General features: G+C 28.1%; 2 protein-coding genes across 2 annotated transcripts; both read right to left on the minus strand.

Moving 5' to 3' along the window:
* Nucleotides 1–13,180: 13,180 nt before the first annotated feature.
* LOC121120868 (ovochymase-1) lies at nucleotides 13,181–23,486 on the minus strand. Its single transcript, XM_040715764.2, has 7 exons — nucleotides 23,395–23,486; nucleotides 21,282–21,498; nucleotides 20,500–20,937; nucleotides 19,799–20,353; nucleotides 15,145–15,225; nucleotides 14,988–15,097; nucleotides 13,181–13,455 (listed from the first exon to the last, which is right to left on the minus strand). Exons 1-7 carry the CDS (start codon nucleotides 23,467–23,469, stop codon nucleotides 13,330–13,332), a joined length of 1,602 nt encoding a protein of 533 aa, XP_040571698.1. The 5' UTR covers nucleotides 23,470–23,486; the 3' UTR covers nucleotides 13,181–13,329.
* A 15,608-nt stretch (nucleotides 23,487–39,094) lies between these two features.
* Nucleotides 39,095–118,733, minus strand: LOC121119962 (uncharacterized). Its single transcript, XM_040714816.2, is given in 8 exon segments — nucleotides 39,095–39,545; nucleotides 39,547–39,591; nucleotides 39,657–39,773; nucleotides 39,922–40,128; nucleotides 40,623–41,071; nucleotides 41,596–42,027; nucleotides 45,821–45,995; nucleotides 117,317–118,733. Coding segments are annotated over 8 exon segments (2,862 nt in total). The 5' UTR covers nucleotides 118,631–118,733; the 3' UTR covers nucleotides 39,095–39,422.
* Between the last annotated feature and the right edge of the window lie 25,446 nt (nucleotides 118,734–144,179).

Raw genomic sequence — 144,179 nt, forward strand, 5'->3', positions numbered from 1 at the left:
TTATCCCTGCTAAATGAAGATAGCGAATATGAATGATATAACCTCCCCAGAATCTTACAAAAATAATGCATCACAGGTGCAAAAGGGAATATCTGGTACATTGTAGACTTTCTCTTAGTCTATAGATTTATAGAGTGTTGTTCCATCACTTAAATTTTTTAACCAAGCTCGAAATAGAGAATCTTAAACAATTATGTATGAAATGAATGAATGAAATGCTTAAAGTTTTATTTAATAGCCATTGGAAATGCACCAAAAGTTTAATGTGGGGATTGATAGCAATAATCCATATCATAATGTCTTAAGCTCGATTAATATGGAATATACATAAATGAAAAGAGGTTCATAATTTTATTGTAATCAAAATTTTTTTGTAGATTAAAAAAACTAGTTTTCTTTAAGACTGTTTCTTTAAATGCAAATCAAATTTGAATACTCATAATTAATGCTTCATTAACAATAAGTTCAATGATATGTTTAATACAAATCGTTTAAAGACAAAGTTTTAAATATTTGTCACATATTTAATATTTTTGATTATTCTCTTTATAATTCATTAGATGTAAGTCATTCACAATAAATTGAAGCCAAGACATAAACCATAGATACAGGTGTGCGTGTCTAAAACTGAACACTCCTTGAAATTTTACGCCATGCACATATTCGTGATTTTATTGAGCTGAAACCGGTTTATACTTCGAGACTAGGTACAAACAAAACTCTAGAAAAATCTAAATAGCAACAGTGAAACAACAGCCGATAATATGGAGAGACGTCAAGTCGCAATTTTGGAACTTTCCGCGCGGGAAAAACTCCCACTGAAATTGCCAAGGTTCTGAACTGGAGCCGCACCACCGTTTACAGCGTGGTAGCCAAAAGGACTCTTGAGGCGACCACAAGATCTAAGTCAAGGCCTCGAAGCTCGGACGATATGGTTGCTGCCGTGAAAAAGTCTGTCGAGGACAAGAGAGGCAAGGCCACCGTCAGCGGCCTCTCCAGGGGGTTCAACGTCAGAAGAAGGACCATGGACCGGCTAGTTAAGAAAGATCTGGGCCTTAAGGCTTACAAGAGAACCCCTTGTCAAGCCTTCAAGCCTGTAAACAAGGAAAAACGCCTAAAATTTGAAGGAATGTTCAGTTTTAGACGCGCACATCTGTATAATTGAATTAGTAATTTGTTATCTGCTTCCCAAGGTATATCATCAAGTCAAAATCTGTACTATAGAGTTTGTACAAAGGAGAGAAGATCAAAGCATTTGTACTTTGAAGGATTCATTTAAAGAATCGGAAGGAAATCCCTGCAACCCAAACTTGGCAGTACCCATTTTGATTTAATCGAACCATTGTCATATCCCATCAAATATAGAAATTAATAAGTGGTACACTTATTAATGCTCATGATGTTCAAAACTTAACTTAGATATTCTTAATTAAAAAGTATGACTATGTGCATAAATATATATGCAAATGTATATTGTCTGATTTAGGCTTAATTTACTATAAGAGAGCACGGTTTTATTGCACTTTTTCCTGAGAACAAGCTTAACCTATGTGATGGAATATGATTTTGAAGAATCTGTGTATAATTACTCTAGAATCATAACAAAATTCAAAAAGTTCCCAAGTATCCATTTTCGAACACCATCAAGCACCAAATCCTAGGATAATCAGAATTAGAAAAAAATTCTTGTTGTGTTGATATACATAAGTGCATTATAGAAATGTAAAAACTGAATGATATAGTTGATCGCAGAAGGGTAAAAGGGCTTAGTGAAGGAGGAGACAGATTAAGACTAGAGTTAAATAATGAAGTATGGGGTCTCGTATTTGATACGTTAAAGGTGGAATAAAAGAAGTATATGTACTAAATAATATAGCAGTTTATTCTAATACACCGTAGATCAACTATATTTAGATAAGAGTAGAAGACGACAAATATCTTCTTAGTCCACAGATTTGATCATCTAGCCATATCCGATTCTCTCATCTCTTCAACACCTAACTAGGCGATTTACCACGTTCAAGGAAGGAAGCTCGATATAGAAAAAATAAATATGTAATATTATTAATCAATTGATGAGTTAGAATTCTTGGTTATGAGGCAATATTCGCTAGGCCATTCGACTGAGGGTGATACAGAATAAAACAAAGCACTCCCCTTCCCACTATTTTAATGTTAAGAAGGACCTGATCATCAAAATCCCCAGCTTGCATCCATCGTCCTGGCAAGTAGTGATCGAAATACTCCAGTTTCGAACCTCTAGAACAGGATCTCCCCTTTAACCAACACCTTTCTAACATCTCACCTCGTACTCCGTTTCTCCTCTTAAGCTGTTAGGGGAGAGTAAACTTTAGTCTCAGCACACTGGAAGAGTAAGAGCTTCTTCCGCTTTTCCAACACGTTGGTTTGGACCGGTGATAGTGGTTTGAATGAATAGGTTAGACACTACTTATAATAAGAGATAATCCCCCTTTGGCCATTGCGTTGCTTGAGGAGAGAGACTCCTCCGGCGTAATATGAGAGTCTATTTCAAGGCTTAAAGCAGGTATACTGCTTACACGAAGTAAACAAAACGGATCCCATGTCCCATCAATAATATAAATTATGAAGTGCTTACTGCTTAGCATCAACATGTTGATATTTACAAATGTTATTCAACTATTTAGTGATGATACCATCCTTTACTTTTGATTGAAGGTAATTCTAAAATAATGTATATATGATACGCCAAGAGAATACTGCGCCAAATAGAAGTAAGCTGAAATGATCCGCGCTGAAAAGAGGCTCCCTAAAAAGATGTACGCCAAAAAAAGGAACAAAAGGAAGTGCGCCCAATTGAGTGGACACGTTTTAAAAATGCCAATTTTGAACAAAAAAAAACAAACAATCCTGCTTTCTTTGTTAAGCCCAGGATTTTTCTGCCCATGTGTTATAAGCTGAGAAATTGAACAAAAATGAACTAGTTTGAAGAACGATGTAATAGCCAGGAATATAATTGTGTTCGATTTTTATTTAGTACCAAAGACCGCGGTCTATTTCGGTCCCATTTAGTCGAGTTGCACTTATTGGTCCTTGAAAACAGTAACATCGATTCCTTGTGAGATCCTTGTGGGTGTTTTTCCTTATTTAATTATATATTATGATATTTTTTTTAATACTCCTTTAATTGGTTGGTTGGAGTTGCACTGATTAAATAATATAAGTAAACATTATAGTATAACAATTACTCCATCTAACCTCGGAATATTTTTGGTCAAATCCATGTACAGAAAGTATATTTCTTTCTCTAGAAATCGCCTGGGGCAAACCCACATTAAATTCAAGAGAATAACATCTCCTGAGCGTGTTGTCCATGAGCTACGGTGATTCAATTAATGATTATATAACTTAGTAAAACTATAATGTGTACGTATTGTAATGCTTCATTATAAAAACATGAATCTTTTTATATGATATTAGTTGGGTTGACTTAAAATATCCTCAATTGATATAAAATTTAAAAGTTTTAGACGGAAATATGGGGGAAAATGAAATTAGATTGGTCCATTTCCAAGAATGGAAAGAAACAATTAAAAAAATATCTATACACAGAAGAGGTTAAATTTCATACTAGGAAAATTATTTTATTATTTGCTAATTTGAAAATTGTACTGCTATATAAAGGGAGTCTTAAAATCGTTGCATGCTATAAGCAGTACTAGCGTATCGCGTCTGCATGATTATTATTCTTTTTAAAATAGGGATGAACAATTTTTTGTTAGATAATTTAATTAATATATATGACAGAATATGTGTAAATCTACAAAACTTATTACTTAAAAAAGTCAATTTCAACTATTATTGTGTATTATTAAAAAAAAAAAAAAATGTGAACAGAAGTAACTAATTTCCCTTAGGAAATACATAAAAACTCCTTAATATTCCTTACATTTCTAAACATTTTTGTTAAATGTAATAATACAGTACTACAATTATAATTTTTATAAATATTTTGCAAACTTTAAGTTGTTGTCGACTTATCACATACTAAACTGTTTTATTGAGCCAATAAAAATATGGACAATTGTTCATTAAATATCGGTTTACTCAAAAACTGGACAATAAATTTTGTTTAACCTCTCCAAATGTTTTGCATATAGTTATTACTATGTAGGTACTTAAATGTTTCCTTCTCAAGAATGGACTAGTATGATGACAGCTTTTGAAAATAAAAAACACTGTTCACGGTTACATTTGCCAACCAGAAGAAGCCCCTCCCAATTTCTAGGACATATTTTGTACCCATCTATCACTATGTATATATCCTTCTCTAGGAGAGATCTAATATTGAACCTACGAACATACTTAGGGTTCATAGAATAACATCTCCAGAGTGCGTTTCCCACTGATCTACGTAGCTCCGTCTAAATCATTTTACGAATTATTGGAAGTTTTATTTGAAAATAAAATTTCAATAAAATAAATAAAAGAATTGATGCACAGTTTAATAGTTATATTAGGTTTTTGATGTGAAGAAGAACTCACACACTCTCACTTTCTTCTTCTTTAAATAATGTAATTTCGTAGGGTGATACTGAATCCTTTTAAATGCTTAAAGAATAAGATTTAATTAATGTTATTAGGACTATTTTATTACACTCTCAGTAATATAAATATATATATAAAAAAATATAAAATAATCTATGTACAATGATTAATGTACTCTTACTAAAATGCTTATCGAATAAGATATTTCTTTTTATATGTTATTCAAGACTATTTTATTACTCTCTTAATTATATAAATATATAGGAAAATAATTATATTATTAGTTTTTTACTTAAATCTACTCGTAACTACATCTATACCAAAAATAATGCCTACATTTTTTCTTTGAAGGTAATTGAATAACGCAACAGACCAATAAATGATGAAACAATATGACCATTTGTTCTATTTACTTTTTTTTTAAATTTCTGATGCGTCAACATAAAACAATTAATGATCAAAAATCAAGAAAAGCTGAAAATCCAAGTTGGTTTTTATAAATTCATATATACAGACAGTTCCATATTTCGTAGACATATTTTGAGTTAGTTCTTGCCTTTGTTTTCAAATTTATCATTTGGATTAAAACACTCCTAAAAATCAATTATGTTTTATAACTTTTATTTGAGTTAAACCCTTCAAATAAAATAAATTCCCCATTCCTTTATAATATGTTACGCTCAATTTGGGCTACTTGAAGTGTACAATTTACAGCACCTCCAAAGGTTTAATAATAATGATTTGTTCATAAAAGTTGATGATAATACGTCATCATAGACTATAAATATAATCTATATTCAATTTTGAGAAAATCGCTTCCTTTTGTGTTCATGGACCACATATTTTACTCACGAAATATTTTTTATTTTATATGATTAATTATTAGGAAAGTTCTACAATTAATTTATATATATTTCTATTTGATGTAAAATATCATTTATTTGAGCAGAATTCCATATTTACAACTCTATTTGATAAAAATTGTTTATTCGTAAATGACTACTTTTTTGTGTGTATTAGAGTGGTTCAATTTTTGTTCGAAATGTTGTGAAGCATCATATAAGAATTATATATAATGTATTTATTAAAGTACAAGCTGGAGTACCCAAAGTTCCTCGAAGTTATTAAGTGTCAACAGACATCAAGACATACTTCCCTTTCTTTATATAGATTTATACTCCCAACTTCTTTTTTTTAATGACGTACTGAACTTTACCTTGTGATACATTGTGATCCGATTGTCATATAGCTACCACATTGTAACCTTGATTGTATCACACAAACTTTCTTCTGAAAATAATCAGATAAAAGACCCAAATCGGTTTTTAGTTTGCTAATTCTTCCCAGCTATGGAATTATTATTCAATAATTGTTGGGAATTGTTCATGGCTTAAAATGAACATACATATCTTGCAAAAAATATTATATTTTTCAAGGTAATACCAGCATACTATATTGTTACTTTGTTATATAATTTATTTTATAAAAATAACAAAATAATTAAAAAGGAGAAAGACACCCCCTAATTGACGTCACGAGGGATCGATTTGACTTTATTACTTGACTTTTAATCTGAAGAAACTCCTGTATCCATACTTTCTTTTCTACAACGTTATAACCTGATCTAAAAAATAATAATAAAAGGCGAGTACTTTGGTACAATAAATAAAATGTAATGATTTGAATGTTGATTAGGCTTAGCAAGCAGCATATGTAGTTAAAGCTCAGTACGTCATATTAAAAAAGAAAGAAAAAGGGTGTATATCAATATTATTGTTATGGCCCTCATTTAGGACAAGGACCGACGGTTTTGTCCGGTCCCATCCACTCATAATTTACGCATGAAATACCAGTTCCACATGTAAAAATTCCAGAAAAACTCCTTCTCAAATGTGTCACATTCCTTATATACTTATTCGGATGTATTTTCGGATGATTTGAAAGCAATGAAGGGTACTCCCATGAAAATATAACTCAAGGATGCACCGATTATACCCTAAAAATCTTTAACTACCCGCAAGATTTGATACATTACGGGAACATTGCAACTAAGGAGTTGTGAAAAGATAAGAGTTATTGAAAAAAATGAAGAAGTAATCAATTATATATCTCCAGCATTTTTGTTCCCAGTAAAGATAAAATTGCTGGTGTCAAAAGTAGCCTCTGTAACCTCACAAGGCTCTACCCACCTACTTTTTTGAGAACTCTTTAAGCAATCTGATGTAAAAGCCCCAGATCTCTTGCATGGACCCTCATGGACTAGAGGCAATTGGCAAAGGCTGTTTCTTTAACTCCTCCAGATCCAGTTTGGCCTTTTTAAGGGAGCTCTTCTTCCTTTCCAACGTTTCGGACTTGTGGACAGTGTAGACGGTGGCCCTGGAGACGCCCAACTGCTTGGAGTGTGCGAATGGAAATTCGTAGATAACGTTCATTTGTCATTTCCTCGACTTTTGCGTAAGCTAGAAAACTCAGGTTTTTCATCTAAATAATTGTTTATGGTTAAATATATCGAAATATGAATGAATTTCAATCACTTAACTTTCATTAATTATTGAATTCGTAAGTGCTCCGTTTTCAATGGACCCCCCGCTAAATCTTTTACTACATTTCTCACTCCAAAGGGAATATATACAAATCCCCGGACCCCAATGGGGTTATGCTCAACAAATGATAAATATTGCTCTCGAACAGATCAAACTATTTCAGGACTTGATGGCAGGTTTAGGCGCTGTTACAAATTACCCTGAGCTATCACAAAGAACTTGAGACGTTTCTGAGTGCTGTCTTGAGCATGGCTTTACGTTATTCAAAGATAAGGTCGACATCAGGTCTACAATGATATTCGCAGGATTCGAATTACCGATGATACAGAAATCACAAACAACGAAGTTCAACATTGGAGATCACATGCTTGTTCAAAATACACGAACCAGACAATGGGGCAGGGAAGGAGTCGTAACTGCTGTCACTCCTATTCGGCACTTCTACAAAATCATTGTTGATGGAAGAACTTACATTATAAATGAAACATTCCTTAAGTTAATGACTACAGTAAACCCAGGAATACCTTATGTATAAAATTTATTATTTTTGTATTTTTTTTTTGGATTATATATATAAATATTCTAAATATATCTTGAGGGGTGTGTTAGCCTATTTACTGTTTATTTTTATTGTATATATTTATTTCCTACCTACTTTTTGATATTATAATAAATTCAGTAGCACATACACTACACAAAATAAGCTAAAATTACAAAAACAAAGATTCACCTGTGGAACTGAATCAGTTCTGTACGTTCCCTAAAAACGAATGCTTCCTGAACAACACATCATTATTAACAAATCCCAAATAAAGACTTGAGATTATACGGTAAAAAAGAACTCAGTTTTATCTTTTACCGATTGACACTGCTTCTTATAAGAATCTCCATCCTCGTCCTTGCAGGGAACACTGGGTTAAAGGACATCCTGTTTTAATGCAATATCAAACGCAGTCTACTCAAGAGAATTATTAACATTTCATGGGGAATAACTTTATATGTATGTCATTGTCGTAACGATGTGTTCAAATGGTTTGAATAAAAGTTGTTTTGTAGTTCAAACGGTTTAAATAATAGTTGCCTTGGATGACATCAGCAAAATAATAAAAGCTCACTTATTTATTATCATATTTAAAAAAATATAAGTGTATCCGTTGAAATATTTAAAATGACGTCAGCTCAGATGCAGTTTCTTTTCTTTCATAATACAGCTTGCGTATAAAGAAGGTTTTTTGGATTGCTCAACACTTGCAGGAAGTTGCCTTTTACACATTAATGATATCAAACAATTTTTAAAAAGATATTTTACTATAGAGGTTCTGATTTGCATAATTTGGAAATATACCAGTGAAGCCCAACATTTTGAAAACAAAATTGCATATCCATAGAAGTTTAATGTGTGTATTTTTTATCAGAATGTTCACTGAGCTCTATCAAATTTAATTCTGCTCTTTGTAAAAAAAAAGAAAATGATGAAAAGGATTTTAGGCTATAACTCAAATACATTCTTTTTATTACAACAATAAAATGTTGTTCCTTTTTACCTCTGCAATCAATAGGCTTTTTAATTTAAATTTTGTTAGTTATCATTTGAGTACCTTATTTTACTTGGAGCTTTTGAAGTTTAGTGCCTCCTTTATGCGTATTATTATTCATGTTTCTCTTGTTCTTTCTTAATTCTAGATCAAATATATTATAATGCAATATTTACATAGCTGTTTCTTCACAAACATATATATTTATTTTAATTCTTTATTGATATAAAATATTTTATATCTATTCAAAATATTCTCCGCGAAATTTTTTTTATTGAAATTTGCTTGAAACTTTTTCGTGGATTAAAAAAAAATCACTTATGCGGTCGTAAATATCGTCCCATCAGTTACTACTACTGGAATAAGGTATCAAGATTAATACTTTTCAAAAAATAATAAAAATATGTTAGTCCAGTGCTTGGAAGTTATCATTAAATTAATTTGATGCTATTTTTTGATCAACACAAAAATAGCACAGTTTAAATTCACTTCAATACACATGCATAAACCTACATATAAGCAGCAAAGCAAAATAACAAAAACAAGTCATAGTCACGAAGATCATACTTATAAAAAGATTGCTAATAGTTCTACTTTCATAGTAGTAAGTAATTTTTTATTTGATTTGTGGATAAATATTTAATTTGGGGTTATTTAAGATAAAATAATAACTACTCGTAAAACCTAATTAGGCTACTGGAATAATTAATAATCAAATATTATGTATGGTATTTTCGTCATTCATATTTAATCTTGACCAAATAATTATTATTTGATTCATGTAAACATGCCATATATGTCATTTATTAGACACAGTCATATATTTTTGTATTTCTATCAATCCAATGATTCCTTTTCAAGCTGCTTAATTCATGATATACAGATGATTCTATCAAAAATAACTTTATGAAAAAATGTGAAGAAAGATTTATTATTAATTTTTTTTATAATAATTCATTTACAGAATGTAAAAAAGAATTACACGTTAAAATTTATCTCTGATCATAAATCAATTCTTATAGAATTTGAAGTTACGAATGGAAGAAGACACAATAAAAGATGGATTTGGAACCGTTTATTCTGAAAGACAGTGTGTGCCAGGGAAAAAATGTTGATGTAATTCTAAACACTAAGTTTGGGTAGGGGAGGTAATGAAGATTTCAAATGAGTAGGAAAACATGTATAAAGACTTTGAAAAATAGTGATAAAGTCCTTTACATGTACAAAGCCACACAAAAGAAAAAAAAAGAATTAAAAGTATACTCTCCACAAAAGAATTAAAGTCCGAAAATATGGTCTCTAAGATTATTAATAAAAATTATAGGGACAGTGATATCAGAGCAAAAATTCAATGAAATTGACCAAGTAGGAAAAAAAAGTACCCTCTTCTTAAAGCATTTGCAATGCAACAATCATCCTGTTGGGAATGTTTATTTGATAATAAAAAGGAACTACAAGTTAGTTACTCACCTGTTAACACGATTTTTACAGACTAATATAAAAATTCAACGAATGTGGAGGTTGCTCTGAGGAAATAAAAGTAAGGTTCGTTTGAATGAATAGGGAAGAGTTAGCTACAAAATTCAACCAACATGTATTTTTTCATGAATTATATGGCGGAAAAACATTCCCTAGTTATTCAGAGACTAAATAGGTAATATCCAAATACTACATTGACACATGTTTCTCCATTCGTCGGTGAACTGACAATTTTCGCTTCTACTTATTGATCCATTACAAACTGGAAAAAACAGTGTTTGGGATCCACATTGACCTCACTATCGTTTACCCTGATGCCTGTCCTCGTCGTACAACTATCTTTCAGTTGGCTGGCGAGGTCTGGAATGACACTTTAAGGCTCAAGAAAGGTGTTCCATCAGGACACTTACAATATTGCTAAAGAAAAAACCCCAATTGAGCGCTCAAGAGGTCTGGGCGGAGCTTTCCCTACCCCCATACGGTTTTTAGAATCCTAACTGATATCTCCGCTTCAAAAAAATCATCAGCGTATTGATACCCCATTCTCTTTCTTGGGCTAAAAAGGATGAGCGATTGTAGTACTTTACAGCCCTGATTATGCTCTTCATGGACTAGGGGAAGCAGTTTTTGGATTCCTACCTGTATGTAAAAGACAAATCCTGATTCTACTTGGACAGGAGCGAGCAGACCCCAAGGACCAGGAACCATCCACTGCTCGTCCAAAACAGACACCGATCCTGATGGGCTTTACATGTAAACCCAAGCGAGTTTTGTCCAAACCCTGCCTGCCGGAACCACAGTTAGCCACGAGATGTGATAGAGTACCTGCAGACGACAGGAAAGTGGTTTACAGCCTAAAGAAGAACAAAACTCTCTAGAAGGAACTTCTGCTCATGTGGAATAACGCACGTTCCTCCATAGCCAACGCAACCAGAAAGTTTCTTAACGCGGAGAAAGGTAGTAACGATCAAACAATGTCCCTACAGCTTGGATCTTAATCTCTGTGACCGATTTATCTTCCGTAAGATGAAGCACCTGCTCCGGGATTACGATTTTGAAAGCAATTGGAGAACCATAGAACGACATTATCCAAGCCGGATGAGACTATTTGACATGGTTGAGTACTTTTTTAAAACTTTTGAATGTAATTTTTTGTCTGAATGGGGAATTACTCAATAATTTCCGAGCAAACAATAAACTTAATGATTATCAAAAAACATATCAACGATAAAGAAATTATTTTTGCTATCAAAACTGTAACAAAAGAAACAGATCACCTGGTATACTGAAAATAAGTTTTAGAACATATCAAATGTTTGCAGACGAGTTAGCACCGATGTTAAAAAATGTATTTATACTTATTATTTTATGAAGATTATTGACTCCTTTTTCTAAATGCCAGTATCCTCATAAATATTCCAAAAAAACACAAATACCACCGTTTTGTCATAAATTTAAGATTAATAATCCTATACAGCACAGTTTATAAAATATTTGCATTTTAAATACCTTTAAGCTTAGGTTTTGAATATTTTATTAATATTTGTGTGAGTCGATATATTCTTTATTACCCTAATATAACATGTTTCTAGTATTTTCAATTAATTAAAATAAAATATTTTTATAAAAAATTTATTATTTTTTAAATCGTTATTTATTGCGAATTAATATCAATGGTACGTAAATTAATGGGGAGAAAATAATAATGATTATATACAATAAATTTATTAAAATTCGTTAAAATAATGAAAGAATGTAATAAAAAAAAACTACATTAGGAATAAAAAAAAGTAATTCAAATGTAAAAGTTGATTGTAAATATCAAAAATAGTGAAAGTTATAATGATAAATTCCCGTGAATGAGTTAACTTAATTTGCAATTACAAATGTAGGAAGTTTTATTAAATTACTGAAATATTGTGAAATAATCAAAATTCAAGGTTTATACACATATGTATACTAATGATCTCGCTTTGTAGTAAGTTAATTTACATATATTTATTGCATTTATATAAATTTGATTAGGCTTGTAAGTTTGGTTGTTGTTGGATACTCGAATAATGTTAATTTTATCTGATAAAAATCTTCATCATTATTCTTTTAATTCTTCAGGAGAAAAAATGTGTTTGATTACAGAAAGTAACATAAAATGTTGTTTTTTTTACCTTTAAAAATAATAAATAATGTGCTTTTAACCATTTGCCAAAGATAAAAGATTAGATTTATATGGCGTAAATTCGGAGGTCGAATATAAAAATTGTCAACACTTTTACACTGATACTTTTTGTCTTTTTGTCCTGATTTCTGATTCCAAAATTGACATTTGACAACATTATTATTATATTTGTGCATACCGTGGGATCGACTAATCTTCAAACACTAAATCTACTCAAATGAGAAAAAAACCTTCTAAAGTACAGAAAAAGGGATTATAACATGAAATAATTTAAAACTTATAAATACATAATATGTTACTTAAAAACTCATTTTTTGAGATTGAAATATTGGAATGAGTTTATGAAATTAACGTTTCAAATTTATATTTTCATATTATGGATTAAATAAACATGAATTTCTTATTATTTAATCTAAAATAAGCTAACTACACTCATACGAATCCATTTTCATAACGGGAGTTTGTTAAATTCTGAGATTAGAAACCCAGTTTTACTTTTTGGAATATATTATATTGATTTCAGAACCTATGAATTTTCTTGTGGTACTACAGTATAACTTTATTAATAAACTAAAACCAATGCAATAATAATTTTTGAAAGGCTATTCTGCATCATTTTTAAAATTGGTATGGCACCAAATGTCTAAAAATTGCCCATTTTGATCTTAAAATGTCTTTTTTTCATATTTTAAATGACATGAGAGATCTGAAATATTGAGAATAGTACTTTCTTATGTTACCATTTAACTCAAAAAAACAAACATTATTGCAGTCAAAAAAAATTACATCAATTATAAACTAAAGTTTCTTTAAAAAAAGGAGAATGACTATTTCATCACTTCAAGGGATGATTGATGGACTAATCTCTCTGGAAAATAGATTTACAAATATTTTATTCAAACAAATAAACGTCCACATTATTTAATTAATTAGGATATAAAACTATTAGACTATTTATATACAAAAAAACATTATTATTCCTTATAGATATTTGAAAAACTTTTATCCACTGCTTCGACAAATATACACAGACACACTAAAAACATCTTTTTTATGCCATATACGTGTCTCAATTGCTTCCAAATTGGAGCCCAGTGATATGTTGAATCCAGTCTATAAATTTAAAGACAAAAACTTGTCCACTTGGATATCCCAGTTCACATCCATCAAATGCTCCAAACGACAAAATTCCTACCTAATAATAATTAGATATACAGATGTAAAAAATCAAAAATTGTCCAAAAATGAATTACTTATATAAGAAAATCTTAGTTAGAGAAAAAAATCGCTTTTTATCATTAACACTCTTATTTTTTTATTATTATTTTTTTTTCTAAATCAATCAATCTTTTCGTGTTTCTATGGAAAGTTCTTATTAGTGAAGGAAAATATCATTTTAGGATTTATTACGAACATTAGTACCTTTAATTTTAATTATAATAAAATGTGGTCATAGCTATTGTGTGTAAAACGAGGTATAAATAAAATCAAACTTAATAAAAATATGTTAAAGGAATGGAATTTAATATAAATCTATTAACAATGCAAATATATTTTCAAAGGTCTTGAAAATCTCTGAAATTTATAAAATAAACCTATTCTGCGTATAATTATTACTGTACAATGTAAATCTGATTAAATCAAGGATTTTTTTTTCCAAATTTTTTTAATAGTCTCTCACTTCAACTTGCTCAATTTTTATCTAATTAAATTTAAAATTTGCGTATAATTTAATTAAAACTTATTAATTCTACCTTTTAAATTTAGATATACAGTCCCTCAAAATGCTTACAGTAATAAATAACATCAATTTGTAAAATTAATTTTAAGTATGCTGGGAAACTATAATATACGCTATAATAAAAAATCAGCTTGGGAATTCAACAGGTTGACCACTAATTCAAATTTGAATAAAATTGTATATTTATAACTAAATATTAAAAATATTATTTCAATATTTTACGTAAAAATCATTAAGAATTTATTTTTAACACTATAATATGTTTTATTCAACCTTACCAATTTTAAAACCCCATATCTTTAAAATTTATTTAATTAGATAACATGCACAATTTTTTTTTCTATACGTAATCTGTATGACTTTTACGAATTTACTAATTAGAAGATATTTCTATACAAAAATTATCTTTTCTTTCTTTTCTTGATGTAGAAAAGTTTAATGACCAGGGCCAAATTTTACGTTTAATCTTAAATAAGTACCCTGGCGGGTTGGATTTACAAACTTATCTTTTCATAATAGTGTAGGTTAGTATGTTTAGTTTACAAAAATTTAGTTTGTGTTTCTGTAATGACGTAATTATTCACCGTCGTACGACATATTTTATAACTTAAATAATTGGCCAAAATCCAACACAAAATAATCGGTAATTTAAGAGAAAAAAAAAAGAGTGTGTATATTGATTATTTTATAATATTTCACTAATTTTAACTGTTTTAATTCAATATTACGAATTCATAAAATATATATTTTATTAATATAAAAAAAGTTTTAAAAAGTTAATTTTTTTATTGATAAAACTTCTAAGAAGATCATTTGTTTCCAATTAGACAATCTCAATTTATATTTCTTTTGACAACTGTCCAAAATAACTTAAAAAATACTTAGGTATGTAAGATTTATATAAAATTATGTGTTATAATATTAACTAATGCAAAGTTGGAGGATTTAATCAAATTTATTTAGATTAATCAACAATAATTATTTACCTGAATGTAAGAGCCTTTCTCATTCTTTACCAATGCAGGTCCCCCTGAATCCCCATAGCAATCTCCTTTTCCATTTTTTCCAGACGTGCACATCATATTTTCAGTAAATCCTATAAATAATGATTAAATTTGACATTTATTGTACTTTTTACATTACCTGGACCATAAATCCTCTTACAAATTTTGTTGTCCATAACTTCAACGATCACTTCATTAAGCCCATCAGGAAAATCATCGTCTAATGAAGAATAAAAACAAACAAGGGCGATTATTATAGTTATATATAAAAATGTCAAAGTTCGACAAATTTAATTAGGATTTTGAAATTTATATATTAAAAAACACACCTAAATTTAAGCGTGTTTTTACTTCACTATTCATAACCTGATTTTCATTACTGTTAAAATTAGCATTAGTTGCTTTTCGTTAGAAATTAGAGTATGGAAAGAGAGGGGCTAGTTGATACAATGTCCACTTTTTAAAATAATAAATAATTTACAATATTTGGCTCTACATTTGTAATCCTCCTATAATTTCCAACCATTTCAACGTGTAAGTTTTGGTTGATTTTGAATACTAAAAAAATAGAAAAAGAAATATTCTTCCTTTTATATATACCAGCAATAGGTCCTAGCTTTGCTTGTAAGTCATTAATAGGCTTAGAGTTGAATAAGGGATCAATATCGGAGACTATATGCACTTACTATATTAGGAATTGAATTTGAATTTATTTCCTTCCCTCAAGGCTCCTGGCAGTTGATCTAATAAAGTGCCATCACAGATAAGCTATTCTACTCTCAAAAATCATTTAAATTCTTAGGATTACCACTTTAATTTTTGATATCGGCAGATTATTTTTATACAACTTTCTTTATACATATAAGCATAGTTAAAAATAATATTATCCGTCAGCATGTTTAAAAAAGAATCAACCAGAGAGTTTGAAAAATGTTTGGGCAACTTTAATCGAGTATGGATTTAGCTCTGGTTTCTTTATCCGTGTTATTCAGGACAAAGAAGGCTTTTTATCTTCCAAAACCATCATCTGGCTGTACAATAATTGAGTTTGAACTGCATGCCCCTAGATCACACAATATATTTATATATTATTAAAATGTGCTCTTGGAAATGTCGTTTGAGATTGACTGGTCCTTACAATTTTTCTGCTAAATGTGTAATAGGAACTCTTAATGGACTTAATCGTCAATCAACCTTGGAATTTCTTAAATACTCCAAAGATGGAGTTGTGAAACTACAAAAGGATTTAGATAAGTTTTAGACAATGGTATCCTATTACTTGGAACCTATACCGCTGATGTGATCAATGGACTCAGAACTTCTGAAATCCCAAGGGAAGAAACAAAGAGAAAGGTTGAAAAAGAAAATATATCAACGTATCACGTTCAAAAGTTGAAAAATAGAGATTACACTTCAGATACTTTAATGAGGGAATCATAAATAAGGAAAAATATCAAATTAAAACATTAGATATTTTGGAAGCTTTCCTGAAACATTTTCAAGATATTTTCAGCATTCAAAGGTCGGGATTTTCTACAAGAAGGAAAATAACTCCTGAGGCCATTTTCACCTATGCAAACATTTATGAGTATGTTGGTAGGTTTATTTCAAGGGAGATAAAGCGTCAGGTCCTGATGGTGTGTGTGTGTGTCGGGGGGGGGTCTTTTTTAATACTTTTAGCCCTATCTTATATCAATAGGAATGGAAAAGGTTGGAGAACTGCCAAACTAAGTGGCAAGAGGACGGGTTGTTCTAATTCCCAAGAAAGGTAATGGCTGTGATATAAATGATTGGAGACCCATTACAGTCTTGAATGAGATTTATAGAATACTCTCAGGTGTAATTGCCGAACAAATTGAATCAATTTTGAGGAAAAGGATCAACCTACATCAGAAGGGTTTTCTAAGGAATAGTACAATTTCGGATATTTCTCGTAACATTCAATGTGTGATTGAGTTGGTTATTTATAGAAAGAAATATTTTGAAGTCTGTGAAGAGTTTATAGCCTAGTAAATTTTTCAACCCTATTAGAGCTCTCCTATGAAATGGGAATTTCATAATTAAATTGGATGGGCAAGAAAGGGATTCAATCCATATTACGAGAAGTTGTCTTCAAAGATGCCCAGTGGTCCCTCTTTTGTTTGTGGCTTTTATGAATGAATTTGCCTTAAAAAATGAAGCGTAAATTCTCTCGGCTATGGTCTGAAGTTTTTGGAGACTTCAGACACCTGTTAGACATTTATACATTAGATACCACTTTGTCGGTAGAAATAAATTCGTAATTCAAACTGAGGAAGAAGTTTTAAGAAAACATCGGGGTTGGAATTGAATGTCAGAAGGACTGTAGTCCTTCTTCTGGGCCAATGGAAATCTGAAGAAAACTCAGAAATTGAGGGTTCCTTGATCAAGAGCTCAATCAATGTTCTAGATATAAAATGGGAGGTAAATGGAGTATCTGATTCGAATATAAATCTTTAAATGCCTTCATCAAGTTTAGATAACTTCAAATGAGAGAATTTTTTTTACAGATACGTATAGATCTATACAATATCCGTTTAATTCCTTCCGTATTATGTGTTGTCACTACATCACCAGGAGTGGCGTTGAGGAGGAATGGCTCCAAGTTTTATTACAATGCATTTATATTGGAGCACCCAAGAGACCAAGAAGTCACCTAGGTAGAGCCTTTGTCCAGTTAGGGCTTTTATTGCCAAAAATATGCAATAAAGTGATGATTGATCTGTCATGCAAACCAGAAAAGGAGGAGAGATCAGTGATTTCCAATAGCTACATTATGATTGGAACAGATCTATCGAATCCCATATTATGTGTATTGTCTTTTTCTTGGGGGCTTCTCAAAGAATAATATAGCGAGCATCTCCAAAGTTTAACTCCAGTTCCACAGTAGACGTGATAAGGCAAAATATTAACAAGAAAGCTTTCTTTGGGCTGAATGAAAACACTCAAAAACTGGAATTGTTACGATTCATGACATGAAACCCAATGCAAAATCTCGATATCTGCTACTTAGGTCGGCCAAACTGCATTTATACCCAATACAATTTAAAGGTGACATATATCCCTACAATTTCAACTGGGTGTATTCTCTACTGTACACAATACAATTCAGTCCTAAATGCTAAATGAGTGTCAAGTGGTATCGGAGGTAAGATTTTTATCAACACATAATGCTGAGTTGTTGAGCTTGGTGGGTTTGCCTTCAAACCACATGAAATCTTATATTTTGTCTGGGATTCCTCTACAAAGAAATTCCGTCTCTGAAATCGGTTGAGTCAAATATGTATTAATAAGTTCTATGGCACTTATAGCAAGTCGACTTACTTCTCGTAATGAACTACGATTTGGGGAAATTAGGAAGGTAATTTTTGCAACTGCAGCCAGATATACCTCTTTTTCCTCGAGTATTCCTTGGAAAAATTCCTTGGATTTGGATTTTGCTTCGGATTTGGTTCAATATTTTCCTTCTTGGTTAACTAGATATTATTAATAGATATATTCCGGAAAAGTAAAGAATGGGATGAACAAAGTCTTCTCTGTGTTTTGTTATTATTAATATGAACGTTCTTTAAACCTAGTTTTTTAGTTGTGGCTGAGTGGTGTATGTTACTCGGTTGTATGTTAATTTTTGATTTAAAAAAGTAATTTTAACCATTACGTGTTTGTTTTACCTCTCTCAATGTTTGCATATTTTTTTATTAAATTTGTCTTTTGGTGTCTTATGTTTCAAAGGAATACAAATGGGGTGGTGTGCTGAAATTGAGGGGAGAATTTTAACTAGAAGGTTTATTTTCACATTCCCTCTTAATTTATTTTTTTATAATATTATATATTTTTGATGAAAAAACAAACAAACAAACCGTATCTAGAAATGATATAGACAGAAATTATCCGATGTTGATCTTCAATTTTACTTGGAGTCCAACAAGGACTTACACGTATATACAACTCCATAACAAATTATCAGTGTTATGTTTTATCCTTGACGCCGTTGTGATTACTCTATGTATATATCTTCCCATTTCAAAAATAAACAAATCACGATAATATCTTGAGAAAAAAGAAACACCTATTCAGTTTACAACTATAAAAAGCCTCTTCCATTATCATATTATTTTCAAATATAGTAACGTTTTTTGTTTTTTTTAATATGATGCAAACACTCGACTGTAGTCCTATTTGTATGATACAATTAAAAATTACTTTATGAAAAAAGACTAATCTACATACAACCGTTGCTTAATTATTTAGAAGATATATTTGTCTCATATTATATCCCCTGAGCTGATATTTGTTTTAAACATCAATATCTTATAAACTAACTCCCAATAGATATATATTCATAAAATAAAAAAAAGTTGTAAGAGCTTAAGCTTATACTTGAATTTAAGAAGACGATTTATCAACCCGGAAAAAAAAAGACTCAAAAAATATGTCACAATTCAAGATTGAATATATTTACTCCCCTCAAAGAGGTGAATCTAAAGCATAACTATTAAGTGGTTATTCCACGAAAGTGCTCAAGTGCAACTCGTAGAAAGTTGATAGAAAGTTTGCCAACTTACTCTCATATTAACCAGTCCCTCTTCCCCTCTACTTAAGCATTATTCATATTTTGTTCGTTATTGTCATTCCTATAATAATTTTTAGAGAATCATCTGATTTGTAATATCAAGCAAAACAAAAAATATACTCAAATGAATCAAATTTGCTATCAAAATACTTAATGCGTCGGTTTCTTATAAGATATAAAATGCAATCAATTAAATATTTACCATCACTTACAACCCCCCAACCAATTATGGTTGCGTTTTTGCCAACTACCATCAATCCTGTAGTGTCCAAAGTAGAAGTATTATGTGAAATAAAAGTACCAAACCCAGTTTCCCCTAATCCTGGTAAGCATAAAGGACTGACATAGTTAGAAAAAGGAATATGCTTTTCTGTACGCAAGAGTCCAATATCATTATTGAGAAATGTGGGTGAGTTATAGTCTGGATGAATTATAACACGATCAACATTTACAGATCGTTGATCACGACCGATTGTTTTTAGATTGTGATCCCCTAGTATGATTGATATGTTATATTTGTCTAGTTTGTTAATACAATGAGCAGCTGTAAGAATCCAAGTGTCAGAGATAACAGTTCCACCACAGACATGGCAAAATTCATCCGTGTCTCCACCGTCATCACAAGGTTTAAATATAGATACCATCCAAGGATATTGGTGAATTTCTGTCTCGTAGCCGCCAATGATTCGATTTTTGAGTTCAACTGGAGAGTCTCCACATTTTCCACTCCATAATCCTTCTTTTAATGTTTCTTCTTCTAAATTATGAGATGTGAAAATAATATTTTTTACTCTATTACAGTACAAAAAATATTGGTATCATGACAAAACTAATACAGACTATAAGTTTAAAAGGCAAAATAATTATCTAACCTGTAAAGTTACGAAGCTAATTAAGACTTACTATTTTCAATTCCTTGATTTACATTTTGACTAGTCTTATCCACACTTGATGCCTCGTCCTGACATCTTCCATGAAAAAATTGCTTAATACTCCCTCTGTCATAGTTATTAGAGCTCTGATAGTTTGTAGTTTTATTGAATCCATTCAAAACAGCTATTCCATTCTCCTGTATAGACCGATAAACACATTCGGCTCCAGGGTATCGAAATACACCATCAGATACAAAAGATATATTAAGAGGAGATGGAAGACTTATGTCTAAATTTTCGTCTCCACAATATCTATTTCCATTTATTGATAAATAGTCAATGCAGGAGCCGTTTGATCGAGGCTGTAAATGGAATTTGTCACATGTTATTTTTATCGTATGTTCGTTATCTGGCAAATGAATATGGAAGTGACAGTCTTGTACGTAGTGGGGATAATACAATGGCCATCCTGTAAAGAAAAATTTGCTTGTTTAACAATCTAATTTAATATAAAAAATGAATAAAACACTATTTCATAGCATAAATAGAAAATGAACACTAAAATATTTCATATAAAACCTACTCTTCAAAATATGTTTTCTTGAAAGTAAATATTTCTTAAGAATTTCTGCATAATTAATCAGCATATCTTTCAAAATATGTGTAGGGAATATTTTAATATTTACAATAATTTACGTGGGTGAGAATCGTTCTTTTAAAACTGAAATAGAACTCTTTTTTTAAAGCAATTAATCAAGAAATATTTGACCTTTTTCATTTTTTAAACTAATATTTAATTCATTCATAAAATACCTGGAGTAGTAAATATCCCGTTGACTGAACTAAAATTCTTTCCGCAAGGAGACAAAATAATTTCCTTTTGTTCTTGAGTTACCTTTGAGATTAAACCTCTGCTCCTTAATTTTGTCGATACGACATATGGCTCCATAATTTGATACACAGTCGTATTTGTACGATCTAAGACCTCATTTGGCCAATTCAACACTTTGAGTTGTGGGCTATTGTCGACCTAGAATCAAATTTTACTCTGATGAATTTGAATAGGCCTATTTTTGTAAGATACATTTTCTTTTTTGTTAATTTATGTTATAATTTAATATTTCTTTCACTTCATAACTATTCTACTAATGAAAGAGAAAATGTTATTAAAACATAGATATAACGAACAACCTAAGGAGTTGAAAGCTCATTTTGATTAGTCTATTTAGTTTAAATTATCAGAATAATACAAGCAAATAAAAATCAAATCAAAGTTCCTAAATTTTTTGAGTATACTTACCCTTTTTAAAAATGAGATGCAACTTTTAAGAATAAAAAAAAAATCAATAATTCATAGTAAACTCCAAAATAGTTACAGTAAAGATTGTTGAAGTGCGCCACAAAGCGCCTCAGTTGACTCCTCACTAAGAATAGCTGAAGTAGCTTTCAACGAGTTTAGATAAGCTTGAATACAGGCAGTTTTGGAATTCTTTTCTTACGTTGTTGGAAGTATTGGTTTTTGTTTTTTTTTTGGTTTTTGTATGTGGAGAATTTATCATTATTATAAATATCGTTAATAATGTTTTTTTTTGTTTTTCTTGATTATTATTTGTATAGTTTGTAAAATAATTTCTTTTTTAATTGATATACATATATATATATTGAATATTCAAAAAGTGGAAGGAGAAAGAAAGTCTTAGTAATAGTACTCAACTTCTTGTCTGTTTAACATAATATATATCCAAATGATCTCATACTTGAGTAATACATAAATGGATCAAAATCTGTTTGAAATTTTTGCGAAAAAATACTCTTGGTTTGGTTTTGATTATGAACTGTTGCCAAATGGCAATGCTATGAAAAATCTATATATTTTTCAATTAGTTATTTATATAATCAATTTTACTCTGATTTCAAGGTTTACAATTATAACTCTGGAACAAATCCTCATCTTAATCTTGAGTTAATCTACATCTTTTATGAGCACAAACGAATGTTTAATCAGGTTTAGACTAAACTGAATATATTTAGGAAAGGACTACTAAGCAATGAAATAATCTTGGCAACTGCTCAGTAAAAGAAAAATCATTTTTCAGATTACCAATATAAAAAACAAAAATAAAAACAGACCAGCCCAAAACATTCACAGGATTTATTACTACTTTTTTTTACCTGGAATAAAGACGCCATTTTCCCTTTTCTAAAATTAGTCATTATTCTTCTATTATAGACACATATATTATATTATATATCAGTGTAAAATAGGGCCCAAATCTAGTGTAAAAAACAACAAATTTCGGGAAAAGTTGATCTTCCTCACATTTTCTTTTTTACAAATACTATTATTATTCACTAAAATATTAAATATGAAATATAAAAATCACTTCATACCACGGATATCGTTTAATATGGTTATTTCTATAAAATTATAAATTAAAAAGGAATCTAAATACAAATTAAACATTAGTCCTTATCCTCGTATATATATTTTTTCATAATTTGTTTCCCTCCAAATAATCTCATACTTTAATGAACTTATACATAAATGGATTAAAATGTGTTTACAAATTTTTTGCAAAAAAAAAAAACAACAACTCTTGGTTTGCAAATTATGAGCTGTTGCAATATGGCAACGCTATGAGATAATCTATATATTTTTCAATCAGCTATTCATTTTCTTTTTCTCCTTTCCTATATTAAATGTATACATATATTGGAAATATTCCATAATAAATATTTGGATTTGCAATAATAATTATTATTTTATATGATTTACCACAAAGCATGAAATACAATACTGAATATGGATAAAGGATCTATGAATAAAGTGGGAGGGGCAAGGGAAAAATGACGGCGATAGACTTCAATGTATCTAGAGCTTTATGTCTGAAGTAAATTCAGATTTAAAAAATAATTAATGTCTTACCTTTAACAATATTTTTCCGCAAGAAATCTTTAAAGTAAAGATACAGAATAGGACATTTAAGATCAAATCTCGCATTTTGACAACTTTTTCAAATTAACCCTTCATCATTTTAAAACAAACTACTTATATACACATTTTCCTTCATCGTATTTTCTGTAAAAACATATTTAAAAAAATAGTTAGTTAATTAGTTGAAATCAATATTTTTACCTATGTAAAGTTACACGCATCATTATGAAATAATTAGCTTTCGTTAATTAAGACTAATTGAGAAGTTACTTATATTTATCCCTCTCATTTTTTGAAAATACATTAGTTAAGCATTTTACGTCACTTTTCCAGTCAAAAAAGAAAATAATTATATTATTAAATGTTTTTAATATATGTAGCATTCAAGCTCAATATTTAAAAACCAAACAATTTGATATGAAATTGTTTTTTTATACTTTTTCTTTTACTGCTAAAGTTCGTTTTTATGACTAAAACAAACTATATGCTCATAAACATATGTGTGATAAATAAAAAAAAATAATATAAAATTTTTTTCCCCAAAAATAAACCAACCACAGTTTTATATTCATTGGTCATTGTTCTATAACTTCTCATTGAGGAATATTTTAATACTATTCAGATTTTAAAAAGAACTCAAAGAGTGTGTAGTTGAGTAATAATAGTTTTTAAGTCGCCTAAATTATTTAGACTCATAATATTTGCATACTACTGTATCTTTCAGGATCCTATGATTTTGACTTAAAATCAAATCCTGTAATACAAGAAGAAAATATCTTGAGTAATCGAAACTTATCCTCTCTTATGTTTATAAGATACAAATATTCTTATTTTATCTCCTATAAATATTGGAATGATAATGGCATTCCCATAAATCAAAAAGTTTTTAGCCTAAGATTTGAAACTATTCCTATTGAATTTACAAAAGTTGTTATTTATAATATGTAGTTTTTCAAAAAGTCTTATTGTATTTAACTATAGCCATTATCTAACTCTAAAATTTAATTTTAGCTATCCGAGTTCAAAGCATAAATAATTTTAGTCTTCCATTAGTTATTTATAAATTGATAGTTGAATATTAAATTTTGTAATGTTTCATGAATAACTTAAATAACTGGATTCAAATCAAGTATAAATGGCGAGTTTGGAGGCTTAGAGAATTACATTTTTTCTTTTACATATCTTACAACTGAATAGTGGATATTTAATCTGGGTTAATGCCTTACTTAAAAAAATTACTGACTTACTACATCCAGACTGTTAATGAAAGTTGTATTATCTAACTGTAGTATATATTAGTTAAAAGGGAGGATCACATTGCTCAAGGATTGGGAATATTAGAAGTATATAGTTTAATATTTTGAAATAAAAAAGTTATCAATCTGATAGGTAAAGACATCCTTTTATTTTAGATAATACGATATTTCTTATAATCAATTATTATTTTCATTATTAAATTGATTTAGCTGTTTGCTTGAAAAAAACTATTATTTTATTATTATAAATTAGATGTTATATTTTATTTTGCCTCTATTTTAATAATAAATAGTGGTTGCGTTTGGTTTCAATTCACAAAACTAAATATTTTGGAACTGAATCGAAGAAATTAGAACTATTATTTCAAATTTTCCCGACTTTGTATGTATATAACTAAAATTATTTTTTATCATCTTGATATAGATAATATATGAAGATTAAAAGAAATTATTTATAAATGTAATAATAAATGGAAATAAAGATGTGGTTTATTAAGAACTATAACATACACATATAATTTTATTATGTGTTCTTATCCGTAACTAATGATTGTGAATACAGGAAGTAGACAACAAAAAAACCTTTAAACAAGAATAATCTTCTAATTCTCTATATAGATTAAGACTTTCATATTGTACAAATACTTTTTTTTCACGATTTGTGTAATGTTTTTTTCCTGCAATGTGTCCAATATACACATTTTTTCCGATCTCCTTTTTCAAATATTTACTGTACAAATTACACCTATCACATGATTCTTTGTGATTTAAGTACATTATTTTCTTATTCAACCTGAAGTTTTCGATCGGAATCAAAGTATGTAAAATAGATACATCCGTATTTGTGCTATCAAAGTTACATGATGTGCCTTATAGTGGAAAACAAGTAGACTTAATTTTAGAAAATGAAACAACGGAAAATGATGACTTATACCTTCTAATAAATTACTCAAAGATGATGAGAAAGTATCTTGTAACAAAAAATTCAATGGAAAAGAACAAAATTGATTGATTATCTTCGGTTAAATTGATAGATGTTGTAGGAAAAGTAGTTGACGGAGGAACGAAATCCTTTTGGTGAGAAGTAGATTGAAACACAAAATCGTTATCTTTAGAAGAAGGAATGTTAACTGATTCTACGTCGGATAAGTTCGATTCTTTTTGATAGACTTTAAGAAAGGCTTCTTTTTTTTCATTCCAATACACCAAAGGAACGACATTCTTTATTAGATTTTCTATTCTTTCCTCCGGTTATTTATTTTTGTCACAATATACATATTCTTAAGGAATAGATAGTGGCAAATCAGAGTACAGAATTCCAGGTTTTAATAAATTTATACGAATAGTTTGTGTACTATTGTACCATTTTTTAACATATACAACTTTAAGAAAAGCAGATATGAAGGTAAATTTGTGATGAATTTTTATTCCTTTTTGAGTGCAGAAATAAAATTGTCTAAAAATGTCTCTCAATTATACAACTGAATTATTGGGCTACCGCTCTTATTGGAAGATATGACACTAAATTTTGTTGATGTATTTTGATTACTTCTACTAAATCTTCAACACAATCATTTTCTTGCTGATTACAGTAAGATTTTGAAGGAGACCAAAGTTGCGGTCTGGAAAAACTTTGAATGATTTTCAGCAAGAAAGTGAATATAAATTTCATCAAATGCACCAAAATAACCATGTATGTGACAAATGCTATTGTAATATAGTTTTTATTCTGGCCTCTTTAAAGGAAAATCAAGTGTGGAAAGTGGAAAAATTTAAAAACCTATTTAAACTTTCTGACCCATGATTATAATATGGAATTTCAAGACACTGAATTAAAATTACACTCTGCAGTTCATGACCAATAAGAGATATGCTTCCTATAAATATTTTAGAATAAGTTTGTAATGACTGAGAATGTTAGAAATAAAAATCATTCTCAATACCAAAAAGATTAGCTTGATAAAAAGAAATAAAATTAGTTTTTCCCAATTGTATTGACGCGTAAGGAATTAATTTATCTTAAAAAAAGTCCATAGTTAATAGTGTAACTGATTCTTGATTATTTTGGGCGTTTCAACCCTCGAATTGTACAGCTTTGAGAGAATAATGAGATGCAACTCTTCCCTGCACAAAATAAAATGATCCTTCATTAAGTTCTCCTGAAAAAGTTTAATAGTATCTACTCTTCTTTCCTTTATACTTCAATTGTACGGATTATAAGATATACAGTCATTTTATGATATTTGTGTTCGAACTAATTCTTTAAATAATGAGAGTATAGTCTTTGACGTCACATAACCGAAAGGAAAGAAACAGTTGACAAAACAAATTCTGCTTCCACTAATTTGGAATTTAATCTTTTGATTTTCCTTATCCCAAACAGAAAAATGTCCAAAGAAATAGGCTTCATCACTTAATGGAGAAATAGAGAAAATGTCTATGTATTGATGTCGCAGATATTAAACGTCTTCGTGGCTTAACCAATTGAAACAAGGAGCTTTTTTTTTTTTTTAAGTGTCCAAAGGTGCCAGAAAACCAAAACTATTATTTTAGAGGAACCTTTTTAATTTCTTATCCTTCTTCCACATCTCAAAATGTGACGTTTCTCTGTACTCAAGCTTGGATCTCAGAGATATCGCTAAAAGATGAAGAACAAATCGTGGAGTTCATCATAATATCTATATAACTAATCAACCAAATGATGACATCAATGACTTGAATAATATTATAATGTAAGAACTTCTTTTCAGATAAGCCTGTTTAAGATTAAAATCATACCAACATCAATATTTATTCTTTTCCTATAATACAATTACATCCTTTGTCATCATTGAGAGGCTAAGTAGGCTTCACCAATGGATAAGTCTTTAATCTATATTCATTTGAATTTCATTATAATTTAATGAAACGTTAACGTAAATCATTAACAAAAGTAAGATTAGAAAGGGGCAGGAAAACTTGATGAAAGAAATGAATACGAGTTTGAGAAGAGATGTAGAAAGGGGAACCAATCTCCTGTAGTCTCTTTGTTGGAATAATGGACTTGTCTAATGTGCTGACGGGAGTTATGGGCAGTGAATAGTCATTTATGGGTTGGATCAAGCAAAAGCTCTATAGTGTTTTTATTGATCCTGGGAAAATTACTTGTTCCACTTTATAACAGAGAAAGCAAACGGGGAAGAATCACACGCTGCACAAATTGCAAAGCTTATATTTTATGGTTAAAGGAGAGGAGTATTGATAAAATAATCGGAGGGGACTCAACAAGTGTGAACACTGGTGTAAATAATTGAGTTTTACGAAAACTTGATATGAAGTTTGGAAGATAAATTGTCTGGTTGATGTGTAGTCTGCATACTAATAATTTCCATTACACCGTATAATTCTTGAGCTTGATGACCCAAATTTCTCAGATAATACATTATTTGGACCAATAGGAAAGCTGCTAGACTCGGATTCAGCCTTGGATATCAACTCAAACTTTCCCCGAATCTCTATTGGCCCACCACTAGTCAAACTTTATGATGAGGTTATTTAATATTTAAGATTAATGCTATGGTTATATGATAGTGTGTGCTATGAGGGAAGGAGTTTTTCCTGGAAGGATGGTTTTCTTCGATATCGGACCTGTTTATCACAGCTGCTGGCTCACTACTGCTAGCATACTTTTAAGACTCATAGTTAAGCTTATAATTCGTATTATATTATCCATCTTGGTTCAATACCAAGGTGAAATAATGGTAGATTGAATTCCCAAGGCACGTCATATTTCAACTTAATAGTCTCAAGTCCCAGAAAAAATAGGTGTGTTAACTCGTGATGCCAACAGTAAAAAGATCTGCTCGGTAACGTCACTGTTAATTACAAACTCTAGTTTGCTTTGATGACTAGAAGGTGATAATCAGACAAACGAACCTTGACTATCAGGGGAGAGAGTGGACCAAACGAAAAACCAGGTAGCCTAACTGTCAACATCAGAAAAATGCCTCCTATAAACAGTGGGGCTTCTAGCATCAATGACCTGATCAACTGGTCGGAAAGAGTGTCAGAGCCATCTCTTAACTACTCCTTACCAACTTCCGAGTTGAAGAACTCTATCCAAACACCAATGAAAGGGTTGAAATGGCCATGTGAGAGGGTTTTTAAAATGGTCACACTAGCTTTTTCCCAGTATTTCTCACAAAAAAAAAAAGAAAAAAAAAAGAGATGGAGTAATTAGGAAACAAGAGGGAAGCAGGAGAGAGATGTCAAAGAATGATTTCGAGCAAAACCTCAATAATCGTCTAAAATTAAATAAATTATAAGAAAGATATACTGAAAGAAAAAGTTATAACTCTTTAATTGATTAAAATGTATTTTAAATATTTTCATCATATGATGAAACAAATTTTTTGTAATTAAATTACTCTGAACTCTGATTTTTATTTTCTCTTATTATATATTTAGAATCAAAATAAACAAGTTAATAAAATATAGCATCAACAGATATGTACATCATAAGGTTAATAAATAAAAGTATATGTTTCTAAGTATTCTCCAAAGAAAACAGTATTGAAATTACTGCTTATTTATGTATTTTAAAGTGCACAAACAACTGGGTTAGAATGATTTAATGAGTAAAATTTCTTCATACTTGAACTCTTCACATCAAGGTCAGTATATATACATTCCTTTAACATGAATATCTATTAATTATATAAAGAAAACCGCCACTGGAAAATATAGAAAAAAACTGCATTTTCTCTCATTTTCAAAGTGAAATTGATGTAGCTTAGGCTCATTCTATCTCTTTGAAAATTAGATTTTTGAAATTCATATGAAAAAAAAAAAAAAAAAAACACTTAAAAAAGACTACCAGTTTTTGATTTTCGAAAAAAAAGGAAAGTAGGACCCAGCTTTGTCCAGTTTTTGTAAAAAAAAAGAAAAGAGAAAAAGTGGTAAATTTTATAGTTACAAAAATATCCTTTTCCTTCTTAATTGATTCCTTCTTTAATGAAACAAAAATAGTTTGACCAATAAAATCAAGTTTTCTCCTTTCCTTCCATTTCTTTTTGCCTGATCATTTCTTGCTATCATCACACAATTCAGTAGATACATATTCATCACTCCATTTAATATTAAGAAATTTTGTGGATAGATATAAATTTAGTGCGAATCTGTTAAAAAAAAGTGGACATGGCTTTCATAAGAAAAAAGTAATCTTATCATAGAATCTGTATCTGATAAGTATGGTGTTCAAAGCAAACGGTCGTTTTCTTTTTATGAAATTACGTTTTGCCAAAGAGAGATATAGAACCCCTTTCATTCAGAGTTATAAACAATCCATTTTGTTATCATTTTTTCCATGACACATTATACTGTAAAGAATATATTATAATCTACTTAATATAAAGTATATCTATTTATTATTGGAAGAGGTCGGATGTTCAATATATATATATAAGCATTATGATTAATTGGATAATCAATACAAATTTGAGATATATATATGCCTACTCCATACATAGCTGGTAATAATATTATGAAGTTAGAAAATGAAAGGAAAGCTAATTATTCTCCCCTTTGTATTACAGCTGCACCACATAAAATTCATTAAGGGGCTTACCAGCTCAGATATTGTGTTATATGAACAGTCGTCCTGCATACATATTACTTATTTTAGAATCATAAACGGATGCAGTTACAATAGATAGTTCCATTCATATAGATAAAATTAAATTGTTAAAAAGTGCTGTTTTTTTCATGTTAGTTTTCTGTGCCTCATAGAAAAGACAAATGAAGGTCTTGAAATTGATAAAAAAAATCATATACTGTCTAGTCACTAGACCATGCGATATTGGTAAAGAATAAATGTTTTATAATAATTTATTTTTTGATATTTAGAAATCTTAAAATTACCTACATAATATGTAACCTTTTGAAAAAGATGAATATATCAAAGATTCCAGCACCCCAAAGAACCCTTGCATTAGTTGTCACTGATTCCCAGTCTTTAATGTGCCCCTAATCATGAGCCCCAAATCAAAGTGGGAAAGATAAATTCTAAGAATAAAAATGAACAAAAAAAGCCAAGAGACAAAAACTAAAGATTCAAGAATCTGCAGGCTCCATTTCACAGATGATGAATTCATCACCAAGTCAGTCGACAAGCAACGTGGCCATGGGTTCCAACTATACCAAGATCTGCTACAAAATTAAGATTCAGCAAACTTGACACTGAGACTGTTCCGGCATTGTGGAAAAATCTCTCGTCGTACCTCTCCTCACCTCCACCACCGCCTAGACCCACCAGAGCATTATCAAACAGCCAACTGCTCCAACTCGACTATATGCGTCAATACGCTATTGGAGTTGAGATATATTCATAGAAGAAGGCTGAAACAGCTCAAGAGCTATATAAGAAGTTATCTCATGAGACACCACCCTCAGGATTGACTATTCTTAAATCGCCAAAATGATCCCTAGTCAAGCTCAAAGTCACGAGGGCAAGGGCCTTGAAATCAATGCCAACCTTAAAATAGAAGATGACCTCACCGTCTAAGTTTTTCAAGACCATTACAGGATTAACAGCTCTACAGTTTTCTACTGTCTAATCACAAAATCACAGGGATGATTAAATATATTAGGGTAGTAATCAACATAGCTACATATATTGGATCAAAGGAGGAATTGAAGAACAAATAGGCGTGTGAAGTCATCATGAACCTCTTGCATAGACTATTAGAATCTTCAGACTTGGAGCCAGCTCAATTATCAAAGTTCTCTTTTATCACAGAGCAGATTACTGCAAAAGCCCTAAGGCTAAGGGTTACTCACCTGGTCTTCTCTCTGTTGGTCTCCTATAGCAAAACGTTAGTACAGTCCTGTATGACCAAACTGCAAGTACGAATGCTCTTACAATTTGTAGTTCAAGCATCTCAGAGCCTATTTCAACAATTAAATATCTCAGAGCAAGGATAAAAGACCTGAATAGCAGATAATGCAATGTTACTCACATGATTATTGATGTTTACTCAGCATAAAGAGTTGAATTTGCGAGAGACGAGGTGGTGGATAATGAAAGGGGTTCGCTCACGACTTTTATAATTTGACAGAAGTAAGCAAGCCCATTTTAATGACGTCACATGTGTGAGAAAAAAGCTGTCCCGACTTGTATTTTTCTTTAAGATTATAAGGAATCTAACTCATAATGTAAGATTTGCTACTTGGAAACTGGGCCTGGTACTATATACAGGGGGAAATACAATTTATTTTCATACTATACCTTTGTAGGTATGAAAAAATAAAAAATAAAAATAGGCGAACATCTATCTACGTTTATGAATATATTACAGTAGACAACTATTACTATTAATTCCCCTGTATTATTAACTTTGAACAACTGTATCTTATCATTTCCTTGCTTAAGTCTTTTTTTTCTTCAGAAAGAGTTGCGAGTCGATTTGCGCCTGGCTCTCATCCTCATTTAGATGGTAATATTAAATAAGTTCAGTCCTCTGAATCTGTTTCTTTTGAGATTAAGAACTGATTCACGAAGATAACAAAGAGCTCACATCGTAATGGATCAGGCTTTTTTCAAGAGAATATCCCTGTATATAGTCCATTCATGAATTACTCCTTAATACGTAATAACGGATGATTACCTTAAATACTTATTTGCATGACAGTACTTTCGAGAAACTTTGGGAGAAGTCACCAAAATTTCTTCGCATGAAAGTCAAAATTATTTTTATAAATGAATAATTACTTTCTAGATCCTAAAGAAAGACAACAAAAGACGAACACGGATTAAGACTTCTCTTTATACCGTTTATAGAAATCTAAATACAATGTTAATAGGAGCTCTCTGATCCTTTGTCTATTGGACGGAAATCTCGAAGGTTTAATATTTGTATCCTTAATTTTAAGGGATTTTTTAGTTAAATACTTTGAATCAATTTTGATTATTATTTTTCTCTTAGGCCTACATAGTATTCAAATAATTTGTGTGTGTGTCTGTGATGTACGTCCTACTTAGAAAAACAATCATAGAAACACTTTTATTTCCAAAGCGGAGACAGATACAGACTTTAGATATAAAATAAAATCTGTTTAGAATTTGAAGTTACGTACGTAAAACTAGGTTTGACTCTGAGCAGTCAAGATTCATGTACTATGTATGATTTTTTGCTAATTTCTTTTTTTTTTCATATAACAAGATCGATTTCCAGTGTCTCAAAGTTTTTTGAAGGTATGGGTTGTGGATTTGAAAATGCACCAAAAAATTAACAATCTGAAAAAAGGAATTATTGTACAAACAGAAGGAAGGGAGAAAGTATATTTAAAATGAATTAAAAGAGGGAATTAGGAAAAGGTTGAACGAGTTAATTTTAGTATGCTTCTTTAATTTCCATTATGGTTGAAGAAGGAACACGGCATGCTTGCAATGGCAATGACAATAAATCAATCACAGGTCAAACATTTAAAAAAGTGCTTGATATTTACCAAAATAAGTGTTTTCACATGATGAATTATATGTTTCATTTTCAAGAGTGTCAAAAGGGGGCTCAGGTTTGATTTTATTTATATCACATGGACGGAAACAACAAAAATTGTTGTATACAAGGAGGTTCTACAATAGAAATTTACCTACTGTATAATTATAGTTTATAGTAAATCGTTTTAGTTCAGAATTTTAACATGAATAAGCCAAATATAATCTTTTTAATTTAAAAAAACCTTAAAATAGCGTCTTCGTACTTGTAGAAACTGAATATTTAATACATATATTATATGATAACCAGATGACCTTTTAAAAAAAATTTTGTATATTGAAATCTATTTCAATTTAATGATTTAGCCTATATTTTTTAAATTAAGTTAGAATTGCTAATTTCAAATTTATTTCATCACTTGTCTAAATATTGTAATATTTCAAATTAATATCAACATTATTTTTGTTTCCAGACTATGCATACAATTTCATAATTAGGGAAGATGAAATGCATCAGAAATGTGATTATCAAGATTCCAACAGTTTTTCAAATATTTGATTAAAAATGGATAAGCCCATATTTGAACCTGAGATGAAGAGTGACAATGAGAATTTAAATGATCACAATCTTGAAAAGATTATGTAAATAGTTTTCCCATGTCGAAAATACAACTTATTTTTGCTCAAAATCCTCATCTAGTAAACTTAAAATCCTTGTTATATTCCTGAAAATCGTTTATATTTTATTCAAATCTTACCCTATACACATACAAATTATGTATTTGAATATATACATTAGAGACCAATGAGAAAAACAAACATTGCTCTTGTTATACGTACACGCCTACACTATTTCATTAAGACGACTACATTTTCATTTTTTATATCATTAATATTTATATGATTTACATAAGAGAGTACTATTTACAGTGCGCCATGTATAAACGTTGGATGCTATATCTAATATCAATGTTTCAATGACAACTAAAGCTTCAAAGCCAAGTAGCGAAACGATCAATATGAATATAGATGAACATAAAACACGTGCTATTGTCTTCAGTATAAATAAATGAATGACTTTACAGGAATTACGGAGAAAATATGAAAAATACTCACCATACTATTTTCTCAGGCTAACGGTGATCGATGCACTACTTCGTTTAAAGCTTTAATCACAGACCAGGTACATATAGAGGTCAAGCTACAGGGAAGCGCTGTTGGTAAATGCGTGACAGTAGCGGCCCCAAACGTTCAGTGTATATCATCAAGACAGATCAATAAATAAATCTTCAAAAAATTAAATATTTAGCATAACATGAAAAATAATATGTATTTTTTTTTCAGCTGCTGATTCCTCAATCCTATTCTGAGTCGAAAAAGTCCTTATAATTATAACTCCACAACAAATCCTTCGTCTTTTATGAGTAAACAAGAGAGATAAGAGAGAAACGGACAAAAAATTGTTTTGACATTGAGAAATTTGTCCAAAGAGTAAACAACGAGGTTGCACTGTCTTGGTGGACTAAAAGTTATATGTTAGAAGGTATGTTATTATAATAAGTTACGAATCGTCGTATGTTAAATAATTTCTTACATTTAAAGTTTGAGACTTCTGAATGACCTTCAATATATAAATAGAGTGAGGCTTCATCAATTTTTTAGTCATTTCTATACATACAACCATGCATAGTTTAAAATCAAATCTTTACATAATGAGGCTTGAATGACTCTGGTATGACCAAAAAATATCCATAATTGATCATGGAAGGATATTATATACTAATAATCGTTATGTATCAAATACAACTATTAATAATAGACTGAAAACAATAGAACAATGCTACACTAATCCTTTAATAATTAATTAATAAGACGAAAATCCATCTTTTATCATAGTAATATTTATTAGACATTCGAATGTTATCAAAGATTTACAAAGCTTGAAATATCCTAGCAGTCAATAAGATTACCACCAAAGTTTCTTGAATTGATATTTTTGTCTCTGAGTATCTTCTTCAGTTGCAGGGACAATATTTCTTCATAAAAAGATATAGGAGACTGTTGTAATAGATTTCAGTGCCTATTGCAGTGCTTAAACAATGCTGTACATTGATAGAAGCAAAGATGATGTTTTCCGAGGTGAGTAGGCAGAGATATGTCAATTTCCCAATTTCATATTTGTCAAGAATAGAGACTTCTTTTGACCTCATAATAATTTTACATTAAAATCAAATAAGCTTTGGACAAAAAGGAAATTGGCGAATATTACAATTTCGTTTTTTTAGGTGCAAAAAAAATGAACTTCCAATGAAATATTGGATTAGAAAAAAGAATAAAGTTTTGAAAATGTTTTCTAGAGATTCCTTTACATATACATTTTACTAAAAAAATTATGTTTAATTGAAATATCTGTCATTTTCTGAATATTTTTTCAATTTTTTTATTTTTATTTTTCATCTTTTCATCAAACGTCAATTTTCAATTTTTTAAAAAACAATGCCACAAAACTATACATTTTGAGCTTAAAATTTTGGACCTAAAATTTTGGATTTTAACTTTAAATTATAGTATTTTCAATTTGCAGAACATTTTATTTGATGATTTTTGCAATATTTGCAAAAAAAGAGCATGTTATCGAGAGTTATTTTTTCGACAACATTATTCCTCATAATTTTATTTTTTTGCAAGTACAAAAAAAAAAAAGAATAACGGTTGAATTGTTTTTCTCTTTACACTTCCAATAATTGCTATTAACAACTTCTCTGGTATAATTAGAAAAAAAAAGTTTTTTGCAAATTTCTATTTGGTAATTTTTTGAATTAAAAAGAGACGGACTTCTCATCTAGACGATTTTTTTTATGCATATATGTTGGTATGTTATTTGAAGTTTAAAACAAAATAATTTTTTATAATAATTATAGTACTATTAAGGTTACAAGAGCCCGGCGTGGCTCGAGCTAAGGAGGGAGAGGAAATCACATTGACAATGATCTAATTAATTAAGAAAAGTAAAACAATTTTCAGAAAATCTTTCCATTTACTAATCATTATAATGTGTATGTTTCGTTGTTGTTGTCGAAAAAGATTCTGATAATTCTAATTATCTTGGTTAAACAAACTTGACAAAAATGCAATAGTTTCATCCTAAAAATGAAAAATCACAGAAATTAACAGGTGTATGAATAATTTTGAGGACAAGCCTATGCTTAATGTATAAGTAGATAAGTTCTATAAACATATAACAAATTTCAATTCATACAGTGAAAATAAAATATGTGTATTGTGAATAATAATTTTAAATAAAACATTTCCTAGGTGAAGTGAACAATACTTCCAGCATTTCAATAAATGAATATAATATCAACAATAAATCAAATTTAGAAATGAATATATCTACTCCTTTTAACTATAACATTATCAAATATTTACCCAACTAATTTATGAAGACATTGTGACACTATTAGTACAAAGTATGTTAATAGTAGGCCTGGTGGGACTGTAGCACTCCCAAGTGAAATAGTTTCTGAAAAAATCTTCATTTTTTAATGAGGAAGCAGGGGATAATTTATTTTAAGTATTTCTTTTATAAAAAAAGTTCATTCGATCAAATTATGTAGTAGTGCAAAAATTAAACAATTTAAAAAAAGTCAAAAAAAACCAAGCCTCCAAAATATATTCCTGCAGACGCCCTTCAGATAATGTTTAAGTGCAATATGTCTATGAAACAATTATATCACCATGACGCATGAGAAAAAAACTTTTTTAAGATACAGGATGGGGATTTTTTGTACCATTTTTAAACATTGATGAATATTTTGATTACCCATTTTTATTCCTCAAACCTCAATATTATTTCATATTTCAGAAGCGGCAATATGCTAAATGAAATGTGCTATGAATCTATTCAGGCCAAACCATGCTACGTGGCTTTGCCAATCCTATCTGCAATGCAGTGTTGCATTCCTACAAAGAAATTGTAATTATTTTACACTGATTATTAGCTGCAGTGGTGAGTAACTCCTAATTATTAGCTTATAATTATAACAATATTTTACTTCAATATCTAAATGTACTGGTATTAAAAACCACTTTTAGTAAACTTTATCATCTCTTATTTCTATAAAATAGTTAATTATCCTTGAAATCTAAGCTTTATTATGCCATTTGAACCAGATAGCACAGTTTAGCGCTTATTTTAATATATTTTGCCAACAAAAATGTACTATCTGATAAATACATATTTTTTATTTTAACAGACATAAATAATTAAGAATTCTTGCACTTTATTGAATTGATTATGCTAATGATGTTGCAAAACTTGAATCGTGTAGCTTCAGTATTTTGTGATAATTTTGTGAACCAAATATTCAAAGTTAGTTCAAACTTTTGCCCTAATAGCATGTTTTCGCGTTGGGTCAACAATATGTTAAATTGTCTTTCATTGTTTGTTTGTTTGCTAAGAAGAGGTGAAAGATTTTTTAATTTTTGTTTGCTATTCTACAGATCTTAAAAAAAGAAGAATATACTATTTGTTGGGGCGTAGCTCCATTTCCCTCAATAGTTGGGCTAAAGTTAAATCAGACCAACACGTGGTGAGTATACATTAAAACTGTAACTTTAGTTTTTCTATTGTATAAAAATTATACACGAGAGAAGAAAAATACAAGTGACAATAATAATTTTTTCTTGGAATGTCGAAAGATAGTCTTTAGTTTTACAGGGTTAAATGACGAATTTTAAAGTAAATTAACCAGTATTGAGAAGGGTTTTAGCTACAGTTTGAATACACATGGTATTTTGTTCCATCTTAAAGTTTTTTGGAAAAAAATTAAATAAATATTGGTTAGTATTTCTTTTTGAAGAATTCTTATCTTGACTTATTTTTAATTTTCACAAAAAATGAGGGTGATGATAAAATATTTTTATCATTTTTTCCTTATGGTTGATCATGATGCTACCTTTATTGTATATCACAACCTTTATTTAAAAAAGAAACAAGAAAAAAATTATTCTTCCCTACTATATAATTAGTATTTGATAATTTTGATATTTTTTGTGTACCTCGGTAACAACTATATTTGAACTTATTATCTTATAAAAACATTAATTTTAATTTTTGGGCATATTAGATACAATATTTTGCAATATTACGTTAAAATCCTTAGACAATGGTGTTTTTGTGCATCTAAATTTATATATAAGAAATGATACTTTTGCAATAATATAATTTCTTTCCTCTTGAGATGAGTCATTGTAAAAGTGTTAAAAAAAAAATTTAAGCTCAAGACTCAATTTAAACCCACACAATAATATTCGCGCTCCTTGGACCGTTTTTGAAAGTAGAAGGGCCAATGACTGTAATTTAAAAAAAAAAAAAATATTCATTGGAACGCAGGTCTTTTTTTGTTAATCGAAATAGGTATATTGAATACTGGACGTCCTAACTGTATGATAATTGAAAAATTCTCAAAAATTGGGTTGGCCATGACTAACCTGTTGAGCATGCCCTGTTATTTAATACATTGGACGCTCTTATTCTGGAAGCACGAAACTTTAGTGCAAAAATAAAAAGGCCTTATTTTTAGGTACTTATATTGATTATTTTTGAGTGTAAAAAGAAAAGTTAGGAAATTAGACACTTATAACATCGTATCTGCCACATTCTTACATCACTATCACAAAAATGTTCAATGTTTTTTTTCGCAATCGATGTTCCAGCTTTTCCTCCCTATTGTTGTGTTCTGAACAGTGATTGGTTGAATTTTGAATCAACAATTATTAAGCTGTGAATGACTTCCAACATTTATCAAATAACTGGAAAAAAGTGTCGAACAATCAACTGATTTGTGGATTTTTCCCCCGTTTCTTTTTGGAGAACAGTACGCGAGTTAGAAGTTGGGGCATGAGAGATTTAAATTTGATCAGAAGGTGTGATATTTTATTATTTAAGAAATACATAAACTTTTTATATAATTCAGAGTTAATATTCCTAAATTTTTATTTATTTATTCGATATTTTAAATATTACTTTAATTAATATGTACAAAATTTTATTCTGAATAACCGATTTCAAATTAAAAACACTATCATACACAAGAAATTAATTCAAACCATTGAAATTATTTTTTTTAATTAGTTTAAGTAAACTTTAGAGCAAATACAATTAAATATTTTTTAGTTAAGAACATAACATCCTACATTATTACAAACATATAATACTGGCATTTAAAAGTTTAATTGAGTTTTTAACTATATAATACACCATAATATTTCATTAATAGGAACATTTTCTACGTAATAACGACACCCTTTTGTACACAAGGCCCATTTTTTCCTTCAAATAATGCAGGCCATAGATAAGTTTTAATCTGATTGGATTCATGGTCAGACGAATGATAACGGACATGACAGTCAAGGTCCATATGTCTTTTTTTCATACTCGATAGCGTAGGATGGCATCTACAAAGACAATCAATAAGTTATTTGTTGGTTTAAGGCTGCTGTTTGTTTAAACAATATCTTACCTGATTGACTAGTCCCCATGCAGTTTTTACACATTCTTTGACGTATTTAATTATGGCACCGCATGATTTCAAACATGGATAGTCATACAGAGTTGCCCATATTTGGTCACAAACCTCCTGAAAATCACACATTAATTAAGTAAATGACTTATTGTTTCATATTTGTTATAAAATTATTCATAACGATTTTATATGGAACATATTAATTTTATATTATCACTCAACCTCTATTATATTTTGAATAAATCAGAAAAGTATGTTATACCTCAACATTCTTGGTCAGATCAAAGTTATCAACCGCTCTTCTTAGATAGAGAGAAAGTGCTTCTTCAATATCTTTTCTAGCCAAGTCCATCATTTCAAGATCATCGTCCTTTTTGCCGATACTCAAGCATGTAGGAGGAAGTTGGAGAATTCGTCTTAGTGAATCTCTTTTGCTTTGAACTGCCGTTGTTATGGAACGGAAGGAAAGCTAATAAAAGGTAAATTTAAAAATGTTAACACCTTATTTTTCTATTTTAATTTTAATGTTGTAAATGGTAAGCATTTTTGGTATGCAAAAAACCCCAAAATTTAAATTTGTTAATTTGAAGGATGTTTGAGAGCTTAGCTGTCATAACGTTTGATTAAATCAGCTCTGAGAAGATGCACATAAATATCAGTTTCACTCCGTATGAAGCAAATTCATAGGCAAGTTCTCGATTCTCAATTATTTTCTGAGTCCAAGTAGAACTTACTCTTATAACTCCCTAACTAATCATCAGTGTTATTTTTCGTCATTTATTAACACACACACTTGTGATTACATTTAATTATACTTAGATTTTGTCTCCTCACGAATGAAATAATAATGAAAAAAACTTTAGAAAAAAAGAAGAAATACCGGTTAGGTTACCAACAACAGCAGCAAAACTCAGGCACTAAAAAATACATAGGATTTTGAACCATAAAAATGGATTAACCTACCACGACGACAGAAAACAATAATTTGTTCTTTAATTCATCGGAATTTACAAGCTGAGGCAACCGATCCAGTTCATCCAGGGTTTCCAATCGCAGTGTAGAGTACAAATCCCCGTATTTGCGAACAAGTTCCGTCCTTGCTTTCCGTTTATCTGTCTCAAAATTTCCTCTCTCTGAAAAGTTATTGCTAGTGGCATTCTTAGTAATGACCTTTTCATAGGTGAGACTCTTTTCTCGTTCATCTCTCAAAGTTTCTTTAAGACGTTTTTCATTATCTTGTAATTCAAACATTTGATTTTGTGCAAAGGAAATTTCTGACTTTAACTTGGATATTTGGGATTTGAGTGAGGTAATTTCTGCATCTTTGCGTATAGCACTTATGTCGTGCTCCACCACTCCATGATACAAGTGATCCCCATGTAGATTTTTCATACTCGTTGTTGATGGAAGAACTGAGGATAACATAAATAATGAGAATGCATAAAAATTGCTCAAATATATTATATATGTGGTGGGCTAACACTAAAACAATCTTGAACATAAAAATGTAAATCAATTATTTTTTTTACAACATGTACATGTGGTCCCCGCTTATCCCAGTTTTTAGCAAAAAGAAAAATCCGTGGCATATGAAATCCGCGTTGTACGTGTCCTTTTTTTAGTACGTAAAACCGTAAAATTCGAGAGATTATTTTTCAAAGTTCACTTATTACTCTTCATTTGATTTATAAGACTTAATTCTACCCAAATAGGATCTTTAAAAAAATATCAATGCTTCTACTGTAACAATAATTTTTCCAAAAAAAAGTACACTGCATCGCGTCCCAAAAATTAATTAAAATAATTGGTTCATAGAAAAAGTCGAAAATTCGTTGAAGAATACTTATAAATGTAAAAAAAAAAACAAAAAACATTCTAGAGTGTTTTTGTATTGAACGGTCAATCTATAGATGTATATATACTTAAAAAATATTACCTGGTTTCCCGCGAGGTTTCAAATGCCTTGATGCCCTCTGAGTTGAGCGATTTGAGGATATTGTAGTCTTAAGTGTATCACTTGAGCAGATTGAAGGAGAGCATATGGTGGACTCATCCCCAGCGATGGACAAATCCTCAGGTATTCCCTCCTCCTCGTTACCTCCATCTGAGGATCCAGAACTTATCCCAGAAGAGGAATGAATTACAAGATGTCGATTTGTCGATCCTTCCTCCTCCTCTTCTTCTTCTTCCTCTTCATACTCGTCTTCTTTATCAAGCACCTTTTTATTTATACGAGGAATAATTTTGGACAGCGTAGATAGTGGGTGTTTAACACTCCCTATACTGGAACTTCGAATACTCAAGTTATCCTGACAGATACTTGATGCAATTATGGAGGACCGGAAGTTGTGTTTGCTTCCTAGTCGAACTGAAAATATAGATATTTAGAGATTCTGTCATCAGCATTACTTGAGACTATACAACTCAAGACATATGTAGATTCTATGTAAATATATATTGATATGTTGTAATGAAGTGTAAAAGAACAAACAAAAAATTTCATAGTCACGAATGCTAGATCATTGTAATAATTATGTAAGAAAATATGAATGTAGTCTCTACGTACTGATTACAGAGCCCTTTGACACCATTACTCCTTTGAATATCTTTAGATAATATGTTACTTATAAAACAAAACTTTATATCTAAAGAGAGTCATGTACCTATTTTCTATATTAATGTATGTACTTAAGAAATTGTACTTACGGAACAATTAACAAATAATATCATGTACTAAGTAAATTTAGAGTATAAATATTTGTGTACCTTTGAAAAAGCCTCTTCTACATAAATATCATGTATCAAAATATATTTTTTTGAAAATACATGAGAACTCAATTAAACCCTTGGCCTCTTTCTTCATTTTTTTAAACATCTTAATACAACAAGGAAAAATATATATTTATTAAAGAAATGGTGAAAAGTAAAACATAATTAACGATATATACCCTTGGATGTATATTTTTGTGTACTTATATATAATTCCAAGTATGAATAATTATTGATGTGATTTATACGAATATATTTGAACATGTATCATGTCTTTACCTTCACTGAATCACGCAAAATATCCTCTTAGAAGGGGCGGGAAAAGGCCCAAAAAAGGTTGGTATTTAGACAATTCTTCCCAACTAAGGAATAATTATATAATAATTGTTGGGAATTTATTACAACTTATTCTAATTTAACTTTCAGAAGACTAATTATAAGAAACTGAGCAAAAAAATCCACAGGTAATAACATAAAACACAACTTATTTTTGTGTTAGTAAGATAAAGCCCTGATACAAAACAAATATGTCAAAATGTAACATGGACTTTTATTTTTAGACTAATTAGGAAATAAATCTATCTACAACTTAGTACTTTTAACTTATGAAATTGTCTTGATTAATTATTTAAAAGTAGAAGATAGGTTAAATTTGTTAGAAAATATATTAACTACGAAACTGTGTAATTGTAAATAGACGTAAAAAATAGTTAATTAAACTTAGGCACTACGGTAGATAAATGACTTATATAAGGATGGGATTTGTGGAGAGTGCAAGGAAAAGTCTGAAGCGAGAATTATAGCATTATTCCATTACTACTATTTACAGCAAATTCTTTTTACGGAAAGTATCAACAGGAACAAATGATAACTACTCGTAACCTCATGATTTGGAAGAGGGTTAACATTCAAAATTATATATCTTTGTATATATATAATTAATGAATATATAATAACCTAATTGTGTTTATTTTCGTCACTAGAATGTGATTTGTCATTTTATACATAATAAGGAAAACTATAATGATTTTTTTAGTTTTCAAGATATACATATAATCTTCTTTAAAGATTTAACAAGAAGGCAAGGCATATTTAGGGTTGTTGAGATGTTACATATAAGAAGGTTTTTCTCCCAAACTTGCGGACTCATTGTCATTATATTATATTCATATGATGCTACTCGGCAAATGTAAGAGCAAAAACAAAAACCATTAATGATTCATCTTTACAGGTGGCACCGATTATTATATTAAAAAATAATGGGTCTTAGGTCGAAGTAAAAAACAAAAATCACAATTCCCTATGTACTCAAGGTTATCCTAGTTATTTTTTAATACCAATTAAACCATTTAATAAATTGATATTAAGACAAGTTTTAATGAGAGCAAGATAAAGATTTATTGTACAGACCTTTTTTTCCCCTTACAATTTGATTAAAAGTAAAAATTATTTTACTTGTTTAGAAAATAAAATATGTGGCCATTTTTAAATGGCTTATTTTTGAAAAAGTCAATTAATCAATTTTAATAAATTGTGACCATATTTCATTAAATAAGATTTATGTAGGATTTTTTTTTAAAGAGGCCAATCCTTATAGAAATTTCTTTTCACTATATAGACCTCAATCAATATGTATATATACATCACGGGGCCTGAAGCAAGTGCTCCCTATGCATCCCTAAAACAGACCCTTATTGATATCAATATTGCATGAAACCATTCAAAAAGTAATCTGTTAGTTTGTATTTTGCAAAATTCGAATGATCCACTTTATAAAAGGTTAATTATTTGGTCATTCTGAATTAATTTGATAGTAAATCTACTATGCGAATGATAACTATATTATATACAAATATCATTCGGAAAGTAAAATTTAGTATATTTATATGTACATTTTGTATAGGTATACATAGATACGAATTAAATAATTTTTCGTTCATTATAAAGGAATAACTTGAGGTTTTTTGGTTGATCATTATAATCAAATCATTTATTACTGAATGAGAAAACACAAATGAAATTTTGATCATTTTTTAATCCCAATAGCTGAAATAGGGGTTTCTACGACTGAAAATAATTGGAAAGATTTTTTCATCAACACGCTTCAGAAAGTCCCTTGATACAGACAAAATATAATTTTAATATGTCATCTAATTTGACACTTATTCTTTAGCCCAGTATGATTTTATTTAAAAAAAAGGTAACAAATGTCTCTTTTATTAAAAATATGAAGATAATTACAAAAGGACGTATTTTACCTAATTTAAAAAATTGCATAACATTCTGTCGAAAATTGATTTTTTTATATATCAGTAGTTCGTGGATATCTTGATAACTTCTATAATAAAAAACAACAATTTTTTTTTGAGAAGTATAGCTTTAAATCGTAGGTAGGCAATATCCTGACAAAGTTGAGATAATTTATCATAACCTCATACTAAAATCTATAAAATTACACTGTCAAGATTTGAAAAGACTTAGAGTGTAACTAAAAATAATTTTGTAACCCACATGCGCACTGTTATACTATTTCAAAAATAGTGATAACTCGATTGTACATCCAGTGGTTCAAAAATCAGAATTTTAGAAATTGATGATGGGAGTATTGAGAAATTTGTAATAGTATAAAAGACTATTTTATCTTGAATTTCAGGACGATTTCGGAGGTTCCCAAATACAGTAGAAACTTTATTTATACATATTTTGTGGATCAAAAATTTGAAACCAGGATAGAGGGGTTCAAGTTTAATAATCATAGACAAAATTTATTGGTCCACACAAATCAAATTTTGTATTTTCTGTTAATTATAGGGTTATTTTAATCTTTAAGGATCCATATCGAAACAATAATATTTCCCGTGTTTCTAACATATTAATTAATTATTTATCATCTTCAATACCTAATAAATAGTAAATCTACCAAAACACAAGTGTTGGAATCTTGTCTTTACGATAAAGTGAATTTCATCATCTTAAATTAAATCAATTATATGAAGAAAAAATATTCGATTGGGATAACAATACACAACTTTTCTACATACGCTGTTTTTAAAGTTGATTTTTTTTTGATCAAACTCCTTCAAAACGATCCACCCTAAAAGACATATTACATATGTATGTATATAAAAGGTTATGATGAACAAGATAACATGTAGTTTTCGTTTATGGAATAATTATTCAGTCATTTCCGTATCAAGTGTCTGAAACACCCAAGACGAAGGGTAGATTTCATTAGCATTTGTATGGTTTAACAAGGTTGTATCAAAGTACGGCTATACATATGTAATCTGTTTTAATTTGATGATGTAGGAAGATATATTCCATAGAGAGATTATAATATTTAATTATTATTCTCTTTTGACGCTATTTTAATTAGAATAAGAATTACTTACTGGATCTTGATAAGAAGTTATATCTTGCTTCTTTCGAAATAAAAGGGGAATTTCCTGATGTCATGACGCAGGACTCGGAGTCTGAGTGGTAACCCCCGGATATGTCACTTAAATTCTCTTCTACTTCATCCTCAATTCTTTCAGTTGCTGAAACTTCCTTCATTAAGTCCAAGACCTATTTAATAAAAGAAATATGATATAACATGAATTCTGAAGTACAATTCTTTTTAATTTATAAAAACGTCCCTTTTGAGAAATGCCGATATTTTTTATAGTTAAATAATATTTCTAATATGTTCTATCTCCATGGCAACAAACTTATTTGCATTAGATATGCTCATTCCTAATTAGGTACACTTGTTATTTAATTGAAAGTCCAATTTTATATAAATTTATTTAGTAAGTATATTAATATCTAACATATATATTCTTACAAATATTAATAGCTAGATAAGGCTTTATGCTAAAATTTCAATTGTAATCCCTAACTCTTGATATACATGGAACGTCAAACTGATTGATTATATCAATTATTTGAAAAACTTTTTATCTAAGCTAATTTAATATAATTTATTTATATACAATAATTGTGGAATACTTCTGGTTGTGAGTGCTTTAGAAACAAATTGTGGGTTTTTAGTTTAAATAAAGGCTTGTTGGATACAATTATGTTGTGAACGGAGATGTTATTCTGCTTTTAATTACTTGAAACATTGATAAAAATTTCTTTCGAATGGTTCTAAATACATATAAAGAATCAAACGGTAAGTTTTTTTTAGTGTGCTAGCATTTTGGATCACAGATATTATAATAATCATAAACAGAGTTTGCAAGAGGGGAGGGAAGGAACGGGAGTCTTGAGACTCCCCTGATTCTCAAGACTAAATGTGTAAACATAAATTTATATATGAGGAAACCGATAAATTTTCAAATAGAACCAGATTTTACTCTAATTTGATTTGTGGTATTATAGTTAGTATGAAGAAATGAAAATATTGAAATGAAATGAAATATTTGATCCATGACTCAATCCAACTTTGAGCTTTGAGGACTGAAAGATGTAATAATTTGCTTTTTGATGAATTTTTGTGATATATCTTAATCCAAAGCAATAATAGGAAAGTATAATAGTCAATAATAATTAAATAAAAAACTTAGTTCATATATATATTTTAATTTGAAAAAAGCTAATTATGACCTTAAATACTTGAAAGTTTGTGCTCTATAACTTTTAAACAGGTAAAAATATTAAACTTTAGGAGTATTTGTATGATGTTATAAAAATTGAACTTAATTTATGTACTTAAAAATGGAAATAAGATTTAATCGACATACCCTTTTATAGTAAATGAACAATAAATGAAGTTATGATTTTTAAATCAAGTAAATACTCCTAATTATATTACTGAAGAACTCATCACTTAAAACAAATGTAAGCATTTGATCTTTAGAAGGTTGAAATTTAAAAAAAAACGTAACCACCAATCTCAAAATATTAAAAGTCATAGAAATTTTTTTATTGTATAAATATATATTGACTATTTTTATTTAAAAAAAATATACATATAAGAAAACTTCAAAGGTGATGTAAAACCTCTAATCATTGATCAGTATGGCTTACACGTTATATTTTTTCGTTTTTTACAAAATTTAAATTTTTATACACCAATGTCACACCAACATGTCGAGAAAAAAAAATACATACAAGAACCACTTTAGAGTCTAATTGATAAATGTGAAAACCTATCTCAACAATGTACTTCATTACTTATAATTTTGAGACGGAACCACTTTTCTTATTCTTTATTGTACAAAAATTACTTAAGGAATTCCATATTTGTATGTACGTACAAATATACCTAATTAAATGTTCTTGAGTTATAATAATTTCCTTACATATATATTTGATGGCACAATCCTTACAAAGAGTGATGGATGATTCAGTGTATTTTTAAGGCAAGCTTCTCTTCCTGTAATCACATCATTTATTTAATAATACGCATTTGTAGAAAATAAGGCCACTAATAAAAAATTTCTATAGGGTTGAGGTCCGAAGACTTGCTTGGCCACTCCATGACCTTAATGTGTTTCTTCTTTGAGCAATTTCTTTGCTACGGTGGCCGTATGTTTTGGGGCTAAAGACCTATGAAACTGACTATTTTCAGTGCTCTTCCCTGAAAGGAAGGAAGAGATTGTTGCCCAAAATTCCTTGGTTCATGGGGGCCATGAACCTCATCTTTAATGTGGGGAAGTCGTTCTTTCCCTTTAGTAAATAAATACCCCCATACTTGGTGGTGTGGATGGTGTTCTTGGGGATATACTCAGAATGTTTCTACATCAAAAACATATTTATTTGTTCATACAACGTCTCTCACTGATAAAACAAACCTACGATTAAGTTATAGACCATTTTTTTCTTTGTCAGTGGGTAAACTTACAAAATCAGCGAGTCATTAAATATTTATTTTCTTTAGTAAACCTACATTTGTATGTAAAGATAAAATGGTTTCTTTTGTGCTAGCATTTCATGAAGAGGGCTGAAGTTATGCTCATTTGGTATAAAAAGGTTATACATAGAAAAGTAATTTACTACAATATTTCAGAATGAAGACGTCGTTATAACGCAACTTTTTGAACCACCCAAGCGCAATACTTTCCAAAAAGCGTATGTAATATACACTCACATCTTTACAACTCTTCATAGTATGATCCGATGTGAGCAATAATAAACTAGATATACTTAGTTAATAAAAAGGGGCGGGAAATATGAAATTACTGTTTCCCTATCCTAATATTACCCTTGGATTTCTCTCAACAGTAGTACGTTATATTCAAATTGTTCTAAAAAGCTCTTTTAAGTTATTTTTAATGACAGTTTATTATAAGGTGTATGTATACGAAAGTATGCTTAAAACATGTGGAATAAATAATCTAACATATAAAATATTATCCTTTGTATATTATGTAGAATAAATTACTACGTACAGTGTTAGTCGGATGGATTTTAACAGAATATAATAAAAGAATGTATATATGCATAAGTATAAATCATTTTTATGGAAATGAGTATATTTTGTCTCTGAAATTTTATCTCTGAAATTGCAATTGTAAGTATCAATATATTATGATGATTAATAATAAATAAATTGAGGTTGTGAAATAACTATATATGATATACGAATTGACAATGCTATATGAATATATCATCAATATTTTTTTCAAACGAACTGATATGAATTATTTAAATGTCAAAAACTGCAAAATGTATAGAGTATATTTCAATACAAATTCAACTGCATTGATTTTGGAATAGTGTTCAAATGACGAACACTATAACTACTGCCTCAGAGACATAGTGATTAATTTTCAATTGTCGTATTTATTGGCCTATTAATTAGGAGTCGTTCAAAGTCCATCTAACCAGCCCCCTTAATAAAACTATGATTAATGCATTTACTTAGAGTTGGTTAAAATATGACCTGTTGGAATGCTTAAAAATAAATCAAATGACGTTCAGTTAGATCAGCTGCAATCAAGTTTGACGAGGAATGGGTATGTTTGTGAGGAAAAGGAAATTAAATAAGGATATACATAGGAGTGTGGATCCTCAATTCTACTCGGTGTGCAACAAGGTCTTTCATTTTTAACTCCAAAACAAATCTTCAAAATTACTCTCCGTCATTCATGAGCCCACGTACTATTGGTAGCTTTCTGTTTATATGTTTTCTCTGTTTATGCGTATACATTTTTTTATTTAGCACACCCTCAGAAATCCCATTTGAAGTGCTTTTATGCTCTATTTAGTAAGTTATATTTTAATTTTATATTTCTAATTCTTTACGTTATTTTAACTTATTTAGCTTTTTTAACATTAAAATTGTCGTTCAAGTTATCGTTAACCCAAATGTATAATGGTGATGTATCAAGGGATTTTTGATAATTTTGACAGGGTATTTTTGTATAAATGCCAAATTTGATATATCACTTTTTTTAGGTCTGATAAAAAAACTTATTTCATAAATCTCCTAACTAAAATTTTAGGACTGAATTAGATTTTGGAAAAATAACCTTTTTTTAAAGGGCATATAGACAAAATATAATTTTTGAAACTTTGATATTTTAAACTTTTAAGAGATGACTAATTTTTTCCGCGATAGGTACACAAATTCTGCAAAAGTGGAGGGGGACAATGGCATCTTGGCCCCTATGGTTAATTTCAAATACAATATAATATAAGAAAATATTATATTTAACAAATAGAAGCTTATATGAATAGTCGAAAATAACAATTTCTTTAACTTAGTTTTAAAGAAAAGGATAGTCTATGTTCTTTTCAGAATTAATTATATAGTAAAAACTAAGCTTTTTATTTATTTATTATATTTTTAGTTAAAATATTTAATTGGTGCACTTATTTTTTCCAAAAATGGTTTGAGAATGAGGCAAAAAAGTAAAATTAGAATAAAGTAAAAAAAAAGAACTAATATTACAAAAACATTGAATATGTTTTTAAAGTATTAATTTCTATGTGAATATATTGGAAAATTGTTAAGAACACTTTGACAAAATAAATTTATCCTTTTTTATATTACTCTTAACAAAAAAAAGTTTTAGAATTGTATTATTGTACAAAAAGATTCCAAAGTTTATATTAGACTACAATAAATAATAGAATGTCATCTATAACTTTTTTCCCGGAGTATTAAAGGTATCAAAGTATTTTATTTTAGAATATTAACAAAACTTATTCACCTGAGATTGTATTTTGTAAAATTATATATGTAATGCATATACATATTATGAAAAAAAATAATATACCAACAATAAATAAATAACATAATCATAAGAACTGGGATTGGGTATGATCATCATAGACGGATCTGAGTCCATTATAATTTTTAGTGGACCCAACTAAACTTTTAAAGAAGTTCAATTTGGATCACTCACATAGAAAAGTTTAATTTATTGAGAAAATGGGCGTGCTTTTTAGAATCCATTGTATAAAATATAATTTTTCACATATTTTTAACCTGTTCATTTATTTTGTTAAAAAGTTATTTATAGATTTTTTGATAAAAAAGAAAATCATAATTTTTTAAATTAATATACTTTTATACATTTTGTAGTTATCAAAATTTTACACTAAAGGATCCATTGAGTTAGATCTAAAAAAATGTTCCATAATTTGAAAACGATTACATTTTGGTCAAAAATTTCGACCAAATTTTTGGTTTAAATCAGTGATTAAATAAATTATTAAAGACCGAACAGGAAAAAAGAAATTCAACTTGTTAATCACATACATAAAACATGCTTACCAATCATTACCAACATATTACTGATTTTTTATTATTTGTGATATCTTTATAATTTGTGGGGATAAATTTATTAATTATTATAAATCAACCTCTGATATTTTACCGATGGCCTGAAAAATCACAATTAAATATGTATGCTGTATCATTATGGGCCCTAAAAGGAGATATGTACAATACATAATGTATATAGGTATATGTCAATTACTTGATTTATGTCTTAAATTTATTTGGTAATACAAAGTGATTTGTATGACATTCAAAGATTTTGTTTCATTCGACAGTAATTGAAGCAGATATTTTATATTAACCATTAAACTCATTTATCAACTATCTTGTAAAGACGTTGTTTCATCTTTGGAACTTTGTATATATGTATGTACAGAGTGCAACAAGGAAATTTTCTGCGTCATTAATTTTTTTTTTTTTTTTTTGCACTAATTAAGGGTTCAGGTGACATCTCAAGCAAGGTTCCGATACATGTGTTGTTCTTCTTGCGCATTATTATAATTTGATCAAAATCGGACACAACAAAACGATGAATCAAAAATGCAAAGGGTTTCAAATCTTCTCGACGCGGATGTTGATCCAAAAAGAATTTCAGACATTGTCGGCGTGGCTGTGAGGACAGTCCTGAACATCAGGGTAGCTAAGGAGAATGGGCAAAGAATCAATAGGCAGATCTAACCAAGGAAATGGTTAGAAGTGAGACGAAAAATTTATCAAGTCCCTGGAGGACAAGATCGAAGAAGATTCAACAGTATTAATGCGACACATGGCTAACGTGTACAACATGGGCAAGAGCACCATCAGGAGGGCCGTTCATGATGATCTTAGGCTTGAGAGCTTTATCAGGACTCCAAGGCATGTCCTCGCCGACAGGATGAAGGCCTTAATGCTTGAGAGATGTAAAAAGTCCTTAAATAATTGAAGAGTCATCCGTCCACTGTGAAAATCTTCTCAGACAAGATGATCTTGAAACCTCGTCGACCAGGTTTTGAACCACAGAAACAACAAATTTATAGCAGTATCACCTGAAGAAATCCAGGGCACTTGCAGGACAAAAACCCCACCCAAATAATGTGGTTAGGAGTCGTGGCTGTGGAACTATCTGTGGACCCAAAACGGTACCCCCAGCCATACGGCCTTGAGACAGAGATATTCTGCAAGAAACACTTTGCTTACTTCTGGGACAAGATCTCCTGACCCTCTTCCAGTCCTGATCTCAATCCCCTCGACTTCAGTGTGTAGAGAAGATTTGGGAGCATCATACAGAAAAGTGCAAGAGCTCAAGGCCTCCATCAAGAAGCAATGAACCATCAGGCTCGCCGATTAAAATGTGCTACGTTCCAACCTCGTATGGAGGCTTGATAGAAGCTGGTGGTGGCCATATTGAATCATTCTTACCGAGATTGATTGCTAAAAGTTGTGCTTCATGTATTTCCCTGTCGTAATCTGTACATATAGATATAAATATACATATGAATATAAAATGAATCTTATTTTTTATGAGAGGAAGATAATATCATCATAGATAGAACCAGAATAGTCCATTTGTGCTTAGCTATGCATGGAACTATCTTTAGAATAGATTTGTGATATTAACCCTATATTGAAGCATGTAAACTGTATGTAAATTATATTTGTTTGTTTTGTTAAAGATAAAAGCTTATATCCTTCTCCAGATGCCCTGAGTATACATATTTTTTCATTATAACAAGAAACTCATCATTATTTCTTCTTATTAGATTCATAAACTTAAGTTATATCTTGGTAATATCTCTACTATGAAACAAATAATGGCTCAGCTTTTGGGAAGAATGATACAGTTTCCACGTTGTTAACTTTATTAATTCACTCAACCTTTGATCCGAAACAAAACAGAAAAAAGGGAAAACATAACGTGGTAGTTATTAAATTATTTTCATCAATAAAATTATTATTGAAATAACAAATCCAAAGTTATTAGGCTTAGTTGAATAGACACACTTTGCCTAGAGAATAAACAAAAAAAACTCAGTGTAATTCTGCGTTTTTCATGAGGACCCTCACACGTAATGAAGTAAACAAATATCAGGCAATTATTTTTAACATCAGTACATTATGCCATTTAAATTTGAGAATAATCAAAATGGAAATATGATGTGACAAAATATTAATATAACATTTAAAAAGGCCTGACATTACTAGCAATTACTTAAAAAACAAGGCTTTTTATTTTCTAAAGGTCGGAAGTTTATTGATTAGTAATAATATTGTTCTTTCATAAACATGTGGTATATTTATGATTTTACTTGCTCATCAAAAAGAAAAAAATAAGAAGATAACTTACATCGATAATTTTTGGTTGTCAACTCAAACATTTTTTTTTTAAAAAACAATATATATATAAAAAAAAAACTGACTCACAGTCGTTTAAAAATACATCCAAATATTGTTCCTATAAGAACATGGAGTGACATTTCTTTTATTTTGTCTTCAAACTCTCATAAATAATATATTTTTTGAAAAAAAAAAAAAAAAAAAACTTTCTCCAACTGAAATACTTTTACAAAATGCTAAAATATACCTATCTATCTTAACTTCACAAACAAATATTCCCAGAAGAAAATGACTTTATAGATACATATTATGTTATTATTGCTTTTGCTATATGGTTAAGAATGTTGACAAGATTTTAAATTCCTTTTTGCTATGAATTTTTAAAATAACATGACAATATGTCATTTAGAATGTAAATTGTAAAATAAAAATATCGGAAAATCTTATTTAATTCTTTGCTAAAAAAATAATTCATTAAATTTTTTAGAAATGACCTTATAACCTTGTGAAGTTACAATCAAATATCTATTATTTGGCAATATATGTAACATATAGTTGTACATAATAATATATATGTTATAAGAGAAATTCCACTTTCCACCCTATTTTGAATAAAATAGAAATAAAATAATTTCTTATTAATTTCGTGGATCTCTTTTTGGGCCAAGTCATTTTTTTCCTCTTAATCATAAGCCGACTATAGAATACAATGCCTACAACATATAGTCTATGAAATGAAAGTATTGAAATTTTTATAAATTAAATAAATAATTGATCGTAGAAACGTGAATATGTTTATTCTGTGATAGTTTTTGTCCTAGTAACTGTCATGAAATACGTATATATTATATATGCATATTATGGGAGTTAAAAAAAAGAACATATGGATTATATGATCAGTCTGAAGTTAATTTTACTTCTGATGTAGTTTTAAGTATAACTCATGAAATATTCAAATATAGATAGGCTTAACAAATTTGCTTAAATATGTAAAAAATATATATATTTCAATATAAATTATAAAATTTCATCAATTAACCTCTTCTAAATGTTGATAATAGAATCAAGGTTTCAGATAAAAGATTTTTTGAATAATATTTTTTTCCATCAATCAATTCCTTAACCTTTAAATTTGACAAACTATGTTTTTTAATAGATTAAAGACAATATAATTATGTACAATAGTATAAACATCAGCAAATAAATTGAATAATAATTCGAATACTTTTTTATCATTATTTTACAGAACAGGGAATTCATAGTCTAAAATATAAGTAAGGAAAAAAAAATATTAAATTTGCTAGACTGTATAGCTTATTTCTAAACTGTCTCATTAAATCAAAAATATTCTTTTAAGAAGGTAGATCAATAATACGAAGGCATAAAAATATGATTTATGAAACTTTAAAATGATTTTCAAAATTTGTTAATAACTCAGAAACTAATATATTACTATCCCCAAAAATTAGAGCTAACATGTACATGATACGTCACCAGATATTACAGGGATATTTTTGTCTCCTCTTGGGTTGATAAAAACATGGATTTGTTAGCGAGAGTTAAACTAAATTTGCACCCGTTGTTAGAGCTGTTATAAAATTATGCAATAAATTAGCTTTTTTTTAATAATATATATTTGATCATACTCAAAATTAGCTACATTTCTCTTATTCACTACTTTGAAAACAAAAACAAAAAACAAGACTTATAATATAATTTTTATAAACAATTTATAGAAAAAAAGAATGTTGTTACATTTTTTATTTGGATTAAATTTTGTGAATGTAATACCATTTCTTTATAAAACTATTTTATCGGAAAATGTTTAAAGTTTCTTATTTTGTTCATTTTATAAATTGTAGAATAGTTATTATTTGATTGATTTCTGAAATTGTAATAATAAGTTCCTAAAATGTTTCATGCCTAGACCCAACACGTTTATATACGACTTAAAATTACTTGGATATACCTATAAATATACTATATTTTCCCAGACTTTTATAGATAAAAAGATAAAAATTTAGACGAGTATTTAAAAGATTAAGTTATTATCAAATTAATTAACGTTGCACGATAACATATAGATGTTTCATGACAATATTTCATACTTATAACCATTTTCAAGTTGTAATGATGTTACTGATTAAGAAATATGACATATTTGAAAAATTATTTAAGATTTAATACCATAACTATCATAAATTGGAACTAGATATTTCATTATATTTAATTTTTAAGATATGTAAATACGTATGCTGATATAAATTTATATAAAATTGGTTTTATTTTATCGTATTTTATGTAACTTTTTTTTCTTTGGAAAATTTACCTTTTATATCCAAAAGAAAATATATGTAAACGTTTGCAAAAAACTTCATCTAAGCTAAACAGTAGTCAAAATATTTCTTCATACGGTGGATTAAACGTGGACTGATATATCGGACCGGATTAAGAAAATCCGATTTATTAAGCAGAATATCCAATACGGAGATCATTATAAAAGCTGAATATAGTTCTTTGTGCTCATTAATAGGTTTTGACAATTTTCATATTCATAAATATGACTTATGTACTTATGAAGAAGAATGCAACACAAAGTTTGCCCTTATGTGTTTTTTCTTGGTCATGTTATTTAGTTTAATATATCATATTATGAAAAACAAAGGGTGAGGAGTTGAGTTGAATTATTTAAATTTTCACATTTAAGTCTATGGGAAAATAGTTTAAAACTTTTTTTTTAGTTATCAGACAAATGATACAAACAATTGCTAAGCAGAAAAAATGCTATCTGATGGTTCTCAACAGATCAATTAAATTGGTATATTATTACATATTCTTGTGACTGAACATATTCTCAGCCAGAAATATGTTTTCAGGGAAAAACCATGGACAAATTTTTAGTTTTGGTTTTGATGAAGTATTATTTCCTTATTTTTACAAATACTCTCAGGGTTACGGGTACATCTAGTAATTTTTAAAATATCGGAGTGGATCTGAAAATATTATACATATCAGTAGTGTTGAGTCAGTCCTTATTTAGAACAGAAGACTGCACTCCTTTCCACTTCAGTCTTGGTAGAGTTCAGTTCAGTCCAACAACTTATAAAGTTCGGTCCTTCATGACGTCACTCAACTTTTCTTCTTCTTTTTTGTAAACAGTTCTAGTACTGTCAGTCCAAGGGATGTACATACAGTTTAAAATTCTAGGTTATCTTTGGATTTTTTTTTTCTAAATTCAAAAATTAAAATTGTGGACCTATGGACTCATCAGTAATTTTAATATATCTATTAAGGCAACAAAAATCTGAAGAACCATTTGGGAGCCAAAAAAGCTGGCTCTTTTTGGTGAGCCTAATTGGATTTATTTCAATTGATATATTTATATATGTCTACATAAAACTTATAATTTTATGACATTGCCATATAAGAACTATATATTTGTCATGATGTTGAATAATATTAATTAAGTGTTTTTGTAATTTTTGGATGATTGATATTTTCAAGTTTGTTTATGAGTGTGACTCTTTTTCTATTAATGAGGGCTGCATTTGGCATAGGAACACTACTAATAGAAGGGTATAAGTCTTTCAAGATATATACAATTAAATTATCTCATTTCCCATTTCTTTCATATGTATTTATATAAATACAAATTAAAATCAATGAACGATTGTGTCTACATATTGTGTCCAATCCAACGAATGAAAGTTTGTCTTTTATATGCAAAAAAGGATAAATTTATTTATTACACATAACAAACTTTTTATCTAAAAAAAAAGGAAATTAAATAGGTATAAATGAATACGTGTTTACAACTACTGATAATTTAGATAATGTTTTTGAGCAAATACATGAATACACAAAAACTTTTTATCGTTGAACAACCAGTATTTTTATTATCAGGTTGTTGATACTCTTTGAACGATAGAAAATTTTTGCCTTATTCATTGGAATCAAGGCCGGTTTTAGGGTGGGGGGCTATTTTTTCGATTGACCTGCAATTTTATAATTTATGTTATTTGCTTTGATAATATAGAAGATATCTTCCCAAAATATCTTCGATGATATTATTCTCCAATTTGCATGAGCAAACTCACACTAAGTTACTCAATATTTAGAGGCTATCTCCTCAAAAAATGTAAAAATAATATTAACAGCTTGATAAAATAAAATATGAATTGTTTTGGTTGCCAACTACATAAAAACTTCAAAAATGCTAAGCATTTACAACTATAAATATGGTATGTAAACTCCCCATTTATTTTCTTTCTAATTTGACGTGCTGAGCTTTAGCTACACACTCTCGTTGCTAAGCCTTACCTAGAGTCACATTTTTTATTTTATACATGTACACACTTCCCTGTTCTTTTTAATGCTCAATGCAATATTGCTATTTCTGTCAAAAATGACTTTACGGGACAGATCAACTTTATTTTATAATATATCAGCTGTAGTACCCGATATTACCCGGAGTAAATGCCCATCACCTAAAAGACAAATTTATTCGTACACATATAGAAAATAACTCCTCAATAAATCATTTGTGTTACTTTCTCTTTCCTAAAAGTAGAAAAACCTTCACTCAAAGAAAAAGAAATGAAATTATTTAAAAAGATTCTAAATTAATTAGAAAAAAAGGAATAAATAAATATATTTTTGCTCCGATACAAAGCCTACACTAAAATTGGCCCACATTAGCGGGATTCATTTTTTTATTTACAAAAAGTATATATTACCTATAAAAAATTGTTATTCCTTGCAAAAAACCGGTCTGGCCTAAGATTGTAACATTTTTTAAATACTAACAGATTATTTTTAATGTAATTATAACCATGACAAAATAATAAAAAAATAGAAATTTGTCAAATTATGGAAATTTTTCAATATTTCGATTTTGTTTTAGAGTGCTCTAGTGTTGACGTGCAAATTATTATATAAATAAATAACAGTGCCTTAAAGAAAATCTTTAATGTGAAACCTAAGCAGTATAAATAAAAAACCGAAAATTAACGTGCTAATTCTGATAAATTTAAAAATGTTGGTGATATTAATTAATATTTGTGAGGGTATAAATACAAATTCCAATATTTATATACCCAGAATACTATAATTACTCTTAATGAAAGGCCTCAATTATACTCTGAGACGAACAAGGACTTACAATTTTAATTCTCAAGCTAACCCTTAATCCGTCTTTCATGAGCACGGTTATTACATTATACTCAAGAATCAAATAATGATGTTAACAAGTATGGGGAAAAAAAAATCATGCTAAATTTAAAACTACAAAAAATCGTTCCTCATTTCTCGTATTTATTTTAGAACAATCCGAATATAGGACTTTGTAATTTTTTTCGAACTCACAATATTAAATTTGTTAAGGAAATTTTATTCTCAAAATTATGTTTAAACTGTATAAATTTTAGGTTTAAATATAAATATGTAAATCAAGGCATTGAATTTGTTACAATGTTATATCCTTGGATAATTTTAGGATTAATTTAGTATAGGCTTGGAGTTTAATTTAATTTTAAAAGTGATTAAAGCAAAAAACGTTATGCAAACTATGATTTATTCTTTTGTTGTAAGCTTTTCAATATATATAAAAGTATATGAAGTTTTCTACATTAAAATAAATTATAATTATTTTAAAACAAAATTAAGAATATTAGAAATAAAAAATAAAATTGCAAATCTTAAAGTCTTCAAGAAATCCAGATAAATTGTCATGCAGTCATGGAGATGTTGTATCTTCGTGCAACTGTATCCGTAAATTTAAATTATTTATTACAAAATTAAAAAATGAATTTCATTCTACAGGTCCCAAAAAATATATAGCTATGCAGTAAAATATTGCACTAATGGTATAGTAATGTTTAAATTTAAATAAATAAGGTCATATGTACCATTTTTAGTTACAAATTATCCATTGTCACTAAAGGGGGTCAATTTTGAAAAAAAGTCCTTACCTTAATTAATTTATTATTTACTTTTTTTATGAAAAGATAAGTTAAAACAATCATGTTTGATAAAAATTTCATACAATTCGTTTAGAAGTTAATCATTTATATCGAAAAAGTTATGTAAAACTTAATTTTTTCTCCTAAGAATAATCATCTTGTCAAGTTTAAAATAATTTTAACTCAACTTAACAAATTATTGTTAGAGGTTTATTTTAAAGTCAATATTCATCAACTAATGCAGTAACCGTTTATATGATATTTACAGCAGAGTAATCATGTTGCAAAAATTAAAACTACAAAATTTATTTTGTATTGCAACCTTTCCTTCAAAAAGAAACAAAGAATAATGTCCAAAATTAATTGGTAGTTAACCAAATCTTTTTCCAACAATAAAATTATTATTTAACAATTGTTGGAAATTGTTCACAGCTTCACAACAACTAATTCGAATTCAACTAATTAACATTCGAACACTGCCAAGGGGGAAAGAAACAGAAAAACTTAAAAATTGTCATAAAATAAAATGTAATTTTTATGTTATTGTGGTAATGTTTTGACATAGTACAAGTCAGCAAAAAAGTGTTTTTATTCAATTATTTTATACCAGCATGTTATTGATGTGCTAATTATGAATCTGTAATTAGTTGTGTTTTTGGATCAAATTGAATTTTTTTTTGTATTAACATATTATATTTTTGATTATATTTACAGTTTTTAAAGGTTTTGAGTCAACTTTGAAATAGAACAAAATTTGTCAAATTCATACCAAATTACATAATTATAAGATAATTAGTTCTACCATCATTATTAATTTTTTTTGTGAAAGACATTAAAAAAACAAATTCATGGTGGAAAAACCCTTATTTTAATGAAATTCTTCGGAGATCAAAAATGCATTCAATAGTTATTTGGATAAGACCAAAAGATTTAGTTTATGAGTTATTAATCTGTACTATTTGTAAGACGTATTTGAAAAATATACATTTTTATAATCTCGTAAAGATAAATATTTGTGTATAGGTTACAATTTTGTACAAGTAGCAAACAAAAAATGAGATGACACATTTTAAATGAAGATTTTACAGTTAGTTTGTTATGAAGATATTGCAATAATTTAATGTTCTTTAAATGATAAAATATATATTAATAGTGTAATTTTTGACTTTTTTAAAGGAATTTTTTTAATAATAAGTACCTATTTTATGATTCATTGAAATCATTGGTTTGGATTTGAAATTTCTTAAACAAGTTGAGATACTCAAAACTGTTAACTATACCTCAAAATATGTATCTTATTTAAATACTTAATTTGCCTACAATATGATCTTTCAAATATAATTCATCAATATAAATTAATGAATTGTGACGGTGTTTTTTTTTTTTACTTTAAGTGCGATTTGCAGTGACTCCAAATCATTAATTTGTTGATATGTATCTAAAATAATTAATTAAAGAATATAAATTAATCTTCATTTGACCTTCATTTGAGACAAATATTTTAGTTCGCTTAATAAAACATATATTAAATATTAAACTTTATTTTATTCTTTTATAAATGTGTTGGAATTTGTGAAAAATGTATAAAAGTACACGTAAAATAATGAAATTTTTTATAAAGAAGCTTCTTTCATAGACAATTAGGTACCTACAAAGGTTTTCATATTCCCTACTTCTTCTTCCTTATTCTAATCTAAAATTGATCTCTTTGTGACTAGAATTATCTAGAAAAGAAGATAATTGAATAAAGAGTTAACTCATTATCCTTATTTAAAAGTATAAATATATAGTATACATTTGTATGTAAATTGTGGCACGTAGCATCAGCAATTATTCAAAATTAGTTGTTGTCATTTTAGAAGTAGTAGATGATCATTACATAAAGAGTGATAATTGCTTTGTCATGATTACTATGAACTAGTCGTCCACCATCTTAAATTCCGGGAATAAACAAAATAACTAATTTTTCATGTCTACGAGTATCAAAAAAATATTACATACATTTAAATCTATAAATCTAAAAAAAAACAAACAAAACTTCCTAAAAATGTGAGACTAAACCTGACAAATTAAAAAAATGTTGGAGAGAATATCATTTTTTTCGTGTTTTATCCTTTAACTTACATGTAGCTTTGAAACTAAGGAAATAAACGTAAATTGTAATTCGTATCCAGCAAAGATATGGGAATGAATTACTCCGATGTCTATCCCCCATTCCGCCTTGAGTATCACAAAGACTTACACTTATATCTTCCTTACAAATTCCTAGTGTTTCCTTACATCTTTTTAGTGGACATACTCTCGTGATTACTTCATTCATACTAAAGTGCTATCTTTTCAAGAATTAAATAATCATGATACTTAGGGTTGCGATATATAGGTTGAGGTGAGTGAGCATGGTTCTTCTGTTTCATTTATTCTTTGCTTGTTATTGACTAAGTATGTAGAAGGATAATTATTAAAAAAGTTTGAGCAATAAACAAAAAATGAATTCAAATTGTTTATTCTTGATTTTTTTCTCTTAAAATTACTGCTATCTTAAAATATATCTCTAATGATAACAGCTTTGTAAGAACAAATAAATAAAACAATGTTCATATTGCCAATTACTAAAAAAATCCAGTTGTTAGCATATAATTATGATTTACATTTCTAGGTATGTATCCACCTATGTAGATCATAGTTAGAAATGCACAATAAAAATTTATGAATACTATAATTAGGCATAATCTTTGAAAGTAAGTAGGCTAATTAAGTTATTTAATTACTCTTTGTGTATTTATACATGATACGTCTTTATTATATATTAGGAATATATATTTTACTTGTAAAATGTACCGCAGTTTCGTTCAACCTTATTTTCTGAAAATAATTTCAACAGAAATAATACCTCTAATTGTGAATAACTCAGTTAAATTGTAATATTTGGATATTTCGTATAGATTTATTCAATGAATAATGGATACATGGAATTTAATTATGCATATAAAAGATAACAAAATGATTATATAACAAGGAAAAATGTATTGATTTACAGGTACAACAAAATTCAAATATTTAAGTATTATTTATTCGTTAATTGGTACTTCATAATCTCAATAATATCCAGATTGAGATTTACATATTTGGAGAGTATTTTGTTGAATGGAAGATCCCATTTGCAATTTATGTGATACGACATGTCCTTGATTATAGCTTGTATTTTGTTTTAGTTACTCTGAATAGAACCATTTCACAAAACGTGGACTAATATAGCGTTTTTTAAATTGTTTGACATGACACAGTAGGAAACCAGAATATCCAAAAAAATATTTTTGGAGGAGTATGTTTCTGCACCCTTTCTGACCTCAAGGCCCTACCTCATAAGTCTATCAAGGAGTGAATTAATCATATTTTTACATCAATATCGTATGCACAGTTTGAAAAGACGTTCAAGCATACTGGAGATTGTAGATGACTAAAACATTAGATCTCAACTCTTTTTTAGTTTTAGTTTTTATATATTGATATTGCTTTTCATTTAAGTAATAATGCACTTACTGCAGTATTAGTATTTGACTTAGAAATTAAACTAAGTTTTTGAAAGTTTTGATCATTGCAACTGGTATGATCATCATTTTTTTTCTTTTTGAACAGATGTATAAACTTTTCTTCTAGAACAATACTTATGACTTTGAAAAGACAATAAATAGATATTTTTTTAAAAGAAAATTAATAACATAAATTTGGTTTCTAGACGTCATGATTTTATGTTTTTTGTTTTATATCAAATCTAATATAATGTAAAATAAAAGCATATCACAATAATAATTATTACAATATAATGATGTATTCATATGTCTTGGCAATGATATGAGGGTAAATTAACAGATAATCGTGAGATCCTGTCAAGGCTGAGATGTTTTTCTTTAAATATATCTACGTCGTTATGAGTTTTTTAAATTATTTTATGTGATAGACGCAATTTCAAGATTACTTGAACTATTTATTTTATTTCAAGGGTTTTTTTTCTCTCGAAGAAAACAAAAACTATATATGTAAACAAAATACAGCCACCTGTTATTAAAAATGGATTCTTTCATAACCGGGATCTAGGTATGTGGCTTTTTAACCTATTGTATTTGATAGATATATTTAAGATTTGTTTATTAATTTATTACTCTTTTTGAAAAGGTGAGTTCGACTTAATACTTCTATTCATACATCAAATCATTCAAAAGTTTAAATGGATTTAAGAAGATAATTTATGACATATTTCTCCCAAAACCTTTCCCTTCTTACTTATTATCAAATTAGGTATTATTTCTGTCCAAATACATTTGTGTATTAATTTCAATTGCACAAAACACAGTAGTGTATACCTATGGGTTGTAGAATATAATAATAATAATGATTAATTTCCATAGTTAGAGTGGTGGTGGAGGGTGTATACCAAACGTAATAAGGTTAGTAAATTTCCTCGAGGCGCTGTTTGTTTAGTAGGACGTCAAGTGAAAACGCCTATTAAGAAAGTGTTGTATTATTAATAAAGAAAGAAAAATCAAAACAAAATTCAGTTTTTATAGTTAGAAAAAACTTTTTCGATAAAAAAATTAATTTAGCAAAAAGTACAAATGTGTGCACATGCCCCTTCCCCCCTGTAACACATTAAGCCGAACGACCACTACATAGTTGTAGGTAAATATTCCTATATAATCATGCATAAAAAAAGAGTTATGTTTTAAACCTCCAAAGGAAATTAAGTATTAAATATGGAAGGAATACATTTATGGTAATATTATCCGGTTCAAACGGCATGTGGTAGGTTAAAAAAGCTTTCATGTACTTGTTAAGTCGATTCAATCCATCCATTTCAAAGTTAACAACATTTTAAAAGCAAAATTTCACTTTCTGGCTTTTTTTTTACTCCTTTGTATCCCATTAACATTTACTCTACTTAAATTTAAATTTAAAGAACTTATGACGGACTATATTCTTCCAGGAAGCATATTTCGGGTACATAATATGGTGAGGATTTGTAATTGCTGCGTTAAAAGTCTTCTTTTTTTTTTTCTGAGTAAAAGGCTATGAAACCACCTTTTGTCAAGGTTTAAAAGACAAAATGTTCCTTAAAAAGTTTGCCGATGGCGTTACATATTGGTCAGAGTATCTTGAATTTAAAGAGAAAATTATTGCTCGTCTCGTCTTTGGTCCAAGAAAAGCCACATTGTCATTGATTTCTGTAGAAAAAAATTACTGTTACTTCTAGAGTACCGTAAAGTATTCTATACTAGAATATGGTAAATATAGACAGAAATTTTTTCTAACGCTCAAGTTCTTTCTTATTTATTGCCTTCTGTCCAGGTATTTAGGAAAAGTGTCCCGTGTCGGAGTTTGTCAGGATTTCCTAAGATCTGAGATACTCAGTAAATATGATCAAAGCCGTATTAATAATATATAATTTTATTTTTAGCTCATTTGAAAAAAATAGAATAATCTACAAAAATTTGTTTTATAGTACTTCTATCTTTGTAATAATAATAATACAGTATTTTATTGTTTTTACTGAAACTTGATTCATTTGTATTACTAATTATTATGCAATTATTTGATATAATTAAAAAAAAAAAAATCATTTACGTACTCATTAAGGATAAATTTGAGATATGGCAACACTCAGAAAAGAGGATAATTACAAGGCTGTAATTTTCCTTAAATTGTTGATAATTATAGATATTTTACTGCCCACAGAATGAATGTTTGTTAGCCAAGACGGGGTCTTTCAGAGGTTCTGAGAGTTAATTTAACCCATCCATAATATAAATGTTATTACATATGCTATAATGCATTGAAAGTTAATAATTCAACTTCTTTCAATATTACTATTAATTACTCACAAAATAATATTTTCTCTAACTTTCTATATTTGTAACACAAATATATTTTTAACGGTGGAAACAGTCCTCAGCTAAGGAGTTCGTTGGAACATTTTATTCGAATGCAATTTGTGCCAAAACTAATGACTGGTATAATTTCCAAATAAAAACAAATAATGGCAGTTACATGTTGATTGCTTTCTTAAGTTTTCGTGTGTTTGAATTAAACCTTGGTTGGGATTTGAGCCAAACAGCTTGTAATTCCTCCCGATCTCCCTTACCGACATAATATGTAAATATCTTTAGACAAAAGTCTTACTTTCTTTTTGACATATCATATATGTTAGAACTTGCAAATATATTCGATTATATGTTGATATTTATCGTAATGTTATTAGAAACGTGTGAACAGTAGAATACTCTATATAAATGTGTAATATATTGTTCATAGTCTTTTTTTTTGTCGTCTCAGTTATGATTAACTTTGTCCACTAGAGCTATACATTATCAAACTGTACGTATAATTTATTGTTTATTGGTTTTATAATTTTTATGAGTATGTGAGAATAAAACAATAACGGATATAAACATAAGTATGTAGTCTACTTTTTATCTTTTGGACCTATATGATATTTCATAGCTTCGTTAATATTAATACTATGTATATTATAAGTAGATACTCTAATATTCAAGTAACCAAATATTGAATATAAAGTATATACATATATCGATAAACAAAATTTGCATATTTTAAAAAAATGTACTTGCAAGGAATATTACATTTTTTCCACCTAACCTATAAATTTGTGTTGATATATTATATATTGATGTTATAGGTACATAGATTCAGATGTTTTTGTAATGAATATTTATACAGAGTAACCCTTCTAACTAAAACATTTTTGCAAAAATGTTCTTTTCTAAATTTGTATATGTTATTTCCCTTTTAAGATCACACATAAATCATTTAATTTGTGTGCCGTTGCATGAAACTAAATTATATTGACGATGCAACTCAATGCAAGGACTCTAATCTCCTAATCTTGTAGAAACCTTAATTTGTACGTAAGCTATCTGTTCCCTGAAAATGATTTTTTTAAAGTGCAATTTTCTCTCCAACCAGCTATAAAATAAAAAAAATACAACAAGATTCTGAAAGCTTGATGGATTCTGTTTTCTTTATTTAATAAAATATATGCAGCTTCAATTAAAGTCTTTATGCGAGGCCGAATGCGTGATGCAGGCCTTCACCGCTTGGTCTTTTGGCAAATTCAAAAATTTCATCTTGATCCAACTGATAAGTTCACCCTTGGTATTTCGGGAGGGGGGGAGGTCGGTTGCTCGCACAAATTGAAGTCAAAATTGTTTTGGAATCATTGGAGACTTTTTCTTTGCATTGCTGTTGCCTCAAAATCCCCTTTATAGGCCTCAAATTACCTCTTAACCTTGAAAACAAATGTCTCAATGAGTCCCAGAATTCGAGTAATTGTTATGTTGTTGCTTCTGGCGCAGATTCTAGGGAGTCTTGCGTTCCCGTTCCAAATATTTGTGACAAAGAATTTGTCAATAGATCCCATTTTTACAAATTGGTGCAGATTTGAAGTAGGTATCTCAATAATAGTCACCTACCTAAATTCCTACATTTGCCAAATATAGTGCGCCAAAGTGGCGATATAGATAGCTTGCACACCTTGTAAATACCTAATTCATTTTCATTATTCAATATTTAGTTTTGATCCCCCATCAGGGGGTTCTCGCATATTCCAGGAATTAATTTTGATCATTTTATTGAATAAGAAATATGAAATATTGTATTATTGGTGCCTTGTTATATTTATTATATCTTACAACTTTTCTTTTGAAAAGAAGCGGGACAAAACGGACAAAATCAGTTGGTAGTATTTAGAAAATTCTTTCTAACTATGGAATTTAACAATTGTTAGGAATGGTTTTCAGATTAACAAGAGTTACTTCGTAGTCCACCAATCAACGTTTAAAATACTGCTAAAAAAAGGCCTGTATTTTGCTGTATAATTATACAGCAAAATACAAAAAAAAAAGAGTAACGTAACTCCATTTTAAGAGAATAAGAAAGAATATTGATAGATACGCAAAGGAATAATGACCACAAAACCTCTAAGTACACTTTAAATTTATTTTTTAAATCAGTAAGTCAATGAATGCCCTAAGCCAGATAGACTCAAAAATATTACATTTAAAACCATTATATTCATATATGATTTTCATATTTGCTTTGTATTAAAATCCGGGGAAAACGTTTTCTCGGAGGTGATGCAAAGTTCAAAATTGTTGAAAGTGTTCATGGATCGATTACATTGATTTAGATTATTTAGAAGGGAAAAATCATTTTATAAATAGTCATAAAATAAATTTGAAGCTTTTAATACAAATTGCACGACAGCATTTTGAGGAGTTATTTTAGTTAATATTACTTGTTGCACGGATTTTGGCTAACTCTGTATATAAATTAGGTATAACAATTTTAGGAAAAAATGGAAAGGGAAAAAATATCAAAGGAAGAAATTGGAGTGAAAAAAATGCACAGTGTCGACAATTTGGAAAAATAGCTAAATTCTTTTGAGCTGATATAAGAACATAAGGATAAATGAATAATAAACAAACACGACAGTGATTCAAATGGCAAAAGTGCTAGTCACTTAATTCTCCGTTATCAATTATAATATGATTTGACAGGACGGATTATTCATATTGGACAAGACTCATGGATTGACAAACAAGTATTTACATTATATAAGGCAACAGACTAAATTACGTAGTTACTTAAATGAATCAAATTATCGAAGTTGTATGTATATCTAGAGCTATCAATTCATACTTCCAATGGATATCAAACCAAGTTATGAGAACCATAACGAGTGACTTATAAACTAATACGAATTTTTATGTATTTTACAATGCCATTCGATTATATCTTTAGTGATATTTATCAAAGAATATAAATGTTACTACTCAATATATTCATTCAATCAAATTTAGAATTAGAATCCGTCTCCAACTTCATTAACTTGTAAAACAAATGTGAATGTAAATTCACATTTGTCAATGTTTTATTCTATCAATATATTATATATATTGAAAAAATGTAAATACATACTTAATGACGACATAAATAGCTCTAAAAATATTTATTTGACACTGACGTAATTATCTCATTTGGTTAATTATGTTTGGAGTTAACACAAGGGATTTAAGCCCTCGATGATCAAATACCTTATTTTTTGAAATATATTATGCTAATACTTCTTCGTCAATCCATGATTCTTGTCCAATATAAATAATCCACTGGCAAGTTTTTTTATTTAATCTTTATATAAATTATATAGAGATAGGGATTATATCAGCTTAAAATAATTAGTATGTTCCTTTAATCGGTTAGAGGGAGTTGCATTGATCAAGTATAAGTAAACATTATAGTATTACATTTACACCATCCGACCTAGGAAGCTTTTGCTTTATGTTCAAAATAAATTCATCAATTTAATATCTGACGAGTATGTATATTCATCCCTTGTATACTTTAAATGGTAGAATTGACTAATAATATATATTTGTCATCCGTAGCAAACGTTCTAAAGAAAGAATAACTTCAAATCAAGAAGCATCCGCAGGCAAAATAAAAGACAAAAAAAAAAAAATTAAACATCGTAATATACGAGTTGGAGACTAATAAATTAATTACGACTTGCTTTAAGATATTTTATCTGTTATAAAAAGAGTTCCATCGTTTTCACTTTCATTTCTATACCTTATCATTATGATCTACTATAAATCATGAGGAAATATATTATTAGGACCAAATATATAATCCTTTTAGAAATTTTATCCTTTCATCATGAACTATATAACAAATATTAGATATCAGTAACAAATACATTTTAAGTAAATTGAGGATATATGTACATATATAAACCTACATTAAATATATTTATCATTAAAAAAAGTATTAGATAAAAACAATTGATGATAAAATTTACCCTTGGAATAGTTTTACTTTCGATTGACTTAAGTATGATTCAACATATTAAATAGAACATCCATAGGTTAATGACATATTTTTAACCTTGATACTCTGAAATAATATGTTAATTCAAAAAACATACTTCTTAGTAAAGAGAGAGATATTTTTTTAATGATTAAGGCTTCAAACTAATTAAAAGAAATCTCTATAACGACCCTATATAAACATATAACAAGAATTGTAGCAACTATTTGTATTTTTATGTTACTGTTACTGTCAATATTAGAAGTGAGTTCAAATAATTTTAGTTAGTGGAGCGTTAACGAAGATACAAGCAAAAATATTGTTTTAAAGATTTCATTTAAAATATATTTCTATTTATAAATATTTTTGATTGATTCTTTTAAAATGTAGTAGTATTTACTTATTTTTGAGAAAAATCAAACGTTTAAAATAAATGTATAATTGTTTACATCAAATTATAATCTTCCTTTTATAAGAAAAGAAAAATTCATATAACATTTTTGCCGCTTATGTAAATCGTTGAAACATTATTTGCAATTAAAATTTGTTAAACAGATAATGGGAATATTAGTATGAATTAAAAATGATCCAAATCCAACTCAATTTAAGGATGTAGTGATCCTAAAATTTTGAGATGTTAATCAAACACAAAAATTGTAGTCTTAAAGAACAATATTTGCCAAATGAAGTCATTATTGATATCAGTCAGAAGTGTTTTTCTCAATTTATATCTACCATCAAGGATCCAGTCCTTATAAAAAAATACTTTCATTAACCTAAATTAAGAATAATCACAAACATCATCAAAGATATTTAAAATAATACTGTTAGAAGGCGTTTTAATATATAACCGGCAAGGCACCTATTTTAAAAGTCTATATAAGTCATCTATATCAGAGTCCTATAACAACCATAAAATTATGTAAATTCTTCAACTTACTTATTATATGTAATTATGTATTTAAATACACCGTCATAATACTTATATCAATGCACGTAGACGCATGTATAATTAAGTCTGATAAGTTCATAATTGTTCATCAATTCAATTCGTGATTTTTTTTTTCACTTATTCAAAACTTTTACATTTTTTTTTTCCGAATTTGAATTTCAACCACGTACGGCTACGTTTATTTTTCTTTCTTTTCTTTTTAGAAGAAGAGTTGTATTAAGAAACCATGACTGTAAATTTTCTTTAAAAAAACAGAATTTTTATCTTCCAATTCATCATCAATCATCATGATCATGACTTTTATTACTTAGTGTAGAAATGTGACTAAGTATTACTTATTCATATACCGTATGAGGAACTATATAGTATATATAAAGTTTAAACAGTGCAATTTAATTGCTTTTAATGACAACATTTATTTCTACAACATTAGGGTTGTGATTTGTTTGAAAATATTTAAGTATACAATATATATATGATATTACAAATGGATACATATAGTTTATTATCATCTCTAGGTAGAAGGAGATGAGGGATTTCTTCTAAAAACATCCAAAAAGCTTCAGCCACAAAATTTACATTAGAGCTTAATACAGATGATTAAATTCGTAATCAATAATTTTGTAAATTTCTCTTCGACATATTGTATAAACCATTATTTTGAGGGGTAGAAGTAACTTTTGATTTTTCGTGATTATATAATTTGAATCATTTTTTCTTGTGCTATCAATTGATATAACTTTATCAACATTCAAAAATAATTCAGTGTTGAGAAAATTGAGATATTCTTACGCTCACTACAAAGTATTTTTATCGATTTTATCAGCAGACATACATACAACTATAATATATTTTAGTTTATATATTTATACTTCACATCAAACATCTTTTTTAGCTAGAAACGAGGCATGAAAAGGTTTTTGAGGGTGAATTTATTCAATCCATAAAAATACTATCTAGTGATTTATAATATAAATCTTATTATATCTTAATTTACTTTAACACGTTGAAATTTAATCATTTTAACATTATGAAAAGTGAAGTTGTTTACTGAATCATCTAAAAACAATATGTATTCAAATTTTCTTAATTTCTAACTCAAACCCTTGATGAGTCGCACTCGAATATAATAATACAAAACAACTTCTGACTCGTATAATTTCTATAAATATTTCTAAGAAAAGCATCAAACTCCTTTAAAATAAAGTAGGAGTAAACCATTTCCAACTAAGAGAAATCAACTTTTTACATAGCAGTCATGGAAACAATGGTTGCGAATACAAATATTCATTATTAATACCTCAAATGGAATAATGGAATTCTATATATTGCATGTCATACATAATTACTTTTATAAGGGATATTTAATGAGTCTTGTATTGTATAGGTTTTTAATGAATATTAGTTTCTCATAATTGTTCGCTATATATGCCTGTTTTGTCATAATACTTTTAATTTCTTCAATCACAATATTTAGTCAAAAGAATACTTAATACATATAATGTACATTCCTTTTTTAAGTCAACTTTTTTGATCAACTAAAGGCTATCTTGTATTAGCAGAATATTCATGAAATGAAAGAAAAAATCGATTTAAAGCAATCCTGTAATGTACATGATAAAGAATTAAAAAAACTTTTTTACTTGTTATTACTCTTATGACATATAATTAATTCAATTCTCTAATTTATTTCATAATTATTCTAATTACAATATAGCCCTTTATTGGTCAAAAAAGGAAGGAAAAAAGAGTACGAGTTCAATGATAGAGCATTACTTGTTTAATTCAAAAACAAGTTCAAGTCATTTTGGCAGTTATCTAGGTGTGTTGGGCATCAGTTAAAAAAAATGGCATCGATCAACGAATAATTTATTCCGTAATCGTGAAAAAGGTGTCCGTGTTGCTATCTTCGCCGGAGGAGACAATCTTGCGATTGCAAACTTCTTAAACCCGGACAAGTTTTTTGTCTGGAGAGTCCGGAAGGATCTGGAAGTGTCTGGAGGTGAATCAATAGCAAAGTTTAGTGATCACAAAATGAGGTCAGAATTTTTGTGTGACTTTGTTGGACGGAGTTTTGGGATTCTAAACTCACTGGACCTCAATCAAATGAACTTTCTTTGTGTGAGCCGCAGTTGAGCAATACACTCAATGATCCTCCTATGACACAAATCCAATACGATTTGACGATCCAGGAGGAATTCCGGAATCTGCCAAAGGAGACTGTCATTAAGGCTTTACTCTCGTTTCCGAGGGCAAGTCGGTACCGTTATTGACGCTAAAGACGATTAAATTGAAAAATAATTTATTAAAAGATATTCATTTTTTTTTATTGGGAATTGGTTTTGGTTAAAATCGGATGATTAGTTTAGGAAAAATCCATTTGAAAAAAATTGTGTTGTTTAAATATATGAATTATATTAGATATTAAAATATGAAGAATAGTAACTAAACAAATATGAAGAAAATAACCTGTTATATATTTGTATTAGCGTGATATTAAATTCACTGTGACAGAAGGCTAATGGCTATATTTATATTCATTTTTGGCCTATTTTAAAGAAAAACTATATATTAGTTTACAGCTACACGAATCATTATTATCAAAAATAAGGTTTTTTAACCTAAATTTATATTTAGCTTAATATTTGCAGTCGTTTGTTAAAAAAAACAAAACATCTTTGTATATTTTAAAACATTAATAAGGAAAAAGTAATAAATTATTTGATTACTGCTGTTTGAAAACCCCTTAATATATAAAAAATATAAATCAATATTTATGTATGTATATAAAAAAAATATCCAGCAGTTCAGTTCTTTAAAACTTTATTTCGGTATATGTGAACTGTCAACACAAAAACATGCTAGAATCAATACATTTGTATTTTTGACGAACTATTACCAATTTACATATATCACCAAATTATTCAGATTAATCCTATAAAGGTGCTGCAAATTACAATTTTAAATAGCAAAAAAAAAAATCATTCTCACAATGAAATACTAATATGTCTATAGATTTTATGGATTTTCTTTGGGACAAAAGTTTTTTAGATTTGCGGGCTAGTGGCTCTACCTTATTATCTTCTAGTTCTAATCATTGTAGTAGTCCAGACAATTTAACAAAAGTTAATCACGTTATAAAAGCAAAAAAAGACTTTTTACTTGGGGAATCTTTGTTGGAGCATATAGCTTCTGATTTTATTAGAAACGAGACTTTAGTTTAATTGATTATAAAAATTTTAGACTACATTGTTAATTTAATCAATGCATTATTGGAATATTTACGGGTTATAAGGATTCTATTTTTTGTACTTTATGATGCCATCCATCATTAAACTATCTAGTTTCTCATAAATTTATTAACTTTATTTCATTTGTTAAGCGTGAAAAATACTTTAAAGATTTTAGCACTCTCCCCAAATTTTGAATATCAAACCAACAATCGACCGAAATAAATTCATGCCATGTTCGGCATATATGAAGTAAAAATATGTTCGTGTTGTTGAAAATATAAGCAAAAAAATATATTAAAATAAAATAAAGGATTTTATCTTTTTTTTTTTTTTTTATTCAAATTGTTTGTTTTAAATCAGAAGATTTTTATACTAAAAAATGAAATAAAAAATCTTATACTATTTCAAAAACATTGTTCAACATCTAATTTATGTTTCAACAAAATTCTTATATGAATTTGCTATTCTTTTTTGTATTCAATGTGATGATAAGAAAAAAAATTACCTTTCAATTTTTTCAAATTAATTTTTAAAAATACTAGAGGATTTGAAAATTTATAAGTACAGCTTGCACAATACTTATTTTCTGCCATATAAAATAATAAATTGCAATATATATTGTTGTATACTGTATATACCTGTCCATTTATCCATAAAAATAAAAATAAATAACAAAATTCAAGTAAAAAACCTGGTATTTTTAAGGTAGGAGCAGGATTTTCATTATTTGATAATCAACTAAAAATCAATTTGCCAAAATAATTTATAACATAATCCGTCAATATGTCCGGTGAAAATATTTATTATACTATATAGTGTCCAGTTCTGTAGATAAAAAAACTAACTAGTTATTTTTCAAAGATCACGACCAGGCACAGGCTTAAATATCAGTACTTTGTAGAACAGATCAAACAATTGTAAAGCTTATGTATTTCATATATACTTTTTAACATCAGTTGAAAAAAAGTACTTGTGGAAATAATGAGGCCCTAATTTATTGGAAAATTAACATATACAAAATTATAAAATTTAGTGTAAATTTAAACACTTTGGAAGCATTATTTGCTAAAATACAAGCAAATTTCAAATTATTGTTGTAATGTAAAACGAATCTATAACCTAACTGGCGAAACGAGCCTGTTAGTTTGAGTACGGGAAATGTATCTTCCCTCGACAGGATATTACTTCTTATGATACCACAGGTAAAGTTACTTTATATATTTATACATCCGTACTTTTTTCTTCCCTGGCAGAATTTATTTCATTAATTCAATTATAGGGGTAAACTCAAGAGGCTGTGTTGTCAGTTATAGTAATATTCAATGCCTCTAGCAGACAAAAAAAAAAAAAAAAAAAAAAAGGTCGTATAGATTTTGAACAAACAGTAAGTACATATTATTCGTTTCGCCAATTGGCTTATAGCTTTGGTATGAGAAAACAATTTAAAAAAAAAAAATAAAAACTTACCTGCAAGGTGACCCTACTTATAGTAATACACAAATAAGCATAAAAGCTGCTAAAAACCAAAGCATAAATTTTCCTTTCCTATCATGTAGTCATTATTATTTACCTCCGAATAAGTGAACTTCTTATACATTAAAAAAACTGATTGAACACTCGTGTGTTCTCATAAAAGATGTAGAGTAACATTGAGTTATAATTTTAAGTATTTGTTGGACTCGGAGTAGAATTGAGGATCGACATCGGTGTAATTCGTACCAATGTTCATGTTTATTTCCTTCTCCCCCTCCTCCCTTGTCACAGCTGATTGTAGCTTATCTAATAAAACGTCATGACACTAAGATGTTCTCCTCCAAAAGATTTTTTAATTTGTTAGGGTTACTATGTATATTTTCTTTTTTTTTAACATGCCCAAAATACTCACAATTTTCATCACGACGAATAACCAATACTATTGTTTTTTATTTATAAATAAACTACAATTATGTGAAAAACGTTCATGCCATATTTGGTAGTTGACTTAAATTTGTTGTTCAAAGCTAATTCTTATGATATAACTAAATATAAAATAATCAATATTTAATAAGCAAATAAATTATTTACAATAGCACATAATTTAATTTCCATATTGTTTTGCAATATTAAGCCCTAATATAGTCGGACATAAGACTATCGAGATACAATATAAACAAGCGTAGGTATGTATGTACTCTTATGGATACACTTAATCGGATAATAGTTAGTATAATGATGTATAGCCTTGTCAATTATTTTAAAGTTATTTCATATCCTTTCTAATAGGATTATATAGACTATAAATCATAAATGTAATCAAAACAGAGTTGTAGGTAAAAAATAATAGTAATATTGAAACATGACTAAATATGCTCCACTAAACAACATAAAACTGTGTTAGATTCTTTGAAAAAAATATAAAAAATAAAGATGAAAATTATTATTCATCACTCTTGTTCCTAGGACATCAAATCAGTCTAGTACATGTCATCAATCTTTCAAAAAAAGTATCCAATTTTAAAGTGCCCTCAACATGCATTATTTTCTACTAAATTACAGTAAAATACTTTAATAAAAATTTGACCAACACCAATTATGGAAAAAATATCTTCCAAATAACGTCACTGACTGATTTTAACTACTTATTATTTGCAAAATTTGTTTTATCAGACTAATTTTAGGCCAAATTCGTATGCGGGCTTAAGATTTAGTACGGATTGGATGGCAAAATTTTGAGACCAATTAATTCATATTATGCATTCAGTCAAAGACTCCCCCGATACAATTTTTTTGGGACTGATACCGATTTTTATATATATTTTCCCAATTTATCGTCCATATATATATATATATATACATATGACTCATCAATCAGTACAGATGTATTAAAATGTAATAAGATACTTAAAAAAAATCCTATTAAATACATAATTGATTATGGAATATCAATCCAAATTATCAAAACCACCTCTTCTATATGTGATATAAAGGTTGGGACCTCTATTTAACAACAAACACGATTTTTCAAGATTTTCTCCTTAACTAATTTTCTCTTAAACTAATAATCTGATTTTAATAAAAGCCAGTACCAAATAATAACCAATAAAAAAGTTATTATTATAATATAATCGCCGTTGGCGTCATTAACGGCCTCGACCAAACCTAGGAAACGAGAGCCAGCTTTAATGACAGATTCCGGAATACTTCCCATATCCTGAACATCAGCTCAGAATTTGTGCTGCAGGAGGATACGTTGGTTTGTTGCTCAACTGCACCCCACACAAAGAAGTACATGGGGTTGAGAATGTCCCCTGAGCATGGAGGCCAAATACTAGGTCCAACATAGTCACGAAAAATTCTGACCTCATCTTGTGATCAGCAATCTGTTGATTCATAATCACCTCCAGCTCTTCCAGGTCCTTTCTGACTCCCAGCCAATGCACTTGTCCAGGTTGAAGAGTTGTGTTTCTTCCGGTGCAGATCGCAACAAGGATAATCAGCTTTTTCCACGATTATGGGTTATATACTTCGTTGACTAAAGTTGATATTTCTTTTTAAAGTGATGTCAAACACATCAAGCCTGCTATCAAAACAACAAACAACGTTCTACCTGCGCCTGTTTTGTTGTTAAACAACGGCTGCACGCTATATATAAATAAAAAAAGTCTGGCTGCTTGTCTGTTTTTGAGAGTTTCCTTAATTTCTTATAACTGCAAGACAATTTTATCTAAGTAATCACAATGTAACAACAAGAGTGTGCATTTTAGCTCATCATGTCATATTAAAAAAGAAGAAAAAGGAGAGTATACGAAATAAGGAGGGTGACTTCAAATGAACTCCAACCATTGTGTAGTACTTCTCCTTGTTAAGGAATAAACTGAATGCAAAGAAATTACGTTTCTTTCCAGTAACAACTAAGATATCCCATGAATATTATAAAACGTTTAAAAGGGTTACTACAAAGTATAAAAAATATCATCTTCTGTTTAATTATAGGATATGTAAGACTGTAATTAGTATATGATATATAATTAATTGAAATTCAATTCAGTGTGATTATTATTTTTAGGCACTTATATATTTAAATCTATTTTAAATAATATTTCCTTTATTATAGGTAATAATTAGAATTTAAATTACATTATAAGTAAGTAGTATAACTTTAACAAAGTTAAGTCTTACGTCATTTATATTGTAATATAAGGTCACAATAAAAATGAATTTATAACAAAGTATACACTAACCTAAGAATAAATATAATATATGTAAGTTTAACTTTTTCCTAAAATACTTTATTATTCAAGCAGTATTTCCGTAAATAAAATTTCTCATTAAACTCTAAGTTTCTATAATGGCACAATCTCTCTGACTATATTACACCAATTTTTCTATTATAATATTGATATGTTTTTGAATCTTCAATTTAGACAATTTGACAATAGTTTGGCTAAAGAACTTAATGAGTGCAATTAGAAACATTTAACACATGTAAAAAAAACAACATCTTTTAACTTATACATTCAATTATAGTTGTACTAAACAAGCTGATCACGCATCTTTAATTAGTTGTTTCGTACAAAATATGCTATTTAAAAACTTTCAATTAGAGTACTTTTACCCTTTTTATAGGTTTTAACCATCTTTTGGAAATATAAAAAATCCACGTAAAAACTAGTTATCTTTTTGCAAAATCTTATGCTAATTTCAAATCTGTGCTTTTTTATGATAGACAATTATGTAATCCTGAGAAAATACCACTGAAAGGTTGAAAAAGACTATATTTTAAAGATTTTGTTTGAATAAAAAAACACTTCAGTTTTGAACTTTTTCTACCACAAAAAAATATTATGAAGCGTAAATAATTAGAATTTTCATAATAAAAAGTATTTAGTTCTACCTGATAAAACAGCTTTTATATTTAATTTTATTGAGGAAAAAATCAATAAGAAATAGATCAAAAAATATTTTCAATCAATATTAGTATATTTTTTTTTCTATTTTTAGGCAATATAATGACTGAGTTTTAAAAATTTAAATTTTTAACATGAATCATTTATCATTGAACTTCATAAAAAAACCAATTAACGTTGGGGATGAATATAGACCTTCTAAAATAAAGTACTACTTTGTAAATGTAACTTTTGTTACTTACACTTCAAAGAAATTCCTTTGTTGTAGATTTTTTCAAGATTACATGATTATATATTAAATAAAAGCAAATATTCGAAATTATCAAAAAATTTCTAATAAGAAAAGTTATTTTTATATTAAGAAAAAAATACATTATAAATTATTGAATTTTTCGTACATGCTCGAAAAATTATCATAAATCAAATTTAATAATAATAAAAAAACAGCTAATTACAGATTCGTAACCTACTTTTCAAGAATTATTCGCTTTTAAAGGATTTTTGAAAATGTAAATTTTTGTTGAATTGTTGAATAAATATAAAAACATTTTCAAGTTTTTAATAATGAGCTTCCCTTTTATTTAACATATTGAATAATTTAAAATATCAGAAAAAAAAAATAGCTAAATATCTGTAAGTTTGACCTATTTAAAATAAAAAAATAACCAATTTAACTAACATTTGAATTGAAAAACGTTAGTAGATTATAACGACATATTTACCAAGTGCATGTTCAAGTTTGTTACAATATGTATCATGCGTGTACACGTGTATATTTTTTACTTTTCATATCAAAATGTTCAAAACTCAACAATTTTCTTCATCAAAATGAAAAAGTTATTTGATTTTAAATGTGTCTTGTTTATAGGGGTAAATAAACAAAACATTTATTAAAATAGTATTTTAAATTACTTCTTTATTGTTGATGGGATAATTGTTCATGTTTGAAGATTGTAATATGCAAAGTTTTTTAGAAATAAATTACAAGAACACACATGATAGATGTGGTAATCCACTTTTACAGGGATAAATTGCATAATATATATGTACAGAACCATTGGTCAAATTACATCTATTTAAATAAATAGACATATTGTGAAACATCCTAATGTCTTTAGATTATACATATTTTATAAAGGAAGCTCAAAATAATATGTTTCTATGTTAATGTAATTTAAAAAGAAATTGTTGCAATAAATCAGGGGCTTTTTTATTTTTGTGATATTCATAAAGATGAGAAGAAGAAGACAAATTTATGTATGTAGATTAGACTGAATCAGAATCGGAAAAATCGATGATGGGAGGTATTGGAAAGTTTGTAATACCAACTCCTTCCAAATTACAAGACAGTGAAACGTAATTCAGAGATTTTTTAGTTCAGGCATTACCATTTATGGTCATTAATTTGATTACTGGATAAACATGTTTAGTGTTTTAAATTATTAAAATCAAATGGTTTAAGTTGTGCTCTTATTCCCAGAAAAATGGTTACAGAATTCAAATATTGTATTTTTAGGGTAATATTGTGTTACTTTCGGAAAACGGAGCAATAATATTTCTACTTCTCACTAACATAAAAACCATTTATCTTTATCATTCTTTAAAAAATAGTTACTCTTAATTTAAATAAGACGAGTTCTCTTGTCTGTACGATAAAGTGAATAAGGTTGGTCATTATTATAAAAAAGATCAGTTATATAAAAATAATACACACTTTAAAAGTATTGGAGAGTCGAAGAAACCAAATTATTTGTATACTAATACACAATCTTCTCCAATACATCAATTTTCCAATTTGAAAAGTTTGATGAAACACCCCTACAAACTCACCTTAGTCTCCTTCCTGCCCCCTTGTTTTGAGTTAGTGATACTTTTGAGTGGCCATAAAATAAATGTATAAGTTACTTAAGAGGATAAAAAGATAAACCCATTACTTTTTTTCAACAAACAAAAGATATTTGATGCTGGTAATATCAGCAAACAATGTTTAAGAAGAAAAATATATAAAACTACTCTCATAAAATCATGATATACTCTTCATAAATTCTTACAAAATAAAGAAGAAAAACGAGCAGAGGATTGAAATATATGTGACCCATTAACACAAAAAAATGCATAAACATATTCCTTTAAGTTGAGTGTGGAAAACATTAGTATTTTAAGACGACTTACCCAAATATTATACTAACCTTTTGTTCTTTTCAATTTTTTGGAGGCTCTGTAAATTGCACTTAAATAAGCAAAAATTCTTCATCCCAAGAAAACAATTTGCAACTCATTTAAGAGGTATTTTTTGTGTCAAATTAAATTTCATATATCAAATGAAGATTCTTTACTTTAAATAACATGTTTAAGTATCATTATTATTTCTAGAAATGAGAATATAAAGCCTATAAGATACTCAAAGATGTTATTTCACGTAAAAAATCTTCTCTTGATATATTAAATTTAATTTGACCCCAAAATGGTCTTTTAAATAACATGAACTCCTAATTGTTTCGTTATGACGACGATAGAAAACGAGAAATTTTTAATTAATTAATTAATATTAAAGATATTATTTAAACTAAAGTAAAATACAGTTTATCAAAAAAAAAAAAAAAAAAAAAAAAGACATATCTTGTTTTGATTTTTAGTTCAAGATTGTTTTGTGTTGCCTCATTAAATATGTTAGATACACATGAGGAACTGTCTAGGGTTGATTAAATTAATCAAAGGGAAGTATAGGAAATATGTCATATAATCTACATTTACACGTACATTTTTGCGCCTTTTCCCTAACAATTAAAGCTCTACTTACATACTTGGAATAAGCTAAAATAGTATTCTTCATTTAATAAAATATATATATATAAACACAAGTCAAAAATTGACATATTAATACGACAGCTTAACAAGTTATAATTTAAGAAGGATAACTCCCCATTGTTTTGTTTTATATAACTTTTTTTCTTAGATATGATCAAAACGTGCCTTTTTCTTTAAAGAGAAGAAAAAAAACCCTTACATATTAAACAATCATTTTTATTGTTCTAATATCAAATATTTACAATTTTGTATAATATAAATTTAATCACTCTATTGTTTTTTAACATCAAAAACGTGCATAGATAATTATTTTAGATAACTTTATATAGTATATAATTTTGCGACATGATGATATATACCACAAATATGTGTCTTAGGAGACCCCATTTACAGTCTACATAAAGATACATTCAAATGTGCTCCAAATCCTTCTTTCAAAAACGTTAAACAAAAATAAAATGTTTTAATATGATAATTTGCAAACAAAAAGGGAAAATTACGAAATGATGAATTTGTAATAATTAAAATTGGAATTTATGTAAAGTTAGTGGGAATCATTTATAAAATTATGAAATCAGTATACAATATTTTGAAGTTCACAATTTTCCAACTTTAATTTGTTTTTTTAAATTATGATTTTAGTTATCATTTTTACTTTTTAACCCATTAGTGCCCATTTTTCTCAATCGGGGAGACCTCTATTCAAATCCACCTTTTCCGAGTCCAAGTCAAGATCAAATTCTCAGTTTCTGAGTCCAACTCAAATCGTATTCAAGACTCCTGTAATATGACTCTTAGCGAATAAAAAATAATAGAATAAACGAAATCTACTGAATTTTCAAACATCTCTGTGTTAAAATGAAAGCTTTTCCATAACAAATAATTGGAGCTCAAATCCCTATTGACTGGAGTCTGATCTCACATTTACCTGAATAATATTTAAGTCCAAGTTCATATAATTATGAGTTCTAGTCAAGTCCGAGTCTCCAAGAAACTTACTTGGTCAATTCCAAGTCCGTGAAGGAATGACTCGAGTGGGGTCTTGAGTAATATGGCTCTGCAATTGGGAGGAAGGGTTGAAACCATTTTTTTTACCCAAAGTATATTTTTCTTGAACAATACCTTGTTGTTACATGTTACCTTAATATTTTTCTCAATGATCATCTTATTTAAACTGCTATATTTGCATTGAGTTACTCTTAGTACAGCTCTTAAATATCACGTACAACAACCTCTTTTTTTTTCCATACATTATTTATGCGGTATAAAAACGTTAAACATTATTTTCTTCTTTTTAGCATGTAATGATTCAAAATTTAATCTGAGTACTTCCCTAAGGGGGGGGGGGTTATTGGGGGTTGCCACCTCAACATAACAATGGATATTTATGGAATCCAAAACTTTGTTTGACCAAAGTATTTATTACATATAACACTTCAAACCTCAGTGAATACTTTAACCGTATTACCCAAGGAAGCTTTTCACTTTTGATTTCCTTTTTACATATTTCTCAATGAGGTAGATAAATAATAAGAATCCATCAAAACATTCTTTGAAACCTCGATAACTAATTTCAGAATGTCCTAATAATTCAGACACTAAATAAATACAATTGCAAAATATAATGAGTGTAATAAATTAAGAATTTTATTGAAGGTGGAGAAAAATACGATGCGCACAAGATATTTTTTAATATATACTTAGTAACTTTATCTCTTGATGTTATATAAATAATTGATAATAATAAGAATTATTGCATTTTTTTACGCTTGTAACAAGGGTCTCAAAAGAGCAGAATGGCATTAAAAACCTATTGGACTAGATTGTCTGATAGTTTTGAAAAATTAGGCCTATAGTTTTTAAGATTAATAGGCAATTGTTAGTTGTATTTAATTTCGTAAACGAACAATTCACCTAATAAAAATACATTGTATATATACATATTTTACTAATTTATAAAATGATATTTAATAAATAGTTTTTTTAAACTCTTTTTGCCTTCTTTTGTATAGTAATATTATTTATTACTTATATCCATTAATGATAATTAATTATAGAAGCAAGACGTTCAAATCTTATTGTTATTTAAGTAACTATTTGGGTATGTGGGTGGGGAAAAATGGGTTATTAGTCAGGTGTTAACATCCTACCTAGAGTAAACTATAGTGGACTGCAATATTAGAGTTGATCTTATCTTATGGTATTTTCAATCCAGAATGATATATGTAGGTTTAAAACGACGGAGAAGGACAACAAGATCTTACCTCTGGAAAGAGCAAGCTGAGACGGTTGTAAAAAGCAAAGAAGATTCTAATTTTTTCCTACGCCAACCAAAAATGGCATAAAGTTTCGATCTTTGCTGATCAAATTTTTTTCACATTAGATGCCACTGTGAATTAGCAAAACAGCTTCTATATTACAACCAAACATCCAGACAATGCCTGGGCTTCAGTGAGACATGTTTCAGAACAAAAAAACAAAAAACAAGTGGAAACAGTGATCTTGGCCATTGTGGGGCCTGCCCTCCATTTTTGTGAAGAGAGAGGAGCAGTTCAATGCTGATGCTTTCATCGAACTTCTCGAACTTTCCGTACTTTTGCCACCTTAACATGTGCCACCCTATTTTCCAGACACTAACCCTTTGGCCTACTTCATCTAGGCGCGTCTGAGGGAGAGATTCTGGGCTACTTCTCACAGGCGTGTCCAGTCATGGTCTGCAAGGGATTTAGGCCTTGTATTACGACAATTATTAGACTGATGGCTCACATATTGAATAAAATTTGTGCAGAGCACAAATTTTCAGATAATTTTGTTATATAAATGTCCTCCCAAGATCTTTTGTTTAAATTTTATTTTGAAAAATTGAAAAAGATTAAATGTGTACCACTACATAAGATAAACCCTGTAATATAATTACAAATTAAATTAAAATACATGATTATATTCTATTATACGTATTTTTAGGTAAATATGTAGTCCAAGAACTATTTCCAGGAGACCATTCTTCCCATTTCAGAAAAATATATATTCGATAAATAAAAAATGAGGGTATACCCCATCTATTTAATAAGGATAATTTTGTGGCTTAAATATTAAGATATAATTCATTGTAATCAAAATTAATTTTGTTAGCCAATGGAAGTCCTTTAATTAATGTTGTAACATTTTATACTATGTTTTGATTTGTTCAATAGCTTTTATAAAAAAACTGATTTTCTACGCAATCTCCTTGTCGTTACTACACATGACTACATAAATGAATAACTGTTCTTAAAAATATTTACAAAGCAGACTGGCTATTAGTAAATGTAACATGTATACAACATAGGAAGATAGTTTAACCTTTTGTCGTTTTCAATTTTCACTTTTTTCTTCTTTTTATATGTTGGTCGTCAACACAAAAGCAAGTAAGAATGATTTTTCTTAAAATAGAGAGTGGATTACTTTTGTATTCTTTGATGAATTGTCGTTAATTTGTATCATTATATTATTCTGATTACCCCTTTGATGGGAAAACAAATTACACTTAAAAAGTAAAAAAATCGAGATGCTTTTATAAATCTTTGAATAAAATATATGAAGTATGGGTCAGTTGCATCATATCCCGTGAAAACTTTCGTTTTTTTTGGTAAATGACCCAACTGTAATTGTTAATAAGACAATAAGAGCAAAAAATTATGTCATTCATTCACTTTTTATTATGTATAGCATAGTAAACTAAATAAATGAAGCGTGCTTTGATCTATCTTATATCTAGACGTAAATGTGATACTCACTATGAATTAATTATAAGCATTTCACTTGTTTGATAACTAAATATGAATGAGTTGATTGTAAAAATCATTTATTTTTTGAAAAATAGTTTGAACACAACACATCTTCATTATCACTTTTATGCCAAAATTATCATTAACCCAAGAGTAATGGAGAGCCATATTGCTATGAGAGAGATACGCGATTGAACAAAGCAGTAAATCTACTAGACAAATCATACCAGACAAATTTATAAATAAGAGCTTCTGAACACCACTATGCTCTAAAAATAAATGAGTAGTCAGAATTTTAAGGAATCTGTTTTTTTGAATCTTTATCCACTTTTAAAAACAAACAATTTTTTTAAAAATGTGGATTTTTTATCTATTTACTTATTTGTTGATTTTATATTTTTTAATTGTATCCAGTGAGTTTTTGGACATAAAAAAATTACAAAACACTGTTGAGAATGTGAAAAACAAAGGTTGCACTCTAAAAATAGCTTAAAATTTACAATATAATTAGATAATAGCCTACTGCCTATCTAGTAAGGTAAGTATGTCCTACAAATCTTCCCAACCCAAAAAAATATATTGTGTGTAAAATTTTTTACCTTTCTTCTTCAAATTGCATAGCAAAAAAGAATTGAGCTTGAGATAAATATTTTAGGTAATTTAAAAGCTCCCCATTCACAAAATTACTACCTAGATATGTAATTACTTTGATGATCAAAGTTTCACTTTTTGAAGAAGAAAAAAAAAAATAGTATTGTGCTATTCGACTCTGAATACTTGTATTTATTTATTACATACAATATGAGTAACGCAAATTAAATACCTTTGTGATGATATGCCTATAGTCTCATTGTGATGATTAAAGCAACTTCCTATATTTATTGACCCTACATACAAACAAACGATACACAAACATGTACACATTATCTAGACAAGAAAAAATATTTCTTTTTAATAACGATAATGGTACTTATTTTCAGTTGTTGGGATTTTCTCTTTTTGTATTTATGGGGGATACCTTCTTCTTCTTCAATTCCTCATCATTGTCTATATATATATATATATAAGTATCTACTAGGATTTATCTTTCGAGATCCCGGGATATCAAAGAAATGAGGCATTTAATTATGTTATAATATAAGCTTCATTAAACTAAGTGATATTATTAATTATAACTTTGTCCTTCTATCGTTTACTAGGGGTACTTCAGATATCCCAAAACGAGCTCTACTTCAAACTTTATACTGACTCATTGTAATGATTCGGAAACACACATGAAAATAATTGGGTTTAAAGTTATTACGTTGTATTCCTTTGGAAAGGATTCACTATATGCATAATAATAGATTACTTATAAAAGCTTCATAAACAACTAACCCATGTACTACTACTGATTAGGATACAATGATAATTGTATAAAAATAAATACATAAATGTCATAGATTTTATTATTTAATTACGGGATTCCGTTATTTCCCCCGGGATGCCGTTCAACGTTAGTTTCCCGGGAAATGAGACACTCTAGTACCTACATATTATATACCTATATCATAGTAGAGGTACATATAAAATACAATATAATATGTAGTATGTCTGTGTGATAAGTTTTAAAAAAGAGGAACTCGTTTTACCTGTGAGTAAGTGTGTGTAGCCGTTTCTCTCTCTCTCTTTGGTTGGCCACATAAAGGAATTTTCTCGAACTAACTAAGTAGGGATTTAATTTAGAAATATTTTTATTATGGTTATTATATATTAATAAATGCTGAAAGGAATCAAATGCGTTGGTTGTAAAGTATTTAAAATGCACATTGACATTTTCTTTCATAGATACTTTTCCATACTTTTTTTTAGGGGGGGGGGATACATTTTGACACAATGAAACAAAACAACGCACTTTCATACCCCATTGACCTATATTTCTTTATTACATGTAATCCACTAGGTATGTTGTAAATATGTAGTGTTCAGCCCACGACAAATGGGCAAATTAATTTTTTTACTCTAAAAATTTGCACATTTGAATGATAAAAACAAAATATCAGTAAGCATTGACATAATCTTTCAAATTTTGTATATAATGTATTTTTATATTTTTAAACATCAAGTTACAAACTCAGGAGGTTTTTTTAGGAAGTAGTTTCCTTATCGTTATGAGAATTATCATACTGGGTAAAGTATTTAAATTAAATTGAAGTATTTAATTTTTGTAGGTACGTAGTACGGCAATATTTTGGATTACGAGTAATAACTGATTGTATTTAATTCAATTTATAACTGACCAAGAGCTTAAAAATCAATTATTTACGACTAGAATCTATGTATTTATATGGATTCCTTTAAAGGAATGAGTAAAGCAAATACTATTACTCATTAAATAAGGAATTAGTCGATATTGAAAATAGTGCCCAAAACAACACTTTAAAACCACAATAAAATATCGTTTTAGCTTAGGGATTTTTATGCGAATAAGTATATATCTATAAACTACCTTTCCAAAGATGGACAAACTTTACCTAGACATATGATAGTGTTAAGTTTTGAAAGGTTTGAAGAAATTTGTAGGAAAAATAAGTAGAAAAGTCGACAGCTGACAACAAAATATACCTTAATTTTTGTGAAGTTACGTCGTGGTCAACAAATTTATTTTTTCGTTGCATTTTCTCTCCTAAGAAAAAGAACCCTTTTAAACCACTCTTAATTTTGAAGAGTAAAAATTATTATGTTTAAATTGTATTAAATTGTATTTTTAAGTATTCTTCAAACACTTAATGAGTTTCACAGAATTGATAGATGGGTAAAATCATCATAAGAGACCTGAAATGATTACACCATACATTGCTTTTGTACCAATTTAATTTAAAAGCTGATCTTGAATCGTGTTTTTAATAAAACAGCGTTCCAGTTTGGTCCAATGCATTTTGACTACTGTTTTTCACTCGAATGCATGTTGAATATTCGTCTTTAAAATAATTTGTCTTAGTTTTAGAGTTCAATATGGATTATCACATGTATTATGCTTGTACAAATATTTCAATTCTAAAATTTTTGCAAATTATAATCTTCAAACCTCAACAATTTTCACTTTCCAAAATGATAGGCTCCGTGATTAAAAATAGTTAGTGATTGTAAAGGTGAATATGCTAAGATACATTAAATTTTATTAGTTTTTCATTTTCTCTCTCCTCAAAACAAGCCAAGACATATTTTATAAAATAGAACCCTTTATTTTGAAATAGATAATTTTTTAAGTTTATAGGTTATAATATGCAAAGTTCGGTTACAACATTATACTACATAACTTATCATCTATATTTTATGTAAGTACACAGTTAAACTTTTTTACCACAATTGTAGTAAATAAAATACATATTTATTCACCACATATTTTAACTCAAACAACAGCAATAATAATAATAAAAAACATTTTATGGGGCAAGTCTTGAGAAAAAGAAAAGGTAGGTTCAAATATCGTATACCTTTGTGTGGTCCTTTAAAAACATTCATTTATGATATTCTAATATGTATATAGTTTCATTCAGATGTGAAATTCCTTTTTGTTTCCTAAAATGAAATGTTAATGATTAGTTTTTTTTTGTGTCAAAAAGGTAAAGGAAGGAATTTTTTCCGTATGACTTGTGCCTTCAGACTTATGAATCAATCAATAAAGAGCTAGTTAAACTTAATTTATGTAAGTCCATTTAAAAAATAAATATAAAATCACGTTTGACCACAAAAACGTTTAGCCCCCCCTCACTCCGTTCTTTTCACCTTCGAATGATACATGCATATACTTTTTTTTTACCAATAAAAAACTTTCTATTCGAGTCAAGCCATAATGAAGGCAAAGAATAGATCTTAGCATCCTTTGAGTTTCAAGATCGATATACATAGGTACATATATTTTTTTGGGTGGAGACAGGAAAAAAAGATCATTATTACACATCTAATTATGTTAATTTGATTTTTAATGCATATATGTAGTTAACTATGTTCTAGTACCTCCATTGAATATGGTTTTGTTTCTAAAAATAATAATATTTATGAAACAATAATAAGAATATTTCACATTTCATGTATTCAAAGCATATCGAGTAGATACGGCGTACATTGTACAACATGGTTTCAGTCAATACTTTAAAAAAAATGGAGTATATTTTAAAGGGATTACAATGAAAAACCAATTATACACATTTATTAAATTAATTCTTATACCTATGTAAGTGGGTTTCAAACTTTTTAAGAGATGGCGTACTTCCTTAATACACAATTTCGGTAGGATCTTTTTTGGAAAGTTTAAAAAAATATTATATTAGATGGGGATGTTATAATTACATTTTCATTTGTAGGTTAGTTATAAGTGCTTAATTTGGCACCATGTTTCTCGATGCATGACATAAACTATTTAAACATTATCTCATAATGTATCTTCAATATGTATACAACTTTTTATTATCATGAAGGAAACTTAAAATTATGAAGCACTTTTGAATAATTTTTTTTTCTCGGATGTGTAAAACCCAGATAAATCTTAAAAAAAAAATGAACTCAATATTGTATGGGAGAAAATTTAAAATACATATACAAGTAATAATATTATAATCACATCTAATCTCATTCAACACATAAATCGAGTAATGAAAGCTGCTATTTAGATACGAATATATTAATGAAATAAGGCTATAAAATATGTTTGTATGTTCCATTCACAACTACATAATTCATTTTCTCATCAAATTATATTATTAACCAGTAAAGATAATATTTTTTCAATTCTACGAGTATATGTATGTATGAAATATAATGGATTTATTAATTTGTACTTTAAGTAGTTGATATTTGTATTCATGAACTGATAGCTTTCTTTCATATTCAAATTCTTAACAATGTGCTTGAAGTGTCAAAGTTGATAAATGGTAGGAGGAAAAAAAGTTTATTACAAATAGAACAAAATACAGAATCATGAAATCACATTTTTTTTTATTCATAGGAACACTAATGAATTTCCTTATTTTTGTATTTTGTATTTAGCTATAAATAGTTTTCCATTAATTTTGTAATCTTCTATTTGTAATCTAAATACGCCAAAATATGTCATTCAGAAAAAGCTAAAAGTTATTAAAGTGATCTGGTATTAGCATATACATATGTACGTAAATATATTTTTGACTGTATAAATAAATACATCCATGGATTAATCCATGTGTAAATGATATTTTAAAGATCTCACATTTTCTATTACACATGGTATGCAACCTATACTCTCCTTACAAATTTGCTATCTACAAATAAATACCTAAAATAGAATAGTATATATAATTGTAGGCTATGTAAGGAACATGAATATCACGTTATTTTTATATTTCAGAAGTGTTCTTATTCACAAAATAAAATAATAAGATTTATACAGTATTTGAGACTTGTTGATGTGAGGGATATTTACATGTAATGGGACATAACGAGGCCTAATAAATTTACGCATGAAACTTCTGTCAACAATTTTCATCGATTGACAAGAAACCAAAAGTTATATTGAAAAAGATAAACTCAATCTACATATGTAAATATTTGATTTTGGCCATTACAACAGTGATCTTGTCTTAAATATCTGTATTTTAATGATTTAAAAGGCTTCATTGTTTGTTTTAGGGGACGATTATGTGTTGTTACTTTTATGCGTGTACTTTGAGGATAAAAAACCGCCCAAATTTGGAGAAAAAAATAAAATTGAACAAACAAGTATTATTAATATTCTTAGTTTTATAATGGGTATGTATAATTTTTTCAATCAGTACTCCATTTATGTAGTGGAGTCTTGTTTAGCTGGAAAGATCTTTTGGCAAATAATCATTAGCTATTTATGGAAGTATTAGTATTTATTATAAAAAGTCTCAGGGAATTGTAAAAATCTCGAAACCCCAAGAGTATATTAATTATGATGAATAAAACTGTCCAAAAAAAAGTTTCCTTATGTCATTTTAGTAATATATGACACTTTGATTATGAATAAACTATTTTTTTTATCAAATCTGGTTTTTGAGTATTTGTACCATAATTAAGCACTTACTAACAATTTGTGAGTAAGTATGAACAAAATGTAATCCAGTAGCATCTTCTCCTTTATTGATGTAATCTATTTGTTCTCTCAATCGGTCAATTAATCTTCTTTCTGTTTGTCCTATATATATTGGGCTCCACAGTTTAGGTTTTGAGCAAGTAATGCAATATATTACTCCAGTTGTCTCACGGTCAAACAAATGACGAATTTGTACAATCGTTTTTGATTGAGTTACACATACTTCTTTATTATTATCAAGAAATGGGCAGAAATTGCATTTGTTCTTTTTCCCTTTTTTGAGCAACACATTTACCCTGGTAGGTGTATGACATGAATGTGCCGGAACTTTGACCTTGTAGATAATGGGTTAGAGATTTTCTGGTTATTTAAATGCAATCATTGGTAGAAATGAGAAGATTTGTTTCATTGTGGGATCCCTTATTAATGTGTTTCAGTGTTTTTTTAATAATCTGGAAACACTTCGTAACTCTGGTAAAATGTGATAGGAAATACAACTCGGTTACATTCCACTTTGATACTGGGTTGGAGTGCTTCTTCTCTTGGTATGACCATCGCTCTGCTCAGACCGTCTTCAAAAACTCTTCCAGAATAACTTCTACTCATCAACATCTACTTGAGTTCCATCATCCTTTGTTTTCTTTGTTTAGAGTCACTGCATATCCTAACAATTCTGAGGGCCAGACTGTAAGGGATATTTTTAGTGACATTAGCGGGATGCGAGGAAGAAAGAATCAGCTACTGAACTCTATCACATTCTTATATGTACAAGTCAACTGGCCTTTTTTGTTGGAGACAGTAGTGTCAAGGAAAGTTGAGGATTTGTTCTGAAAGTCATATGAGCAAGTTAATTTTATTGTGGGGCGAAGATTATGGATCTTCTGCGTGAAGGTCTGGAATTCTTCGTCTGTACCAATCAATATCAAGATGATTTCATCAATGCATCTCTTGTAGATTACGAGAGGTATACCTAAAATAATTATTGAGCACTAAATCCTACGAAAAACCTAGGAATAAAAAGGAAAACCAAAGAAACAAAAAAGCCTTGGCAAATGAATATTTTCTAACAAAATATCTTAAAAAAGAACTTAAAACACGAATATCATCAATCTAGGTAGTTATTTATTACATACAAATTTATGCAGTAATATTTATAATACCCATGCCTAGGGGCTTGGCATAGATTGAACTAACCTTGGCTGCCTCAAACAGCACAGAAATATAAATAATAAAATGGGGATTAAGAAAAAAAGGAGGTAGTGTTTGAGAAAGTAAAAGTTAATTTACTTACTTTGGTACATTTTTGCATAAAAATGAAAATATTTTAATGTATTCATGTTTAATGTATCAATAGAAACGTTTTGTTCGCTTTTTATTATAATTTTGGTGTGGAGAGGTCTCAAGGAGAAGTTTGTCTACAAAATAAATTCTCAATAATACCTTTTTGAAATCTCGTTGATGGCATGTACATGCATGCATTCAGGAAAGAGAGTTTTTTTAGGTGTGGTAGTACTTCCATTGTATATATAGCCAGTTTATAAATGTATGTATTTTCATCATTAAGACCGGTCATAATTCATCATTATTCATTGACGTTCATAAATAAAATTAAATAAACATAAATATTGAAGTTAATGTATATATGTATTGGTAATGTACGCGGGAAAATGAACACACGAATTCAAAAACTATTCAGAAATTTGCATACTCTATATTATATGTGGATACCTAGACGTAAACTTCCTACAAGCAGTTTACTCAACGCTAGCATATAGTTAACTAAAGTAATGTGAAGCTTATGAAAATAAATTTATTGATAATTAGAATTTTATGCTGTACACTCAAAAATATATTGGTACACATCAAAAGTTACTCATAGTTAAACAACTTTAAAAACACATTGAAATCACGTTAGCTCATTGAACTGCTCTCTACTTGCAGTCAATCAAACGAAATTCTTGCTGAAAATTAATTGTAAGGGATTTAATAAGACCAAAATTATTTTGGCCTCTCGTCATAAATCTTAAGGATGAAAAATACGTCGTATGTAAAGATACTAAATTATCTGGGGAAAAAATGAAAATTACATTTTTGTTCAAAGACTGATAACATGGACAGAATCGATTTTAGGTACCATATTAAGGACCGATTCAAGCCTATTACTTATTAATATACATGTTATATATGGTTAGTGGTTACAATAAGAATAAAAGTTTGTAATATTAATTTTACAGGAATAATTGCACAAACACACTCTTTAAGTTAATCAGTCAAGTGATTATTATCAATTAAATAGTATTACATTATTCGTTTTCTGATTTATAGTTGGTTTTAAATTTCTCTATCTATATCCACATTCAAAATAAATAGATAGCAACTCTATACATATGATGTTTTAACAGATGTTCATTCCAAAAATATGTTTTTTATATTACTTTTTTATTCAAAAATTTTACAAATTCTTAATATACATTATAGATTAGATTGCAAAATTAAACTGAATCTGCTTCAATAATGCCAAAACTATTTACATATTTTATCATTTCAATGATAGTCGAATAATTTTTTAGACATATCCATTTTAACTCCTACGTATCCAAGATATCAAGTAAGCATAGATATATGTAGGTTAATTGACCGTTCTAAGACCACAATTATGCAAATATATTGGCACAGATTCCAATAACTCATGCATACTTTTATTAAAATTATGGATAAATTTGTACTTTTATTAGAAAACAAGTAACCTTTTTCTTTAAATAACATATAAAAGTTACTCCATGATAATTTTTCTTACAAGGAAATTGATATGACAAAAGTTGGGTAAGCATTATTCCTTGTAGTCTTACTCGTAAATATATATTGAACCCGTAAAATAACCCAACTTTCAGTTATGTGATTTGTTAATATAAAGATATTAAAATTTTGATTAATGTTTTATCGTAAACCAAAGCAATAATAGGCATATATTCAATATATCATTGAAAAGTAAATTGCATCAAATTGCCATGTTATAACTTTTTTAATTTTTGTGTTACAAAAAGAAAAAGAAAATAATCATGGCTTTAGTTTTTGACCTTAAATATTTTAAAGTATGTTGATTTTGATTTATAAAAAAATAAACCATTAATTGTAAATGTATTTACGGATATCAATATATGGAGATTTGATTCAAAGAAGAAGTGAATTGCCAAATTGATTCAGTTATTTTTTTCATTTAATTTCAGTCCTTTTATAGAGGTGCTATCACAAATTTGCACGAATATTAATTTATGAATCACGGACTCATTCAATTTAAAAAAAATAGATTGTTACTATATACGTACATAAAGATTGGATTAGAATCTGGTTAATTAAATATGCTATAAGAGTTTGTGATTTTTCGTTCAATATGGTCATTATAAACTGTTCTACAATTGTTGTGCACGACAAAAAAGTACATAAATACGAATTTAATTAAAAGGGATGCATTAGACTATTTCAAATAATGATTTTGTTTTTAAATATGCATTTACGAAATTATTTAAAACTTTTATGACAGTCCTTTTTAAATGAAATTGCATAAATTATACAAGCATATGTTACATTACCCAATTTTTACACATAAGTATATACTAAAATTATCAAAAGTAGAAAAGACAGGGAATTGTTGTAATACGGTTACAATAGGCTATTTTGTCTCGAGCATAAAAAAATTATTGTCACAGAATTTACATTATAATAGAACATATCATGAAAGAATAATTAATAAGTTTTTTCAACTTTTCTCAGAGACATTGGACAAAAATGGATTTTAAGGAATGAAACTATTTTATTTAGTAAGTCAAATCAACTCTGAGCAAATTAACCAAACGCAAAAAGCGTTGTAACTGTCCTCGATCGCCCCCTACTAATAATATCAATTTTGATTCTTAATTATTTTTATAGTACTAAAACTGATTTGAAATTTCAAGAACAAATATATATATTATATTGTAATATGTCATTTTAGATGTGAGTTGAAGGATTTATGAAATGCTTTGGTTATTTTTCCAAGAGGGATATTTAATGTAACGTAATGGATATTGAAAATTATTTTAGAATTTAATTATATGTTGTAATGGACCTTTGGCACCACTGATTTTCATCGTGTATAAATAGACGATAATATCCATTAATACACAAAGAAAATATAATCCTAACATATTATGTAAATTTTGCAACTTTAAAAGTTTTTCAAAAGTGCATACATATATTTAAAAACTTATTGCTGCGTAAATAAGAAAAATATTAGTTATTGTGCTGAATTACATAATTACTTGATTTTATTTTGGTAAAATAATATTTATGTAACAATCTTTTTCTGAGAAAAAAATATTTTTAGAATCCTTTTTTTGGGTAATTATAATTTCCTATATTTTCACTTTTATTTTTCATAAGAACAAACAACTTTCCATTCGGCCAGATCATGATATTTTATTAATACGAAGAAAAATAAATATATTACACTTAAATGTAGAACAGAAATTACGCATATTTTTTTTATATTAAATAAATAGTAAAACTTTTTTCATAAAATGTTATCATAAAATATAGCTCATTTTTAAATTCAAATACTTTCATGTATCATTGTTTTTTTCTTTTCCCATTTTGACAACTTTTAATTACAAATATATTGATTTTTTTAAAATTATTTTAATAAGGGAAAAAATGATGCACTTAACTTCAATCTGAAATTAAAATCGAATTAAAGATTATATTGGATTAATTTATTTTCCTTAAAAAATAAATAGATGTCATATCAAAAGCTGTATATACAATAATATATTTGCAGTTACGTAAATGAATATTCATTTTATTGTGTCCTGTATAGATTTAATTTGTTTGAGTATCTTTTGGATTCAACTGAAATAAACAACTATTTTCAAATGTATTAAGTTCTTGGACAATATTCAAATTCAGCACTTAGCTCGAAAAAAGAAGAACTTAATGATTTCTCAAAAAAGGATAGAAATATCATAGGAGAGATTAAATAAATTTGGAAAAGCTGTAACGTTCTTTGTTTTGGGTTCAAATACATACTAGGGACTAATAGTTAAATTATATTTGAATGCTACTTTTCAAATAGCACAACGGTCCCTAGCTATGGGGACAGTTGCAATATTTTTAAGAGAATTAAAATTGAGCGGGAAATAAAGATATTTGACAATTTAATATTTTTGAAGGAATAAGTGAATTTATAAATATTTATAACGTTAAATGCATACATTTCGATATATTGTTGTAGGTTAATTTATAATAAGATACGTATTATAAATCTCAGATCTATGTTACAATGTGGAGAAATTAAGTATCAAAAAATTTATTGGCCTCAGTTTTGGTGGAAGTTTGATATGAAGTATAATTATTTAATAATAATAAGTGAATGCATTATTTAAAAAATAATTGTCCTAAAAAACACAACTTCTTATCCCCCAAAACAGTTTAATTATAAAAAATAGAATAGGTGTCAAAATTAATATTTTTTCATAATAATCTGCATTATATTATAAAATTTTTACGTGCGTTTTATAACTTTTTTTATCTTCGAAAAAAAAGAAGAAGATTATTGCAACCATACTGTGTTGAAACTGTGCCCGATCTTTCCTCTAAATAAAAACTATCAAATTTACATTTGACCTTTTCCTTTCGTTATACATATATAGAATATGTTTTATCAATAAATAAACTGCAATAAATTTTTTGACTATAAGCATAATAATATATATGTATTCAAATATATAAATCAAATAAATAATTGGAAAGTAGTATTAAATATGTTTGGAATGTCTAAATTAGAAGTGAACTCAACCTATGACTATTAAATGAAATAATTTTTATTTTTTTAAATTCCTACTAGTATATTAATCAATTTACTTACATGTTTATATCTACATATATGGAGAAGATGATAAATTGGCCTTTTTTATTATTGATCGGATATGGTGTCTAATTTGTAATTATTATTGAGCTTTTTAATTATTCTGAATAAGCAAATATTGATAGATATAACCTTAATGTATTCCATTTTTGGGTAGATATGTTTTACTCTGCAAAAATACCTTTTCTGTCAGGAAAAATCAAAAAGTTACATTGGTATTGTTGGAGATCTCTCTAATCATATTTTTATTTATTTAAAAGTATATTAAAACAGGGAAAATACAAATTATTGAGCATAATTTATACCTCTTAAATGATTAAAACAAAGTGCACAATATTTTTGGACTCATAATATCACATTTGGCATGGTGCAAGATGCTAAACAAGGGAACATTTCGACACAAAAATCCATTTTTTACAAAATAAAATAACCTGTACTATACAAAAAATAGCTTCATATTAGCGAAAAATAATTTTGCGCATGGAAAAAAGCAATACCCCCAAAACAAGGAAATTTAATTTTTTATAGTAAAAAGATTAAAATCAATTTGTTTTGTTTTTCAAAAAATGAAAGAAACTATTTTTAAATCACAAAATTTAAAAAAAAACACTTAACGTTAAGAATCTAATGATTTTCCTAAATTGTATCCAATTTATTTTTTCTTTAAGCAAAATAGTATAATATCATATAATGATTCACATTATTATTTGATATTTGCCTTAAGCCAGAAAATGTTTTCTAATCTTATATTCTTGCCTGTACTGAAACAATAGAATATATAATAAGGCAAAAAAAAAAAAATTGTTACCAAGAAAACGCTGCAAGATATTCAAAAATATTTTGAGTTCTTGTATAATCAATAAAATAATGCACCATTGTTTATTTATTGATCTATAAATAAAGTAAACATTTACATACTATAAAAAAATGAGATTAATTCTTTTCGTTTCAAATCTTTGTTATTAATGCGATTTCAAATTTGCACAATGTGAAATATTTGGAGGTTTATTTTTACTTTGTGAAACAGAGCACATATATTATAGGTAGATTACTATTATATTAGTTGAAATAATCGTGAATGTTTCTTATACGCTTTCAAACCCATGTTGTACCTATTATTATATCCTTTTTTCTCAAGGATACCTGATTGTCTGAGGACAAACGAATACAGACTACCTAGAAATAACCCCACAAATATTTCCGCTTATTATTTTTTTAAAGAGACACAAAGGAATGATTAGAGGCAACTGATAATGATTAACCGGCTACATAAATATATTTAGATATATATAAATATGTATTGTCTGTCTTTATATAAATATGGTAGATATTTAACAAATTTTTAAACTCTTTACTTTTAGAAAATTCTTTTCATTATAGAAGACTGATGTTGGAAAATGAATTATCTTGTATATTACTACACTTTCAATCCTAATCTGAGTAGTTCATTGAAGTGTATAGCTAGTCCAACACTCAAATTTATATTTTTGCATAATAAAATGTGATTTGATCTTAGTAGTTGTTATGATTCTATAAGTATCAGTTGATAAATTAAACAATTTTGCATCACAATATTTAATTCCCATAAATTCATAATCTAAAATAGAAGTCTGGGAAAATAGTTCCTTATTTTCTTAATAATATAGTGTGAGAGAAAGGATTTATAAATTAACAAATAGCTATTTAACAAGTCATGTTTTATACAGACTAAGGAAGCTGTCACTCCTCTCCAATCTCTCATTTTCACATTCATCATTGGGCTATAAATGATAAAACGCATAGAAACTATTCTTTGAGACCACGACAATTGATTTCAAAATTATTCTAATACAGGACCATCTCAAAAAAAAAAAAGAAGAAGATATATAAAGTTGCAAAAAAAAAAGAATAATTTATAAAGAAAGTACCATGAAAATTTGAAAAATATAAAATATGTTATTCTCTTATGAGGATTAATACCCCCAGGGAAGTAACGAAGGTTTAAATATTTAGAAGGGATAAAAAAAGGTTATAGTGCTTGAAATTCTATAACAAGAAAGAAAAAAATTCAATAAGGAAGTTACATTTACTTTAATTTTGTTTAATTAATTATTCCATTTCATTTAGGCATTTTTCTTTAGTATATATCTGATTTTTTTCCATTCTTATAAAATAAATAACAACTGAATACATTACCTAAGGTATATTTGATATCATGGAAAACAAATTATATGAAGATAATTGTTGAATTTATAAAAAGAATTATTCGTCAAATGACATTTAAATATCAAATTAAATGTTTTACTGTCTATAATCATTCTACTTATATCTAAGTAAAATAATTTTGGACTTCTAAGCGTTACTTACACCAAAAAATATTTAAAAGTTATCATAACTGATTATAGTTGTAATTGAATTATTATAACTGATTCATTTTACTCCCACACATATGAAAGACGGAGGAAGAAATGTCCAAACGTTGATATGTGGGCCACATTGCGGCCCGCCTCATGTTTAGGTGCGCCCTACTCATTCTCTCTTCTTGTAGTATTTTGTAGCAAAATAGATATAATATCATAAAAAAGTGTATAATACGTACAAAAATTGAAAAATATTTGACGTCCCTTCAAATGTTTTTAGACTCTAATGGGGTTGCCAGATTGGTCTTATTTTATATTTGGCCAAAAATTAAAATAAATTTGTATTTAATAGTTTTTGTTTTATAAAGCCATTCTTCATGAAATTGAATTTAATAGGTTCTTTGGCCACATAAAATATTTAAGTGGCAATACAGCACATTATATTAAAGGTTGGACCTTTCTGGACTAAGATGTTATTCCTCCCAGATTAAAACATTTTTTACTGTCTCTTCTGAGAATTTGTTTACAATTATAAAATATATACCTATATTTTTAGAGTTGGATTCGAGTTAAACCTATAAGTTTGAGTGAGATGATGATACTCATATTTTACTCGAAGTATCTTAAATCATGTTCCAGTTTGCTATCAAGAAATAACTCCAAGATCCAAGGGCGACAAAATATTTATTATATTCTTAAATAAAAGAGAACTTTGATACCATAAAAATATTACGTAGCCCTTAGCCATTGCAGTTTAAACTGTTAGCTATAAACTGTAGGAGTGTGCGGCCTTAGAAATAGTTCTAACTTGTAGGTTATGGCGCCATTCTAATTCTTTGTTAGGAATAATTATTAATAAAAATAATTGTAGATTGGGCGCCATCAGTATACTTTAATTTGTATAGTTATTAATCAATATGATATCGAAAAAAACAACAACTAGATATTTGATTACTCGAGACTCATTTTAATATTTCCAGTTTCCATAGTTCGAGCTCTAAATATGTCCAGTTTTTCAAATGATAATTTGGACAAGATCGAGTAATTTAGAAAAAAACTTTCGTCTTTAATTTTGTCGAATATTTTTTAAGTTTGAGCTATACTCGAAACCAACTCTATAGATTTATAATCAAAAATTAAATTTACAGAAGATAAGGGGCTTAAAGTTTATTCCTGTATTTTTGCCTTGCTCAAAATATGTTTCAAATATATCATAACAATAAAAATAATTAGAGAAAATCCTTTGACATCAGATGCGAAAAATAATTTTAGATTCGAAATGAGCACGTCATGTACATAAGTAGTATTATAATCATATATCAAACCTATTGAATTTCCAAAAAGTAAAAGTTTGTTGACTTGTGTTTCAATGCCTTTTATCTTACCTGTAAAATAAGAAGAAAAAAAATCAAATTTATGTCATAACGACAAATTCTATATATAGGTATTATATTAATTGAAACTTATAGCTTTAATAAATAAATCTAAAAATGATATATATATAAATAAGTAAATTATTTAATTTACAAAAATAGGTTATTCAATTTAAATATTTAAGCCTGACTTGAGTTCTAACAAACTCAACATGAGAAGAAAATAAAAATAAAACTATTTTTGAATGAAACCATAAAAATCTCTTTATTTGGAAGCCAAATCGAGAAGAAAGTGTTAACGAAACATAGGCACATATCGACAGAGTTATTTTCTTTCTACATATGGCTTGAATGAAAACAAAATAAATTGCTTTTACATGTTACTGAGAATTAATATTTCCAATCTATGCTTGTACATTACTGAAGATGTGAATATTTTTTATTTAACCTCACATAATTCCCATCAAAACATAACGTGAGTATTTTGCAACATTCAAATGCGTATTTCAGTAATATATTAATTTATTTTCCCTTAGTAGTTATTACATATAATACTATAATCATCAATGAAAAAATTAAATACTTTTTTACTATCATACTTTACATATACAGGGGATCTTCGCTTATCGCAGTTTTGGGTACATTAAAAACCTGTGCTCTACACTGTACAGGGACTTCTTTTTTTAAGTAAAAACCCCATAACCTTTTTTTAGAGCCCACTTTTTACTATTTTTCTTTTATTTTTAGTATAGTTAGGAGAAATAAAACATGTTATTCATGAGGAATGATTTAAAATACTGAATACCAGACAAAATACTTGTAAAATTTAAACTTATTAGGGTGTTTACTTGATTTTTAATCTGGTCATTTCAATGCTGTAAAATTTAAACAATCAAAACCTAACCAATTCAATTCACCAACCTATTTAATTAAAAATTTTTTATAATAAGCAAAAGTGTTAACTGTAGTTGTATCGAATCAAAAGGGTTAAAGGAAACTCCACCCATTGAAATTTGAACACATCTATTAAATTAATAGTGTTATGTCGGTCCTTAATTATTTGGTCCAGTCTAGTCGTAGGACTGGTCCTTAAGATCTTTCGAACTGTCAGTACTAGAACTGAATAAAAAAAAAAAAAGTAACACCCCAAGGGAAATAACTGTTTATTAAAAGTTTTGATAAAAATTAATTAATCATAAAAAAAATTCGAGACACAATGCCAATGTGTAATGCCATATAATCCAGTAGCTGAATGAGTAAATATTTGCATTTGATGTCTTTCCATATTGTACGAATGAAATAACGGAAGATTAACAATAGTTGACTTAATTGATTTTCAAGAAAAGTTTGAGAATATGACTATATGATGCTTTTATATATAAATTAAACGTATTTATTTAAATATGTTCAATTAAACTTTCAGAATAAAAAGCTGACTTTTATTTCCTCAACAAGTCATGACAGTATAAATATGTATAATAAAAAAAGTGGTGTAATTTAAGTAATAAAATCAAATCGGTGATACTAAATCAAAATGGTTTTTTTGGGATAGGAAGATAACAAGAAATACTTCTTCTAAAGGAGTGTTGAATTTAATTTGACTTCATACATTTCAAGGCTTACCATTTGACATGTACCTACATGCAATCAAATGAAAACATTCAAAATATCTATGTACAATGTAAAGACACTAAGAAAAGCTTGATATTCGTAATGGCCCGATTAATCATTTTTATGGGGATGTAAATATTAAATTGACTCTATATTTTATAATAAAATTATTTTAATGTTCATGAAAAATGAACAAAGTTCAATTGTCAAACAATAATTGTATCACACTTTGATGTCTCACTGTCATAAAGTAATAAAAGTAATATGGCTTTGAACACTTTTAAAATAATATTGAAGACTTTAGAAATATGTTACAACATCAAAAACAAAAATTAAATTTTTGCCTTTTTTCATGTCATACTTCCAAAACATGAAATAAGAAAAAAAAAAGCACTAGATCAAAAGTTCATGGGTTCCTTTAAAAACGCTCCTATATGTAACAAAAAAAAAAACCAAGCATGTACACAGAAAGTAATTAAGAACCATAAAATATGTTATTACATAAATATGAATGTAGATGCCCAATCATACATTTTGGAATATGGATATATCGTTACTGAAGGTAAACTTTTACGAAAAGTTAATGATATTAGAAGGGCGTATTTTGCAATTGATTTTCGTTTGGATATAATGGGATATAAAATAGCAGGGGTTAAAAAGATATTAAAAAATTTATAATGAGGAAATTAATAAACTTACAATTTAATATCACAGGAATTAAATATGTTTAAGCCCATTTTGAAGTATATTTAAAAACCGTAACATACCAACTTAGTATATTTTACCCATTCTGAATGTGTTTTCTTGTTCCTTTCCCACCAAACAGTAAAACATGGACTCTTAATCAATTTTAATTTTCTCACTAATAACAGAAGGTTTAGTGATTATTTTTTTGATTAAAGAATGATAAATACTTTAAACAAGCCTCAATTAAGAAGAATAGTGGCAAACTATTATCGTGCATGAATTAAACTTGAGATTTTACTAAAAGACTTCAATGTTGCCGTATTTGCTTTAATTGAAAGTAGATATGGTGATAATGATGTCATTTATAAAACTTTTAAATCATAGAATGTTTTTCAAGGCTGATAACAATTACAGTATCGATTTTATGTCCCATATTAAGGATAAATACAGCCATGAACATATGAATCACGAAGAATCATTTTCTAACAAATAATGTGTAACTCAAAACAATGAATTTAATGATTCTTGACTTTACTTCTCTACATGAAAGGAAAGTTTTAAACGTGGAAATATTTTATCACTAAAAACAAAAACTAAACAATTCAAGAATCTCTTTAATTTGGAAGTAAAACTATTACAATTAGTTTCATCTATTTTTGGAGTCCCTTTTAAAATAATAAATCATCTATAAAAATTTGCCCTTTTTTTACCTTATACATATGTATCGTATAAATATAAAATTGGTTGACCTAATAAAGTATTATGTCATGTGTTACAAAATATTTTCTTTTAGCAATCAATCATACAGAAATTGACTCGATAGTATATTTTTTATCAAAATCAATTAAAGAAACATTGATTGCTATATAAAATGTAATAACTTCCATGCACGTTTCCTGTACCTGAAGCTGGAATAAGCAGGATCCAGCTTCTTGGCTTTAAGGCCAACACAAGGGATGAGACTTAGCACAGGTATTTGTCTATAACTTCGTTAGACGTAAAGCCCAAGATATCATGTTGGGAGAGCTGGAGCAGAGGCCAGGTTTCTACGTCTAAGAAAGCTGGGACAAGCCGCACACTCTCAAGACAACGCCAATGAATATGATGAATACGAGGCTCAACCTTTTCTGCTTTGGGACAATCCCAGTCTTTCTCTTAGTGATCCACCTGTCATTCCTCCTATTGCTGTGGGCACCAATCGTAAAAAGAAATAGTCTCAGAAAAATATCTTAGTGAGTATTTGCCAATCTTCAACTGCCTCAAGATTTAGATCCAGCGCATCAAGCACTTGGCTTTGGTGGCGGCCGAGAGGAAATCCACATTGATAATTTTGTTGATTGATGTTTTTTTCTAACTGGAGCCAAACACTTCTAGCTAGTTACCAAAACAACAAACAACGTCCTAGAAGTGCATTCCATTAAATTTTGTTGTTAAACGATAGTCGCGCACAGTATATTGCACCCAAAGTTAGATTATAAATTTTTATAATAAAGACGCAGTCTTTGTACTTTTTGGATGAGGCAATACATTTTGCAACACCTAAAGGTAGGATATTTCCATTTTTTTAAATGTAATGATCGATTGATTTTATATTTGCAATGCATCCATGAGTATCAAAATATGATACATATGGCGTTTTAGGGTTAACAAATAAAATACAATCTCTACTAAGTTAAACTATGGTTCTTTTTAAAGAGTTTAAAGCTGAAAATAAATTTCAATCAGCAGATATTCTTTGTTGTATAAATTGCTTGTAGTCTACAACCAAATTTCTAAAAGTTTGATTTAAATTCATGCCTTTGTCTTTTTATGAATACTTGGTCAAATACTCATACTTAATTAAAACATAATGTGGGTTTGGACAATAATGTAGGACGGTGAAAATTTATAGATCCCCCCTCCCACTTCATTGAATGCTAGTTTTATTATTATCATATGAATTTACCAATGAAAATTGAAACCTGCTTCTTAAAAGATTATTATTTATAAGAGCACAAATCAATATGCATATGCCTTAATAAATGCAAATATATTTGGTACATAAATTTATGCAAAGCAAGTCATGGATTGCAGCGGTAACTCTATGTATATATGTACATAGTATACAAGATACAATTTGTACAAGTTGTAACTTGAATAAGCAGACCGTACAAGTTGCAACCAAAAGACGGTACTAATAAGTTTACATGGTTTAAATTTAGTTATAAAAAAAAATTTTAAATGATTTTTCAGATTATAAATTGCAATCCAAAAGTTCCTTCCATAACGAGTTTTCAGATCTTGTTATTCCCAATTTACAAATTTAAAAAAATAAAAATAACAATTATGTGCATTTCCAAATAACGCCATAAGAAATTTGCAAACAGATCTTAGGCATACCGTGAGCCAATACCATATTATGGAAAGTGTTTAAGGAAGTAAACGTATCTTGAATAAAATGACATTTAATTTAAGGAGATGATCTGAATGTATTGACATCGTCAAAATAATAAATCTTCAATCAATAATATATTCTTTTTGAGGATTAAAAACAAAATTTGTGTGATAATTAAATTCACACCCTAGCAACGAAAAAAATTAAATATTTGAAAATAATGTTGTGTTAGTCCTTATTTAAGATAAAAAACATCAGTCCTGTACAGTTCAGCGTCTCTCCGGTCCAGTTATATCCGTACTAAAACTTTTAAAATTTAGTATTTTATCAAGTCATTCAACTTTATTTTTTCTTCTTTTTTATCTACTTAGTCTAGTACTGACAGTTCAAAGGACAAACGGCCTTAATGACCGCCCAAGAATTGATTATACAAGTCCTAAAACCAGACTAGGATTGGAACAAATAAATAGGGACTGACAAAATAATATATGTAGATAATACATTAAAATGAATATTTATTATATGATAAATATATTTAAATATGTATTTTCTTTTTTAGTGAAAATTACTCAATGTTAAGTATTATGTTACATATTTTTAGGTTCAAATGCCAAGAGTGATTTTGCTCGTAAATAGAAGAATGTAATTACTAAATGATTTGAAAGAAGGAGGAAAGGATACACTTTTAGTAGGCAGCTTATTTTGTTGGCATATTAGGATTTTTAATCAAAACACTTAAGACATTTTTTATGCAATTTATAATTGTCCGAATATTACTACATTGGCATACATTAGGATACGTTAATTAATATCCCTCTTCTTTGCCTATGATAGCATAAATTCAACATTAGTTATTAAAATGACTAATGTTGAATTTAAATATAATAATTATGGAAGGTACTAATTGAACTTGTACAATCCGCTAATCCAAGTTACAAATTGTACAAAACGCAAATCATACACAACATTGATATAAACAAACAACCAAAAGTATGGTTTGACGAATTCAACCATAAATAAACAAACAATGTTCATATATATACATATAAAGTTCGTACCCTGAAACACACCTAAAAAAAAAAACTTTCTCATTTTTTTTTTATTTGTTATTTTTTTTTAAATATTTTTGTTTTTGTAAAGGAAGTTTAATTTTCTAATTCACAGTTAATTTGATAAATTTTCAAATAAACCAATGCCTAATATTTTTTTGTATTTCAACCATAGATTAATTAGTTTATTGATGCATGAAATTTAAGTTATTAAAAAAACAATTAATTTCTACCAATGGGGGTCAAATTAATTTCCATTTGCGGTCAAAGTAACGTAAATTAATGACGACTTAAGTAAAGTCAAATGAAATATATATTTATTAGATTTCATTTCTCTTTTTCACCGTGTTTTTGACGATCTATATTTAATGAAAACCGACGGACGTGCTTTAGATTTTATGAACCTACAACGTACCTACACCTCACATTTACGTTCAAAAGAAATGAATAATGACAACACAAATGAACATTAAATAAGAACTATTCATCAAAATTATATAATCAATTCCTTATTTATAAATATATATTTTTAAACGGTATTTTTTCACACTATTTTGTTTCAAACACATTAAATCTTTTTTAATGTCATTTCATTAGAAGATAATTAAAGCGTCAGATTTACTTATTTAGTTTCGTAATACTAATAGCTTAAAAAGTAGGGGAAAATATCCAAACATGTATTAACTTACATAATTTATCTTAGTAGTTAAAAGTATCTTCATTTTTTTACCTGTTTCTAGGACAACATATGTTATAATTTTGTCTAAAGAAAAATCCCTTTCAATTGGCACTCACTAACTTTGTTCTTTCTTTAGAAACAGATTTATCTCTACATAAATATATGCATTTATATAATCATTTATTGATTCAAAGAATAAAATACATTATTTTTGTTATTTGTACGTAAAGTATACGCAGTAGTTTAAAATCTTATTAAGTGTTTTCACATACCTCACAAATTGCATTATTTTTTAAAACAAAGCCATTTTGGGGCTGAAAATTGATTTTTTTTACTAAATAAAATGAACAAATTTCTATTTAATCTTGATTAAACACCATAAAAAAATCAAAATTTAAAGTTTAAAATCAAACCAATACAATAATCAAAGTAATGAATAATTAAATTTCCCAAGGGCTTAATTTATACAATAAATTTTGTTTTGGATCGATTCAAAAAGAAAAACATAAGAATTAATTTGAAAATAAATTTATTATTCTAGCTATTATAGTTGTTAAATTATTTTTTCTACTTTACGAAAATAAAGGTTCTTGCAACACTGTGCCGAAAACCTAAATAATGAAAACCACTTCGTCGAAAAAAAATAAAAATATATTATCATGCTACAATACTATTTAACTAAACTATTGCCATGAAAAACACTCGCTGATAATTATAGAGCCTAAGATGACCTTGGGCTAGAAACATGTAGTTTAGGACTTGACCAAATACATAAGAGCTTCAACACATTTGATCCAAGCGATTGATTCATTTGCATTGTCCATTGAGCCTCAAATCTTAATTATTGATTGATTGATAAACTCTTTCTCTTCTTTCAACATTTTTTATCTCATTCATTTATTTATTTATGAATCTTTTGTCAGGCTTTTTGTTATAGGGGCTTTAATAGAAATTAAAGTCAACTATTGATGCATCCTCATAATGAAATAAATCAATTATTTATTGAAAGTCGTAGCAAATAATTTATCATTTTATTTTTATGAAATTGTTAAAAAATAAATCATTTTCAAGTATATTTTTTTTTTTCGTCAATGTGGCAAAAGATAATTAGGTCTTCGCAAAGTGTCCTTGAACGGAAAATAAGATTGTATAACCATGGAAGAATAAATTTTTAATGCATATTAAGGCCTGATTTATAATAATCCTAGACTTAAAATTTATAAATTTTTAATAAACGTTAAATATATCAGTCTTATTTTGACGTCTAAATACCCGGTAAAAGTTCACCATTTTTCTTTATACGAATAAATAATTGTTTTATACTCTGATAAAACTTGAACGTTTTTTCACCAAAATGGCAACATAAAAAAACCTACGTCACATAAAAACGCTTTAGAGGTAATTCAAATTTTATTGAATGAACGCCATAATTGTTAAACATATTACAATAATTAAATCAACCAATCGATTCCTTTTTTTCCCGATAAAAAAATAAATACAAAGAATATTCAATCAGTGGTATTTTATATGTAAATTAAATAAGTTGTTTAAAACATCACGATCATTGTGTAAGCAATATTGATATGATAATAATCATTTTACTATATGCTCCAAGGTTTCAAATGCAACGATGACTTAAAGAAGGTCATTTTTATATGTACGCATAGATTTTTTGATTCAATCTTAATTGGCATTTTCCTTATTATTTTTTTTGTACATAAATTAAATCAATCTTTGCATTTTCATTTAAAAAGTTATTAAAGGTGTAGTATTTGTACACCTGTTTCTAGAATTCTTTAAAAAAATCATCATTACATATATATATTGGGATGAAAATTATTTCAATTTTTGGAAAAGTAAACAGTTTATTTGTAATTGTACAAATTTTTTTTTGAGAAAAGTAAGAAAACTTTTGAAAATTTACATTTTTGAAGCAAAAATAGATTATTTGTTTGAATACTTTTCATATACTTAAAATTATTATGTTTTTTTAAATTAATAAATTGATTTTAATAAATTTGCAATAAAGTATATATTATAATTATTTAGCAAAAAATAATATTTTTATGTCCAAAATAACGTCAATTGAAGTTGATTTAAATTTAGCTCATGATCCCTTCTTCATTTCCTTAGCCTATCATAATCCAACGATTAGGCTGAGAATATTTAATTTTGAAAATACGTTTCATTTAGTGAAAAAATGGGAATTTTATATGACCATGGTCTTTTTATGACTTTTCCACTGAAAAATGCCGTCTTATAAACATTGTTTTTTTCTAAATAATTCTATATTATATATAAAATTTATTATTTTTAAAAAAACAATCCCTTCTTGAAGTATATACACAGTATTCAAACAAATGTAAGCTTTCAAAAACTTTAGAGGCGTCAAATTACATCTAAATATGTCTTAAAAATTTAAAAGTTTCTCAAATGTTTTTTGTTTTTTTTGTATAATTTAAAATCCTTTTTTAAGCTAAGACTTTTTCAAAGAAGTTACAATTTTTGTCGTTCTAATTTATGTTTATATACAGGGTGACAAAGCTATGATACGCTCTCTAGGGCAAACGTAGGCATATAAGCAACTTTTTTTTTTTTTGTTAAAAAAAAATTATTTTCACTGCTCATATAACTTTACTACCCTGTAAATATATTATATGAAAAAAGCTTTTGATGTTGATTCGAATGTATATTAAAGTTTGATAATTATTTGTAGTTCACTATAACAAAATATAATATAGAATAAAAATTTTCTCTACAAATAAACCCTCATACACTATATAATTTGCAATAAAATAAAGTGTTAAACTATAATAGTATTTTCCAAATAATACGCAAGGCTTCTATGTAAGTGCTTTACATATATTTATACAGTATCAATTGTGTTCCAATTGTTTTAGATCTTACTACATTAAACAATTATTACACAAGAAATTGATATATACATTGTTCAATTAGAATAAATCACGATTTTATTTGTGTACTTTAAATTACAAATGTAAAATGTCTTCGAAACTCAACCTTATACTTATTGTATTATTGTCAAACTATCAACTTTAAATGGATCTATGTATAAAGGGGGGCACATTTTTAATCTTGAGGTGATAAATGCGTGTTACTTATCACCATGCAGTTGTGACATATTTTGTATCACTTTTGTAAAGTACAAATCAAACTCACTATTTGATAGTTATTGGATTTGACAGTTCAAGGCAACGTCTAATTTATTTATTATTTATGTCGAATATGATGTTGCTCAATAGCCCGGCACCATAGTAGTACCGGACCACGGACGCATTTAAAACAGTACTATTATAAATGTGTATTTGAACCGATATATGCAACGCCATTACGTACAATGTTATTATAACAAGGTTATTAAGAAACGATTTTCAGTTTTACTGAAAATTTACTAGTATATCAGATGACGTCGTTAGAACCCAAATAGAGGAATGGTTAAGTAACTTAAATATAGTGGTAATAATAAGGAATTAGTGGAACAAACAAACTTAAATTACTACATTTTTTCTTTCTTTAGGTATTATATTGACCCACAAAATGCACCCAACGACGTCACCAGAAAGAGAGAGAGAGTTACTTGATAAATCTTCCGTGTGTGCTCTACAAAAAACTTGTTGCCTAACGTTTTTCTAATAATGTTAATTATGTCATACAAATATTGAACCCCTGATGAAATAAATAGCCTAATTTCCATTAAATTTGCGCAACTTCCCAATATTTTTCTATATTTGTATATATGAATATACAATTTCAAAACAAAACAATACAAAAATGTTGAGTAATTACTGAATTCATTATAACTTTTATCTTGATAAAAAATACCCAAAATCATCCACTCAAGAAATGAGGATGAAAGTTTTCTTTTGAAACTAGAAAAGATTGTTAATGATACACTCTGTTTCAAAATAAAATCTTATTAGGTCGCCTTTATTCAACTGAAGCTTAGTTTGAATAATTGATAATGGATGATCTGCCAATATTGTGGGTGTTTAAATGTGTGTGTATAATGTGTAAATATGATCAAAACATGTTTCTTCATAGTCACATATGTACATTAGGGTGTCCCAAAAAATTAAAGTAATTTTTTTTTTACAATACAAGTAAATTATTGATCTCAGCTACACAAATATATATATATTTTTGCTATATAACAATGATAATCCATGTAGACTTTAATCTAAACTTGATCTGTGATTTGAAAGGGGACAAATACATTCCATTCTCAATTATAAATTACAGACATGAATCAATTTCTTATATTTAGTAAATTACTTTTAGTTATTTAATTTTATTTTTCTGAAAATTAATAGAAACTTGATTATTTTTACAATTTAGTAATAATTTTTTATTTTATAGCCGTGAATTTGAAGTCACCTTTTTCAATAATTTAAAAAAAGTTTAGATATGTTATATTCGAGTAATTTTATTTATCACTATTTGTCTCAAATGTCATAATTGTTTTTATAGGGATACCTTTTTTCATATAAATGTAATTTTTTTTTTTTACTTGGATATGTCTTATCGGAATCATCTCTAAGTAATTGAGCAAAACGTAATTTTCAAAGATATATATCCGTGAACGATAATTTCAAAAACTTTTCCTTAAGTAAAACATACTTCCTGCTTATTCTTTGGAACATCCTAATGTATCTATAGTTATAAATCTCTTCAAAAAAAACAAAGTAGGCTGAAGTTTATTAGATTAATAATTATTGATAAATCATATATAACAATATTTATTCATATACGAACAATTTATTATATAATTTGTATTAGGGTTTATCTCTCGGGATCTTCATTTTTTTGTATTTTTTGTTGCTTAAAAACTTACGGGAAATGACCGGAGAAACCAGGAATAAATTATTTATTAATATAAGTTTCCTGTAATTATACAATATCCACAAAAATTAGCTTTTTGATCAGTTATTATTATTAATTTTTTTTCGAGTCGGATTGGGCTACGATATTCAGAAAGTTAATCCCATGTACTCTAAAAAACAACGTGTGTACTGTTGGGGATAATTTAAAAAAATGAAGAACATGAGAATTGAGTATTCATGACTCATTATTTCTTAATAAAATATAATAATAAATTCTAAAGGGATTCTCATTTAAAAACATTTTACCGGAAAATTAGAAATATCATATAATAAATTCGTATGTAATTTTAATGTTTTCTCGTCTTTTTGCACATGGGAATAACATAATTCAAAATATATGTTAAGCTTTATTCATGACTTGTAAATTTAATTGATAGTCAATTATTATAATTTAAATGCCTTATATAGTTTTTATTAATATGGTATGAATACATTTAGGTAATAAAAGTGAAAATTGAAGAAGGTGTAAAAACATTTATTACTATACATTTTCTTTATTATACCTTTTTTGGAATAATTCCTTCAGGCTTTTTGGGCATGTACAACTTGTACAGGGTTTCCTGTATGTCTACATTCTACATTGTTAAAAAAACTTACAATATTCATAACATATTAATTCTTTTAAGTATCATGGTAACAGTAATTCTATATTTACTTTTAACGATTTCAGACTACTTACATATGTGGCAGGACATGAAACGGATCGGGGAAGTATATTTGTGGCCCGACCACACAAAAGTAAGCATAAATGATTTTGAGTCTGAATTACATATGTATTCTCTGATAAATCACCGCCAATTTCAATCACTAAATCGTTCTGACTAATCATTTGAAAACGCTGCAAATAGCAGTTTAATTATTAAAAACTAATTGTATCAATTAATTAATTATAAATTGATAAATATTATTTTAAAGGCCATATCTGGTTCAAATTACAATCCTTACTTTTGGTGACTCAAGTAATCCAATAAATTTCTAAAGAAAGTCTATGGGTGATCGAAATATTTATATAAAATGTATATATGATTAAAAGAGTTCTCATTTTCTTGATTTTGTTCAAGATTATTTTTGGTTGAACCCAATAAATCTTTTGATTATTTGTGTTAGTTTAATATTATCTTTTTTATTTTCCAAAAAATAAAACAAAAAATCCAATTTTTCACCAATTTTCAAGGCTAAAGAAAATAAAAATAAATTATTATACTATTTTTTAAAAGTATTTTACTTTCTTATTTCTAGAATCGGATAAACACCTCTGCATAAAAATATTGGGTTGTTAGTTGAAGTATTAAATAATAAGAAGGGAAATAAAAACAGAGTGATAAATTGTGACGAGAAAGAATCCTGTAAGTCAACAAGCAACGTTTGATATTTGTTTTAAATATCAGTACGTATTTACCATGGAGTAATATGCTATTTTTCTTTTAAGACATAATACAGGTACGTCTCAATGTTCATACATACATTTACAAAAACAACTCTTACAAAGTAAGAAGAATTGATGTTGAGAATAAAAAAAAGAAGACTATTCATGTCATGATAAAAGGGATAAATGTTTTTTTAAGAAGTAGAAGCTTTAATAGTTTTCCCATTTTCTTGTCACTTATTTTTTTGACAGTTTTTTTTTTAAATTATCCGCGGACTAGAAGTAACTATCAATCATTCATCGTTGTTAGGTAATTCAGAGCAATGAGTTTATTTGCCTCTTTTTATGACCAACACTTTGATATAGTAGACCATTAGCTTATATGTGGTGCGTCAATAAAAAATCCATTTTGAATAAAAATCAAGAAAAAGAGAAATTCAAATAAATGCAGGACAATAATTTGTTCAATTGTGGGATTTGAATTTAAATATCTGGGATGAATTTTCATCCTAATTAATGTTTAATATAGTTTACAACATTCATTTGATCTATGATATTTTATTTGACACCGCTCTGAGATTTCAAATATAATATATCGAATTATTTTTTATAAATGACAAGTAATTGGCTCCAAAAGGTTATTAAAAATATTTTATCATCACTGTAAATAGAAAATAATTAGTTGAAGAATACAAATTTAATCCAAACTCAATTTAGCACAAGATAGTCGACGGCCTACATTTACTAATTAGTTGTTATCAAGTGTTTTTATATGATGTAAAAATTGAATCACGAATTTACTCTCAAAATCAGTTCATATTTTAATCTCATTTCGGCAGATGAAAAGTCTTATAAAGAAAAGTTAATGAAAATTATGAATAATATATTAGACATTTTTTTGTAAATATATACGTTGTATCGAAATTGATATATATATATTTAGAGTTGTAAAAAATATGACTTACCGGTATGTTAAAAAACCAAAAAATGACATGGTATCCTTGACAAATGGAAGAATATTTTGTATAACTACTGCTTTAATTTAATTAGCTACAAGTAGCTGTGAGAGGAAGAACCCCCCCCCACAAATCCTACTCTGTGTCTGTTAAGGAAATATACAGGAACTACTCTGATGTCAATCATCAATTCTACTAGTACTTATTACATTCCCATCTAATTTTCAGAGTTATCCTCAGTCATTCATAAGCATATGTCCATCAAGAATCACTACAGCTTTGTAAAATAAAAATAAAGACTTTATTCAGGTTGCAACTACGAAAAGCTCCGTACTCTTTTGAGGCCATATTTATTACATCTGTATTGATATTGTATACAAACAATAAAATGAGTAGGTCATTTAGTAAGAAAATTGCGTTTTCATAATAAGTATTTAGTTTACTTATATTTGTCAATTGCGTACACAGTATAATTTCCTTAAATAACTTATCTTATTAATTTAGTATAATTCATTTACAAAATCAAGATGGGAATACATATATATAAATAAACGTATCCACTTTTGAAAAGAAAAAAAAATAATCATTTATTTTTATCTTATCAATTTTTTTTATATGTACATATTGTAATTGAATTTCTAATCCTGAAGATATTCATCTTTAAATAAATGATTTTCCTTACTCGAAATGAAATGAAAAACTGTTCATTTGAATCTATACATGTATAAAATTAACAAATATATTAATATCAAATAAATAAAAAGTATATTCATAAATTGTGTCTTTGAAAATTCAAAGGAAAATAAAACTTAAAAGATTTTTCTCAAATTCTTCAAAAAAAAAAAAAAATGAATAATTTTGTAAATGTGTATTTATTTTCAATTATTCTAATTATTAAAAAAATATTTAATAGAAAATGAGTTAAAATAAACTTTAGAAAGAAGTAGACTTGATAAAGGGTGCGACTTTTTATCCTAACTTTGTTTTTTCGAATGTGATAATTAATTAAGATATTTATTAATATCATTGATGGATAATTAATTATTCAAAATATCCGCTTGCTCCAATGATGTATTTTTCGAAAAGGCTCGGAAGTTTCGCCATGGTCTAGCTATTGGATCTGGGGAATTTGGGCCCATTTTTTCCAAGATTGCAGCCTTGAGGGCATTGCTATTTGAATCTCATGATGTCCTAAGCCTCGTTTCTATTTATCCCCAAAAATAAAAATCGAAAGAGGATGGGCCCATTTGTACCAAAAGTTTTAGAAATTGTTAAGATACCATCGGTGTCTTCGAACACTAGGATAGCATGGGTCCTTATCCAGCTCTTTACAACGTCCTTGAGTACCCGTATATATATATATCTGCGTTGACTTTTGAGCCATTCACATGGGGAATTGGGGAGGCATTTTTTCTCATGGCTGGAAATAATCCCAAGGGCCATTATCGAAGCTGCAAATTTCGTCTTCGTAACTAGGATGACGTCATCCTTCTTTTGAGCAAAGAAACAATCGTTTCGACTGTTATGGGAAGGATTTCCCCTAAAAAGCTACTTGTCATAAAAGAATTTGACGATCGATCCCTTTTGTTTCGTTCAACTCAAAGCCATCGGGATCTCTCTTGCTCAGACATCTTTCTTCAAAAATGTCACCAAAATCGATCAGAGAACCTTTTATATGAGTAAACTGAGGATGACATCATAAAAATTAACATTATCCACCACAATTAGTTGTAATAATTGATTAAAATGAAGTAACAATAATAAAGACGGACCTTGTAATGATTATTTATTTTGGTTTGCATATTATAGCGTTATATAGTTTGGAAAATAACTATATGTTAATCTATATTACCAAAATGAATCATCAATTTGGCGTAACCTCATGGATAATTTTCCCCTAAAAAGTGAATATTTGTTGTTACGCACTTACAAGTTATAATGTATACAAGCAGATTGTACAAATTGCATTTTTTTACTCATATTTCATTATATCAACAACTATATTAGTTACTAAATAGTATAGTTCCATTTTGATTTGAATTATTGTAACTACATATTTATTATATATATTAACGGGTAATATATTTGTAGGCATTTGAACTCTAATTTGCATTAGAAATGTTTATATTATTCATTTAATATATATCAACCATCTATAGAAAACCCCATCATTATAATATCTTTCTCAGATGCACTAAAAAATCTCCTTTTTCAGTTGGAACCATCAAGAAGATAGATTTAAATATCCTAGATTATATGCGATAAAAAGTAATGATTTGTTAAACATTTATCAAAAAGAATACATTTATTAATTACTTTATCTACTTAATGTGATATTTTTCGATACATTGAAATAGAAAATCATTTTTTTTGCGTTATAAAATTTTACTTTGAGTAAATATATATATATATATATATTACTATAGTGTACAAAATAGGCTCTTTACAGAATAATATGGCTTCAAAATAGCTCCATCTTTACATACAATGCCTCATTCCCCATTGCTTGATTTCTTATTGAACCAAATATGTCTGAGTACTAATGAATAAAGGACCTGGTTGTCGAGAAGGGAGTCATAATCAATCATGATAATATGAAAATTTCCCTTTTAGTCCCTTATAAATACTGGAGGGGGGGTCAGATGCTGAAGGGGAAAATTGAAATTAAGAGTCTCTCCCCCATAGATTCATTGTTAAGATAAAAGCTTTTTTTAAATTCTTCAAAAGAAATTTCGATACAATTAGAAGCTTAATTGTATTAGGTGAAATTTCTCTTAGCCTCAATTAAAAAATACATATTAGTTAAATATAATTAATTTTGGATAGTATTAGAAACTGTAGGAAGATATTTCATTCTAAAAAATACGAGGAAAAGAAACTTGTTTGGAATTGTTTGCGCCTTATAAAGGCCCATATACCAAACTACTCACTCATTCCATTGAGCATCCTGATGATGCACTGACGAGAAAGTGTTGGAAAACGTATTTGCATGACTGGTTCATTTATTCATTAAAATATTATATATACAAATTTTATGGAAGTTTGTAGTTCAAAATGATTATCTTACCTGTTGGCATCCCCGCTGGTACCTCATAAGGATAGGCGCCACACTTTGTGTGTCATCTCCCTGAAGCTTTGACTCTCTCTTAACTTGTGTGAATTGAAATAAGCACTCTTTATCCAATTCAATTCTTTTTTGTAGGATTCCAAGTAAAACTTCGAGAGCCGTGTTCTCTAGTGCAGGCTCTATTGCATTCAATAGTGTTTTATTTTTTATCAGTCGTAATTGAATTTCGTTTGCCTTGAGGGATAATTGTCTCTGATGTGATTGAGCAATTGGTGGTGCTCTACTTAGACGCCCACTGATTGTACCATTTGATTTATTAACGACAGGGTGTGAACCCACCAATGACATGGTTTCCAATTTTGTAAGAGCCTCCCCATATGTTTTCTGAACTTTTTGAAACTCTAGCTTTAGGGCATCGTGAAGATTCATTAATTTTTCGTCAGATGTGCCCACCATTCCATGTTGACCTAGACTCTCTATAGCTTTCATCAGAGCTCTTTTACGGTCCAACACAACTCTCTTTAATTTTGGCTCAGCCTGTAAAAGTATATTTAGGAGCCTCTTACATGAAGAAATAAAAGGGCCACAAAATGCCCATCGTTCTCCTGTGGCTTTAGCCTCTTCTTGTTGAGAGGCAAAAAATTTGACTAATTGCCAAACTACAGCTTCAGGCCTCAAATTTGACAGGCCCATGGATGAACGATCTAAAATTAGCTCTCTATCCGAAGACATATATAACTTTGCGTAAAGAGCTTCCAGGATTGGTAATGAATGTGGCATGGACTCGACAAATATATCTCCAGGAAGAGAGGGCAGAATTTGTCGAAAAGAAGAGAATGATAGTCGTTTCATTAGAGCAGCAACTTCTCTATGATGCCCATTTTCATACAGTACTAAAAGCCGTTGTAACGCTGCTTTTGGTGAGTCAGGAATAGCCATAGCTGATGCTAGATTATTATTAGAAATAATGGATCCGTGATCCGAATAGTCCTTTCGTCCTGCACGAAGAACCGGCACTCGCTTAGGGATTGGCTGATGCACAAATTGTTGTGATGGATGTCCATACTGTGGCAAAACGTGGTGATGATGATGATGATGTCCATGCGGATTAGTAGTTGTTGGAACAAGGACTGTTGGACCTGCAATCATATGAGGGTTGGTTTGGTAAGGCCATTGATGCTGATGAGTAACCGGAGGAGGACGATGAATAAATGGGGGCGGAGGTGGAGCAACCATAAGAATACCCTTTCGTGGAAGTGGTGGGGCCCCTGAGCCATGAGGCATATTGTAGTATCGATCTAAACGATTCATCATAAGAAGGGCTAAATCTTTTAAAATCTATTCAGGGGAGTCGTTGAAAAAAAAAATACACTTAGCACATTTGTGACGCACACAGGATGATTTTACAAACTGACATATAAAAAAGAATATGTATACACATAAGTTGAAATGAAAAGAAGTTGCTTGCTTGAACGTGGATTTTTTTTGGTTCTATGATTAAGCGTGTGGGCAATAACAGGTACAATCATCATATTCTTCTTCATAGGATCCAAAGAGAATGGCGTGCAAGAGATGCGCATTACAGTCAAATCAAGTCACGGGGAAACATTGGAATTATCTTGGAGAAATTTTAATTACTATTGTAGAAATTTATATTATTTTGCTTGACATCAAATGAAATTCCTTAGAAAAATGTGTTTTATATTTATGTACCGAAAAAAAACTTGTGATAATAATTGATTATTATTTTGAAAAAGGGAATAAGAAACCCCAAATATGGTTTTCATCAGAATAATATATATTTAAATAGTCTAACCTTAGATGGATAGTATTTTTCCTTTTAAAGAAACAATGACAACTGAACAGTTTGTCTCAATATTTGTATACTCGTATATACATCAATGTATGGGACGCCTCCAAGCTACATAAAGAAGTTAAATCAACATTGGTGTAACCAATATATAATAGATCAAAGTATGAAACGTACACATACTATGCTTATTAAGTAGATGTCGATGTGTATCAAGCTCGGAAGAGAAAAATTGAGAATAATTATACAAGCCTATACTGGGCATGGCCCTTTTCCAGCCCACTTAAGCAAGTAGAAGGACATAAGCTCAACGTACAATGCCTGTATGGAAGAATTGTAAAGTGCAGACCATCTCATCAATAGATGCCCCATCCTATCTCAAGAGAAATATCAAGCCATGAATGGAGGAAACGAAGAAATTCCTTAAATTTATGAAATATAAAAAAATAAAATATATTATGGAACAAAACTTTAATGTAAGCTAGGTGTTAGAATCTGGTGTAGTAGCAAAAATGGCCAGTTGTGTGGTCATTTCGGTTCCATTATATTTGTACAATTTTATTTTATATATGTATACCAAGCAGTAATAAATATTTAACTAACTATCTATCAATGTATTAAGTTACTCACATCCCATATATCAACCAATAATTATATAAAGGATTTGTCAATTTTTAATTTTTTTGACTTATTTTTATGTAGAGAAAATGTCTAGAAATTTTTTTTAAACTAATGTAAGGATCTTCTTAATTATCTCTATTAAAAATAATATTTCTTATAAGATATACTACTCTGTTAATCATGAAAATAATTCGAATGAAACTTGATCTCATAGAAGGAATGTCTTCCTTATGTATGAATGTAAATATTTGAATTAATAATAACGAGAGATTTTTCCTGGAGATTCCTTTATACAAATTTAATTGTTGACAAACGCAGCAGTAATAAAGAACAAAATATATTCTATAATATATTATACTATGGACAAAAAAAAAAAAAAAATCATATTATTTCAAACTTACATCGTTACTATTATAGCTGATATATCATCATTATCAATTTATTCTGTACAGGCGTGATATTTTTTGCACTTACGGATATAAATTGTGTCAAATATTAAATATTTTTCTAACTTTTGTCAAAAAATAAATAAATGTGTATGTAGCAAAATTATTTTTACAATTTCTTTGATTTATTAAATAAATTTATAAGCTCTTAATAACCCCGTAACGCCTCCTTGGTTAATGTGTGTTCATAATTTTGTTTTTGAATTTAAAATTCTTCACCATTTTTAAGAACCAAAATATTTCAATTTTTTGAAAATGTATAAAGATCAAAAAATTTTAATCATTAATATTTTGAATTTTTTGGGTTGGGAATTAAGCTTTAATAAATTCAAAATAACTGTTTTTGCCGATGTTTATAAAAGAAATGAATGATTTCCTCCACGTAATACCTCGAAAATTCAGTTTGTAATTTTTCGAAAAACACCTGATTCTATTATAAAAGTTTTAAAGGTTAAAGTTAATTTCAATACGTTTAAAAAAATGAAAACACACATATTTTTGAATCCTCGTATTATCTGATTTTCACTCAACAGTGTTCCTTCTTTATTTTTGAATTTGTGGCGTGTCAATATACCGTCAAGCTAAAATGTTTTCTCTTAAAATTGTCTCTGAATTACATTCTTTTATAATTTATCGTCCATTTTTGTCAAGAAAATTATACAGATTAAGTTCTTGAAGAATTCTAGAAATTGCACTTAAGGTAGCAAAAATCAACGTCATAATGAAAGAATTAGAAATTGATTGATTTTATTCAAAATACCAAATCGGAGCAAAATTAAGTCACATTCATGAAATGAATGCTTTATACTATATTTCACATTCTGGATAACTCAGGTTATCCCCGAATTTTGTATGTAAGCATATAATTAATTAAAACATTTCTGTGAAATATTGGACTGTATATTTGTACAAAATGTATACATAAGGCTCAATAATTTACAGAAATTTTAACATAGGTATAATGCATAAAAAAACTACATATTTATTTTCTTAACTTTTTTGTTAACTTATCAAATAATAGGTTTTATGATTACTAATGTTAATTTTTTAAGGGGAAAATTGCCTTAAAACACATCCTTTGAGTTGTAATTTTCTTTAATCCATTAGTATAATTATGTATTTTTACAAATAAATATCTCTAAAATAAGGATGCGACTGATCAAATAGGGTGATACAAAATGTACATTTACTAGTTGTATACTTTGGAGGACCTTGAACGTATTTTAAGGTATACATCTTCAAATTTTCAAAAATAGAGCCTTAATAACCCTCTTGAACATATTAAACTTGGGTGCGTGAATACGTTGACCGTCAAAACGTCGACACACAAAGCTTTGAAAGGATAACACGTCGAATAGACAAAACGTCAACCGTAGAATATAAAATAAGGGGCTCCTCCAAGTGGTGATGCGATATATTCAATCAATACATTTCCCGCCTTAAACATCCATACCACTCCTAGAAAAACCACAAGTACGAGCCCCTCCTAACCTCCTTATAAACCCCCACTATTTAACCAAACACTAACAGCCCTTCACAACCCCTAATTTACACCCCCAAATGTTTGGGCTGTATTGAAGTGCCACTAGACCCCAAAATGGGATGAAAGCCCACTGCTAATATTTAGGCAACCACTAAGAGCTCTTCCCAACCCCTCATTTACGCCTCAAATGTTGAGGCTGTTTTGGGTGGCACTGAGTCGGATGAAACCCACCGCCACTATTTACATTAATATTATAGTACATACGTGTATGTTTACATTTCCAACCGCTAATAAAACGCAAACCCAAGGCATTTATTTTACAAACAGAGACAGATTTTAGGCATAAATAAAAGATGTTCAAAACTCTGAGTTTAGTACTTAAGGCCATGTTTAATTCTGATCAGACCAGATTCATGGGCTCTAGAGGGCAAGTTTTTTTTTTATCGATTCCCCATCTCTCAAAGTTTGCTTAAAGTATGTGTTGTATATTCGAAAATGCTCCAAAAAAATTAAAAATCCAAAAAAAAAAGGAAAAAGAAAGAATTAAATATATCATAATTAAATAATTAAAAAGGGAATTAAGAAAAAGATTATCGAGCTTGTCTTAGCATGGAATAATAAAAATATTCGAAACAAAATCTGGGTACATCCTAGTGTATAAGAAAATAATATAACAAATAAAAATATACGATATAACTATTAATTTTCAAGGAATAAATTGGGGTGTTGAGAGGGGCCCTTAAAAGTAGATTAATTAACAACAATGATTTCATCTCATTTTGGGGCTCGGTGCTATCCGAAATAGTAACCAATTTCGTTATGTAAATGGGTATTTTTTTAGGGCTCTTTACTCTTAGCTTATGTAGGCGCGGTTGGGTATAATTTTCGGTGGGAAATGTCTGGAGTGGAATGTTTTACAAACTGTTTTCATATTTTGAAATTAATACTTTCCGGTTGACGTTTTTTTCATTCGATATTTTGTCATTCATAGTTCTGTCGTTCAACGTTTTGACACATCACCCAATTTGTGTATGAAACAAGCTACAAAAAAAAAAAAAAAACCTGAATCAAGTTTCATGGGGGTACTCAGATTGCAACATAAATTTTATTGATAAATATAAACACATACATAATATATTGTTGAGGTATTTTTCAAATCAAGAAGTGAAGTCAAATCAGGTCTCATAAGGGGTCATGAAATTAAAGTATTTGTCATTCAACACTTTCACAATAAAATGTATCAATAATATATTTCATAACACAACGAACACCTTTAAATATGATTTTTGATATGTTGTAACATAATCGATTCTTTTCGTTAATTTGTAAGATAAAGGGCTACATAATTGATTAATTGACCAAATATAGATGAGACCTAAGTATATCAATACTTTAAATTCAGAGAATTTTTGGAGAGGAAGTGCTCATTTGATATTTGTATTATGAGTTTCGTTTGTAACCATTTCTATGTTTTTGTCTTAACAAAAATACCATTAGAATACTCATACTAGAACCATTTATTTAGAGACCAAGCACGCTAATATAAGAGGAGAGCTGGGATAGTTTGGCGCACTGGCTAAGTTGGCACTCTTCCATTTAAAGCAAGTTTCTACGAAGCTTAAATTGAATATGTGCCACAAGAGCAGTGGTACTAATCCAAAACATTTTGGGCATGATACAAAAAAATTCCCAGAAATTCAATATGGTAACCCTAAATTTTTTAAGGGAAGAGAGGGAGAAAGAAATAAACAAGGACATGGACAAGAATCACTCCGATGTCCATCCTCAATTCTACTCTGAGTCCAACAAGGACTGACAATAATTACTCTGCAACAAATCTTTTGGGGCACTTTCCGTCTTTGATGAACTCTTTATAATTTTTATAAATTGTGAACATTTTTTTTCTAAAGTTTACCAGAAAAAATCTTTTAAATTTCATATTCTGTTCGCGTAGTACCAGGTACACTGATTACGTATCTATAATTATTTTCTAGTAATACTTGAACTATTTGGGGTTTGATTTGAACTTTTTGAGTATGCTTACCCTTTTTATAGGTTTGAAACAACTTTTTTTTTTTTTTGTATAAGAATGATTATATTTGAATATGATTTTTTTAATGTCTGTTAAAGGAGTTAATTTTGCTTGGGATTGAAAGGAAAACTAAAGAAACTGCAAGGAGGATAAAATCAATGGATTTATATATCCTTTATTCCAAAGCACTTATTGCAAGTTTAAATTTAAAAAATATTCTGTCAAAGTAATTGAAAAAAGAGAGCTATAAATCATTATTTTGTCAGCTTCCACTCAATATATTCCCCTTTTTCTACAAAAATTCCAATAATGAATGGTAATTCTTATACTATGGCAGCAGAAAAATTACATTTATTCTTCAACATCGTTTAGCGATAGAAAGTTTTTCAGTAAAATTTATACAAAATTAACAACTCCATTATTTATTTAGTTTGTGTAATTATTTGTTAATTTCATAAACTAGCTAAAATTCTTTACCAGAGTCATTATTTTAGAGAAAAATGTTTACTTTTGTTATAGTATTTTCAAATTATAGTTATTTAATATTTGTTTATACAATGTATAATGGAATAATGGTTGTAATTAAAAAAAAAAAAGCATACACATTTTGTCAACAATAATAATTGAGTATACTTTTGTATGTGCAGAATAAATATTTTAAGTTGAGCTATTAACCATATAATAATTCTTAATATAAATAAATAAATTTCAGAGGTTAAAAACTTATGTTCATTAATATTCTTGAATCAATAAACAATACTGTTTATATTACATAAAAAAGTTTCTTAACTAAATGAACGAATTAAAAAAAATATGGATTATATAATTTTATATAAGGAATTATATTTTTTCTTTGGTTTTTATCTTTTACGTCATATTATGGGGTTTTATAATATTGAAATAAATATTCTTTGGGTTTTTATGGTTTAATTAGATCTCAAAAAAGAAAACAAATAAATAAACTATATATTTTGAACATAAAATGTTCATTATTAATATGACTTAGAAATATTCTCTATTTACAAAACATTTTAATACATAATTTTTGTAATATCGAAGTTTATTTTTGCAATCACATTATTCTCCATATTTTTGTTTTGTTCTCCTAGTACGAAAAAAAATATTGGCAGCTTTTTGTTTTTCTTTACAATTTCAATGAATATGATTTACCCATTTTTTTACAAAATTAGTGCAGAAAAAGTATTAAGCAACTTTCTATGCGAATTTCGGTTTGACAATTTGAAAAAATGAATAAAAAGTGGACTTCTCATCTGTACAATTTTTTGGATAGATATACATATGTTGTATGATATTTGAAGTTTATAAAACAATATTTTTTTAATTATTCATAATATTACATATATCATGCTGGTCAGCTGCACCGAAGGGATCTAAACATTAAGAAGGAATAATATTGACCATTTTCAATGTGATTTACCTCTCCTTTTTTGGCTTGAGCAATGTCAGGTGAGCTTTTCTAGTTTAGTTTAAAAAAAACGGCAAAAATCCAGAGATTTGCAAGCTCAAAAAAATGAAAGTATGGGATAAGCTAATTCTCCAAAGGAAAATATTCTATTACCCTTTGAAACATTCAGAAAACCATTGGAATGACGTAATTAGATTGGTGTTTGCGGGTGATAATATCAAGCAGAGGTGACACCTGAAATAATTCTAAAATCTAAAGTATTTCACAGTCATAACAGACTGATTTTTGCTTTACCTGATCATCAGATTCCTTGGGCTGAAATAATTTATATTAAAAGTTTCTCGTGATGAAAATTCCATTGTAGTTATGATATAATATTTCCCTTAACATTTCACAGAATTCAAAGCAACTTTGTATTTTAAAAATAAAAAAAAATTACCTTTTTATTTCTTAATATTTAGAAACAATTATTATTATAAAAAATCAAATCACAGTACTTTCTCACAAATTATTGATAATTTGAAATCAAGATGATTATTTTTTAATATTTGAAAAATTATAATGTAAAATAACTTTTAAAAAAAGATAACTAAGGGTGTTTTTTTTTTTTTAAAACATAAACGTTAGAAATCGTTTTGGTGTATCTTTTAATTTAAATTAATAATGATTTTATCATTGTGTATTTATATCAATGATTTTGTTTGACATTTAAATGGTTTAAAACCAATTTAATTATCCCTAAATTGAAAAATTTGATAAAAACTATAACAATGTTTTCGAGAAGACAGACAGACAGAAAGTGAACCATAAGACTGCATTAATACACACACACACTACTATTTGTAATCAATCCAGGTAACGTCATTGACACCTGATGGATCCATGACAAATATTCTTATTAATTATATCGAATAAAGTAAAAAATAGTTGATTATTGTATTTTTAGTTTTCAAGCTTTTCTAAGTGTATGAAAGTTTAATCATGTATTTCTTGAAATATTGTCTTTTTAACATTTTTGATATGGTCTTCATATTCCTTTATTGGTTTTTATATATTTTTAACCTTTGATGTTCAAACATTTTAATTTTAATTTTTATATAATTTATTGAAATAAAAAAATATGAATATATATATATGAAGAGGAAATATTTAAAAAAAATAGTTTAATAAGAGAAAGATTTAAAATTATTTAAAAAGGTATATAAGGACGTAAAATGCTTATTTACATCAACAAAGTTTATCTAAATTATTAAAAAAACAATATAAACATCCTCCAAACAATGTTTTAAACATGGACTGAACTCTAAAAGTTGTCCGAAAATATCGTAAAGATTGTAAAGAAATTTGCCTCTTTTGAGATGCTTAAAAGGACGATCCACATTATATGGGAATGAATGTAACTTATATACTTATTCTCTTAAAGAACGGAGTTTATTACCAATTAGGTAAGGAGTACTTTTTGTGTACTTCCAAGACAGAAAAAGTAGACGCCATAGCTTCTAAAGTACCGTACTTGATATGTAAAATGCGCACTATGAAAGAACATAAATTCAATGGAATTGTACCGATCCCTTTGTTATAAAAGGAAATTTAATAGAAATCAAAAATAACTTATACTATAATATTTTTAATTCGATTATTTGACAATATAAAATTTTGTTTCTTGTGAGTATATATATTTTATTTTAAATAATTGCTATACACTAATTTTAGATATCGTTAATGTAAGGTAAAAAATATGTTAATTGAGCGTCAAAAAAATATTAAAGGGCAGAGTTATTACATTAATTTGTTACGATACACAATAAAAGTTATATTATGAGATTAATTCATAAAAAAGTGTAGAAATTGAAAAAACTGCAAAAGGTAATTTTTCTCAAACATTTAAAAACTTCAATTAAACACTTAATATAATATAGTAGATTACTACAAATCAATTTTTCTTTGATATATTGAACAAAGTCTGATTAAGTTTAAATTTTTTTGAGTGTATATACATTTGCGCCTAATACCGACAATTTTTCATTGTTTTTGCTTCAACTTATATCATTGGAATTATCTACTCTTTTGCACTCAATTGATATCATATTTTAAATTTAAAACTCACATATTGAGAAAATTTTTGAGATATTGTAACGATCTGTAAAACATAGTCTTTTGTACAGATGTTAAAAGTTATTCCCGAAAAATTGATTAATTTACCATATTTTATATATTTGTGCTTCACATTTTTATTAGACAAGCCAAGGCATTGAAGAGAATTGTGACCGTGAATTATCCGGCCATTATTGTATGCCTATGTGCCAGGTGCATTTGAGCACAAAAGAACTCCATAGATATGGAAGGTAAAACCATTAAATGGATGTTAACAGATCCGGTGTAATTTTAGAGTTTTTCCAAATCCGATAAATGAGAACCCAATTTCGTTTAAAAAAAACCCACTCATCTTAAGACTATTACGTTTTAGGCAAAGGAAAGTTTCCTCTAGCTTATTGGATCTGAACTTTTGTCTGGGTGGATGCCATGAAGTCATTTTTAATTTTAAAAACTAACAATTTAACATCAAGTTTTTGTAGTTTATACTTAATTACTATCTGCTTATCTTGTAGCAAAATGTTTTATGCTATTCCCGCTAGTTAATAGTAAGTTAATAAATAACACCAGATAAAGTTTATTTTTCTGTTTTTCAATGCCTAATTTTTGAGTGTGCGCTTAATATATTAATGATTTCTTTATCACAAAATAAATATATAGCAACGAGCGTGTGTAGTCAAAGCTCAGCGCTTAAAATTCAAAAGAAAAGGGAGTACATTGATATTAATAAAGCAAGGTTTGTCTTTTTGTCTGCGTCAAGATACATGATTTAAAGATTGTATGATTTATTGTTTTTATCTTAATCTTATATTAAAAATCATTTTTTCCTAAATGACTACTTCTTATTGAAAATAAAATTAAAAGTATGTCTTTCAAAATAGCTAGACAACGTAAATATTATAAAGGATAAAATATCCTTTATAAAACATTTTATTTATTTTGTTTGGGGATGATAAAGTTCTTCACAAATTGATTACTTGGATCAGAAATGCATAAATTATACCACATATTGAATTGATGTTATTAGAGACTTTAATGAGATATGTTTGTATGTAATATCACATTATCATCATTATTATTGCTCATTTTGGGACATTTTGAGAATTTTTTAATGATCATTGACCAATTGATGATTTAATAGAATAATTATAGAAATTAGTCAGGTGTGTACTTGAGTAAAATTTGATAGTTTAACATAGAATGCGTCTGGAGAAAAAGTATGACTTTTGCGAATTTACTACTTTGAACTATTAGCAGTTTAAACTTTCAATTTTTTGGTGTGAATATAATTTTAAATACGTATTTTACATAAATATCATATTTTGAATCCTTACATTTTTAAAATAATGAGTGTTAGAAACAGTTTTATGTTAATAAACTGGACTACAATTACAAATATTTACACATATGGAACATTTTTGTAAAAAAGATCTTTTAAAAATCCTTTGTCGGATATGAATAATTATTGAAAGTAGTAGATTTGAATATATCATTTTTATTCTTGGCGTATGTGTATACAAAAATAGAATACAATTTAAAAAAAAATCATTTTTATGAATATATATGACACTTTGGCTCCGTCGTTCAGTAAGCTATATTAGTAAACAATAACGTCCAAGGAGTATTATTATTAAATATATATATATATATATTTTTTTTTTTGGAAAAAAATATCAAAAAAACAAAATGACACAAATATAAATTTTTTTGAGAGAAATCTCAAAAATCCATACAGAAATCGTTACAGAAAATTAAATTTCAACTATTAAAATTTAAAAAAGAAAATGGAAATAATAAACTTTCAACTAAAAACCAAAAGTTCCTTGATTTTTTTTTTTTTTTTTTTTTTTGGGGGGTGTTACATCCCCTACAGTACAATACTCTTAATTTCTCTTTTGGTAAGTAGAGTTTAACAAACTATATGTGTGGTGATGTGAAAAAGAACCTTTTTTGGTGAGCGTGACGAATACAAAATCATTCTATTTAACCTAATCTATATTATATATAGAGGTGTATATCATATTACACGCGTTGGTATTGTAAAAAGTAACTGATGAATAGCATGACATTTTTTACAACTTGAAGCAAATTTGGGGTTTTTGTAGCTAATTTGTCAAGGCTATCTATTAGACCACCTGAAAGCAGCTATGAGGGGAAGAAATATTATACATTGATCCCATTTTTTTTTGACAAGGATATTGACAGGAGTTAGTTACTCCGATGTCAATCTTCAATTCCAAAAAGGACTTACAAACACATATTACTCCAGAACAAATAAAAAGTGTTTGCCTTCGTCTTTCATGACTACGCAATTAATTTAAACTTAGATGTTCGTTATTGAAAAAAATAAAAAACAACGATGACAACTTTGGAAAAAGAAAAGAAACTAGTTAGATTGTAAATTAAAAAAAAACAAACAAGAAATATGACACGTATTTTGTTACATTTTTCAAAACTTAAGAAATTGATAGCTTTTTTAAAGCTTCAGCTCTTATAGGTAGGGGAAACACTATTAAGTTAATAGTTTTTGCCATTACAAATGAGTTAAAATAAAAGCTAAATCATTTTTTTATGGTAAAAAAATTTGACAATATACACATTCTATATGGAATTACTTTTTACTTTCTTATTTCGGTAGTATGTTCCTGTGCATTACATTTTAGACTACATTCAGATCAAACAGCAACAGAATAACAGCTTCTTATACCTTTCTCTCCGAGTTTTTTTTTTTTTTTTCAAAATTGAAAAAAATTTTGTAATCGCCGTAGCTCATGGACAACCCGCAGGGAAGAAGTTATTGTCTTGAATTCACTGTGCGTTCGCGCCCAGGCAATTCCTACAGAAAAAATATACTTTCTGTATATGGATGTCACCAAAAGATTCTTAGGTCAGATGGAGTAAATGTAATACTATAATGTTTAGTGTTGACTTATACTTAATCAGTGTAACTCCATCTAATCAATAAAGGAACAAAAAACAAAAAATACATTTTTTTAATGCTGATGTAGGTTATTTTTAAAATTAAAAAAAAATAAACTTACATAATTCAGCTGAGACAGGTTGGTCCCATATTGGACCACAAGGAGAATATGAAAAAAAAAACCCATTATTTTATATTTTAGCATTTATAATAAAGTTTTTTGGTGGAAATGTATCCATATTACTGTTAATAGGAAAGCATGGGAACATTTAATTTATATTTTTGAAATTCTATTTATTATCTGAAACCACTACTGTGTATGAAACTTTTTAAAGAATTGAATGCATAATCCCACAAGGCAATGTAATTGTGAATTACAAGTTTCCAAAGAGCATCTCCTTCTTCCACCATTGGGACTGGTTCTTCAAAGTGCCTAACCTGATCATATTGAGATTCCTTTTCTCCCGGGTTTCACAATGGTTTCCTTCCAATAGTTCTTGAACAACATTGAGGTTGGTATTGATATGACCAAAAGTACCTTAAGGTCCTTGATTTTCACTATTACATCAGGCCAATTCTGTTTTAAGGAGTATTTACTCATTTTAATTTCAATATATATATGGATATCATCTCCGAAAAATATTTCAAATAGTTCTACAAGAGATAATGACGAGTACATGGAAAAATTGCCTTCAGGAAACAAACCAGATCCTCCAGTGTTGTTTCCGATTGTCCATAAAACTTCTTTTACAACTTCTTGTTGCTTCCCTCTAATATTTGTAGCTGAGGGAGATTGGATATCCCTATCATCTTGAGGATCATATAAATTGTTTTTATTACGAGGATGCAATTCAGTAGGTGCATGTAGTTTCTAAGCCGACAAATTGTCGGCTCGAAGGATTTCTTCTCCCGAATCCTTATCCATTAAATCCCTAACATCAGGTTGTTCAATGAAAATATCATTTCCCCCTCATTTCGTTCATAGATAATGTCCTTTTCAAAAAATAAAAAGGATATGTTTACTAAAATTTACCATCACCACTTTCTCTTTCTAATTATTCTTCCTTTTTTTTCTCTCTCTCTCTTTCTACACCAAGAACTTTTTTCCCCTAGACTCAACTAGATATTAAATATGCTGTAACACAGAAAAGTATAGATATAGGTAATTAATGAATTAGATACTACAAATTTTTATTTTTCTTATTTTAATTTGAATGATTATGAATCAATAAAGTAAGTAAGAATGAATTATACTTATTTATATATTTTCAATATAACCCCAATATATTTTTTAAGAACCCCTTCCACCACCCTGATATAAATAAAATGACAATTTTTGATATAAAAATATATTAAAGTTTTATTTATGTCATAATATTTAAATTAAATAAGTAAAGTAAGATAGACGTTTAAAATATATATCCATAATAACAGGCAAATTTTTTCTATAATATCCTTATGTCCACTTCCGATAAACATCCAATATACTTCACCTATCGGAATAAAAAAATATATAATCCTTGTAAAACAATAACATGATTTATTTTTTTCCTTTAAATTATCCAGTATTCAACTCCTTACATTTTGTTTTTTCTGATTATCAGAGGTTCAGAGAAGCAATAGTTACTAGTCTGTGTTTTCTCTTCCATCCCTTTACTCGTACAAATACTTATAGTGGATATAGCTCAATAATAGGATGAAAAACTTTATCCTTTGAAAATTTATTTCGCCACATATACTCTGGGAGATGGGAAATATATCTCTAGAAGGTTTGAAAACACCTAGCTTATGCATATGTCCTTGACTCGCCTCCACAAAGACTCATTAGTCAGAGTATGTGCTCCAGTCAAGGGGTCCACATAATTTCTCTTATGCACCATAGTAAAGTGTTGATTTATGTATTGTATGATGCATTTTAATAAATTAGGTTGCTGTAGGATTAATATCAAGTTGAATCTAGGGGAAAAAGTTCTTGGTATAGAAAGAGAGAATAAAAAAAGGAAGAATATTTAGAAAGAGAAAGTGGTGATGGTAGATTTTAGTAAACGCACCCAATATAAATTAGCCTTTTATTCACGTATTCTACTAATGATCACAAACGGGACCACCCGATTGAAACTCATTTTAAACTTTGAAAAAACTATTACAAAGACTTAAAAAATACAACAATCGAATAATGGTTATCCAACAAAATAATATTATAGCCAATATGCAATATATATAATAATACTAATGAAATCTAGCTTACTTTCTACAATTTGCCATCTTGGAAATAATTTTTGATTTCCTTAAACACTTTGTAACTTTCATATGTTATTATGAAATGGCTTTGGAAAAAGTTATAAAGCACAGAAAATGTATGAATCTAGGTATTTAACCAGTTAATGATCCATATACATAAAAGATTTTGATGCTAAACATCTCTTAATTTTAAAATACTTTGTGATCCCATATGGGGATACAGGAGAAAATGGGATTCACTTTTTAGACTCTACTTTATATCAGCTGACGTCATGTCTCACAGAGTTATGAAATCTTTAATTATATTCTTTCAAGAATGATTTTACACTCATTAAAAATGGATTTTTTTCACTTTTCTTCATCCAAACTCAGTTTTAGGTAAATTTAATTTCAATTTACTCGCTTGAATAATCTAGCGAGTTAAATTTATTCGAGTTTATAAAATATCGTATACATAATTAATCAGAAAAATGTCCAAATAATAAAAATTGTATTTTTTTACTAGGGAAGACCGGGAACAATACTTTGGAACTCAAACAACAATATCGATACAGTCATAAAATTTACATCATTTTATTTAGAGATAAAAGTACATTTTTTGAGAAGCATTATTTTAATAATAATAAAGTAAGGTTTTTACTTTTTTTTTTGTAACGGATTTCCTTTGAATATTATTGAATCGTTTGCTATCAGTTGATGTATTTTTAGTTAAAAATTCTTTCTTGTAACACTCAGTACAAAAGGATTAGTTCCTTTAAATATTGTAATTTTCTTCGTGATGCTTATTTAGATAATAACACTAGACATCAAGCCTGTTTTTTAGCTAGATCAGTTAGCTAAAGAGTTTTTTGAGAGTTAATTTATCCGACCTATACCCCTGATCTGTGATTTATAATATAAATTTAATTAAATAATGGTCTACTATGATGAGTGTTGGATCGATCCTTGGACTTATTGCCTTATCAGTCTCCTCCACTCTCTTCAGTCTTTTTTTTTATCGGTCCAAACTTTCTTACAATTCAACAATCCTAAAGACATCACCGCAGTCCTTCAGTCGTCCTATCTAAAAACGAAGAAAATAATAAACGATGGTTAGAACTTATTTTTAGCTTAGAACTTGTTTTCTTAGCTATTTTTTAGGCACTAACTATAATAAATTGATATTAACTGATTCAAATCAGCTTTGAGTAAATGACTTCACAACAAAATATTGCAATTGTCTTTAGCCTACCCTAAATATTGGGTATTTTTGTTAGGAAAAGTAAGTATAACAATGAAAAAATGACTATTTATGTATACATTACGGTATTAGTTCTACACAACAATGTCTGAATGTATTTTCATAAATAGTTATATATTAAACAACATTGTGAAAATGGGAAAGTATGGATGTATACATCTCGTATATAGGTAATATAATAAGATAAGAATTACTACTGCTACATAACATACTGTCAAAAGAATGATAATTTGTACAAAACTTATGTTTATGGTCATTGCTCATATTCGGATAGTTCTTTCATGATATTCCTGGATATAAATCCGTTTGAAAAGCTTTAAAGGGAGTCTTGCATAGCTGAATATGTGGCCCTAATTCATAAATATTGATAACGTAATCAATTTTTGCACAAAGTGGTGGTATTAAATTACATTAATTATCCCCTAGGAGCATCCAGTATATCTTAATATTCTGCTATAACTAACTACACAGGTTCCATGAATTTACTCTTTTAACTGTATTAACAAGTTAAAGCATGCAAAATGGACAAAATGTTGTATACATAATTAGGTAAAATGACAGAAAAAGATCAAGTGAAGTAATCTTGGGGCATCGTAAATAGGGACATTAGGCCTGAAAAAAAGTTATAAATAAGTCAAACAAATGACTCAGGCTAACAGGTGTGTTTTGTGATACTTTTTTAAGTTTTGTTCGATATGAATGGGACATAAGTATCATTGTTTATATTAAAATTAGAACTTTCAGCTGATTTGGAAAAAAGTTTGAATGGAATTACTTGCATACTTATAATCATGGAAACTTCTATTAGTCTATTTATTATATAATGATGGGTTTTAGGTTTTGTAAATAAATGTATAAGCCTTTAATCGGTCCATTGGAGCCAAATGTATTATATGCTATGTTTTTGTGTACCTACGTGAGTATTATATATTAAATTAGACTGGGGGAAATAAAAAAAAAAATGTTATTCATTTAATGAATAGAGGTACAAAAAAAGTCACGAAGTTATGTTTGGTTGGAACTTATAGGGCAAGAAGGACAAACAACAAAATTTCAAAGTCAGTTAAGTTAAATTACTATCAAATATTTTACATATTTTTTAATTAAAAAATCAATATTTATTTGTCTGAAAGAATGATGATAGTATTCAAATGAAATGTATCCTTTACCTTAACCGTCTGCTTGTTAACGTATCACAGCCAAATGATATCACTGATGTCTAATAAAATTTGCAAATATCTTAATTAAATTAACTAAATAATAAAAATTGATGACCCTAACCTTAATTACCCTTTTTAGGACCTTTTTTGAGAATAAAAATATATATAGACGAATTAATGAAATAAGTAAAAAAAAAAAAAAAAAAATGCAATCAAGATTTAGCCGAAGCTGATTTCGCAAGAAAAAGAACAACAACTCATAGGATCATTTAAGCCTAAGGGCAGAAACAAGTTTGACAAAATAAATAAATATTTTTACTATGTATAATGTATACTACAATATCTCACATAGCCTTAGACTTATTGATTTAATAACAAATAAGTATTTATTTGTATATTTTAAAGTTTATCGAGTAGTAATTCATGGGTAGTTTCATAGTTGTTTTATATTTAAAAGTTTGATTTTCTTATTGTTTAATTCAAGCACAGTATATATATAAGCCTAATGTATTTTTGTCAAAGTTTTTATTTTTGGCGAGGATACCATAATCGATGGTCTTCAACTAATTGAAAAGAAATTGCAGCTGTGATTCGTCATTCGTTATTAAGCCACTATATGAGCCCAACTCCCTCTGGGCAAGATCACTAAAAATAATATTAGGAGACTCAATTGTATATTATGCCTACTTTAAATCTTTCCATCATTTGAGAAATAAACTCAAAAGATCAAAGATTTAAAAATTTGGAATCTCAAATCCGTGCTGAATTATACGCTCAGCACGTACGAATCTCATAAAAAATCTTATTAGAATATAAAAAAAAGAAATTTCTATAAATATTTGGAATAAATTAGGAGTGTCAGCAAGGATACATTAACAGTTGGAAAAACAATGGCTTGAACAGAAAAAATAGGAAAGTTGCTGGAAAATAGTCTAACAGTTTGTATCGACTTGGATGAGACTAAAGAAATGTATGACAAAATCTTGTCTGGTAAAGATCATGAAAGCGTTTTTTCTCTGTCCAAAATATTAAAAATCATATGAACAAAAAGTTGAAAAAAGTCTAGATTCCAGGCATTACATAGCAGTACTACTGAAGTTTTTTTCAAATTATTCTGTGAAAAAACGGCAAAGTTGGCTTTGAGAGGGAAAATAAAACCAGGAAGATCCCTTAAGCCCTAAAGAGTGAATAACAACTCTTATTGTTAAGCCTGAGAAAATCACTTCGGTTCCAAAAAATATAATACCAATCCAACTTTTGGAGATACTTTACAAGATCATAAGTGTTACGTTCATTCAGAAAATGATGCCCAGATTATCAGTAATTGTTCTTATAGAACAGATAGGTTTTATGACCAAACGACAATTTAATGGCATCACCTTTACTTCAGAAAGAAATATAAGGCAAGGAAGAAACTGATAAACTTATAATACAACTCTAGTTGTGAACTTTTGGAAGACCTCTGACACAGTTTGTCACAAGTTAATATTGAGACAAATAAATAAATATTTAATATATGAATAGAGCTTTTATAACTAATTGGTATTCACTTTTATAAGTGGACGGAGTATATTCCAAGGTAATTTATTGTGTAAGAGGATCTAAATCATCTTAGTTGTTTAATGTAGCACTGGTTCCTTTGATACAAAACATACATTCTTATCTGTTTCTTGGAGTAGAAAAATGTTATTCCCTATTTTATGCTGACGATAGTTATATCTTCATGATGTGTTCTTCAGAGGATAACTTGAAAAAGAAAACCAATGTGAGCTTAAGCCTCTATGAGCACTTTCGAAAAGTATCTACCCTAGAAATTAATATAGAAAAGAAAATACGCTGAATATTGATGACTATAAAGTCATTAAAAAATAATTGCCGAATTTTGTTTTCTAAGGGCAACATTGGAAAACTGGAGGTACCAAACTGGCAATAAGAGTGTTGGATGTATTGGAATTACAAGAAAAAGCATGGACGTTCCTTTTAGGGCCACACGAGAAAGGAAAAAAAGCGACAATTTGAAGGAACCTACTCTGCATTTAAACAAAACTAATACTTGTAAGAAAGAAAAATGGGCAAATAAAAGGCATTAAGGTGGAGAAATACTATTTAACTGTATATCTCATGCCGTATAAAATGAAAAATACAAAGTTATGGAGTTTAATTGATAATACTTTCTCGAAAATTAATGAAATATGGATATCGAAAATAAATCTTTTATGAAAACTCAATTTCATCTCTATGGGTAAAAGGAAACACCCCCAATATTTCAAAATCATTCATTTTTTATTCATTGTAGTGTTTCGACGAATGTATCCTAACTCAAATAAAAAACATTAACAACATTACTTTATTATTTGTGTATATTTTAACCTTTTTATCAAGTAACAAGTCAATCCTATTTTTAAATATGAAAATATACAGTAAATATTACTCAAAAATAAACTTTAAGAATTATAAATGAATACAATTGATATTTTATTTAACCATCAAATCAAACACTATCTGCCAAATTACGATATTACTTATTTATAGTAAAAAGATCTATTTATGCTGTTAAGCCGTCCTTGCTCTCGGCTTCAAATGACATCGGAGTTCAATTTCGTATAAGATTAGGCCCAACAAAAATTATCATTGCCATATTTTTATTTGACACAAACTATTGATTCATTTGATAAAATTTGATTTAGTAAATATTTTTTCTTAAAAAAAGGTAATAATGGCTTAAATTATTAAAATTTGCACATTTATCCTAACATAAGTAAAAATAAAGGTATTTGGATTTTTTTTAATATCAGTGAAATTGTTTCGCTTTGATGCCTTAACGAACAGACAAATAGGCTACTTTCTCTTAAATACTATTATCGTTCTTTTACAAAAATAAGTACTGATTTCTCATAATAATTTTAATATAAAAAAATATTTGATAGTAATTTAACTTATCTAAATTGGTTAATTTCTCGAAAAATCTGCAATGGGTAGTAAACAGATAAAATTAAACAAAATCAAGTCTTTTTCTAAGAAAAATGTAAAATTTGAAAACTTTAGGGCCGTCGTGCAACCTTTAAATATTCGTAGTGATAGTTTAATATTTGTAATTTTTAAAAAAATCAAAGAAACTCATTTGAACCTCCAAATTTTTACAAAAGTGACTTAATTTGCACCGTAGTATTCAGCTAGCTCTAACTAAGCAATGAATAAGTAACAACATAACAAATACATATACTATTGTTGGAAACAAAAGAGATACAAAATATATTTAGAATAGGATTGAGAGTATTAAGTTATATCTACAATATATTGTTATTCAAATTCTTAATATACAAACTTTATTTATAATAAAAGAAAAAGTTATATTTTATAGAATATTTTATATTAAGTACTTCAAACAAAATCACTCTAAAAATAAATTATAAATAAACTAAATAACTAGAATTCTTTTGATTTTATAATGTACTTAAATTTATTAAGCTTAAACAAAAAAATGCATGTCTTTTTTTATTTATATGATTTACCATTTGTGTTGCTAAAGTTGAATTTTAGCCCACAGGTCGGCATGTATTCATTTATACAATAGATAATATTTATATCAGCGTATGCAAATCCGTCTCGGGGAAAAATATAACGGGTCTAGTTTGCCCAGAAAATGACATTGACTCCATGGATTCCTCCAATATAGTACATCTCTCTCCCAATTAAAACTCTAACCAACTATCGTATGGAGTCATACAGAGTTGGCCTTGCTTCACTGCAACTCATCAACTTGCGAAATGATCAAACTTCCTGTTCAAGCATGAATAATTGTTTTGGATCCTCTAACAGATGCTCATACCAATACTATTAAGTCTAACTGGATTAACACAACGCTTCTACATGTCAATGTGGGGAGGTGATTCATTTGGAAGAATACCTTTTATTGGGGGAAAGATATGAAAAAACAGCAGAAGAATCTTAGCCAATATTATATGCTCCACCTCTCCCAATGGTTGACTACCAAATCAAGGCGATATATTCCAAATAATTAATCAATTACGAACTGAAATGAATACACCTATGAATTGTATATTATAATATTAAATTATTTGAATAATCCAGGCACGATTCATTTATTCCAAGGTCGTTCAACTAAATCTAACCATGTATCGTATGATGCCTCTCCAAGTTCAAGTCACTTCAACTTGGAAAATTATCAACATTTCGTGTTGAAGCATAAATAACAGTTTAGGAACTCTTGACAGGTGCTCATACAAATATATCAAGTCTGAATGGATGAACGCAACAATTCCACTTGAAGCAATGTTGATTGTCAGTGTGTGGAGTTGAATCTTGAACTCTTAATACACATTTTGATTAATACCTTTTATTTAGGAGAAAATATCAGACGACAGCAGAAGATTCTTTATCCAGTATTATGTTTCATCTCACCCAATGTTTTATTACTAAGTCATGGGGATATATTAGGAATAATTAATCAATGATTCATTTATAAATTGTATATTATTTTAAATTCATTGATTAATAAAACTATAAATTAGAAAATTTCAATGAAGTCTTTAATCATAGAATCACTGAAAATGGGATTTAGCAATAACGGAGTCGTAAGTTGTTAGTTCCTTCATCCTGGAGTAGCTATGCGTTTTGTATTCTTAAAAATGATAGTTATCAAGGCGCGAACAACTTTTTCAAAGAAATCTAACCTATATATTTCCTTGCTTATTAACCAACCGAACCAAATAATTATGAATCTTCCAAATTAGTAAATGAAGGCTTTCTCAACAAAGATAATAACTTGGATTTTTTTGTAGAATGTTATTACAAAGATGTGTGGAGGAGACAGAGATGTAATAATTAATAGTTCTTACTGATAAATGAAAACAAAGAATGTAAAGGGGAAGAACATCAACATCATCTATCGGAATACAAATGATAAATCTTGATTTTTGAAGTACATGAAGGGTAAGACATTTCCTCTTCATAATTGATCTAACATATTATCAGGATAATATACATTTTTGACATAGAAGATCCTCAATGAAATATAAAATCGTATTGGGAACGAGGATTTAACTTTCTGGAGTTGACGGTAGGAGCAAACAAGAACAGATAATTATACCACATGTTTGAAAAGTTGATAATTTCCCAAGGTTCCATGAGTTGAAGTGAAGCGACTCGGACTTGGAGAGAATCCATAATATAACTAGCTAGAGTTATAATCCGAGTGGAAATTTAACAGTGAATTGGATATTGGATATATCCATGGAATAGACATGAAATCGCAGAACAGGGTCCATTATATTCCTTCCGGAGGCGGATATAATTCTTTATATATTATATTAATACAACAAAAGAAGGACCTGATTCTTATTTTTCTTTTTTTTTAAATTTATCTACCGTGTGTCTGTTCCTCTCTCTATCCATTCCCTTAAAATAATATGTGATCCTCCATCTCAAGAATTGCCAAATAATCAGGGATTCCCCTGCACACAAGGGTAGTTATGTTGTAATTGTGTCAATTCAAGAGGTAAATATCCAAGTAGCATTTGCATTCGTGTGCACATTTTTATCCTATATTTTTGCTATTTCATTGTGTCCAAAATTAAGAGACATGATTCGGATAACGTTCGACATAAAAAAAATATAAACTGAAACTTGTCTTAATTTATGAATTTTGAGCATTTTTTGATTGTGTTTTTAAATTATTAATAATTCCCCTTAATTCGATACTTTAATGAAAATATTCTGATAGAATGCACGATGTCTGTATATTGTACATGAACGTAAGCACCTCTTTGATGTGTCAAACGATGCCTAATTTACTCTATACATATAATTATCGTTTATTGGATATACCAGCGTGTTAAATTTAGCTTATTTATGGGTTTTTTTTTTTACACTTTAGAGTTCGCTGGGAAAGAAATATGACCCTTGTTTTGAGTCACATGAAGTGTCAACCCCATAAGATATTATGTTGCCTTATACAAGCTTATATAATGCTTATGACATTTTTGAACTTTATTTTACTTCAGAAATGGTAAAATATATAACAGAACAAACACATCTTTATGCAAGAAGGGACACAAATGTTCAAAATTGTCCTTTAAAAGAAATCAAAAGATGTATCGGTCTAATTCTCATCAGGGGCTATCACCGTTTGTCTTTGACAGAAAATGACTATTGGTCAACAAAACATTCTTTAGAAGTTCAAATATTCTTTCAAACAATGAGTAGTAAAGATAGATTCAAAACTATAAATAAGTTTTTAAGGTGAAGAATATTCATAACTTGTCGTCTTCGAAAGTTTGTATAATTGAGATTTTGTTTGACATGCCTAAAAAGTAGTGCAAGAAATTTAGGATTTTTGATGAATTTCTAAGTATAGATGAATCCATGTTAACATATATAGAATTGCATATTGTAAGGCAATTCGTAAAAAACAGACCTATAAGACTTAGGTATTTATTATGGATGATGTGAGGAGCAATGTGACATCCCTATAATTTTGACATTTAGTATGGAAAAGAAAAGTTATATTTTAAACTATTTTTCGACAATTTCTTTGTCAGTCATCCAATTCTATCCGATTTTTCACAAAGAAGTATTTGAACCTGCTTTACTATAAGGAATAACTAATGTGTGCAATCTTACTAAATCATGTTAAATACAAACACATAAATGTTTACTTTATTTTATTAATTGTAATTCATAGAAATTTACAGAAAAAATGGTATTTTTAACTATTATTTAAATATTAAAGAATTGGAATTGGAATTTTTTTCGTTTATTACCTAAAGGATATTTTTGCTTTAAAAACATTATTTAAGGACTTGCAAGTTTCACAAAATGAAATAAAAACTCAAAAAGTCAATTTCGTTTCTATTCCATACATATAATTCTTAGAATAATCATAGAAAAGGTAAACTTGAATTTGAAGGGATATTTTAAAAAAAATCACTATGTGGGTATCAGTTGAGTGTTTCTACGCAATTTTATGAATACACTTCTGATTTTTAATTTAATAGATTGAATTAGTATACAATGCAACTCAAAGTAGCTTGAGTTTGTGTCAAGTTTTCTATTGTGGTCAAATTAGATAAAATGTTATCTGTAAGTTTTGATAATTTAAAAGATAAGCGACTTGCATGGTAAAAAAATGCCAATTTTTGTATGACTACATGTAGTTTTATCTCACTTTTAGTCATAAACCAATGCTTGCATTAAAAAAAATTTGCAATATATAATAATGTTTAATTATTAAAGATTTTAAATATTTCTCAATTTAAATTTGATTCTACATATAAATACCAACAATATTATCAAATAATAAAGGAATTAAACCAATTTTAATTCCTTTATTATTTTATAAAAATTTATTTGTATCAAATGAATTCAACGTGACTTGCTCATTTGAATAAATTTGTTATTAATAATTATAAGACTTAATTAGCAAATATAAGTTTTTACTTAAAGTACACTATAAATAACATTTTTTTATTAAGATTTTAAAAATAATTTATATAAAATTGAACTTTCTTATCGTGTGATTACTGTACCTAATTAAATTAATTTTTATTGTAACAAAAAAGCTTTGCTACATTTGCAAAGAATAAAAGAAGACAACATCACACGTTTTATACGAATTTAAAACTCAACGTCAATCTATGATATACTGGCAGACGTGTTACATATAATTTTGTAAAACCAATGGAAAATGAGGATATAGTTGTCCTTACGGCAAACGATAAACTAACCCAGCATACTGTAATAATAAAATTACCGTTCTATTTCTATTCAATTATGTCAAATAAAATTAAAATCGATGCATCCATTTTAGGTGTTGAAAATTTTAACTAACTAGAATCTTGGTTTTTTAATACTTTCGTTGTTTGTAAATAATTATCTCATTTACAAAATGTTATGTATGTTTGATGCAATTAATGTTAATAATATATAATGGTATTAATGCTTGTTAAAAAAAGCTTAAGTTATGATTCTTGTGACCACAAATTGATTTATACAACTTCTTTCAATATGAAAAAAAAAAAAAAAGATTTTAAAAGATATTAAGGATTGATATAATTACTTGAAAAACAAGAAGGTACTGAAAACAAACATATAGACGGTTCAATTGATGTAAAAGGAATTGACAAGGCTAATGGAAAAAAAACCCAACAACATTAGTTTGAACGTTAATCAATAATTCAAAAAATCAAATGAGGTTATGATGGTTGAATAGTTGAAGTAATGATGATAAAACACAGGAAAATATTTGAGTTTTAGGGAATTTTAGAGAGACAGTGACTACATGGGGAAATTGAAGCTGATTCTTTTTCTATACTTCAAATTTCACTAGAGCAAGGAAATTTAATTAAAAGTTTTCCAGAGTGAAATTTGTGTATCAAAGTTGCATTAATTTTGACCAAATAGAACATTATTGCATTGGAAAAACAAGAATTAAAACTTTTGAATATGAAAAGGCTCTAAAAAAAAAAAAAATAGAAGCTATTCTGGAACCTCTTCCATTCGAAGTACAAGTTGAAGAGGAAAATAAGACCAATTACCCTTTTTAAAAATCCTGTTGAATTCTCAATAAATTATTGATCAAACAAATACCTAGAATCAATTATTAACCAACAAAAAAAAGGAAGGGAGCATACAGTTTTAATGAAGCCCAAGAATGAATACCCCTTGGCTCTACGTCACTAAATAGCTGCAATCAGATATTTTGTTTTCGGGACTACAAATTTTGAGGGATTTCAACATCAATTTGATGTGATACTGATGATCTCACTTTAACTATAAAAAGACATTCTTAGTCTCAGCTAATTATAATTCTTATTGAATTATTTCTAGAAGTTGAAAGAAAAAATAGGATCTATCTTAATTATGTTAAGGCCATGAAAAGGTAAAAATCACACATGGCTTGTTCAAATACTCAATTACTTCTTAGCGTCCCGAAAATTTACCTCAAAAAATTTCTGGCTCATTCTAAAAATCATGCTGTAGAATAGAGAACAACTATGACGAACCGGGAAATGTACTTTTAGGTTATGATGATGACCAATCTAATCAACAAAATTATTTCTTTAGTTTCACCAATCTGGGATTCATCTCAAAGAATAATTAATGCACACATCTGTTTTTATAATCATAGATTAATATAATTTGACAAAATATAAACAAAACTATATATTTTAAAAATTTAATGAGGGCTTCAATATTAGAAAAATACACAGTCAGACGAAATATTTTAACAATTCATGATTTCAACTCGGAAAAATAGCTCAATGATGGTGGAATAAGATTTATAATAGTTAATTATTCAAAGTATCTGTGGTGCGTTAAGATAGTCCCTTAAGCTTTAATGCAACTGTGAATGGACTCTGGGAGCTGCCT

This window comes from Lepeophtheirus salmonis, chromosome 6 (genome assembly GCF_016086655.4).
Source record: "Lepeophtheirus salmonis chromosome 6, UVic_Lsal_1.4, whole genome shotgun sequence".
NCBI lineage: Eukaryota > Metazoa > Arthropoda > Copepoda > Siphonostomatoida > Caligidae > Lepeophtheirus > Lepeophtheirus salmonis.

Coding starts and splice junctions, on each gene's coding strand:
- LOC121120868 (XM_040715764.2), bottom strand. CDS start 23,469: ATGCGAGATTTGATCTTAAATGTCCTATTCTGTATCTTTACTTTAAAG. Junction 20,938..21,281: donor CGGGATATTTACTACTCCAG/GTATTTTATGAA, acceptor TTTTCTTTACAG/GATGGCCATTGTATTATCCC. Junction 20,354..20,499: donor AAATCAAGGAATTGAAAATA/GTAAGTCTTAAT, acceptor CTCATAATTTAG/AAGAAGAAACATTAAAAGAA.